A 144,179-nucleotide genomic window follows, 5' to 3' on the forward strand; every position below is an offset into this window, starting at 1 on the left:
ATAATAAATAAATAATAAAACCGGCCACCCCATGTGGTGGAGGTTTTGGTCCAATCAAAAGCTTTGTTGACCACTTTATCATCCTCCATTCACAAGACATGCATTGGTGTATCTTCCATTTTGAATTTCAAGTGTTGAAACAAGCAAAAAAAAACTCTCTCTTCCTCTCCAAAACTCACGGCCACTTTGGCCAAAGAAAAGGGGTGTTTTGTGAGCTTGATTCAAGTGTTCTAATCCTAGCAACAAGTTGGTGTTGTTGTTTAAAAGCTTGGGGTATCAAAAGCTTGAGGGTTTCTCCTTTGCAACCTTGCCATTTGAAGACATCATCTTCTTCATCCACCTACATCTTCTCATAAGGTATAAGAAGGTACAATTTACATTTTGTGAGCATCTTGTTCTTGTAATTTTGATCCTTGGCTTCGGGTTTTAGTTTTAACATAATGGTATGTTCATTAACAAGTTTTAAAATCTAAGCTTCCGTTGCGTTTTCATGTTAAAATGGTTAACTTGAAACTTTGATAACCTTGTATAAAACCCAACAGATAGAAACCAAACAGCGGCTGGACTGGGCAACTTCGCCGCGAACTGGGCAACTTCGCCTTCAAAGCGATAACTTCGCCTTCAAAGCGATAACTTCGCCTGAGGCCAAGTTCGCCTATTTGATAACTTCGCTTACGGCCAAGTTCGCCTAACTGGTAACTTCGCCTGAGGCCAAGTTCGCCTAATTGATAACTTCGCTTACGGCCAAGTTCGCCTAACTGATAACTTCGCCTAAAGCTAAGTTCGCCTAAAAGCTAAGTTCGCCTGATGACAACTTCGCCTAAAGCTAAGTTCGCCTGATGACAACTTCGCCTAAAGCTAAGTTCGCCTGATGACAACTTCGCCTAAAGCCAAGTTCGCCTAAGGTTTAACTTCGCCTAAAGTCAAGTTCGATTAGAAAATAGATTAAAAACAATAAGTAAAAGTAAGCTAATACTAGGCCACCAGATTAAATCAGGCGAGTATTGATACGTGTAACTTATACAGTCAGCCGAGCTCAGTTAAAGAAGGGATTTACAACTATCGGAGGAAGAAGCAGAGTTCAGGTGAGTTTCTAGCCCCATTTCCTTGTTATGTTTTCGGGGCTGTGTGCATACTCGATGTGAAATGTGAATACACTTACCTTAAGTGGTAAGTGTATGCTATAGATGTTATACGAGGTATATATTTTATAATGCTTGTCGGTACGTGAACGATCTTCGGATATTGCACGTATCGCCAAGGATAGTAAATTCCAAGTGGTTGATAGCGTGTATGAATGTTATGATGTGACTTGTTCATTACCTAAATACTGAACTGATATGAAGAGTGTGTTAGAAGTGGCAAGAGTCTAAGGGTGTTAGTGGTATAACGTGAGCGCGTGATAGGGAAAGCCTGTACATGCCATCGTTATTACGTGGGTATGAATGCTATGATGTGACTTGCTTATTATGTAAATGATATGAAGTGTGATATAGGCAAGCAGAGGTAGAGTGTGTTAAAAGTGGCAAGAGTCTAAGGGTGTTAGTGGCATAACGTGAGCGCGTGATAGGGAAAGCCTGTACGTGCCATCGTTATTACGTGGGTATGAATGCTATGATGTGACTTGCTTATTATGTAAATGATATGAAGCATGTTGTAGACAAGTAGAGGTAGAGCGTGTTAGAAGTGGCAAGAGTGTAGTAAGAGTGTTAGTGGCATGACGATAGTACGTGGTAGGGTAAGCCTATACGTGACTACGTCATTAAAGTGGCAAAGTGGCAAAGTGGCATAACGTTATACGTTATTAAAGTGGTAAAGTGGCATAACGTTATACGTTATTAAAGTGGCAAAGTGGCATAACGTTTTACGTTATTAAAGTGGCAAAGTGGCATAACGTTATACGTTATTAAAGTGGCAAAGTTGCAAAGTGGCATAATGTTATACGTTATTAAATTGGCAAAGTGGCAAGGTGGTAGGTGTAAATAAGAGGCTAAGTGGTAAAGTAAGCAGGTTAGATGTGAAAGTGTGAATACACTTACCTTAAGTGGTAAGTGTATAGATGTTATACAAGTAGCTATTATGTAATGCTTGTCGGTATGTGAACAATCTTCGGATATTGCACGTATCGCCAAGGATAGTGATTGTCAAGTGGTTGTTAGTGTGTATGTATTCTATGATGTGACTTGCTTATTATGTAAATATTGTATTGATATAAAGTGTGCTGTAGACAAGTAGGGGTAGATTGTGATAGAAGTGGCAGAGTCTAGTAAGAGTGTTAGTGGCATGACGATAGTACGTGGTAGGGTAAGCCTATACGTGACTTCGTTATTAAAGTGGCAAGGTGGCATAACGATATTCGTTATTAAAGTGGCATAAAGTGGCATAAGTGGCTAAGCTGTAGGGGTAATTAAGAGGCTAAGCTATAGGGGTAATTAAGTGGTTAAGCAGTGGCATGTTAGACTGTGGACTATGTGTCTTCGGATACGTATATATTGTATGTAGTGGTTGTATGATAAGTTGCTTGATTAACTAGAACTCACTCAGCGTAGCTGACTTTTAGTATGCACGCAGGTGAGTAGGAGGAGGCATCTCGCTTGAGGAGACACGTGGCACTGAATAAGAGGCTGGCATCGGAAGACTCAAGATGTTTAAGTTTAATGTTTCGTTTATTTTGAAAGGCAAAATGATGTTTTAAGACAAGACGTGTTTTGATATGAAATGTTTTAAGAAAGTTTTTATATTCCGCGAAAGTTTTAATGAACTCTGATTTGTAAGAACTGTGTTTATGAGTAAATCCGATGCGAAAGTAGGGCTACCGGGTTCAGGGCCTTACATCAAAGGTTTCGGTTTACAAAACGGGTCGGTTTACATCAATAAAGTTTACAAAACAAATACGAATCGAGGCCCGAAATTGACGAATTTCACATTTTTTCTTCGTTTCCGATTCTATTGTTCCTTTTAAACTTGTTTGGAGACAGCCCGAGGCCGTTTTGAATGAGCCGGAGCCCTCTGATTCGGAGTTGGACGATCTGTTTTGAAGTCTATTAGGAAGTGTCCGTCACGGCTTCGTCCCTTTCCCGAACATCTTCGTGTTTTGTTAGGACTTAGAAAGTTGTGGGATAAGCCTAATCGTGATCACGTGCTTATAAGAAATGCTAAGGGTATGCATTTACTTGTCTTGCATTGTTTTGTTTCCATCATATGCTTATTGACAAATTTCCTTTATTTTTGTAGCCATGTCTGCCTTGGATTTTGTGATGAGTGATGACACTTCTGATGTTGTGTTTGGAGATGTTGTGGCTACCGTTGGTGAGAATGTTGTTGTTCGAGGGGCAGAGCATAGGTTTGAAGGTTCCGGTTATGTAGGTGTTCCGAATATAAAAGGTTTCACCAAGTCCGCTGCTCCCAAGGTGTCACACCCCCATTCTAGGCCTAGGAGTGTGAACCATAGTTGATACCATGTTTGTAAATAAATCAGAGTTGCGGGTTTAAGCGGAAGACTTTATAAAAACAAAGGATCGTTATTAAAATAATTACAATACAAAAGACGAGACGAAAGTCTCGTTTTAAATTTAATTGTTTATATGTTTTTACAAAACCACCATATTTTATATTTACACAAAATTATCCGAGCCATCGGATTCTTGAGCTTCTTCGTCTTTCAAGCTCTATTCCTGATTACCTGCAAAATGTTAATAAAATACGTCAGCAACGAATGCTGGTGAATATGCTGACGCTAAAAATATTTTCTTTACTTAATCATCCCTCGAGACCACATAAGTCTCGGCCCATCTTGGCTTAGGAATAATCAAATTAAAACAATCATTATAAACTCGAGTCTCTGCTTGAGATCACCTCAGCGAAACACCGCAGCGTTTATGACATAACTTAGGTACCATAAATATACACATGGCCATTCCCCACTCGGACGTAACTTAGGTCCGGCCCATCGTGGCTGGAGGTCGTGACCAAGCGTGGTGCGATGTGCCCACCGCGTTCCACATATGTAAGGATCCAGACAAACGTATACCATAGCCTGAGGTCTGGCTTATACTCTTATTTATAATGTTTTTAGAGACACGTAGCCTCATGTAAAGTTTTACACATAACACGTTTGTTTGTTTGAAAACAAGTTTGTAAAAGTGGGGCGTATTCACCTTTTCAATGGGATTGGCTTCCAACACCGTTCGTTAGTCTTTCTTCGCTATCTCGCACCTAAGTACGAGTATAACATTCATTAGTCGGATACACGATCCGGCTTAAGACCTTTAGTCTTATCATCTCGATGAACCTGTAGTTCATTATTTCTTTTTTACTTTAAAACCTTTAGTTAAAAAGTAATCTTTATAAACCTTTATTTTATATTTCAAAACCCGCCATTTCTTATTCTTTAAGAAACGTACTTCTTTTATTTAAGTATATTCATAATACTTAAATAATATATTCTATAACAAAGAATAATTATATATTTATATATATACTCATATATATATATATATATTTTCTTTTCTTTCTTTTCTTTGTTATTTTTGTTTCTCTTTTATATTCATCGAGTATAATTCCGACTTAGGCATTAAGTCTTTATAATATTTTAATATTATTTTGGTCGGGCATTATGCCTACCTTGTTTAGGCTTAGAAGTGCCCTAGATACTTGGGCAGCACTTCGACGCCGCTCGCTTATCAACTTTTACTTGATCAATACTTCCTTCCACACTTGGCACGCCTTTCGAGACATCCACACTTTTTGGCACGGACTTCGAGAAATTCACCGGGTCGTCGGGCAGTACTTCCTTCTTTTTCGGGATGTCGGGGAGTGGCACGTAAATCGAGGTAACGGGCACGGAAAACGAGGTTTCGGGCACGTTTATCGAGACGGATCGTTGGCACGTATTACGAGGTAGAGAGAGAAAGTTAGAGAGAGAGTAAATGTGTGTTTTGAGGTGTGAGAGGGCTGAGTTCGTGATTGCCCTATTTAAAGCAATTTTTAGACCCATCGCGGTACGCGATGGGTCACTTAAAAGCCTATCGCGTACCGCGATATAGGCTTGATGACGCAGTGTATAGACTTGCCACGTGTCAACACGTGGCAGGCGTTGTGACGCGTGGCGGCACGTGGCACACGTTGTGCCACCGCTTTCCACGTGTCACAACGTGTCAGGCCACGTCATCGCGTATAGCGATGACGTTGGCTCAACGGCGATCGCGTACCGCTATTGACTTTGTCTAGAAGCTTTGACCAAGTCCCATCGCGGTACGCGATGGGATGTCTTTTGTCCTGTCGCGTACCGCGAGAGGACAAGAAAACTGAATTTTCATTTTTTCCCTTTGAGTTTAGAAATTGGCAGAATTAGTCCCTTGACTTTGGAAACTTAACATTTTTGGCCCGAATTTTACGTGATGTTACACAAGGTTTCCACCCGCCGTTCCAATCGGCGTTTGTTGAAGTCCTCTGGTCCATCATCTTCACATGAGCCTGTGGATATTAGTGATGATGTTCAGATTGCTGTGGATCAGGGTCCGAGTGTTGAGGCGGAGAAAGAGCAAGGTTTGGTTGTGGCTAAGAAGAAGAAATCAGTTGGTAAAAAGGTTGCAGCATCCACTGTTCAAGGGGGTGGGTGGAGGCGAGGTTTATGTTCCTGACTGGAATGTTAAGGTTGGTGATAGCTTTAAGGATCCGGAGGTTTGTTCTGAAGTTTTGGCTAACTTTGCTCCCCCTGGAGTTCGTAATACCATATCTGAGATGGAAGGTGATGCCATGCTTTCAAGGTTGATTCTTAGCTCTTGCAACCTTTCTGCCCCTTTAGCTGAGGGCGTCACTCGCTTTCGGAAAGGGATGCAAGAGTGTGAGGAATTCTCCAAGAAAAAGGAAATGATGAAGGCTTCCATGGCAGCGATGAAGAAGGATGTTGATGGTTTTTCTAAGAAGGAGGAGGATTGGGTGAAGAATATTGATGAACTTTCCCGTAATCATGAGGTTGAGATTGCAGAGTTGAAGAAGAAGATGGAAGCTGATAGAGTTCAGCTGGAAGCCGACAGGGAAGTTTTGGAGGTTCAGAAGAAAGCCTTTGCTATGGAGAAGGATGGTTTGAAGGCTTCAGTCACCCAAGCTACCAATGATAACCGATGGCTGATCGAGCATGGGTTTCATCAAGTTGTGACTTACCTACTTCACTCATCCAAATTTAACTCCATGTTGGGTAGTGTTTACACAAAGTTGCTGAACTATGGAAAACACTTGGGTTTAGTTGCTGGTTTCAAACTTCATGAGTCTGGTCAAACCTTGGAGCAATCACCTATGTTCAACTCTGAAGCTTCAAGCTTTTTTCGGATTCTGTTCATGCAATGGAGAGGCTTACTTACCCCTACGTGGGTGAAGTTTCATCTTGTTTTGGTAAACCCATTTCCGTTTTGCAGGGTTTAAAACCAGCTGGGCTTGATGAGAAGATTTATTCTGAAGTGCTTGAGTCTTTATCCAAGAAACGTTCTCGCTCTGTTGATAGTGAAGAGACCTTGTCCGGAGATACTGATGGGTCTCATTCGGCCAGTCTCGAAGGTTCAGCTGTTGGTGGTGACTTGAAGGCGATGAAATCCAAGAAAGGCAAGAGTGGTGGTGCTAGTACTTCAAAGACTGTTTCTAATGTTTGAACAATTAATTCGTAGCTATCTTAGCACTTTTAAACAATGTGATGTACTTTGAACAATTTAGGTTTAGCATGAAATCCTTAAGGTTTCTGCTTCATGGTTGTTGTTGGCCTTTTTGGCCGTTTGAACACTTTTATGTGAATCTTTGTGATTTCCTTGTTTAGCCTGGATGGCTATTATGGATGATGCTTGTTATGGCCTTTAAAGGCCCTTTTATGAATCGTAATATTTAATGTTTTGTATTTTTGTTGCTTGTCTTGTTTGTTTGATGTGTTTTTTAGCTAATTTTCCTTAAGAGGTTTTAGTGCTGCAGTCACTTTAGTTTCAAGGCTTCATTAGGTAAAAAGCACATGTTGTCTATCCTTTATATCATTACTTAGTGTATATTTGTTTCGTAAACTTTTTTCAAAGCTTAAGGAACGAATTGATGTAGGTTGTTCAGACCCATCTATGAGACAAGTTTTGTTTGAAAAAATTTCCTAAGTCTCATGGAATTGGATTGATATAGGAACTCACCCCTTATATAGGTTCATTTAACCCTTGAACCTATTGAGCGATGTGGCCTGGGAGCTCATCCCCTTGCATGGCCCTTGCCATGGAGTTTCTTGCTAGGTTCTCAACCTGATTATAGGATAGTAAAGACAAGTTATGATAAAGACTTCATCATTCATTCAAGAGGTTTTTGTTTACAAAAAATGGAGTTGTACATCTCTTGAAATACATTTTAAGTTCTTGACTTGGCATGGAACCTTTTAAGGGTTTTGCCGTTCCAGTGTCTTGGAAGCTTTTTGCCTTCTGTGTCAGCCAGTTTATAGGATACACCCTTGTGAGCTTCAAGGATTGTATATGGTCCTTCCCATTTTGGGCCTACTTTTCCTTGGTTTTCTTTCTTGCTGGCCTCGTTGTTTCGGAGTACAAGATCTCCTGGCCTGAAACGTTCATGTTTCACTCTTGCATTGTAATAAGCTTCCATTTTTTGCTTGTACTTAGCCTCTTGTACTGCGGCTTGGTCTCAAATTTCTTCAAGGAGTTGCAAATTCAACATGGTCTCATTGTTGTTTGATTCGATATCCATGTTGAGTGTTCTTTGAGTCACAAATCCGACTTATGCTGGGATTACAGCTTCCGATCCGAACACTAAGTTGTAAGGTGTTCGTTTGTGACTTGTTTTTTCGGTCGTTCTTATTGCCATAGAACATTTGGGAGTTCTTCAAGCCAATTGTTGTTATGTCTTCCCAGCCTTGCTTTGATTCCTTCCACAATGGTTCTGTTTGTTCTTCCAACTTGGCCATTGGATTGTGGGTATGCAACTGAGCTGAACACTTGGGTGATTTTGAATTCCTTGCACCATGTGCTAAAAGGCTTCTCAGCAAATTGTTTCCCATTATCCGTGACCAACACTCCTGGCAGCCCATAGCGACAAATGATGCTTTCCCATACAAAGTCGATGACTTGTTTGCCCGTTATTTTTGCAAGTGGTTTGACTTCAGGCCACTTGGTGAAGTAGTCAACGGCTACTAACAAAAATTTTACCCCACCCTTAGCTGGTGGGAATGGACAAACGATATCCATTCCCCACTTGTGGAATGGCCAAGCCGAGGAGATGGGAACTAGATCGTGTTTAGGGCTTTTAGGAACCGGTGCATGAATTTGACAAGCTTCACATTTATTAAGTTATTCTGTTGCATCTCGGTGCATTGTGGGCCAGAAGTATCCGAGGTTCATCATTTTGCAACCACCGTTCTTGGCCCAAAATGAGCTCCACATATCCCCTCGTGAACCTCTTTGATCAGATATTGACTTTGTTCAGGGCCCACACATCTTAGTAGTGGTGCAAGGTAAGCTTTTTTATAAAGGGTTTCTCCTTGCAACACATACTGTCGGGACTTGATTCGAACCCTTTTAGCCTCTGTCTGGTCCAGAGGTAACTCACCATTTTTGAGGAACTTTTCTATGGGAGTCATCCAATTGGGACTTTCTTCAGTGATTACGTCTTGAACCTCCAATTCTTGAATTGAAGGAGTTTTCAACACTTCTATCAATACTTTTTTGGTGAGGTGTGCAAATGTGAGGGATGTCAGTTTGCTCAGGGCATCGGCTCTTTTGCTTTGTGATCTTGGGACTTGTTTAATGGTGCATTCTTGAAACGTGTTCATCAATTCCTTTGCCTTATCATGATACTTCTTCATGTTGGGCTCTTTTGCTACATAGCTATCATTGACTTGACTTGAACAAGTAACGAGTCTGTGAAGACTTGTAGCTTTTGGATCTTCATCTCTTTGGCAATTTTCAGACCAGCGATCAATGCTTCATATTCAGCTTCGTTGTTGGTGGTCTGAAATTCAAGTCGGAGAGCATATGTAAATTCTAACCCTTCGGGGTTGATTAAAATGAGCCCAGCTCCTAACCCTTCAATGCTGGAAGCTCCATCGGTAAAAAGCTTCCAGCCTTCAAGGTCAGAAGGTTCAGTGGCAGTTGTATGTATTTCAGGAATGACTTGCTTCGGGATTTCTACAATGAAGTCCGCCAAGACTTGGGCTTTGACAACTTTTCTTGGGACATAAGTGATGTTATGTTCACCTAGCTCCACAGCCCATTTGGCCAATCGGCCTGAATTTTCTGGTTTTTCAAGCACACTCTTGATGGGTTGGTTAGTGACCACTTGTATAAGGTGTGCTTGAAAGTACTTTCGAAGCCTTCTGACAGTTTGAATTAAAAAAGTGCATTTTTTTTAAACGTGCAGCTTTAACGCCAAGATACCTACTTATTAGCATTTTGAACGGTAACATTTATTTTAAACGTGTCAATACACTATATTTTTTTTATTAACTAAAATATAGTAAATAAAAATCAATATATTATTAACTAAAAATTAGGAACTTGTAATAGAAAATTATAAATAATTTTTAATATATTTATTATTAACTACATTATACATTTTTGATAAACAAAGTTTTAATAACATTGAATGTATGTTTACACATTTCTTTTTTCTATTTTCTTTTTTAGAAATGATACGAAACATAATTTTCAGTTATCCAATACTATTTTATTTTCTTAAAAACCAATTAAAATATGTGTTTTAATTAAGATGTTTATACGAATCAATTTATGTTAATTAGAGGCACAAAGATATTTCTCTATTATTTTTTTTACTTATATTTGGTTTACTCAAATTATATTGTTTCCATACTTAGCAACAAAATTCACAAATTTAGTTGTGGTCTATATAAAAAAATAGTTTTTGGTTTTTATGTAAGATCATACAAATTATTTTTTTATATTTTAATTTGAACTAAAATTTTCATAAACACATTACGCTAAATAAAATCAAAAAGACCGAAATTATTTTGACTCATAGATTGGTTCTAAAAGTCGGTGTGCCAATAATGTTACTAAGCAATATGGATCAGAATAATGGTTTGTGTAATGAAACTAAATTGCGAGTAAATTTGGGTATGCGTTTTGTTGAAGTAAGTTATTTCAGGTATTAATACTGGTTATCGCACTTATATAATTCATTGTGGTCTAACACCTTCAAATAAGAAACTTTCGTTTAAATTGAAGAGAATGTATTTTTTCCAGTTGTAGTCTATTTTGCAATGAACAATAACAAAAGTCAAGTTCAATCTCTAGCAAGAGTTGACATATATCTCAGAGACCCGGTGTTTACACATAGACAACTCTATGTAGATTTATCAAGAGCGAAGAGTGGTGCAAAAATTCTTATATTAAACAAGGAAGACAAAGTTACAAATAAATAATAAATATGGTTTATAAGTAAGTCTTTTTTGTAGCTTATAAATTTTACATTTTTAACCTTTGATTATGTTTTCAAAGATTGTAATTTGAATATTATTTGGGTTTATCTTTGTGTTTCACAACCATTTGTTTTCATACCAATATCATTTACAACTTTAAGTATGTTGTTGTCCCAAATAACATATAACAACTTATGTTGTCCTTTCAAATGACATGTGTTTGTTCTAAAATATCAATATTTCCACCCGTGTCGTACACGGGTTAATAACCTAGTTGCATATACAACACAAATGAGATTATTGATGAAGAGAGAGAGATTAAAATAAGAGGTATTTTTTTTTTGGGTTAAAAGAAATAGTATAATAGTTATTTTTAAAAAATAACAGAGAAATTAGTTGCCCGTTAGTTTCAAAGATATTAAATATAAATGGTGATAAAAGAGAAGTTCCAAAGATATATAAGGAATTGATACTGGAACTTGTTTGCATGAAGAAGCCTGAAGAGGGGATGAAGAACTGAAGACAATGTAGAGGTGAAAGTATCAGATATAAAAGGAAATGGTCGGGAGAGTGTATGTGTTCAAGAAAACATGATGTGTAGAATCTGTGCAGAGAAGAAGTTGTACCAAAAATATTTAGATAGGCATAACAAACAGTAGAAGATGTGACACAATTGATTTTTATTTTATAGGAAAATTCTCAAAATGTCACATTTTTAGATAGAGATTCTAAATATGCCCTTAGAAAATTCAAATTTCCCTTTTGTCCCTTTACTAACTCGTCTTTGGCTCTACGTTAGAAAATCGAGAGGACATGTTTCTTAACTCGTCGTCTCCCCTCCATATTAGCTCATAACTCGTCGTCTCCCCGCCATGTAAGCTCAAACCCCATTGTCTCCTTTCCATGTTAGCTCAAAACTCGTCGTCTCCACCATGTGTTAGCTAAAAAACAAATTCTTTAATTAAAAAATATTTAAATATTTTAAATTTTATTAGTTTTTAAGTTCTTGTATATTGGATTTTGGATAATAATATGATTAGAAAAGTCATGCATACCATCAAATTATTTTATGTGTACCTTTCTTAGATATATATTTTTAAATAACAAGATATATTAGATTTAATTTTTTAGCTAACACAGTGGGGAGACGACGGGTTTTGAGCTAACATGGAGAGGAGATAATGAGTTTTGAGCTAATATGGTGATGAAGCAACTGGTTATGAGCTAGTATGGAGGGGAGACGACGGGTTATGAGCTAATATGGAGGTGAGACGACGGGTTTTGAGCTAACATGGAGGGGAGACGATGAGTTGTGAGCTAACATGGTGGGGAGACGAGGTGTTATGAGCTAATATGGAGGGGATGCGGCGAGTTAAGAAACATATCGTTTAGATTTTCTAACGTAGAACCGAAAACGAGTTAATAAAATGACAAATGGGGAATTTGAATTTTGAATGGGTATATTTGGAATCTCTATTTAAAAATGGGACATTTTGGGAATTTTCCCTTCTTTTATATATAATTATTCAAGCAATTAACAAATCAAATAAATAAAATAAAATGAAAACCTTTTATGTATCTAAGTCCAAACTACCTTATGTTACGCAAGAGAGTTATGCTTTTGTGTGGCACGACTACTAAGTGACAACCAACAATGTGGTTTCTAGGGGAGACCCAAACCAACGTGACCCCGATTAAGACAAAATGGTCTGGTCAGAGTGAGACAACGAGACTCTCCAAATTTGAAAAGTACGACGACCTATCACATAAGAAATTTCAATAAATAAATAAATAAAAGTTGTAATAAATAATAATGTAATAATAATAATAAGAGTAAAGTGTCATTTTAGTCCTTGTGGTTTGGCAAATCATGCGAATTTAGTCCAAAAAGTTTATTTTTTGCATATGGACTCTCCGCGTTTCCCAGTTCTTGTCAATTACATCCAAATCACTAACCCCGTTAAATTTTATCGTTAAGTCAAAGGTAGACATGTATTTTCACCATTTCTTTATTATAATACGTATTTTGGTGAACTGCGGTTTTCGTCCCTCTGGTTTGTCAAAAGCTGCAGTTTTAGTCCAGTAGTTTCAAATTTGCAATTTTCTTCCTTATGATTTCATTTCACTTGCAATTAAACTCGAATTTATTAACCTTGTTAAGTCTTGTCGTTAACCCATTTGTGTGCCCCTCATGTGACGATCAATTTTGTCTTTTTTTCTCTCCAAATAAACCTCAGCCCTAATTTGCAACCCCCTCACATGAGGGGCTGGGGTGTATTTGGGGAAAAGGGGATAAAAGAAGGAACAAAATTGCCCCTCACGTGAATGGCACACCGATGGGTTTAACAACCAAACTTAACGAGATTAGGGAATTCGAGTTTAATTGCAAGTGAAATGAAACCATAGGGAAGAAAATTGCAAACTTAAAACTATTGGACTAAAACCGCAGATTTGTACAAACCACAAGGACGAAACCCGCAGTTCACTGAAATAAGTATTATAATAAAGAAATACTGAAAAGACATGTCTACCCCTGAGTTAACGATAAAATTTAACGGGGTTAGTGATTTGAATGTAATTGGCAAGAACTGGGAAACGTGAAGGGTCCATATACAAAAAATAAACTTTGTGGACTAAATTCGCATTATTTGCCGAACCAGGACTAAAATGTCACTTTACTCTAATAATAATAAGAAGTTATCCTATACCAGGCTGAACCATTGGACCGTCATACGCCATCGTCAGTCAGTGATTGAGTTCTTCTTCTCCGGTATCGCCGCCGAAGATAAATAGATAGATAAGCAAGCGTACGTTTCTTCTCTTTATTATTATTATTTTTTTGTATCATCACTGCTATCCAACACTTGAGTTGAGTTCAGTAGTACCTACCAATTATAATACGCGTCTTCAATTGCTGTTAAGGTTTCGTCGTAATGCCAATTTCAATGAATATTATATTTGGAACCTAACAGAGATATCATTCTGGTTATTATTGGCCTTTTGGAGCATCATACTTACCTAGCTTTTTGTTGTTACAAAATCTCTACACATACTTACCATTTATCAGCAGGTGCCCTGCTTGCGGTGCGCGCATATAATGTATATATGTGTGAACCCTCGGGTGGGCAAAACTAATTTTGACGTTATTTTACTAATCTCGTGAAAATAACGTTAAAAGTGATGGAAGGTTAATCAGGCATCATGTGGTGGCGTTGATAGCCGAAAGACAAGGGTACATGCACCAATCAGCCAGCGTCCCGATGATTGAGTGTTATGTGCCTTATGTCCAAGGCTTGATGCAAAACTACTATAGAGCCGGGGGTCTCACCGGAAGCAGCCTCTTTATCCCCATGGGGTAGAGGTAAGGCTGTCTACATCTTACCCTCCTCAGACCCTGCCATAGCTTTGCTATTGGTGGGATATACTGAGTACGATGATGATGATGATGATGACCATTTATCAGCAGCAGGATTATCATGCTTTTTTCTTACACTAATTCATCAACACCGCCTTGTTCAACATGCTATATATCAATCGACTCCTGCTGTGAATTTTATACAGTTTAGCACTTGATGTTCTTATACAGGATGACTGTCGGTTTGTGTCCAAGCATTATTCACTCTGACTTGTTACACAAAGGGATCGTTAAATATTTTATCCACCCCCCAAAAGGAACCAGCTACTTGTATCTGCTGCCCGGTGGGATATCTACTCCGTGTTTGGGCTTTAGATGTTATGCTACTACTGCCAAATCATTGCATGTTGCTGCTCCGCTTGTTGCTGCTTCAGATCAATCTCAAAGGTAGCCTCTATGTAGATGACCCCGTCATGTGTTGTGACCATGGCTTGACCTTCTTGTAACTGCATTGTGACAGGATATATGTTGATGCTCTTTGACTTTTCATCCCATATATAGTTTCAACCCATTTTTGTTTAGCTTAAAAGGGAACAAGCCAAACAAGTTAAAAGTCAAAACGTGTATTTTTTTAGCATACAACGTGCTAAGTTGCTTGATTCAATAATCAAGATATTAGACTTCTTTCTTTTAATGTTCTTTATTATCATATTGAAATCCTTATAATTTGATAAATAACTTAATAACAGGCAAAATACGTGTATACGTTTGCACAAAATTATTTTAGATTTATATGCTGCTATTCATACATGCTAGCAACTCTAACAAGTTCTTTGATGGCTATAGAAAAAAACTGGGAGATAATCTTGAAATGAAGTTAGAAGAACTGTTTTCGGAAATCAAAAGCCTAATAAAAATGGGGAATAAAGATGATGCTCTTGATCTACTTGAAGCAAATTATGAAGCTGTGAAAGAACAAATGAACGCGGGAGATAAAACCATACAAGTAACTGCTGTTTTGGATGTTATAGCATTGGGCTACACTGCTGTCGGAGACTTTAAGATGGTTAAATCTATTTTAAACACGGTAATGCGCTTTCACATTAACTTTTTTTATTAAATATTATTAATGTAATCCTAATTGTGTGACTCTGTTTTGACCCAGTTGAATGAGATTGTGCATGATTTGGGAGATGATGAGCCTCTTCTTGATTCGATACTGACACACATGGGGAGCATGCATTCAACTTTAGGGAGGTTTGAGAAATCCATGCTTTTGTACAAGAGAGCCCTTGAAATTTTGGAGAGGAATCATGGTAAGACTAAATTTATTCTTTTTATATTGTTTATGAAATATTTTGATGTACTGATTGGTCAGTTCTGCTTATGTAAAGACTTTTGTAGTTTGGTGCATTGGCACATTAAGTTTGTATATGGTTTTGTTTATACCGTATCCACTCGAAAACACACCTAATGACGAAAATGCCTTCAACATGTGTAACTAACAATCTATCAAAAGCTTATTTGGTGTGTAAAGTACTAGCCTGTTTTTGTAATTATCCAATATGTTATAATGTTTTGGCCAAATTTTGTATAAATGAAACCAAACACATACTTGCGTGTCCTGCAAAGTAGTATATACATCATTGGTTGCTTTTGTTTTACTAGGTCAAAATGATGATTGGGTTTTTTTTTTTTAAATTTCTTTAGGGGATAATAGTACTTCACTTGTTATGCCATTATTGGGAGTGGGCAAGGCTCTTGGTTCTGCTGGTAGAGCAACAAAGGCAGTTGATGTTTATAATCGAATTATCTCCATATTGAAGTCGAATTTGGGAGCAGAAAGCAAGGAACTAGTGGTACCTTTGAATGCTCTCGGCAATCTTTTAATAAAACAAGGAAAAACTGAAGATGCTGAAAATGCTCTTATGAGGTTTGCTTCATTGCTTAGCTTTTATTTATAAATACTAGTTTATATATTATTCATTTTGTCTCTTGGTTAAGCTTAGAATTGTAGGCATATATACCAAGTTATATGGAAAAAATGATCAAAGAGTTGGATTGGCGATGTGCTCTCTAGCTAATGCAAAGTGTGCAAAAGGTATGCTTATGGAGATGCAGATTCAGCCATCAAACTAATGTTTTAAAAATTTTATTTGTGATTTCAATAACAGGAGACGCAGATTCAGCCATTAAATTGTACAAAAATGCCCTTCAGGTGCTTGAGAATTCAAAAGGTATGAATTTAGATGACAGCATATTGGAGCAGACACGGATAGACCTTGCAGAGTTGCTTCATGCTGTAGGAAGGTATGATCTGTTTGTCTAGTTTCTCATGCTTACGGGTTAATTCTTGGTGTTGTAGTTTATTGTTAAAGGGTCTATAGACACAATAGATAATAATTAAACGGATCAAATGGTTCAGATAAGAGTTAAAACGGGTTGAGTATGATTACTATCTTCTAAGTTGCTTTATTTAAAAATGAATTACCTTATTATTATAATCATATTTGATGCATTAATTTTTACAAAACACAAAGTCACCAAATCCTGTATTCATATATTTACAATGTCCTGTATCTTGTTTTAAAGAATTATAGTTTCTGTAATCATATATAATTATTAATTATATACAAATACAAAAACTAAAAGTTTATGAGTGAACCTGTCCCGACACACTTTGACCAGCGCATAAAAATGGCCAGTTCTGACTCGAATAGATTTTGATCCGTTATCTGACCTGATTAGCATAACTTGTTTATTTTCAGAGAAGAAGAAGGGCGGGAACTTTTGGGAAAATGTTTGTCAATAACCAAGAAATACAAAGGAGAAGATGATCCAAGTTTTATAACCCACATTACAAATCTCGCAACCTCATATTCACGTTCCAAGAATTATGTAGAAGCTGAGCGGCTTTTAAGATCAAGTTTAGAAATTATGAAAAAGACCGTGGGCCCAGATGATCCTTCAATTACATTTGTGATGTTACAACTTGCTGTAACTCTTTACAACATGAATCATGATGAAGAAGCTGAGCAACTGGCTCTTGAGGTCTTGCACGTTCGTGAGAAAGCGTTTGGAGATGCCTCTTTACCCGTTGGTAAGCCAACAACCGACCAGCCTTCTACTTTGTTTCACTCTGTAATTTGCAAAACTGAAAATAAAAAAATTTATATATATATAAATAAATAAAGTCAAAGTACTCAAAGTCAACTATTGGTTAAATCGTCACATGTCAATATAGTTGCAAGTTTGTATTCATTTGCAACTACCCCTAAACCAAGTTTGATTTTGACTATCTTAACATATATGAACAGTAAATGATCAAAATGTGTTTGGCTCAAACCCCGTGTGTTCTGTTTTATACGAATGAACTGTTTGATAAAGCGTGCTGATTACGATCCTTAAAAACATGAATCCTTAAACGTTATCTGTTTCGATGCGTTTTGATGGTTATGTAATTACAGGGGAGGCATTGGACTGTTTAATATGCATTCAGAAAAGAATGGGAAGAGATGATGGTGAGATATTAGATCTGCTGAAGAGGAATCTAAGCATACAAGATAAAGCATTCGGTGATGAAAGTGAACAAGTCGTCGAAACTTTAAAGAAGATTGTTTTTTTCATGGACAGGCTTGGGATTAAAGATCAAAAGGTCCCTTTTCAAAGGAGATTGTCTTTACTTAGAAGTAAATTTAAACAACAGATTCAATATTAGTGTGTTTAGATTAGTAGTTGTACCTATAAAGCTATTATTAGTTATATTATCATATAACATATTGTGTAGAAAAGATGTTTGATGTTATATTTCTTTTACTCTTCTAAATTAACTAAGATAATAATATTTAGTTTTTTTCTGTAATATTTAAATATCTTTCAAAATAAGCATGATGGTGAAGCGATATGATCCGGGTCAGGTCTCGAAAAACTGGGAAAACGTCAAAAAGGGAATCACACGCACCCGTTGGAGCACATAGCCCAAGAATGCCATGCAGTTGGAGGTACACCTAGGACCACCATCCGTTTGAGAGTCGTGCAAGAATTAATACAAACAAGGTAGTGGGACAGTGCAAAACGGCATCTACAATCTCCACTATGACAGCTGCGGAATGAACAAACCGAATATTCTAATGACAAGGCCCATTAAGCAATCCATACCTCCGGCAATAAATAGAATCTCCACTATGACAGCTGCGGAATGAACAAACCGAATATTCTAATGACAAGGCCCATTAAGCAATCCATACCTCCGGCAATAAATAGAAGACTCCAGCAAATTGTTACAGAAGCCCCTCTTGTTGTAATGAGGCTAATGATGGTATTAGTTTTCAGATGACAACACACTCATACCTGAATTTAAGATTCTCAGCTCATGAAAATACCCCGATTAAACCCGTTTTTTTTAAAATGTTAAATTTGGTTTTTTAAAGGGGATGAATGAATAGTATGTTATAATAAACAAGCATGTTTATATGATTTTGAGCATGAAATAGGAAGGATATATGAGATAGAAAGAAAGAAAGAAAGATGAGCGTGACCAAACATACTGGTTTGGCCGACCAAATTCCTATATATTATTTTCCATAAAATAATAATAATTCTTCACAGCGCCGAAGCTTAAGACCTCAACACATAATCTCTCTCTCTCATACATACACACCAAAAAGAAAATATCAATAATAATTCCTTCCTCAGGATGCCGTTGTGCAAGGTCGGAGAATACCAGAGCGGAGGCGAACAAGGGTATTAACATATTTTACAAAACCTACGGCAAAGTCCTAATGATCATAGGTAGGTTATTGTTATTAACAAAATACACATTCATTCCCCTATTATGTAAATGGTTCATTCAGGTTTGGCAGCCGCCCATGGAACCCACAAATTGAGGGTCTTGTGAAACCAAACAATGAGAAAGGTGTGTGCCATTGATAACCGAGGAGTTGGTCGTAGCTCTATTCCAATCAAAACATCAGATTATACCTAAGGATCACACTTCTTCTTTTACTGTTTGTTTTAATACATCACTTTCTACCTGCTACAATTGTTAGTGTTTATTTTGACCAATTACTTTGTGGGTTTTCGATTTCTATACAAGAAAACCTAAATCTCGTAATGGACCACTTGGGTTGGAAGAAAGCTCATGTGTTTGGCCACTCAATGGGTAAGATATATATATCCTTATGGTTTGTGTTACACAAACATATATATATATATATGATTTTCTTGCACAGGTGGTATGATAGCTTCCAAACTCGCTGCCCTTTTCCCAGAAAGGATTGTGTCTTTGGCTTTACTTAATGTAACAGGTGGAGGCTACGAATGCCTTCCTAAAGTACACACATATCCTTATTAGTTAGTGGCATATTGTCTGATGAATGTCTTATTTCAAAGTAATTATCTGCTTAATCTTCTAATTTCATTTTCATTTCTTCAGCTTGACCGTCAAACCTTGTCCATTGCGGTTCGTTTTCTAAGGGCTAAAACTCCTGAGCAAAGGGCAGCCGTTGACCTAGACACTCATTACACCCAGGTTTACGATGATCCTCTTTTGTTCTGTTCAAACTTGTACTATATTAACTATTTAAAGGCTATTTAAAAGTGATTGCTAACAACTGTTTTGTGCAGTGCATCAGTAGAGTTTTTAGGTTCGAATTCAACACACACTCGTTTTTGTTGTTAACCCCTTAAAGGCCACCTGTTGATGTTTAAGATTTCAATGGGTCACACACTAGTCAATAATCAAGTAGTGGTGGGTTTCCACGAAAACCACTTTTAACTTGAAAACCATTTATAAATACTTATTTTTTAATTTATGTATATGTTATTAAAATTGTCAAAACCAAAAAGAAATATCAAACAATATGTACATTGCGGAACTACATATATGTATCTTGCAAAGAGCGTATATGTATCTCATATGAGGTAATATTTATGTAGATTACAAGCTACATATATGTACTTTTGTGAAATTCATATATTTTGTTTTTATTTTATTTTGGTTTTGGTAATTGTTAATATAAAAGAATGAAGAAAATTATCAGTTGTTAGAGGTGGTTTTCGCGAGTTTTCAAGTATCTTAGTGGTTTTAAATGGGATCTTATAATTCTAACTAGCTAGTTTATAGTTTAGTTAACATTAGTTATTAGTGTATTCATGTGACAAGATGTACATGTATAAATATGTAAAATACATATCAAGTACAGAATCAAGTAGTTTGTTTGTTATGATGTTAACAAGTTGTATTTTGTACTCTGTAGGAGTATCTTGAAGGCTATGTTGGAGTTGAAACAAGACGAGCAGTACTATATAAAGTAAGAACCATATGCCAATCTAAGTACAAATTTTGGTATCTAAAACATGGATTTTATTTTACCATGTTTTATATTGAAGAAATTAGAATCTTAAGGTTTCCAACACATTCATTTCAAACCATTATATCTTGATTATCATTTATCATCAAATGTTCCTGATTTTACATTTTTCAGGAATATGTTAAAGCGATTTCATCAAGTGGGATGCAATCCAATCATGGGTTAAATGGTCAGTTTAGTGCATGCTGGACACACAAAATTTCTAGAACGGATATAGAAATGATCCGGAATGAAGGCTTTCTAATATCAGTCATTCATGGCAGGTATAAGAATTTTACGGGTTTTTTCCCCTTTATTTTTGCATTTACTATGTATCAGTTTAGAAACTAATGGTGTGTTAATGTCTAGATATGACGTTATTGCTCAAGTATCCCATGCAAGGAGGCTTGCAAAGAAACTATATCCACTTGCAAAGATGGTGGAACTTCATGGAGGTCACCTTGTGAGTCATGAGAGGACCAAAGAGGTATATAAAGTGTATTGTTAAGGTTGTCTTTTCGTAAATAATTCAGAACTTGATAAATTTTGTGTCTCAAAAGTATATTTTTTGTATGTGGTAAACTTGTAATTTAGCATGCTTATCACCAATAGAAAATAGCTTTAAGAGGGGGTCGAAAGCCCGCCCAAAGTTTTGGGTACCTTATAGAGTACATGGAATAATGTAATATATGTAGGTATTGTTGACAGTAATGGCTCATAAAAATTCTTAAAGTTTTGGACAACAAGTGTTTTGAACCGGACTTTGCTCGGGCTCATTTCAACAGTATCTATGTTACCCGTTATTGACCAACCCGTCCAAGCTGCTAAACTGAACACTAAAGTCACACGCACTTTTTATACAACCACAAAAACCACTCAAGTTTAAATATTGTTCCATTGTTGTGAAACTTTTTATAAATGTTAATTTTTTTGACCTAAGTGGAACATATATGAATCTTGGTTACTATTTTGTGATTATTTGATTCAAGCGTAACCAGAAGTAGAAGGTAATTTTTGTAGGAAAATAGTCAAGAAATAATAACCAAGTTTTATAATTGTTCCAATTAGGTCATTCAAAACAATTATGAAAAACTTACTTGAGCGGTTTTTATCGTTATAAAAAAGTTTGAGCAAAATCACTTAGCCAACTATGAAGTCAAATCTGGTGTTGTTTCACTTGTACCTATAAAAAGAATTACAAATTCAGGTCAATGAAGCTTTGCTTGAACTGATAAAGGCAGCAGAAGGCAAGACAAGCCCACATGACTGGACCAATTTGACAGACAAGAGCACTAGTAAGTTAAAACCTAGCTATCAATTAGGCTAACAAAATAAGTCATAACAAACCAGTATGCATTCTTTTTGTTATCAGGTTTCTGGTCTAAGAGCTGGAATTTGTCTAGCGACTACAAGTCGGAAGGAGGTGACAGCAATGTATCTACCAAGACTGGAACAATTAGGCGCTTCATGCTATACATGTTTAGCATTTTGGTATTAGCATTTGAGTACATACGAAGGGTTCCAAGACGTATAAGACCAGTCAGAGTGGGCGCAGGATTCACATCATGATGGTATGGTGCTGTATTGATAAAGGTCAACATATCTTGATGTAACATTTTAACACGAAACGAGAGAGTACGTTTCTACTATAGCTTTTCTCATACAACTGAAGGAAACGATGAACAGTAAAGTAATGAGAGTGACTCCAGCAGCAGCAGGATGCTATAACTTTTATTATTCTTGATTATACTTGATGTTGTAAAACCATAAGAAGTCAACAACAGGTTCATATAGAAACAAAACAAAAGAGAGTGATGTGTGTGTGTGTATGTATTCATATACTTCAAGTTCAAAATGATTTTTTTATGATTTTTAACTATAATTGCAATGCTTTCAACTGTTGATATGGTTTTAACTAAACGAAATGAATAAATCGACGTATATGACGCTTGCAGTTGTTTGTTCGCGTAGAGAACTGAATTCAATCTGACGCCTGCGAGCGGAACTGTTTGATTTGTGTTCAATAATCAAGTGAGTATCATATGCATGTGTGTGTGATTTCTGATGGTGATGATTGAGGAAGAAGGTGGTTGGCAAATTATTAAATACAAAGTGTGAATTGTTTGGGTTAGACGTGCACAAAAAAACCGGTTCCGGAACCTAACCGGTGGAACCGAACCGGAACCGGTTCCAGTTCCAACCCGGTTGGAACAATACCCGGTTTGGGTATTTTTGTAGCCGAAAATCGTACCCGGTTCTAATATTTATATGTCAGTACCGGTTCCAAACCGGTTCCTACCCGGTTCTTAATTGGAACCGGTTTGGTTCGTACCCGGAATAACCGGTTCCGACGGGTTTTTTTGAAGGGTCAAACAAAAGTCAAACTAGCCGTTGGAACCGGTTCCAACGGTAATATAGCCGTTGGAACCGGTTTTTTTAGACACCAATTAGCCGTTGGAACCGGTTCCAACGGTAATATAGCCGTTGGAACCGGTTTTTAAGACAATAGATCCGTTGGAACCGGTTCCAACGGTAATATAGCCGTTGGAACCGGTTTTTAGGCCAAACCTATATATAAGTTGTTTCCATTACTTGTTTCACCACCAAACTCAAAAACAAACTACAATACTACTCCTTTAGCAAACCCGTTCCTTTACCCGACCATCCAACTAAATATTATTATGGCACCCATCAAAAAAACTAACAACAAGGCTAAGAAGAGTGTTTTTGTTGCCCCCGTTCCTGTTACGGAGGACCCAAGGGTTGTTACGGTAGTCAACCATAACCGCAACCAAGACGTATGGAAGAATTGGGATTTGATTGTGGATGACGAAGGTTATCAAAAGGCTCGTTGCAAACTATGTGGTTCAATATTAAAGCACGATTCCAACTCTACTTTGAGAAAGCACATCGAGAAGCCATATTGCAAGGCGTTGAAAGGGATTGGCGCGACCGATCAAATTGACTTGGGTAAAGATGGTACACTATTTCGTTACAACACGACCAAAGTTCAAGATAGAATGGCAAAGTTCGTTATTTAACGAGGTTTGCCGTTTAACCACTTTGATGACCCGGAGTTGACGTCGTTGATTCGCGAAACTCTACAACCGAGATACACACATGTAAGTCGTACTACCTTAAGACGTCATTGTATCAGGTTGTGGGAGTGTGCTAAAAAAGAGTTAATCGAGTCTTTTCATTCTTTAGAAGCCATGGTTAGTTTAACTACCGATGTTTGGTCGGCACCACACGGGTTGCCATTTGTTGTCGGTTTAAGGTTAATTGTGGTTTGGAGTGTGTTTTATAGTTTTGGGAGTGGTTTAACAAGTACACAAACAAACCTTGCTATTTATAGAAAGAAGATAACCTATTTATAGTTAAAAAACCGGTTCCAACGGTCTAAAACGGCTATATAGCCGTTGGAACCGGTTCCTAACGGCTATAATGTTTAAATTTCAAAAAAAACCGGTGGAACCGGTTTTTACGTAAAAACCGGTTCCGGTTCCAACCTACCTGGTTCCTAAAAGTTTGCATTTCTGGGCATCGGTTCGGGTCGGGAACCGAACCGGTTTCATTTTCTACCCGGTGTGAAAAAAACCGGTTCCGAACCGGTTCGGGTTTTCAAGGTGAACCCGATTTGTGCACCTCTAGTTTGGGTAATATACCCTACAGAAATGGAATATTCTACATATATATATATATATGCCTACGCATTATTATGAAATTAAAACTAAAGGGGAATTTCTATAATTTTAAGCTGACTATACGTTTGCTGGTTGGATCGTATAAAATTATAGTCGTGTGCTTGATTATTTTGTTTTCTTTACTTGTATATTGATAGTTTTGTATTGTGTTAAAAGCATTCACAATAGAGTCTCCGTCTCCCTTGTTCGATCTAATACCAACAACGAGATTTGGTGCATCAAACAATTTTGTTGAAATAAGTTACAGGGTATTGTTTCAGATTGTTGGCTCACAAGCATAAAGTATATGCAATTTCCTAAATATACATTTAGCTTGAAAACCAACAAAAAAAAGTGAGTTATATGGCATGTGGTATTGCTGTCGAAGCATTCACACAAAGCAAAGGCGGACAAAAACCACTACACACGTCCAGCTCACATTCCTTCATCTCCGAGTTACAGCTGACATTAACTCCGACCGGAAAATAAGTAATCAATGAAAGCACTCGTGTACAAAACCGCAAAGGCAATTGTGATGAATACTAGCATCTCCATTAAATTGAGATTGTTATATAAGAGAGAGATAGCATGACATGTGCACACATATATGTCAGCATTCTATATGTTTTTTACTTTAATATATAATAATACTCCCACTTTTCTGCCTGTTTTAACCATACTAATAATGGCCTCTTACCCTAACTTCCCTTCTTACCACCTCTAAATATTAGACTCTATAAGTTGTTAACAAAAGTCTAATTTTACCAGAATATTTGGGTAAAGATAAGTATGGGACACGTGTGCTTCTTTATCATTCATGTTATATGGTTTTTCGTCTGCAGTGATTTCCAAGTAGATTACAAATGTGATGAAATTGCTTCCATCGTATATTCTACACTAGCGGTTGACAAGGAGCTACTACTTTATGATTATTATTACTTTTTTTTTTGTTATTTCTAGTTCCAGGTTAAAGTCCTCCAAAGTGTAATTTTTTCAAATGCATGTAAACTCCTAACTTATTTAATTTATGTTTTATCTCAAAAACGGAAAACAGTTCAAATCAAAATTATTAGTTGAAAAGAAAATAGGTTAAAAGTTTCCCCAAAGTGTATTTTTAATGCACGAAACCTCCTAAATTATTTACTTAAAAAATTAGATTATTACGGAATGAGTATGGTTTTTCTAATCACGCTAGCTATTGATTAAAAACAAGTTGGTAAAAAACCTACCCGGTAACACCTAGACCCAAAGCATATGAAAGTGCCAGATTTTGACCGGTTACATGTTATGTTCGTTGTACCATATTTACCCTTCTCGTGTTTTTACTATTTTGGTCTTTCGAATTGCAGCTGCAGCCAGATAAAGTCAAGCGGTTGATTTCTGTCTCGAACGGGAAACTTTCAGTGTGAGTTTATTTTTGGTTGTGATAGAGAACTTGAGGTGGCAAATTCTACTTGTTTACTTATTAATGGGTCGAAACGGGTTATGTTTTATCATTAACAGGTCATGTTGTAAAAGTTAGTCACATAGATGAATATTGAATACTAAGTCTCCCAAAGTGTATTTTTATACGTATGATCTATATCATTTTAATCAAATAGTTTGATAATTATTGAATAACATAAGATTTGTAATCATATATGACACTAATTATTCTTGAAAATTGTAAATTACGGACTAAAAGTTTACCTATTTTGACCATTATTGCCATCTCTGGATAGAGTTATGAGAATTTTTTTTCTGAATTTCAAGAAAATACATTTGCAACTTGGGTGTTTTAAAGTTAACTTTTTCAACAATTATATTGCAGGCGGTTCGAGGCAACTGAAGCTAGATTTCTCCGTGCATCGTACAGCGCGTTTGTGGATGTTCTAACACTAGCTACTAAAACAATTGAACAATTTGGTACAAGCATGTGACAACATGGGCAAGTGTCATGATCTTCAACTCAAAACCATTTGATGTATGCGGAGTTTATGTTAAATTTACGGGCTTAAGATATTGGTTTGTGGACACATGTGTTCTGTTGATGTATATTTGTTTTTTTACTAGCAGTTATGTTCTCTTAAAGCATTAATGTATGTGGATCTTTGTATCAGTTGGTTACATTTTTATGAAATTTTATTTTATATATTGCTCAATTTTTCTTATTTGTTTTTTATTATTTATATTAGTTGGTTACATCTCTGTACTAGTTGGTTAGACTGGTCGCTATGGTGAGAGGCTTCGAAGCCCCTCCCCAGTGCTACGTCAGCGCCACGTGTGCACTGGGGGCTTCAAAGCCTCACCCCAAAGATGCCCCTCAATGGTGACGGGGTTTCGAAGCCCCTTAATTTTTTTTCATTTTTATAAATTTAATAAAACTAACAAACTTAATATAACTTAATAATAAAATACAAACTAAATTAAACTAAATAATAAAAACCAAACTTAATTAAACTAAAAAACATAAAAAAAACATACAAATAGAAAAAAAAATACAACTAATTTTCGGCGTCCGAGTCCTCGTTTGCGTATTTTGCCATTATCCTTTCTTTCTTTTTCTCCAAAAACGCCCGCGTGGCCGAATCTAGATGCGAGAGATCGCAATACGAGGAGCTTGAAGTCCTTCTCACGTTGCCGTTCTGATTTAGCCTTCTTTCTTTCTTCATGCATGGCTTTGTATTCCGCATGCATCGCTTTTCTTTCTTCGTGTATTATCTTGAGTTCCTCTTTCGAGTTTTTTTCCTCGCGAAACTCTTTAAGTGCAAGCTCCAAGTTGTCAAATCACGCGCTCACGTCGGAACTCATCGAGGATGTCGTTCTAGACGAAGACCCCCCCACCTCTAGCCGCCGCCTTGGCCCTTTCTCTTCCTATCGGACGTGGCAACTCATCTGGTTCATCAAATTGAAAATTGGGATCAATCTCGTTTAATTTAAATTGAGAACGAGCATCCGATGCGGCTTGAGACAGCGATTGATCGGCCGAAGTAGACGTTGTTTTTGACCGTTTGGACGGTAGCGGTGAAGATGTCGGGATCGGATGCCACTTTGGCGAGCTCGTGCATTTCTTCCAAATTTCAAACATCCCCATGCCGAAGTGTTGACCATGAAGGCTCTTGTATTGTTTCAACATATCCTTAAGAAGGTCGGCGTCGTTCGTGCCGCTTCCTTTGTTGTTCTTAAGGAGAGTGTGAATTTTGGAGAAGTGGTTCATTTTTAAAACCATTGCCTTCCATTTGTTGGAGACGGAATCATCCCCGCGGTAGCGACCTCGACCCATTATCTCAAAAATCTTATCACGTATTTCTGCCCAAAATATCGCGGTGCGTTTACCGTCACCTAACATCGAGTCTTCGGATGAGTCGATCCACGCTTGCGCCAACGCCGCTTCCTCATCGTCTTCCCACTTCTTCCTGTCGTACAATTCAGTTGGTGTTTGATCAGCAACGACCTTCTTTTTATGGCTTCGCTTGGACGAACTTGGGGTTCGTCGACTTGGGTTTCGGGAATTTGGGTTTCGACAACTTGGGTTTTGGATGTTTGGGTTTCAGGTGTTTAGGTTTGGGGTGGCGGAGGCATAAACGACATTGGCATTCGATAAAACATATCGTTTGGAGGCATTGCGGGTATATGCTGGTTGGCAAAGTAAGGGTTGGTAGGGTTATTGTTTGCGAGTAAACTAGCCCACCACCTTTGAGACGGATCCCACGGGTTTGGGTTGGTGTTCGGGTTTTGGTTAGGGTTTGAGCTCGAGCTCGTGTTCTGGTTTGGGTTCGGGTTTGAGCTCGAGCCGGTGAAATTTGAGAAAGAATTCATGGTAGAGAGTTGAGAGTTTTTTGTTATGAAATTTGATAGTAATTTGGTATTTGTTTGAGTATAAAATGATAAAATGAGTTAGTATTTATAAATAAAATAATCAGTTTTGTTTTTAAAAACTAGCCGTTCAAAATGAACGTTGGGGGGGGGACCCATCAAACCTCTCCAAGCGCGCCGGCCGTTTGAACAATCGAAGTAACGGCGCCCAAGGAACCACCGCGCCCCACTGCGGTGTTCCGCGCCCTTCGCCGCCCGCCACCTCAGCCATGGGCGCCCCATAGCGTATAATCTTACATTGTTTAAGTTGGATAACTTAGGCAGTGACGGAACCAGAACGTCTTAACTGGGGGGTCGTAATAGAATCTTTGTACATTCACTAGAGTGCAATTATTTCAACTTATTCTTCATCAAACTAATTTATTGTTACTGTTAAACTGAGACAATGACCCAAAAAGATATCCCTATATTACATAATTATCTTGTTATATAGAACTATAAAATTAAGTTATGAAGTGGAAATCTTAACACAAATAATTCGTCTACTTTTTTGTTAAAAGTAATAAACAATTAAATATGAAAAATGAAATATCAATTAAATGAAAACACAATCAATCAATCAATCATGCCCAGTAAAATTCCACCGACAGCAAAGCTATAAGTAGGGTCTGGGGAGAGTGGGATGTAGGCACACCGTACCTCTATCCAAAGGAATAGAGATGTGGCTTCCAGAGAGACCCTCGGCTCTAAGTACATGTGAATGAAGCAAAATAAAGGAAATCAAAGTTTAACAGTTATATAAAAACTACTACTAATTATAATAATATTAATAATAAGATCACAGTTTAACAGCTATATAAAAGCTAATAATAATTATAATAATAATAATAATATATGTAAGGGAAATACCATTATGGTATGTGACCTAAATAAGTTAAGTCTAAGCCCTAAGGTATTCAATTCTCTCTAAAAATCCTTAACTTTAATTCTACTTCTCCACGAATTCCTATCCTCAACCATGTCCTCGGAGAGGTTTAGGTCTATCAAATCATGCCTAATCCTCTCATCCCAAGTCAATTTCGGTCGTCCTCTACCCCTCCTCCCCTCTATAGTAATGTTTTCTACGGATCTAACAGGATTCGTCGTCTGTCTTCTCTTTACATGTCCAAACCATCTCAATCTCCACTCTCTTATCTTGTCTGCTATGTTCGCCACCCCTAATCTCTCGCGAAACACACTGTTTCTTATTCGGTCTAGCCTTGTGTGCCCACACATCCAACGTAGCATTCTCATTTCTGCTACCTCCATCTTCCGCACTTGTGCCTTCTTGATGGACCAACAATCTGTTTCATATAGCATTGCAGGTCTAACTGCCACCCTATAGAATTTTCCCTTTAGTTTAGTCGGGAAACTCTTGTCGCACAATATACCTGTGGCTGTTTTCCATCTACACCATCCTACCTGAACTCGGTGGATCACATCACTGTCTAATTCCCCATCGCTCTGTACAAATGATCCTAAATACTTGAACTTCGTTACCTGCGGGACCACCTGCCCTTCAATTGTGATCTGTGTGTCTTCATTGTCGTTTATCCCACCAAAATCACAGTGGAGGTATGTGACATCTGCCCCGATCCGACCCGACCCAGGTACCCGTTTCTCTGACCCGATCTCTCTTTTATTATTTAATATTTATACTTATATTTTACTTTTAATAATAATATATATTTTCCTTCCCGCCTCTTTCTCTCTCTTTCTTTCCGCCGTCCCGTCCCTCTTCCTTCTCTCTTTTCCACCTTTTCCCTCTTGTCGCCGTCCCACCCTTACGCCTTGTTTCCCTCCTCTTTGCTTGTCCTTTGGTTCTTCCCGCCTAAGGATGTCTGCAGCTCCACGCGCCAGACTCCTTACATGGAAGCCTGCGTGAAGACATCTTGTTCCTGCGATGCGTGAAGAGAACTCTTCTCGCAGCGCGCTAAGAATGCATGTTCTTCCCGCAATGCGCTAAGAATGTATGTTCTTCCCGCGATGCGCTTAGAATTCTTGTTCTTCACGCAGCACGCTAAGGATGTGATTCTTCCCGCAGTGCGCTAAGGATTGTTGTGCCAGCCTTCGCGCTCGCGCACTCAGCCTTCCCGCGCTTAACCCTTGTATCTTCTGTTTAAATCTAGCCGTTTGCTTTGTGTTGTCTTATCTTCTGTGCTGTTGACCTAACCTATTTAATGTCTGAATAGTTACTTTCGGCGCAGCATGCGTACCAACCCCCATTGGTTGGAAGAAAAAGTGACTGACATTATCTTTTGAGATCTGCTTTTGCCATGCTTGACCAGTACCTTTATCTGAACCGCCCATGCCTGTTACTGTTCCCTGTCAGCTTTATCTTGCCCCCTGCAGCTGCCATATCTTTTGATATCTTTTGCTTTTGGATTCTTATGCTTTTTGATATCTTTTGCTTTTTGAGATCTTTTCCCCTTTTCTAGGATTGTGTTCCCTAGGGTTTCTCTATAAATAATAGTATTATTTTTCCTAACACATCACACACAAAACACTAAATCTCTCCTGTTCTCTTGCTCCTTGCTCTCTCTGCCGTCTTCCTCTCTGCCTCCGTCTTCCTCCTTGTTCTTCCTGCTTTTCCGGTAATAAATATTATAATTTACTTATTAATTATGCTAACTTATAATCAAGACTTAAAACCAATCGTTAAAACAATAATCTTAATTATAGGTTAACTTTGCTTGTTTAAGAGTTGATTCTTGCATATCTTTCACCGCATCGTTTATCAAGTGAGTTATCTCGTATCTAATCCCTTTTTATTTTAAATGCTTTGGGATGCTCATGTGTTCATACAAAACTTGAGTCTTAAACTTGTTTTTGAACTTTAGTCGCGCAGTATCCCATGTGTTGAGGATGTTTACTTGGCTGTTTATTTGTATGTGTGTATCATTAACCGCTTTGTTCGGCCTATTCCGCAGTTCCGTTGGTACCATTAGTTGAACACGGGAGACCTATCGTTTACGGTTTTCTTTGTTTACACTTGCACAGATGTTTTCTCGTTTTTATGCTCAATTGGGAGCATGGATTGAACTATGATCTATGAACTATCTTAGGCTTGATCACAATCTGATTACACCCTTGTTAAACTCTAGACATACACGTGTTGCGCGCAGATTTACTGTGATTATCTATGATTATCTATTAAACTTGATTTCTCACCAACACGCAAGTGTTTGACGTTTATTTTAACACATGTTCAGGTTTGCAGTAGCTGTTTTGGAGCTTGTGGACACGTAGGACGTTTTTACTTTTGGACCTAGAATTAAAATGTATCAAGACAAGTTAATGTTGTTTGAATGTTATAATTTATAATATATTGATTTATGTTTGATTTATGTTCTTTATTTTCCCCGCTGCGCGTGCGCGATAAAATGTGTATTAATAAATATTGACACCAATAGTGTCGCGAGTAATGAAGCAATATGTGGCGCCCCGATGTATAATCCGCCTTTGGTCGGGGTGTTACAGATTGGTATCAGAGCTCGTTGACTTTAGGATAGGTGGTTAGACGTAACGGCCTAGAATACCTAAGAGTCCCTTCTCGCGCATGAGAGAAATCTCATGTTTGCGCGCTTATTGTTAATTACTCGTTATTTATGAATATGCTCGCACTTGCGCAGTATATGATTTTATGTTCTATTTCGCGATATTTCGATTTTTGTTGAATTTCGATTTTTATTGATTTTACTTACATATTCGTTTGTTGGGATTTGAAGATCCGAAAAGTCATGGTGATACATGAATAGTTGATTTTCAATTTCCATTTACGATTATGTTCTGAGGTTGGAGACTTGAAAAGTCATGGTGATACATGAATTGTCAACCTCCAATACTCATTTTCTTGTATATTTTATATTGAAGATTGGAAAGTCATGGTGATACATGAATCGTCAATCTCCAATACTCGTTTACTAGCTATTTTAAATTGAGAACTCGGAAAGTCACGGTGATGCGTGAATTGTCGGTTCTTGATTCGAATTTGTTACCTTTATTAAGTCTGCATTTAGGATCATTTATTTTACTTTAACTTTTGATAGTATCTAACTCCGTGAAACCAAGCTTTATATTAAAACTTTGCGCTAAAACCAAGATATTAATTAAAATTTAAAACTTTTATAGAATGCCTCCGCTATCTCGCCGATTTCAGAGAAGAGAAGCCTCGCGCATGCGTAGACAGCAACGTTCCCAGGAAATGGCCGCCGCAATAGCCCAAGCTTTGAGCCAAAACAATGCTAATACCTCCAGTTATAACATTAAGTCCTTTAATGCGGGTAACCCTCCGAAGTTCACAGGTCTTGAAGGAGCCACCGTGATGCTCCAATGGCTCGAAAAGATTGAAAACACTTTCCTCCATACCCAATGCCCCTCAGAAAGACGAACCCTATATGCTTCCAGTGTCCTGGAATCCAGAGCGCTTACATGGTGGAATGGGGTAGCTCATGCGCGTGGCGCAGAGGCTGCTTCTAGCATGACATGGGAGGAATTCAAGGAAATTCTTACGCGAGAATTCTGCCCTCCCAACGAAGTTAAGCGCCTGGAGGAAGAATTCTGGAACTTGAAGCAATACAGCGGTGAAGCGCGCGAGTACGCGACGCGCTTCCACGAGCTAAGCTTACTGGTCCCTCACCTTGTTACCCCTTCCCGCCGAGCCATCGAGAAATTCCTTGGGGGTCTCCCCATGGAAATTCAAGATTCTGTATGGGCCAGAAACCCAGTAACCCTCTCTGACGCCATCGAGTTGGCCGCTGTGCTCAGCGACAACCATGTCAGAGCAGGAACCCTGTTCCTGCGGGGAACAGAAAAGACCAAACTCACCAAGACTGCCCCTGAACCAACAGAAACCAAACCTGAACCCTCAAACCATAACCAGAAACGTAGGCGCAGACAAGCCTATGCGCTTACCAACCCGCACATTGTCCAGCAACCAATTTATCAACCAGTTTACGCGCCTAACCCACTGTCAACCTACCCAGCACCTCCTGTAGTCCACAACTATGCCTTAACCAATCCAGCACTTCCTGCCCCGCCAACTAAGAAACCTTACACAGGAAACCCACCCTTCTGCCCAACCTGTAGACTTCATCACCCACCTCAAGTCCCGTGTCGACAATGTAACCGATGTGGCCGCGTTGGTCACTCTGCTGAGTTCTGTAGAGTCCCTCCCGCCAATCCAATTGCGCCAACACCACCAGCCTACCCGCAGAACCCACAGCCAACTTACCAAAACCCACGACCCAGATCGTGCTTTAACTGCGGTGATCCAAGTCATTTCCGGAACGCGTGCCCAAGGCTACAAGTTCAGATTACTCAAGCGAATCCGGTGAACCAAATTTCGAACCAAGTGACGCGTGGCCGAGCTTTTAACATAACCGCGCACCAAGCGCAAGCGAATAACGACGTAGTTAATGGTACATTTTTGCTTAATGGATTTTATGCATCTATGCTTTTTGATACTGGCGCCGATCGAAGTTTTATTTCTCGCGCGTTTGAGCAGAAGCTTGCGCGACCGCGCAGCGATTTAAAAGAAGATTTTTCAGTTGAATTGGCTAACGGTGAAACTGTTTTAATAAACTCGGTAATTAAAGATTGCACGCTTAACCTTAACGAAAACGATTTTCTGATCGACCTCATCCCTATGCCTCTTGGAAGCTTTGATGTTATCATTGGTATGGACTGGCTCTCGAAGAATCGCGCCGAAGTTATTTGCGCCAAGAAATTGATTCGCATACCTCGAGAAAATGGTGATCTTCATATCTACGGCGAAAAACCCTCCAGTGGTCTTAAACTTATGTCTTGCGCCGAAGCCCAAAGACTCATGCGGAAGAAGTGTATTGCATTTCTAGCCCATGTGGTTAAACCCGATGAAGGAAAGAAGCTTCGCGATATCCCTGTTGTGCGTGATTTTCCTGAAGTTTTTCCTGATGATCTTCCTGGTATCCCTCCCGCTCGTGAAGTCGAGTTTCGTGTTGATCTTGTCCCTGGTGCTTCCCCCGTTGCTAAATCTCCTTATCGTCTTGCACCCGCTGAGATGCAAGAATTGGCCAGCCAACTTCAAGAGTTGACTGCTAAAGGATTCATTCGCCCTAGCTCTTCGCCCTGGGGTGCTCCGGTGTTGTTCGTTAAAAAGAAAGATGGATCGTTTCGCATGTGTATTGATTACCGCGAGTTGAACAAACTCACCATTAAAAACCGGTATCCCTTACCACGTATTGACGACCTCTTTGATCAACTCCAAGGTGCCTCTTGTTTTTCCAAGATTGATCTCCGCTCTGGCTATCACCAGTTGCGCATCCGCGATGAAGATATTCCGAAGACTGCTTTTCGTACTCGTTATGGCCATTTTGAATTCTTGGTCATGTCCTTCGGTTTAACCAACGCACCCGCCGTTTTCATGGATCTTATGAATCGGGTGTGTAGGCCTTTCTTGGATAAATTCGTGATCGTGTTTATCGATGATGTTCTGGTGTATTCTAAGACCAAGGCCGAGCATGAGCAACATCTCCGATTGGTATTGCAAAAGCTTAGAGCCGAGCAACTCTATGCTAAGCTTTCCAAGTGTGAATTTTGGTCTGATGAAGTACAGTTTCTTGGTCATGTTGTAAACAAGATGGGTATTCATGTCGACCCATCCAAGATTGAAGCAATCAAGAACTGGATTACGCCATCCTCTCCTTCTGAGATCCGTTCCTTTCTGGGCTTAGCTGGTTATTACCGGCGTTTCATTTCGAACTTCTCAAAGATCGCTTTGCCTTTAACAGCTCTTACGCACAAAGGTAAACCATATATTTGGGGCTCGAAGCAAGAAGAAGCCTTTCTGACGCTCAAGCGTTTGTTGTGTGAAGCTCCTGTTCTTGCGCTACCTGAGGGTAATGATGATTTTGTCGTGTATTGCGATGCATCCAACCAAGGTCTCGGTTGTGTTCTTATGCAACGAGGCAAGGTTATCGCTTACGCATCAAGGCAACTCAAGGTTCATGAAAAGAATTATACAACTCACGACCTCGAGCTTGGTGCAGTTGTTTTTGCCTTGAAGATCTGGAGACACTACCTTTATGGTACTAAGTGTATCCTCTACACTGACCATAAAAGCCTTCAGCATATCTTTGATCAAAAGGAACTTAACATGAGGCAACGCCGATGGAACGAACTCATCAGCGATTACGATTGTGAGATCCGGTATCATCCTGGTAAGGCTAATGTGGTAGCCGATGCGCTCAGCCGAAAACCCTGCCAACTTAACTGTATCTTGCCGCGCACCCAGCTTCACTTCGCGCCGATTCAAAGCAACCTTGAATCGCGTATTCGTGACGCGCAGCGCGCATCCATCAGTAATGGCAACCTTCGCGCCGAGTTAGCGTGTGGCGCGGAAGCACTCTTTGTCCCTAATCTGAGTGGAATTCTCTGCTATCTCAATCGCATCTGGATTCCCTTTGATGAGAATCTTCGCGCTGATATCCTGAGTGAAGCGCACAAATCTCGATATTCTATTCATCCTGGCGCTGATAAGATGTACAAGGATTTGCGCATAACTTATTGGTGGCCTGGCATGAAAAAGGATATTGCTGTGTTCGTAGCTAAGTGCCTGACTTGTTCTAAAGTTAAAGCTGAACACCAACGCCCATCTGGTTTGCTCGAACAACCAGAAATTCCTACGTGGAAATGGGAAGGTATAGCGATGGACTTTATTACCAAGTTACCTTTGACAGCAAGCAAACATGATAGCATTTGGGTAATAGTGGATCGATTGACTAAGTCTGCTCACTTTCTGCCCATTCGTGAAAACTACCGTGTTGAGCATCTCGCGCAGCTTTATGTCAAGGAAATCGTCTGCCGCCATGGTACTCCTTTGAGCATCATATCCGATCGCGATGGCCGTTTTATATCTCGCTTTTGGAAATCTCTCCAATCTGTGCTAGGAACTCGCTTGGACATGAGTACGGCATATCATCCTCAGACTGACGGTCAGTCTGAGCGAACTATTCAAACTCTTGAGGATATGCTCCGATCTTGTGTTCTTGATTTTGGAGGTAATTGGGATTCACACCTGCCTTTGATCGAGTTTTCTTATAATAACAGCTATCATTCCAGTATTGGTATGGCCCCATTTGAAGCACTTTACGGTCGTAAATGCCGCTCCCCAATTTGTTGGAGCGAAGTGGGTGAAACTCAAATCACAGGACCCGAACTTGTTCAAGAGACAACCGATAAAATCGCCAAGATCCGTGATCATTTGCTGACTGCCAGAAGCCGACAGAAGAGTTACGCAGATCGTAGACGGAAGCCTCTCGAATTTCAAGTTGGTGATCTTGTTCTCCTCAAAGTGTCGCCTTGGAAAGGTGTTGTCCGCTTTGGGAAGAAGGGTAAGCTTGCTCCTCGTTATGTTGGTCCATTCAAGATTCTCGCGCGTGTGGGAAAAGTTGCCTACAGACTTGACCTGCCGCTCGCGCTCAGTAATGTGCATCCAACGTTCCATGTTTCCAATCTCAAGAAGTGTTTAGCTGACGAGAACCTTCACATTCCACTTGATGAAGTTCAAGTTGATGAAACTATGCATTTCGTTGAGAAGCCTGTTGAGATTATGGATCGCGAGGTTAAGCAAACCAAGCGCAGTCGTATCCCTATCGTGAAAGTTCGTTGGGAGTCCAAGCGCGGAGCCGAGTTTACATGGGAAAGGGAAGATCAGATGAAGATCAAGTACCCGCACCTGTTCTCTGCGCAACCTACTTCGAGATAAATTTCGGGACGAAATTTCTTAAAGTAGGGGAGACTGTGACATCTGCCCCGATCCGACCCGACCCAGGTACCCGTTTCTCTGACCCGATCTCTCTTTTATTATTTAATATTTATACTTATATTTTACTTTTAATAATAATATATATTTTCCTTCCCGCCTCTTTCTCTCTCTTTCTTTCCGCCGTCCCGTCCCTCTTCCTTCTCTCTTTTCCACCTTTTCCCTCTTGTCGCCGTCCCACCCTTACGCCTTGTTTCCCTCCTCTTTGCTTGTCCTTTGGTTCTTCCCGCCTAAGGATGTCTGCAGCTCCACGCGCCAGACTCCTTACATGGAAGCCTGCGTGAAGACATCTTGTTCCTGCGATGCGTGAAGAGAACTCTTCTCGCAGCGCGCTAAGAATGCATGTTCTTCCCGCAATGCGCTAAGAATGTATGTTCTTCCCGCGATGCGCTTAGAATTCTTGTTCTTCACGCAGCACGCTAAGGATGTGATTCTTCCCGCAGTGCGCTAAGGATTGTTGTGCCAGCCTTCGCGCTCGCGCACTCAGCCTTCCCGCGCTTAACCCTTGTATCTTCTGTTTAAATCTAGCCGTTTGCTTTGTGTTGTCTTATCTTCTGTGCTGTTGACCTAACCTATTTAATGTCTGAATAGTTACTTTCGGCGCAGCATGCGTACCAACCCCCATTGGTTGGAAGAAAAAGTGACTGACATTATCTTTTGAGATCTGCTTTTGCCATGCTTGACCAGTACCTTTATCTGAACCGCCCATGCCTGTTACTGTTCCCTGTCAGCTTTATCTTGCCCCCTGCAGCTGCCATATCTTTTGATATCTTTTGCTTTTGGATTCTTATGCTTTTTGATATCTTTTGCTTTTTGAGATCTTTTCCCCTTTTCTAGGATTGTGTTCCCTAGGGTTTCTCTATAAATAATAGTATTATTTTTCCTAACACATCACACACAAAACACTTAATCTCTCCTGTTCTCTTGCTCCTTGCTCTCTCTGCCGTCTTCCTCTCTGCCTCCGTCTTCCTCCTTGTTCTTCCTGCTTTTCCGGTAATAAATATTATAATTTACTTATTAATTATGCTAACTTATAATCAAGACTTAAAACCAATCGTTAAAACAATAATCTTAATTATAGGTTAACTTTGCTTGTTTAAGAGTTGATTCTTGCATATCTTTCACCGCATCGTTTATCAAGTGAGTTATCTCGTATCTAATCCCTTTTTATTTTAAATGCTTTGGGATGCTCATGTGTTCATACAAAACTTGAGTCTTAAACTTGTTTTTGAACTTTAGTCGCGCAGTATCCCATGTGTTGAGGATGTTTACTTGGCTGTTTATTTGTATGTGTGTATCATTAACCGCTTTGTTCGGCCTATTCCGCAGTTCCGTTGGTACCATTATTGAACACGGGAGACCTATCGTTTACGGTTTTCTTTGTTTACACTTGCACAGATGTTTTCTCGTTTTTATGCTCAATTGGGAGCATGGATTGAACTATGATCTATGAACTATCTTAGGCTTGATCACAATCTGATTACACCCTTGTTAAACTCTAGACATACACGTGTTGCGCGCAGATTTACTGTGATTATCTATGATTATCTATTAAACTTGATTTCTCACCAACACGCAAGTGTTTGACGTTTATTTTAACACATGTTCAGGTTTGCAGTAGCTGTTTTGGAGCTTGTGGACACGTAGGACGTTTTTACTTTTGGACCTAGAATTAAAATGTATCAAGACAAGTTAATGTTGTTTGAATGTTATAATTTATAATATATTGATTTATGTTTGATTTATGTTCTTTATTTTCCCCGCTGCGCGTGCGCGATAAAATGTGTATTAATAAATATTGACACCAATAGTGTCGCGAGTAATGAAGCAATATGTGGCGCCCCGATGTATAATCCGCCTTTGGTCGGGGTGTTACAAGGTACTCCGTCTTGGATTAGCTAATCTTTAAACCTTTTGTCTCTAAGGTTGTTCGCCACTCCTCAAGCCTCATGTTTAGATCTTGTTTTTTCTCAGCAAGTAACACAATATCGTCTGCGAACATCATGCACCACGGGAGAGTCCCCTGAATCGACTTTGACAACTCATCCAAGACTACTGCAAAAAGAAACGGGCTCAACGCTGACCCCTGGTGAAGACCTACCTCTACAGGAAAGAAATCAGTATCCCCCACTGGCGCACGGACACTTGTTTCACTCCTGGTATACATATCCATAATTATCTCTATGTATTTCCTGGGCACTCTTCTACCCTCCAAGCACTCCCAGAGCACCTGTCGTGGCACACTGTCGTAGGCCTTTTATAGGTCAATTAAATGAAAACACAAAAGTAAGAAAAAGAAGTTGAGTTGGCAGGCTACTAGGTTAGCAGGCTATATTAACTGCTACAAATTCTAGCACTCTACCCTAAATTCTGAAGTAATATAATTAAATATTACCCTTTCTATTTATTTATTAACCAAAAACCATTCCTTCTTCCTTCTTCCTTCTTCCTTCTTGTGTCTCTGCTTCAGCTCGCCGCCAACCACCGGAGCTTTTTAAAAATGCCTCTTTTATTATTTTTTCTTCACATTAACTGCTCAACATGATGCATTTTTAAAGGGTCAAACCATACAAATGTTTTCCCGTTGGATATACAGGCTAACATAAAGCTTGGCCACCGGACCCTCCTGTGGTTCCGTCCCTGAACTTAGGTGAAAAGGTTATGAGTTTTCTTTACTACAGTTACTTCCTATATCAACGCTAACTTGAAAATCGGGTGTCTTAGTAAATATAAAACGGCTCTTGTTTCTATGGGTGAAGGGTATGAAGAAAATAGACAAGTTAGATTGGGAAAAATGATGTTCATTTCACTTTGAGTATTCCTTTGTAATTTCGGTGTTTCCACGGTGTAAAACTTTGCGGGTAGCAGCTTGCTAGTCTCTTGAGTTATAGTAATAAAATTTGGTCGTTCAAAAAAGACAATTAAACATGAAAAGAATAATTATCACATAGTAACCAATTAACCACGTTTAATATTTCTTCAATTACATTAGTTAATTTTACCAGGTACAAATATTTTAGAATAATATACAACAATACTATTATTATGATGACTATAAGTTATACTTTTGTAACTAATAATCAAGCACTGTATATGCGATTTGAAAACACGCTATTAAACTCAAGCTTGTATAAGATCAGCTCGTTTAATTTCAAGCGTTTGGCGAGCCAATCTTTGTTAAAGCTCAACTCCTCGGCTTGTTGCACTTGGAACAAAAATCATCAAACTATCAAGTTAAAACAAACATTATGACATTGTCTTCAAGAAGCAAAAGCATTTCATGATAAATGATTGAAATTTTCATAATATAATTAATGGAATACACTGACCAACTACATTGATCCATCACTAAATCTACAATTATTCCTTCCTTCTAAAATAATCACATCTGCACATTCTAATCTAATGCAGGTGTTAATAATCATACAACATTTGTAGATCTTAATTAATATTCATCCAAATAAGTGTAAAGCATTTCATCCTTCCTCGTCTTCCGTCTACTGAGCAACGCTTTCAGAAGCCGTTTGGTTTTGCCCGGAATCTGATCCCCTTCTCTATACATGTCGGGTTTATCATTTCTATTCATCGATACGGATTTCCGAGGCTCTATATGCTGCTGCATATACATCATCATATATTAAAATATGCACTTCGTAGTTTGAATATTATACCAATTGCAATTTACCCGTTTTTGTGAAATTGGGGTTGGAGTTGTTGATCGCTGCGAGTTGGGGTTGAAGATCTTGAATTTGGTCTCGAGTTTGTAGTTGACCTCGAAAACGATCCACCGTTCAATCGACGTGGTGAAACGGGTGGTCTCTTCTCTAAATTGTCAAAATAAAAGAAAAATATAAATACGCCAAAAAAGAAATAATATATTTAAGAAAATAACTAACATAGTAATATCATCATCATCATCATCATCATCATCATCATCGTACTCAGTATATCCCACCAATAGCAAAGCTATGGTAGGGTCTGAGGAGGGTAAGATGTAGACAGCCTTACCTCTACCCCTTGGGGATAGAGAGGCTGCTTCCGGTGAGACCCCCGGCTCGATGGTAGTTTTGCATCAAGCCTTGGACATAAGGCACATAGCACTGAAATCATCGGGACACCGGCTGATTGGTGCATGTACCCTTGTCTTTCGGCTATCAACACCACCACATGATGCCTGATTAAGCTTCCGTCACTTTTAACGATATTTTCACTAGATTAGTAAAATAACGTCAAAATTAGTGCAATTTCACTTTTGCCCACCCGAGGGTTCACACATATATACATCATATGTGCTCACCGCAAGCAGGGCGTAACTAACATAGTAATATACTAACCAATATCTTTTCTTGTATTTGTGGCAGCAAAGGAAAACGATTCGGGTTGTCGGGAAGCCCGTGAAGGAGATGGAGATCGTGATCTTCTGCAGTTTTAATAATTTATTATATCGCAATATCTCGTAAAGCATGTTTGAAGTTTGATCATATGATTAAAATTTTACCTGACTATATTTGTGGGCTTTTCACCTATGACAGCTTGATCAATTCCTGAATATGTACAAAAAATTAAAGAAAAATGTGAACACTGTTTCTGTAGATGTGGTAGATTCGGGCAGGTCAAATATAAAAAGTCAACCAAGAGGGTGTGGGTCAAACCGGTTGAAAGTCTTCCAAAGTCCAAATTTAATGCATACAAGTTACAACCTCCTAAATACTTCGATAGTTTTATCCAGAGGTTTATAGTTTATAGTTTATACTTTATACGATTTATTGTAGACAGAATTACAAATTTTGGTCAAATATAAAAAGTCAACCAAGAGGGTGTGGGTCAAACCGGTTGAAAGTCTTCCAAAGTCCAAATTTAATGCATACAAGTTACAACCTCCTAAATACTTCGATAGTTTTATCCAGAGGTTTATAGTTTATAGTTTATACTTTATACGATTTATTGTAGACAGAATTACAAATTTTGTCCTTTAAAAAAAGCCAAATTACGGTTCGTGTCCTTTTTTAAGTTTCTTTGCAGGCGGTGTCCTTTAAACAATTTTTTCCTACACGTTACGTCCTTTACGCTAACTGGGTTAGAAAAACTCAGTTAAATACCCTCACGTGAGACGCATGTGAGGGCATATTGGTCTTTTCAACTATACCTGCACATTTATAACACCAACCCCCTCCTTTCTCTCTTCTTTCCATTCAACCCACCAATCATCATCACTTCCAATTCCCCACCAATCATCATCACTTCCAATTCCCCACCGCCGCCGTCAACCACCCATCTCCAACCACCACCACCCCCCTCTTCCACCACCTCCTTTCCATCTCACAAACCGCCGCCACATTTTCCGTTCACAAACGCAAACAATCCCCATCACCCGAACCCGACCCATCCTCTTCCAAAACCCGTATCCGAAAACCCAATTCACCTGACCCACCCATACCCAAAACCCCCAATCGGATCCGGCCACCACCACCACCGGAATCTTTCGCCTCTACCTCCACCACCACCGGATCCGGCCACCTCCAACCCATCCACCACCGCTTTTTTGAATAGCCATGGCAAATAATCACCCACACACGTATTATAAGAAGAACAAGCAGTAGGAGTTAGGGTTTCAATTTGTCCCAGATCTAGTGGAGAGAAAAAACGTCCCAGATCTAGCGAACAAGAAGGATGGTTGTTGTTAATTAGGGTTAAGAATCCTGTCGTCTTCCTCGCCGGAGAAGAAGACCGGAGATGGTGTTGTCGTCTTCCTCGCCGGAGCGGAATGGCCTCATCGGCTTGTTTCCAGGAGATGGTGCCGGATTTAAGAAGAAGTGGTGGTGTTGGTGTTGGTGTGGAGAGAGAGAGAGAGAGAAGATGGGAAGAGAGAGAGAGAGAGAATCATTTTAATATATATTATTTATTTTTACAATAATATATTTGAACCAGTTCGTTGAAAAGACCAATATGCCCTCACATGCACCTCACGTGAGGGTATTTAACTGAACTTTTCTAATCCAGTTAGCGTAAAGGACATAATGTGTATGAAAATAATGTTTAAAGGATACCGCCTGCAAAGAAACTAAAAAAAGGACACAAACCGTAAATTGGCTTTGTTTAAAGGACAAAATTTGTAATTATGTCTTTATTGTAATAATATTTCTTTGGTATCAAAAATTCATAGTTAACAAATTCTTAACTAGCTGAAGAAATAAATGAGCAAAAATTGTTAAGTGTGCCAAAAATAAATAAAAAATACAATAATAATAATGATAAGAGTAAATTACACGGATAGTCTACGTGGTTTGGCCTAAATAATGGATTCCTCCCTATGTAGTTTAAAAATTATAGTCCCCAACTACAAAATTTGCTTTAATGAGTAGTCCCTAGGTTAGATAAATTACTATTTTACTCTTTTTAAAATTTACACTTTTACTATTTTACTCTTTTAGAAATTGCAATCTAACCCATTTTATTACTTTTATTGTTATTATTATTATTATTCTAAATAGTAATAAAACAATAATAATAATAATAATAATAATAATAATAATAATAATAATGTGCATTCTTACCTAACTTATGCCCATGCGAATCACGCTCATCATCCGCGATGCATTTTCGATGCATTAATTTACTATCGGCCCAGCCTTGCACCATCTCCTCAACTGAATATTAATCAGAAAATATCGATCTCTATGAAATATTAAATAAAAAAAGTAAACATTTCCATTTCATGGAAGTTCTTAACTTAAATTACTTATTTGGATCCCAACATTCTTTGACACTCTGTTTATTGAAGGGTATTTTAGATATTCAACAAATAGTTAAGTTAAAGCATACGAACATTTACCTGGCAAGACGTATCGCTTATGGTACTTGGGCGTATTTATCAACAAAGATTGCTGAGAGACTCCTTCATGATCAAAATACCCATGACATGTTCTTAGTCTCTGAAAAGTCAAAGAAAAAGTCAAAATTGACACAAAAATATTGTTTATTTTGACCAAGAAAATAATCTTTTAAGTTTGTAATTTCATAATTTGTCAAGCTGGGTTATGTTTATGTCAACGGATCAAATAAAAGCAGCTAAAAAGGAAACAATAATGGGTCAAACAAGACTACCTGTTGAATGCATGATACCCGGAGCTCTGTGCCAACCTTTTCATATATTAAACTGTTGACTTTGTAAGAAACGGCGCCCAAATGGTCAACCGTGTTGACTAGAGCTTTGATGGCATAATCTTTTAACGTGTCAACCACACTATCATTCAAGAGAAAACTGTATAAATAAGAAACTTCAATGTGGAACGGACGTTTACGTTTTCATAGATTAACCACAATCCAGATTCAAGAAAAAGATATGTGTTGACTTTCAAGGCCAACCCTGGATTTTTTCCACCTCCACATATCGTATTCAAAATAACATGGAACATGTAATTAAGCTTAAGAAATGACTCACAGTTGCTTTTGGTGGTCGTTGGAGTATGATAATTCAAAGTATTCAGCAGCAGAGTACAACTGCTTTCTTAGATTCTTTAAATCCTGGAAATAAAAGCAGCACAGAATATAATATAGTTAAATCGGGTGGGTTTAATAATTTTCAATCAAGAATAAAAAAAAAAAATGCCTTAAGAGTGTCGGAAAATAAAGCATAGCTGTCTCATCATAATTGGCTGGAAAAGGCATTGAAGCAGAGTTGTTCAACAAGAAACCTAAAATGATAATGGATATTAGCATATCGATCCGTTATTTATAAGTTGGAGAGAGAAAGATTAGAATCAAGAAGAATCCCAATATCTGTAGTGAATTAACTGAAACAGAAAACTAAAGAGCAGCTTAGAAGAATATTTCTTTCTTTTTTGATTACTTGAGATAAACAATTCACTATAATCAAATAAACCCACTTGCAAAAAGCAGTAATTAGGGCATTGAGCTGACCTGATAATTAGGATTTAGAACAAATTGAAGCCAATAAGACAAGGGTTTGTTTGTTTGTTTATTATTATCGAGATAAAAAGAGTTAGATTTTTGGGACAACAATCCATGAATGTTATAGTATTGGGTAGAGGGAGAGAGAGAAAGAAAAGAAAGAGCAGAAAAACACGAGTGAGACCACCCGTAGTGATGGCTTTGCCATCAACGTTGTGAACCAAAACGTGGGGGGTACACCGCCCCCCCTACGTTATGTTGATTTCATTTTTGCAAGCGTTGTATATAAAACGCTGAGAATGGCACCAAAAAACAAGTGTATAACTCTGGAAACACCGCCCCCCCTCCAAGTTATGGAGGGCTTTATGACTACACTTGTTTTTTGTACAAAACCATAACTCTGACTGGGCGCCACGTGGCGCATAACCCCTGTATGTGAAGCTTTACGACTACACATGGTCTGAGTGAGTGAGGGATGATGATGAGGATAACATCATAGCAATTACCACATCTACTTACATATTTTTTTTACTAGTTTGTGTTCTTTCGATTATAGATAACTTATATCGGTTGATAATTATTATGCTAAATCATGAGCTAAATCGTTAGTAACAGTTTTTTATATTAAAATCCAAAATCAAACCATTGAAAATAAAACCGAACCTCCACTAACGGTTTGGTTTTACGATTTGGGCTTATTTGGCCTTCGTAAAATGCATAAAATTAAAATGAATACGTTATACAAATCATAAATAAAATATTAAAAATAACATGTTATTACAAATGGAAATTATAAAATTTCAACACCCACTATAACAACAATTAAACTTGCAAAGGCCTTCATAAAACATAAATCAACAACTTAATGCAAAAAAATTATGATAAGTTTTGCATAACTCTGGTCGTTAAACAAATCAGTGTGTCCCTCACACAATTTTGTCATTTTCTCCTGAAATAAACTTCAGCACTACTTCCCAAACCTCATTTTCATCTTTGGCGTTCTTTCCTTTGTCTTCTACAAACCCTTCGACTAAGCGCCATGATCAAAGCAACTAGAGATGAATCGTTATCCTTGTTTGTTCGTGTAGGGTTTGTGGAAGACGAAGGAAATAATTGTCACACCCCGACCAAAGGCGGCGGAACATGCCAAGGTGTAACGATTGCCCATAAGCACATGACACTATTAAAGAGACAATATTTAATAAACTCATTTCATTTCACAACACCGAAAATGTCACATAACAATATTCATAACAAGTCATAACAAAATATAATAAAATATAGCAAATCAAATATTGTTCATTTTTGCTAATATCCTAATGGTATTTGTGACGTTTTCTTCAAGCATCCAAAATCAACCAAGATGTAAACATGTAACATTTCATAAAATAAAGTTTGTCAACACAAAGGTTGGTGAGAAATTTATAAGTTTGAACATGTAGATATATAGTAAGAAAGATCCACAAAACTAGTATACGAAACAATAAATAAAAGCCATAATTTGGATAGAATCGCTAATAGAATTACGTTAGCCATAATTTGGATAAAAACGGTAAACACATAGGCATATAAGCATAGAACACCAAATCGAGCAAGTATTTAAGTAAATTATACAACAACGTTTGTGGTTTAAGACCCAAGTATAAAACATTTAGTTGAACTAAGATGAAATGTCACCCAAAAAAAAAGATAGAAAACGGGGTATGAAAGTACTCACATTCAAGTAATAAACTTGAAAGATTGATTATTTGGAGATTTACCGGAACGACGAGTTTACCGTATGAAGCCTAAATAAAAGAAAGTCTTGGATTTAGATAGGTAGTCTTGAAGATAAAATAATTATTGCAAAAAGTAAACAAATAGAGTTCAAGGTTTATAATGTAACTATTTAAGAATTTATAATAATAACCCTTTAAAAATATAAGTTTGCTCGAAACCGGGTTAAAGTATCTAACCTTAATATTTACTTACACTATGTTAAGTAATAAGGTGAGAAAATGCTAAATGCAAGTTCCTTTGGGACAAAGATACTAAAACGGGTCTTTAACGAGTGTTCTGGTTTGTTGGTTTGGGTCTTGATAATTGGTCAAACTCAAAGTCAACTTTCCAAAATAACTAATGTTATGAGATAACTCAATAAAACTTTATAAGACTTAACCAAGTATGTAGATCTATTGTTTTAGATCTAACAACGTACGTTAAGCGAGTATTCGGTTTTGTCGGTCCAAACTATGTTATGAGATCAAGCTGGATCCGACATTTCCAAGTACTTAAGAAAATAATTAAAATCATTTTGTAAACAACTTTTAGAGAAATATACAAGTCTTGATAGCTAAAAACACACTTGTGTGTCTTAAGCGAGTAAAATCGGAGAGGTTTGGTTTCCATCTCACAATATGTTCCTTGATGGTCTCCACATGCCCAAATATCACAGATCTTGTATAATAATTTATAAATGAGAAATATTTAAGTTTTACAACTAAAAAGTTAACAACAAGTCTTTTAAGCAAAAGTTTCAGTTTAGTTCGTTTTCCATCTCCCAACGAGTTCATAGATGGATTCCACATGCTTAATATTAAAGACTTGTAAAAATGATTTTTGAAACTCAAATATAACATTAAACATGTTTAAACAACTACTTTAACAAAACTAGTAAGCAAAAGCGGTTCACGTTTGGACTATTTACGGTTAAACCGGGGTTAGTCTCTACAAACCCCCACCATGGAACTTCATAAATATGACAAACAAACTAAAAAGAGCATAAGTTAAACAAGATTAATATGTGCAACAAGTTATATAAGTGTGTGTATATATCAAGAACACGAAGTCCTCCATGAAGCCTTACCTTACGAGGTCCGAAACTTAACCAACCGGAGTCGAAGAAGCAACTACCAAAGGTAACAAGGGGTGTGCATTATATATATGTTGTACCACCATATTCAAGTAAAAGAATTAGTTAGAACAAGGTTAGCTTTTAGTTTGACCTTAAGTAGTCAAAATAGCAAAATGTTGAAGATGAATACTTGGATTTGAGAGAGATTTTGAAGAAGATGAACAACCAAAATGGTGTATGGAGCCTTACTTTTATAATGGTAAGAGTATGGTTCATACAAATAGGGTAAAGATGCATGTGATGGTTGAAATGGTCAAACAAGTTTTTGGTAAATGACAATAATAGTCCCCAAAGTTTGGTTTAAGTCATTTTTAAGGAGTGTTAAAGACCAAAAAGGATGTTCTCAAGACCCAACAAGTGTAAAACAATATTGTAACATAGAATCCATCATTTTGATTATATCATAAGCTTTAGTTTACAAAATGGGTCGGTTTACATGATAAACAAATACAAACGAGACCCGAAATTGACGAATGTCACAATAATAATGAAGATGAAAATGAAAATAGATTTGGTAATTAGGGACAAACCTGCCTCTCATGTGAGGGGCACGTTGATGGGTTAACGCCATAGTTAACGGGGTTATGGGGTCGGGTTAAATTACAACTGAAAACAAAACTATTAGACAAAAACCGCAAATATGAAACTATTGGACTAAAACGGTAGATTTGATCCAACCACAAGGACGAAAACTACAATTCTCTCTAAAAATTTGATGTAAAAATGTAGTAATTATGTCATCGGGTAGGGATTGGCAAATGATATCGGGTACATGTAGTGAACCGGTACGATACCATGCCAGGTGTATGGCCCCGTTACCGGTGCCTTACTTTGGACGTTGGAGTTACTTATAAACATAGTTCTAAATATCAGAGTTAATTAAAACTTTACGCGGAATATAAAACTTTCATAATATTACAATAATAATTCATAACTTGTATTAAAACATTCTTGTCTTTCAACATTAAAACATTAACATAAAACAACTTGCGTCTTCAGATGCCAGACTCTTATTCTTCCGCCATGTGTCCCAGCTCAAGCCAGCTGTCTCAACCTACTCACCTGCGTGCAAACTAAAAGTCAACTACGCTGAGTGAGTTCTAGTTAATCATACATCATACACAACATTTACTTACCTTTAATTATGCATCCGAAGACGCATAATAATTACTTTACTAATTTACTTTCATTACATAACTCCATACATACATTCATACTTTATTACTTTCATACTATTTAATTACTGTCATTTCTCTCTCAGATATTATTAGGGTCTGATCCCTTCCTTATCTATCTCAAATATTGTTAGGGTCTGATCCCTCTTTCTTTTTGTCTATCTCAGATATTATTAGGGTCTGATCACTCTTTACTTCTCTATCTCTAATATTATTAGGGTCTGATCCCTTTCTTCTCTATCTCAGATATTATTAGGGTCTGATCCCTTATTTCTTCATTTTCGTACATTCTATGTTTACATACCCGTAACATACATATACACCCTTTACTCATTCATACATATTCATATGTTGTACATATATCTATCATACACATTCATCTATTACATACATACCTCCCTTGTCAATACGTGCAATATTCGAAGAACATTCACGTACCGAAAAGCTTTTGTTCACATTCAAGATATACATAATTAACATATAAATCATACATGGCATACATTTACCATTTAAGGTAAGTTTATTAACTATCACATCGAGTATGTACACAGCCCCGAAACACAACAAGGAAATGGGGCTAGAAACTCACATGAACTCGGTTATGTTCATCGTTAATTATTATTCCCTTCCTTAGCTGTGCATGACTAACTGTATAACAATTACACGTATCAATTTAACTATCACTACCCATATCGTGTTTCTAGTTTAGTTATTACCCTCAACGAACGGGGGTCCGGGGGCAGCGCACCTGGCAGCGGGGTTCTAGGGGCGGCAACCCCTAGCAGGGTCCAAGGGGCAGAGCCCCTGACTGGGGTCGAGCTGTGATGGTGGGTTAATTTTTATATGTTCTAGCTCATTTATTTTTTAGTTTTAACTGTTTATTCTAGAACTATCGATACTTCATACGTGTATTATTGGATATCAGGTCACAGGTGTTAAAGTGCTCAATTTGGACCTGTTGTGACACGGAATGAAAACCCAGGATGTCCAGCACGCGAAACGAGACATATTATGATTTTTTGCTGGTAGCAAGTCCCATTGCGATACGCGATGGGCTTGGCTGAAGGCCCATCGCGTACCAAGATGGGTTAAAATTTACATGTTGACTTTATGGTCCATCGCGATACGAGATGGACCAATGAAGACCTCATCGCGTATCGCGATGGGGGGTGCAGACGGGAAATTTAGGGTTAAATAATATTTTTCATTCTAAACAACCCTAACTCCATTTTGACGAAGAGAAGGCGATTCAGTAGCTCCAAGAGGCGATTTCCACCACCATAGCTTGTGCCAAGACCTTCCGCATGATCCATATCATCCGTATCGAAGATTTGATTATGTCAAGGCTCGGCTAATCTCCTAGAATCGCACCCGGGATGTATAGTTTGTAATCTTTACAGTTTTTCTCATGTGATTAAGAACACTTGTGTATAATTATTGATGATTGATATATGATTATTGATGTTTAGTATTTCTGTGTGTTCGATCGGTTTAGGTTTACGTTGGTCTGAACGATTTGTTACCAGTTCCTAGATAATTAATCATATAAATGTTTGGTTAGATTGAATACGATAAAACATACAATTGCCCTTAACTGAGTCACACTGGCAATGACTGTTTGATAACCAGTGTCGTGTGTAAAGTAATTGTTGATGTCTAAGGTTTTGTCTGATTGATCAGTTTTTAGTCAATCGTTAATAATTAATCTGTTAGGTTGCATGAGATAACTGTTGGTTGCTTACTTGAATTCCTAGGTGTGATTTGCTTTGTTAACTGCTTAAAACTCGTTTACTTGTTCGTTTCTTAGTTCTCTATATTTACTTAAATTGCTTGTGATACGATACCCTACCTGCTTTAACTATTTAGTTTAATTAGGTTTTTGATTGACTCAAACGACGGTCATCAAAATGGCGTCGTTGCCGGGGAGCTAGTACGCTTAGTGTCTTTTGTGATAATTGATTTTTGTGTTTATTTTAGTTTTAATTTTAGTTTTTACTTTTAATTTTATTTTTCTTTATTTTACGCGGGTTGTGTTATTTGTGCAGATTACAGGTTTATGCGCACCCGCCATTCGGGCCGACAATCTCCGTTAATTTACGAGCCCGAAATTGAGAGGTTAGCTAGGCAGAACCGAGTACAAAAAAAAAACTCAGAAATGGAATACCAGAACCAGAACTAGAACCAAAACGAAAACCAGAACCAGAGCAATAACCAAAACCAAGACCCACTCCATAAAATAACGCGTTTCACCCAGACAACATACCTGACCCACCAAACTTCAATAACCAAAATAACCAAAATCACTCAGCTCGTGCTTCCAGAACCCGAAATCAAAACCGAAACCTAAACCGAAACCTAAACCTCAACTTTGATCAAGCCGGACCATCAGCTCCAAATAATAACCCCAACCGCCGAGTTCGGATAAATATCGATGATGTTCAACCAAGTATTCCGACAGAAGATGAAGACGATTGGGGAAATAATAATGGAAACGAAGGTTTGGAGATTGATAACGAGGTAGATCGATGAGTTAGAGGTAATCGGGCCGTTGAGCCCGAGAACGAGGGTGTTGATTAGGAAGATGTGGGTGATGATAATTGGGATGAAGAGGTAGAAGAGCCAGTTAATAGAAGACGGGCTGCAGCGGTTAACAGAAATGGAAGGGATCGAGAAAGGGATAATCGGGCGGAACGGCCCGAAAGGGTTCGTGGTATTCAGGTTAACCGGGGCGGTTTGGGAAACCCCGGGGGCTTAGGAGGAATTATATAGCCCCGGTTCATGGTGTTAACAGTCGGTTCAGACCGGCTATTTCAGACAGAGCATCCCCGTTGGTCCCAGAGGAACGAGTGCCAGGACAACGAACTTTCAAGTCCCGACCATCTGTCACACCCCGTTAAGCGAATTGCGGAAGCGTAAAACAGAAATGCAACAGATACAACTGGTATCAAATACATTGTTCATAAAGAAACATTACTAATTAATTTACAATATATTACATTGTTCTAACATCTTTTACAAACTAGGTGATACAATTAAACATGTTCTTCAATCACTTTACTTCTAACTCAAATGCCCACGACATCAATCACCAATCAGACACGTAACGCACAGGAAATTACTTCTCATATCTGATTACCTGAAAAGCATGTTAAAACAGGTCAACTACGAATAGTTGGTGAGTTTCATAAGTTTTAACGAAATCAGTTCTGCGCACCATACAATCATAGTTTGTATGTCCGCGCATATGTAAAAATATGTATTTACGGTTGTATAAATATGTACAGCCATATCCTTGTGTGTGCATATGCACACATGCAAGTTTATAATATAAATTCGAAATTTCGGTAAAATCGTGATTGTTTGTTCGTACTACATGTTTCCAATTTCCGTGTTTAACCAACCACTGTGGACCCCCTTTCTCCCACAACGGTTCCACATAAACTCAACCACTGTGGCCCCCCTTCCGCCCACAACGGTTCCGCGTTATCATCAACCACTGTGGTCCCCCTTCCACCCACAATGATTCCATGTAAACTCAAATATTATATAGTGTACACGCAAATAATTAGTATATTCTACACATAGTATTTCCTACGGCTAATCACATAGCATGTATATAGACACATATACACATATAGTATTTATCACATATCACCAAATACTGTGACTCCCCATCCGCCCACAATACGCATAATCACATTATTTTCTTAACATTCATGTCATAATCAAGTTAGTTCGTTTAATAAGTTGCAGCAGAACTTGGCTCATAGGCCATACTCAACTTTAGTTTATAAGTTGCAGCAGAACTTGGCTCATAAGCCATACTCAACTTTAGTTTAGTAAGTTGCAGCAGAACTTGGCTCATAGGCCATACTCAACTTTAGTTTATAAGTTGCAGCAGAACTTGGCTCATAAGCCATACTCAACTTTAGTTTGTTACTATTGTGGCCCCCTTCTGCCCACAACAACCCCATAATCATCACAGACCACGTTATCCCCATGGCCATTACAGACCACGTTTTCTCCCAAATTAGTTATGTTTAACATTACATAACGTGTTTGTATAAACATGCTGTCACGTGTAATTTCATTATGTTTTGCAATTCGTATTATTTCCACTCAATATATCAATCAACGATAATAATCATCTTTCATCAGCACGTAGTCAATCATTATGTTTGTAGGGACTTTTCATATATAAATGTTCAGATATTTTATATCCTGATCCGTGTTTAGATAAATAACGTGTATACACATGCTTTCCACCCCAAAAGTTCGTAAAATAGTTTAAAGAGTGGGGTCATGAAACTCACGGTTTTGTAGGCACTCAGTGCGAGATCAGCACGGGGTTCGTTTCCCTTGCTATCACTAGTCCCTATAGTCCATATTATAATAATATTAATATTTTAATATTATTATAATCTCGGTATTAAACTGAGCTGTATAACTAATCTGGGTATAGCTGGTACGCCCAGAAAGTGGTAATAGGCTTAGGCTGTGATGTTGTTTAATGTCTAATACTTAAAACTGAACTTGGCTCAGATTCCCGTTTTCCAAGCTGGGCCAAGTTGTTCGTTTACGCGTTCAAAAAACAGTTATGGGAATATAAGCTTGTGTAAATGTATTGGTTAATAAAATGATTAAGTTATAAAGAAGGATCACATACTGGGGTACCGGATTAGCCTCGGGGTCCGTTTCCGTTTATTCAGTTTGATTTAAAAAGAAACGCGCAAAATCTATCCGGATTGTCCAGGATTTTCATAGAAAAGTTCGTTTTTACTTAATTAGTCCAAAAATATGATTTTTGATCACTCTTGGTGTTTTGATATTCCCGAAGGTTCGTTAGTCGCGAACTTGCTGGTTTTTATAAAAACTGAATTTGTTTAATCTTTAAATTAGCATAATGAATTAACCGTTAATCATTAAATTATGAAAATTTAGCCACTTATCAATTAAAATATATAGATTTTTATAAAAATATTTTTGGAATTATTTACTGATTTAATAATTTATAAAAATTCATTTTATCAGCTATATTTCGCCTGAAAATCGTCTGTTTATCCCAAACAATTTCCAAAAATTCCACAGAATTTCCTGAATACTCAAATCATGTCCCAAAACAACCTTTATCAATTACAGAATGTAAAAAGCCTGTTCAATATTCTTTTCGGCCCAAATTCGGCTCTAAAAATTCGCATGAACGCATATGTACAAAACACCCTTAAACTTCTCCAAATGATCTCAAAATTCATATGTGATCAAAATACATTAAATCTGAGTTCCTAGAAAAATTTCATAATTTTTGAAGTATTTTAGATATTTTTACCAAATAAACGTCCCAATTCGGTAATAAATTCGCCAAATATTCTCGGATGGTCAAAAAATTACCACATTTGAACAGGGACTCAATAACATGGTCCCTGATGTCCCTGAAAAATTTCAAGGTCTAATAATATGCACATCACAACCTTAACCTAAACAGCCCGTAAGCAAGTGTTTCGGTGTTACCTTAGCGGGTTTGGCTCGTTTCCGACTTTTTAATCAAGTTTTCAGGTTCTTGTGCTTCTAAGAAAGCTAGGTACAAGTCCTATATCACAAACCAAGAAATTTTTCATCAACATAACAGCTCTTAACTTAGGGTTTCGGCTAGTGCACCAAAACGAACTTTTGAACCGTAAAAACGCCGTTTCAACCCTTTCCTCCGTGTTTATGGCCAAAAAAACTATCAAAACAGGTTTCTTACCGTGTTTATGATCAAAACATTTTTATGGACCATTTTTAGGATTTTTTCACGGTTAGGAATGATTTTTAGTAACCAAGACATGTTTTTATGGTATTAAACGACTTTAAACAAGTATAAAAGCTACTTATATAAGCCCCTTACCTTAGGGTTTGAAGGTTTTCTGGCTGGAGCAGAACTTGTGTCCAGAATTCTCATGAAAAAGATATCACAAAATATCTTAGAACTTGTTTAAATATGAAAAGGGTTTAAGGGGGGAAAGTCTTCTTTGGCGGGCTGGGCTCGTTGGGTCCCCTTTTGGGGCCATTTGGCCCACTTTTCTCTATTTACGTGCCCGAACGTGAAATGCCGAGTCCAAATTTATTTCGGGTTCGGTTTCTGGCGACAAAAATATATCGGGTGCGACAAACGGAGCGAAAACGAGTGTTTTTCGGCTAGTTTTGTGTAAAATTATAAAAACATACTATACGTTTGTAAAAATCGAAAATATTTTCACGGATCGCTTAAAACATTTCAAATAAGTGTTTGGTAAGTCTTTTTCGGCTTAACGGATGATACAATGCTTGGTTTTTAACTATCTTTCGCGTTAAAATCTAAAGCGGGTAGTTAAACGAGCATGTTTTCGTTTAACTTGTTTGCTATCGAACTAAGGCCATATTACTAATATTTTAGCTTACATAGATCGTATATCGCTTATAGATAGCACCCTGGGATATCTGGACCATAACCAGACCCGTTTGGTTATTCGTTTGTTCGTTACGCAATAAGCGGTTAAACGCTTATTCGAGTTTGTAAGTACTAAGGTGTACTCGGTTTTGCCACGAATGTCACATTCTCCCCTAGTTAAGAAATTTTATAATCATTTGTTTCGGAATTCGTTTTTCTATTTCCGAACACGTTTGATTCCCCGTTGTGGATTCCACTGCATTTTATTCAATGAGATTTTATTGTGTCGCAACTGTTTGATTTTCCCCGCTCAGAATTTTCACGAGTCTCTTTATAGAGTTTAGTTGTATAAAAGTTTTCAAATAATACTAATTCTGCCCTGTCAGTAAGGCACTCGTTTTGAGTCGATATATGAAATATCGGGAGTGAAATAATTTTGTTTAATACGTTATGGGGTTAACTTTCAAGGCAATTTTGTACAGTGCTATATATTTTAGAATCAACTCACCGTTCCTCAACTCAACTAACAACTTTCAAAATTTGATAACTTCTCGTATTTCTCAGTATAGCCCTCTTGTTAGCCTTAGGCGGCTTTCGGTTTGTTAATAATATTACGAGCTTTATTTATGATTCTCGAAATCGAATCAGATTTTGTATTTTGGATGTCACCAATTTTTTTCAATTTTAATAAGATGGCGAGTTACATTCTTGCTCGTATAATATAGTATATTACCACTTGTTTAATATTATGATGACTGTTAATGTACGAGGATTGAAATTACCGGTCTCACTTTCCTCTATTGTTTGAATAGTTTATTTGATTTGATTGTTTTATAGAGGATTATAGACCGTGCTTAGGCCAATTAGGGATCTAAAATTTCATACACAATTCACCAAGAGTAAGATTTTGTTAAGACGAGTTTTTCAGTTGGATAATTGTTACAAATCAGAAGAAGGTATTTGGAGTGGATTAGTCAGGGAACTATCATTCAGCTTGAATTGCTTTCTCGGGATGTTTAAGGAACACATATTAATGGTTCCATTTTAGTTTGTTTCCCACTTCCAATGGGGTATCTCGAATTGTTGTAGCATCTCCGAGGATCTTTAGTATTCCCCCAGAACTTATAATAGCGCACACTTTACAACACATGAGCCTACGATTCCTTCATAGATTTCGCTTGCATCTTTATACTAGTACTCAGTTTATCCAAACATCTGGCCTGACTTTTCCTTGTTCATCACTCAGTTATTAAGGCTATAAAAGTTTAAAGTTCAAGTTTCGGTTACGGATAGTATAGTTTTCCTCATCCGTGTTTCATCATTGGGGTACTAGGTTTTGTTCCGTGTACGGGATCACTTCTTTATCTAGAAGAGGCAGTATAACAGTTCTATTTCTATATATAACCTTCATTTGAACTCAATTAACTAGTCCATACTGACTATTACACAATGACTCCTCACTTCCACCGGGAGCGCATCGATAGGGAATAGCTAGTTATTTAGGTTAAGAGGGTAGTTTTTTGAGTAATATGGTTAGTATTTATAGTCTTACCTTTGGTGGTTTCTATAGTATACAGAATTGTTATTTTACTAGACGGTATATTTTCCAAGGTAATAACTTGTAGGAACGAAACGTCTATCAGTGTCCGTAATAAATAAACTAAAGTATATTAGGAATTACTAGGAACGTACCTGTTACTACATTTGTTCTATCCGGTTTATTCACGATACTTGACCCATAGTCGAGTTAGACGTCGATGTCGGTCCTTGCCTTTGTCTTCCCGTCGCAATTGGGTTCAATCTAGGGAAGTCTTTCTTGATGTGCTTCACACTACCACACTCATAACAGGCATTACGGTTTATTATGGTTTGGTTTTGGTAGACTGGTTGTTGTCGTGTTGGTTGCGGTTGGGGTAGTTGTGAGTCCTGGAGTTGGGTTGGTGGATTTATAGTATTCATAACGGTTCTACAATTTCGGGCATAGTGTCCCACTTTCCCACATTTGTTACACACATTGGTCCGACATTCACCAACATGATGATAACCACATTTTCCACATCTAGGCAAAGGCCCGTTATACTTATCTTGCTTCACATCGGAACTGATCATAGTGTAATTTTGTATTGCAAGGCGCGCACATTTATTCTGTTGTCTTTCTTGTATTCCCGCTCCATAATTGGTTCGTTTTGTACCAGATGATTCCCCGGGCATTCTTAACGCACCACTTCTAATCAAATCAGAAGTTACAATGCCAGCTTGTAACACGGCATTTTCGAAAGTTACAGGGCCAGTTGAATTAACCAAACTCCTGACTTCGGGGGCTAAACCCCAAATGTAGCGTTCAGTACGTTTAGATTCTGGGGTAGCTAACCATAGGACTAGACGAGCCAGTTCGTTAAAGCGATGGGTATACTCCAAGTGATCTGCACCCTTCATTTCTAGATTCCAAAGTTCTTGCTCTAATTTCTGAATTTCGTTTATCGGACAAAAGTGTTTTATCATAAGATTTTTAAGTTCTGTCCAAGACATACGATTGGTTGCCTCTTGTCCTCGAATTTGCACAACAGTATTCCACCACATTAGCGCGTGGTCTACAAATGTAGAAGTAGCAAATTTGACAATACAATCTGGTGGACAGTTAGTGATATTAATGATGGATTCAGTCTTTTCGATCCACTTTACCAGTCCATTTGGTTTTTCAGTACCGCTAAATTCCATAGGTTTACATAGCATGAAGTTCTTAAGTTGATATCCGTGTTGCGGGGGATTTTGATTGTTACAACTATTGTTCAAGTTCGGTGGGAGATTATCATTATTGAAAGTAATATTGGTATTCAACGGGGGAGTATTAGTTGTGATAGTATCAGTATTTATCGGGGGAGCATTTGTGGTTGTATTAGTATTTGTTGGGGGATTAGTATTTACGGCCGCGTTAGCGTTCGGCACTTGATTTGTATTCATAGTTGTATGGATACCAGCAGCGAATTGTGCTGCTATTGTCGGAAGTACTGTTTGTAGTTGTCGAACGATCATCTCGGCTATATCTGCCTCAGACAACATGTTTACTTTCTTCGGGGCCATTCTATAACAATAACCAGTTATCCAACAATTAACATAATTCACATACACTAACGATCACAAAAGGAATTACAATAACAAGTAATCAGGTATTTCAATTAACACGTATATATCACACTGGTTTGTTCTCGAGTCTGAATACTAAGGATAGTATGTAAAATTAGCCTAGCAAACGCCAAAGTTTGCATATATATTAAAAGTTGTCATCTCATGACAAGAAATTTTAACCCAATAGGGGTCAATGTTTGTATTAAAAATGCCCAAATCGTCCTCCATATTAGCATAGCGCACCACCATATGCTTGTATGGTGTATCAGAAGCTATACACGACAATACCATACTATCCTTATCTATCAAAGCACGCGTTATAACAATTATAAATTGTTCACAACTTATACGACAATGTTCCTATACGATCCCATTATTGGTTCGGTCTCTCCTGTAGGTAGATATTTGCTCATTACGAGTTTAATCAGTACGTTATAATGGGAATGCACGTGTACATTCCACCTGACTTCTGAATGTTTGTTAACTATAATCGTAAATATATTCTTTCGCCAGGTCATTCAGTTTTCGTAGGCATGTCGGACTTAATAAAAGTAGTAGTTTACTAGTTGGAGGTAAGTAGGTTCCATTCCAGTCGAGGCACGTCATCATTTCATGAGCATGAGATTTCTCTCCTATAATAACCAATTGGAATAGCAAAATATAGGAGAGGTTGGAGGTTGTCTTTCATAGATGGTTCGAAGAGTTTGCTAGTTAGGGAGGTTCATCAGAGTTAGTTGTACTGGTGATACGTAAAGAAAATTACTATTATTAATATTTCTTTTTGAAATATTCTTTGTACATTATATGTACCGGTAGTAACGATTGCTCATATTATAATTAAAAACTCAGTTTTGGTAATTATCATATTTATAATTTGATAAATCGGGCTCATCACTAGGTATTTCCCCTAGGGATGGTGTTTGTTTCTGAACAACAGAATTGGAAGGATGACCGGAAAATAGTTTAGATTAATGTCAAAGGAACCAGTTTATAAGATAGGATTGGATTCAAACTGTGGAGTATTATATATATATATATATATATATATATATATATATGTCTTCTTGAAATTATTATCTGTAAGTCACACCTCCAACGGTTCGTTCCCGGGCCTTATATATTAAGCCCCTTTTGTGGTTTCGTCACATCACAAGATTTAGTTTAAACTTATTGAAGCATTCTTGTATTCTCACTCACGGGCAACACCGGTTCTTCATCAATTGTAAAACTACTCACATCTTTCGGTGCAATCGATAATCAGAAGAGAATGTTTTTCGATAGTTTAGATCCGCACAAAAGATATTATTAATTAGGGCAGAAATAAAATATTTTATTTGTTATTAACAGATATAATATTAATTACAATAAAATATAATATTAATTTTGGTAAGATATAATTTTGATTAGAATAGGAATTAATAGTGATTATAACCGAATATAATATTGGTTATGATAAGATTCAATGTCATCCGTAGTACCGTGCGTACACGTATCCCTATACCTCGTCTCAGATAAGCACGTATGCACATGTCATATATACTTCACATCACCTTTATGCACGTATGTTGCCATTTTTACCTATCAATATGTTCCGCGACTTCTCCCCGAATTCCCTCGTACAAGCAAGTCTGTTATTACGTTCCGGACCATAATAACTCACTTGCCCTTCGAGTTCATCCCAGCATCCATCAGTGCTATCGTTACTCATTATTAACTTTCCCAGTGATAATCGAGCCTACGGTTATATTATAGGTATCCTATGGGATAACCTAATTCTTTATAACCAATGGCTCGGATACCAACTTCTGTCACACCCCGTTAAGCGAATTGCGGAAGCGTAAAACGAAAATGCAACAGATACAACTGGTATCAAATACATTGTTCATAAAGAAACATTACTAACTAATTTACAATATATTACATCGTTCTAACATCTTTTACAAACTAGGTGATACAATTAAACCTGTTCTTCAATCACTTTACTTCTAACTCAAATGCCCACGACATCAATCACCAATCAGACACGTAACGCACAGGAAATTACTTCTCATATCTGATTACCTGAAAAGCATGTTAAAACAGGTCAACTACGAATAGTTGGTGAGTTTCATAAGTTTTAACGAAATCAGTTCTACGCACCATACAATCATAGTTTGTATGTACGCGCGTATGTAAAAATATGTATTTACGGTTGTATAAATATGTACAGCCATATCCTTGTGTGTGCATATGCACACATGTAAGTTTATAATATAAATTCGAAATTTCGGTAAAATTGTGATTGTTTGTTCGTACTACCTGTTTCCAATTTCCGTGTTTAACCAACCACTGTGGACCCCCTTTCTCCCACAACGGTTCCACATAAACTCAACCACTGTGGCCCCCCTTACGCCCACAACGGTTCCGCGTTAACATCAACCACTGTGGTCCCCCTTCCAGCCACAATGATTCCATGTAAACTCAAACATTATATAGTGTACACGCAAATAATTAGTATATTCTACACATAGTATTTCCTACGGCTAATCACATAGCATGTATATAGACACATATACATATATAGTATTTATCACGTATCACCAAATACTGTGGCTCCCCATCCGCCCACAATACGCATAATCACATTATTTTCTTAACATTCATGTCATAATCAAGTTAGTTCGTTTAATAAGTTGCAGCAGAACTTGGCTCATAGGCCATACTCAACTTTAGTTTATAAGTTGCAGCAGAACTTGGCTCATAGGCCATACTCAACTTTAGTTTGTTACTATTGTGGCCCCCCTTCTGCCCACAACAGCCCCATAATCATCACAGACCACGTTATCCCCATGGCCATTACAGACCACTTTGTCTCCCAAATTAGTTATGTTTAACATTACATAACGTGTTTGTATAAACATGCTGTCACGTGTAATTTCATTATGTTTTGCAATTCGTATTATTTCCACTCAATATATCAATCAACGATAATAATCATCTTTCATCAGCACGTAGTCAATCATTATGTTTGTAGGGACTTTTCATATATAAATGTTCAGATATTTTATATCCTGATCCGTGTTTAGATAAATAACGTGTATAAACATGCTTTCCACCCCAAAAGTTCGTAAAATAGTTTAAATAGTGGGGTCATGAAACTCACGGTTTTGTAGGCACTCAGTGCGAGATCAGCACTGGGTTCGTTTCCCTTGCTATCACTTAGTCCCTATTGTCCATATTATAATAATATTAATATTTTAATATTATTATAATCTCGGTATTAAACTGGGCTGTATAACTAATCTGGGTATAGCTGGTACTCCCAGAAAGTGGTAATAGGCTTAGGCTGTGATGTTGTTTAATGTCTAATACTTAAAACTGAACTTGGCTCAGATTCCCGTTTTCCCAGCTGGGCCAAGTTGTTCGTTTACACGTTCAGAAAACAGTTATGGGAAAATAAGCTTGGGTAAATGTATTGTTAATAAAATTATTAAGTTATAAAGAAGGATCACATACTAGGGTACCAGATTAGCCTCGGGGTCCGTTTCCGTTTATTCAGTTTGATTTAAGAAGAAACGTTCACAATCTATCCGGATTGTCCAGGATTTTTATAGAAAAGTTCGTTTTTACTTAGTTAGTCCAAAAATATGATTTTTGATCACTCTTGGTGTTTTGATATTCCCGCAGGTTCGTTAGTCGCGAACTTGCCGGTTTTTATAAAAACTGAATTTGTTTAATCTTTAAATTAGCATAATGAATTAACCGTTAATCATTAAATTATGAAAATTTAGCCACTTATCAATTAAAATATGTAGATTTTTATAAAAATATTTTTGGAATTATTTACTGATTTAATAATTTATAAAAATTCGTTTTATCAGCTATATTTCGCCTGAAAATCGTCTGTTTATCCCAAACAATTTCCAAAAATTCCACAGAATTTCCTGAATACTCAAATCATATCCCAAAACAACCTGTATCAATTCCAGAATGTAAAAAGCCTGTTCAATATTCTTTTCGGCCCAAATTCGGCTATAAAAATTCGCATGAACGCATATGTACAAAACACCATTAGACTTCTCCAAATGATCTAAAAATTCATATGTGATCAAAATACATTAAATTTGAGTTCCCAGAAAAATTTCATAATTTTTGAAGTACTTTAGCTATTTTTCTTAAATAAACATCCCAATTCGGTAATAAATTCGCCAAATATTCTCGGATAGTCAAAATATTACCAAATTTGAACAGGGACTCAATGACATGGTCGCTGATGTCCCTGAAAACTTTCAAGGTCTAATAATATGCACATCACAACCTTAACCTAAACAGCCCTTGAGCGATTGTTTCGGTATTACCTTAGCGGGTTTGGCTCGTTTCCGACTTTTTAATCAAGTTTTCAGGTTCTTATGCTTCTAACAAAGATAGGTAAAAGTCCTATATCACAAACCAAGCAATTTTTCATCAACATAACAGCCCTTAACTTAGGGTTTCGACCAGTGCACAAAAACGAACTTTTGAACCGTAAAAACGCTGTTTCAACCCTTTCATCCGTGTTTATGGCCAAAAAAAACTATCAAAACAGGCTCCTTACCGTGTTTATGATCAAAACATGTTTATTGACCATTTTTAGGATTTTTACACAGTTAGGAATGATTTTTAGTAACCAAGACATGTTTTTATGGTATTAAACGACTTTAGACAAGTACAAAAGCTACTTATTTAAGCCCCTTACCTTAGGGTTTGAAGGTTTTCTGGCTGGAGCAGAACTTGTGTCCAGAATTCTCATGAAAATATATCACAAAATATCTTAGAACTTGTTTAAATATGAAAAGGGTTTAAGGGGGGAAAGTCTTCTTTGGCGGGCTGGGCTCGTTGGGTCCCCTTTTGGGCCCATTTGGCCCACTTTTCTCGATTTACATGCCCGAACGTGAAATGCCGAGTCCAAATTTATTTCGGGTTCGGTTTCTGGCGACAAAAATATATCGGGTGCGACAAACGGAGTGAAAACGAGTGTTTTTCGGCTAGTTTTGTGTAAAATTATAAAAACATACTATACGTTTGTAAAAATCAAAAATATTTTCACGGATTGCTTAAAACATTTCAAATAAGTGTTTGGTAAGTCTTTTTCGTCTTAACGGATGATACAATGCTTGGTTTGTAACTATCTTTCGCGTTAAAATCTATAGCGGGTAGTTAAACGAGCATGTTTACGTTAACTTGTTTGCTATCGAACTAAGGCCATATTACTAATATTTTAGCTTGCATAGATCGTATATCGCTTATAGATAGCACCCTGGGATATCCGGACCATAACCAGACCTGTTTGGTTATTCGTTTGTTCGTTACGCAATAAGCGGTTAAACGCTTATTCGAGTTTGTAAGTACTAAGGTGTACTCGGTTTTGCCACGGATGTCACACCATCTTACATCAACATCGTTCCTCATTTCCACAGGATGGCTTCGGAAGACCCATATTCGCACTTGACCTATTTTTCGGTTATTTACGGGTCTATTGGTGATGACACATTTGATCAGGATGAAGTCCGGTTGCGATTATTCCAGTTCTCTAAAAGACAAAGAAAAACTCTGGTTTAATTCGCTACCGATGCACAGTATCAGAAATTGGGCCGAGATGCAGCAGGTGTTTCTAAACGAGTTTTACTCACAGTCGAAGACTACCGTGGCCCGTTTAGACATTCACAACTTTTCATAGTTATCTGGTGAGTTATTTCATGAAGCTTTTACCAGGTATAAAGACATGATCAGCCCACATCACCAAATCGAACTGTGGGAACTGGTAAAGTGCTTTGTTGATGGGTTGACATACGAGGACCGAAAGCATCTCAAGGCCTCGTGTAATGGTCAGTTTCTGAATCAGCCTAAGGAAGATGATTGGGATTTTCTAGAGTTTATGTGTGAAGACTCGAAATCTGAAGCAGCAGCTGAAAGACGAAGACGTGGTAATTCATCAAGGTCAGTTAAGTCAGTTGCGAGTTAGTCTGAAAGAATTACTGAGTTGGAACGTGAACTGGCAGAGTTGAAAAAGGGTAAGAAAAAGGAGGTCGGGAAAGTTGGTGTTAAATTCCCGGTTTGTGAAGATTGTGGTGAACTCGGGCATAAGGCAGAAAATTGCCCCGAGTATTATGATGATGAGGAGGATGACACCGAGGATGTTAATTATGCTTATGGGGATTCCAAAGGCCAAGGGTTCAATTCGAACACATATCACCCGGGCCTGAGGAATCACCCAAACTTTCGTTACGGGAATGCGTCTTCTTAGTTGAACCCAAACTTTCAGGGATCGAGCCAGAACATATCGCAGGGTAATTACCACCAGAGCGGTTATCAGCAGGGTTCGAGTAATCAGAATCGGGGGTATAACAGAGACGATAACCGGGGTGGACATTCTTCGGGTAATCAGGATCAATAGAAAGGGTACTCGGGAAATTAGGATGAGTCGGTGAACTCAAAGTTGGATGCATTATTGAAAGTTATAACTGATCACAAGGCCGAGATGAAGCAACAGTTCAAGTTACGAGATAAATCGTCGGAGGCAATGATGAAGCAAGTCGGTCAGCTCTCTTCAAACATGGTGAAATTACAGAAGAATGCGGGCCAACTAGGTAAGTATTATACGTAATGGTACGAAATATGATAATAAGGTTGGGGGTCCACCACCATTGGTTGATAGGGTGGTGGAAGAAATTGATGAGACTCTCGTCAGTGATGACGAGTCGGAACCGATTGAATCAAATAAACCTAACAAAAGTGAATTTAAAAATAACAAATTGGTTCCGAATGATGACACCGACAATTCTAAGGATAAGGAAAAGATGAAAACTGTTCCATATTCCGATGCTTTGTTGGCGCCATCGAAGGCGAAGATGGCATCAAAATGAGGCCCGCAACAAGAAGAAATGTAGGAAACGTTTAAACAAGTCAAAATTAACATTCCTCTTTTAGATGCCATTAAACAAATTACCGCCTATGCTAAGTATTTGAAAGAATTGTGCACACAGAAAATGAGTCACAAGATTCCTAAACAGATTGATTTTACTGATAATGTGAGTGCAATTATTTCGGGTGCTCTTCAACCCAAGCTACAAGTTCCGACAATGCCCATTATACCTATTCAAGTGGGTGATTTTAAAATGACTTGGGCGCTTCTAGATCTTGGAGCTAGCATCAGTATTCTCCCGGGCAGTTCATACGACCAGTACGATTTTGGCCCACTTCGTGTGGCTGCCACCACGGTTGTCTTGGCTGACCAAACACCAAAACTACCCCGAGGAATATTGACTGATGTTATCGTCAAGGTGGAAGACTTTTACTTTCTAGTTGACTTTTTGGTCCTCGATTATGTTTCGGGTGAAAGGACCAAACAGCCTACGGTTATCCTCGGTAGACCATTTTTGGCTACCGCAAATGCCAACATTAATTGTAGAAATGGTACTGTCGACATGGCATTCGGTAACCGTAAGTTGAGAATTATTGTTTTCACACGTGGAGATAACTCTCCGGTCGATGACGAGTGCTTCATGGCTGATGTCATTGTCAAGTGCATCCCGCTATACGACTCTGTTGTTAACTCGGATGGCAAAGTGGAGACGTGTTTTTTGTTTGACATGTTACAGGTGGAGACAGACAAGTTGCTAGAAGAGGAGGAAAAACAGATAGAGATCGCAGCTGTGCGAGGAGACCGTCCACCATGGTCAGTTCAGGTGGAACCTCTTCTCGAGAAGATTGATACCGGGTTGAAACCGTCAATGATGGAAGCACCAAAAGTCGAGCTGAAAGAGCTCCCAAAGCATTTAAAATATGCTTTTCTTGGTAAGAATAATACATTGCCTGTTATTATAGCTTTTAACTTATCTTTGGAACAGGAAAATGCTTTGATGGCGGTGCTAGTTGCGAATAAAGAAGCAATCGGGTGGACGATAGCAGATTTGAAGGGAATTAGTCCCTCAATTGTGATGCACAAAATTTTAACATATCCGTCTGTCAAACCCGCGCACGATTCTCAGCGGAGGTTGAACCCGAATATGAGGGAAGTGGTGAAGAAGGAAGTGCAGAAATGGTTAGATGCTGGCATTATCTTTGCCATATCGGACAGCACGTGGGTGAGCCCGACACAGACAGTACAGAAAAAGGCAAGCATCCAAGTCGTCAAGGACGAATCAGGTAACGAGGTCGCCACCCGGCCAGTAACCGGGTGGCGCATTTGTATTGATTATCATAAACTGAACGTGACAGCATCAAAAGATCACTTTCCGCTTCCGTTTATCGATCAAATTGTTGAAAAGCTATCTGGTCAAAAATTTTATTGCTTTTTAGATGGGTATTCCGGGTATAACCAGATAGCTATTCATCCTGAAGATCAGGAAAAGACCACGTTTACGTGCCCATATGGGACATTCGTGTTTAGGCGAATGCCATTCGGGTTATGTAATGCCCCGGCCACCTTTCAGAGGTGCATGATGAGTATCTTTTCAGATATGGTGGGGGAGTCTTTGGAAATTTTCATGGATGATTTTTCTATTTTCGACACATCTTTCGAGTCATGCTTAAACCAACTCGAAAGGGTTTTGAAAAGATGTGTCGAAACGAACTTGGTTCTTAGTTGGGAAAAGAGCCATTTTATGGTCCAAGAGGGAATTGTATTGGGCCATGTTGTGTCGAGTCGTGGGATCGAGTTGGACTGGGCTAAGCTCCAAGTCATTTCTACTTTACCTCATCCCACCAATGTCAAAGACATTAGATCGTTTTTGGAGCATGCCGGGTTTTATAGACGGTTTATTAAGAGTTTTAGTGATATTACCAAACCCTTATGTATTTATTGCTTAAGGATGCCCCGTTTGATTTTAACGATGAATGTGCTAAGGCCTTTGACATTCTGAAATTGAAATTAGTTGAAGCCCCAATCTTGTAATCACCCGATTGGAGTTTACCTTTTGAAATAATGTGTGATGCAAGTGATTATGCAGTCGGGGCTGTTTTGGGTCAACAGGTTGACAAGAAACCCGTTGCTATATACTATGCAAGTAAAACCCTCTCGGATGCTCAATTGAATTATACCACAACCGAGAAGGAGTTACTAGCAGTAGTATATGCTCTAGATAAATTCCAGTCTTATATTTGGGGTAGTGAAGTTATTATATATTCTGACCATTCTGCTGTCAGGTACCTCATGGACAAAAAAGATGCAAAACCTAGGCTTATCAGATGGGTTTTGCTGTTGCAGGAATTTGATCTAGAGATTCGGGACAAGAAAGGGAGTGAAAATGTTGTTGCAAATCACTTGTCCTGAATTATGGTGGAAAATGGGAACACAGATGGGCCCATTAATGAGTCCTTCCCGGATGAGCATATTCTGGCAGTTTTGCAAAATCTCTGGTTTGCTCATATTGTTAATTTTAAAGTTGCAGGTGATTTACCAGATCATTGGCCAAGGAGAAAGAAGAAACATTTGATGTCCCAAGCTAAACAGTACATCTGGGACGATCCAGATTTGTTTAAAATTGGTTTAGATCAGATGATCAGACGATGCATACCTGAGGAGGATGTCAGATCAGTGTTGGAACATGCACATTCTTCTGCGTGTGGTGGTCATTTTAGTGGCCATAAAACCGCTCGAAAAGTTTTAACGAGTGGTTTTTTTTGGCCTTCAGTGTTTAAGGATGCTCACGAGTTCGCGACACACTGTTTAAAGTGTCAACAACTAGAGAGTATTTCTAAGCGGGACGAGATGCCCTTGAACCCGATCCTAGTTGTTGACATTTTTGATGTGTGGGAGATCAACTTCATGGGCACGTTTTCGAACTCACATGGTAATTTGTATATCTTAGTGGTTGTCGATTACGTTTCTAAATGGGTTGAAGCGATAGCCACTAGGACAAATGATCACATAGTCGTTTGCAATTTTGTTCATAGTAATATTTTCTCGAGATTTGGAGTCCCCTGAACCATCATAAGTGATGGGGGATCTCATTTTAAGAATTTTAAATTTGGGAAATTGCTTAAACGAAATGGTGTTGATCATAGGATTGCAACTCCTTACCATCCACAAATGAGTGGACAAGTTGAGGTTTCCAATAGGCAAATTAAACAAATTTTACAGAAAACCATTCGGGCGGACCGAAAGGATTGGTCAACTAAGTTGATCGATACCCTATGGGCCTACTGAACCGCTTATAAAACGCCAATTAGAACCACTCCTTATAGACTTGTGTATGGAAAGGATTTCCATTTACCGGTCGAAGTTGCACAAAGGGCGTTTTGGGCTACTAAACAGGTTAATATGAATTATGATGATGCAGGTAAGGCGAGAAAATTGGCTGTGTGCGAGACGAGGCATACGATTGCGCGTCCGATTACAAGGCAAAAATGAAGAAAGTTCATGATGCTAATATCTGGTTGAAGAATTTTGAAGTTGGTCAACGAGTGTGGTTGTGCAACACAAGGATGAAGCTCTTCCCGGGTAAGTTGGAAAGTAAGTGGACGGGCCCGTATTTGATTGTAGGAGTCGGGAATCATGGTTAGTACGAGATTGAAGACTTTGATGATCATTTGAGGCAAGTGGTCAATGGCTATAGACGGAAGCCGTATTTAGAGATGAAGGACATACACGAGCTGGATGAGGAATGGGTAAACTTCATCGTGACTTCACCGGTTTATGAAAATAACTGAGTTCGAGGCATTGTCGAGCTGTAGACTTTAAATTAAGTGCTTACGGAAGGCAACCCGGGGTTTGTAAGCGACTGTCCAGTTTATTTTTATTTTGTTGAGTGTTGTACTTAGTGTTGTCTCGACTTTTGTGCAGTAAACGCCAATTGTGGGGAAACTCGTTGAAGAGTCGGAAGACAGAGAAGTTCGATAAGCATTGGTTAAGCACACGTCATTCTAGTATGCAATGGTATTTTGAGTTTTGTACGTGTCCAAGGTGATGTCGGGATGCCAAAAAGCTGCATTTTTAAAGAAATTTTTTTCTATAACAGAGCCCATCGTGATACGCGATGGGCCTGTTATTACCTCCATCGCGTATCGCGATGGAGGTTGGCATCTCTGGCAAGTGACGCCATCGCGATACGCGATGTCGTCACAACCTACCCCCATCGTGATACAAACCCTAATTAACTATTAATTGGGTGGCGATACGCGCTGCCACCCAATTGACCCATCGCGTATCGCGATGGGTCATGGTTGACCCGAACCCGGTTTCTTATATAACTATCTTCTTCTTCTTTCTTCTTTCTTCTTCTCCTCAGTTCTTTTCTCCTTTCTTCCCTTTCTTCTCCAGCGAAACCGCACCCACTGCCTCCATCACCAATTCACCACTCCACCATCCCCCTCACCTCACCAATCACAACCACCACCTACCCCCGTCTTCCTTTACACCTACCCACCACCGTCATCCTCCACCATCAACACCACTGCCCTCACCGCTCACACTCACCACCATTACCCCCCGTCACCGTTCACCACCATCATCCACCCTCACTGTCACCAACCATCACCATCATCCACCCTCACTTTCACCCACCACCTTCGCAACCACCCACCCCCTTCACTATCCACTTACCACCTCCATCACCTATCACCACCTCCACTCTGGCGTCCACCGTTCACCGACCATCATCGCGTGTCGTAGCTGTTATTATTACTATTATTAGTTCAGTTTCCGAGCCGTCATCGAGGTAATTTTTTTTATTATTATATTGTTTGTGCCAGAATTTTAAAGAACATTGCTCATTAAAATATGTGAATTGTTGCGGGCGGGTATTATTGGGATTGTTGTCATTTGGGTTGTCGGGTGGATTCGGGTTTCATTTTGATTGGTTGTTTGCTAGTATAGTTGCCGGGATTGTTGGGTGTGTCGGGAAAAGTGTTCAGTTTATTAGTTGTTACTTTAACGAGACGGTGTGACGAAACGGGTTTTTAATAGTTCAAAATTTTCAAATCGTTATTTTATAGTTAAATAAATGATACTGACGGTTTGTTATAAAATGTTTATTTTGAACTTAATCATTTTTAATTATTTTATTAATATTTTATTCAAAAAACCCGATTTGTCATATCTTCTTTGTCAATGAAGTGTTGAGTATTACGTTTGCACGTTTTTCGAGGCAGCTTCTTAGTTCGTTCTTGTTTGTTCGAGTCTGTTTGTGAATAGCGTCTGTCTGTCTAAGTATCGATTCGTGTCGAGTCTTGGGAACACCTTGATAGTTTGAATTTGATGCTTTTGAATTGCAAATTGATTATCCGCCCGTACTCAATCCCCATTAGGGCGAGATAATCTGGTTTTGGAAAATACGCATAGGGTGTCCTCGAATTTTTCGTCTTTATTAATTTTTATTTTTATTTTAATATTTTACTAATATTTTAATATTATTTTATTATGTGGGACGACCGCGACCGAAATGCTATACGGTCGTCGCCACATCGACCGTTGACATATCTAACTTACTTGCTTGATTTTGTAGATATGTCTGACGCGCAAGAGACAGAGGACTGGGCCCCGCACCATTCAGTACGATGCTGACGAGGTGCTGATTGTTGTGGGAGTCGGACCGGCGGATATAATGGGCGATGGACGCCGTCCGCATCAGGTGCTTCGGTTTTACCTCACATAAGAGGAGTACACCAGGTATATGCACATTCAAGGTATGCAGCTCTTGGGTTTGAGGACATTTGATTGGCCTTTATTGCGTACCCTGGACGCGGAGACCACGCTCCAGGGATTGATGTTAGTTCGGTGGCGGGCAGTACTCGAGTGTGACTCGATATCATATGTCGAGCTCACACGCGAGTTCTATTCGACGTTCACATAGACTGCCCCTGACTTTGACGAGCTACATGCCGTGTCGTTCTCGCTTGGAAGACACGTGTATGAGATGTTGGTTCCCGATTTTGATGTGGCGACTGGCTTCTATACGCGGGAGTATGTTCAGACTCCTGCGTTCTTGAAGAGCATTCGCGGGTACACCACGGGTCAGCAACGGGGCCGGCCGTTTTGGCTTACGGAGCAGGATTTGGATCAGTTTTGGGAACAGATCGCGGACGGGGCCCATTCTAACGCTGTAGTGGCATCATCTATTCGGGACCCCGTCCACCAATACTTACACCGCATCGTTTCTTACACTATCGCTGGCCGTCATTCGGGCCGCGACAAGTGTAGCAACTTTGATTTGTTGTGCCTCCTGTTTATCATCACTGGTAGGGAGGCCAACATTGCGATGCTGCTCCTCACATCATTTGGCAGAGACCGGAGTCTGCAGGGCGCGTCGGCCCAATTATCTTTGGGCCATATATTACGCAGATTGCGAGGAGTCTAGGGGTTTTTGACAGATGTCCAGTGGATTACTTTACCCTTGAACCGCCCACGGTGACGTTTGATCTGTTGGATGCTCGGAGAGCCACGATCTGTGAGATGGACGATCCACCTCGGCTCATCCCGGTCCGACAGGGCCTATAGGTACCACCACCAGAGGGTTCCACTGTAGTTGTGGCCTTGCAGCAGGGGATCCCGACTCATCGTCAGCGCATTCGGATCCCGCACATCGAGCGCCCTCAGCAGTAGCACCCACTCCGACAGCCATCATCATCTACATCACGCCAGTCACAGCAGCCACCAGTCACACTACACATGATATATCAACGGCAGTTGGAGATACAGCAGGAGCAGATGGCACAGCGGGCCCGCTATGATGATTACTTTTAATTATTATTTTACTGCTTTGCAGGTACCGCTCCCAGACTCATTGACTATCACAGAGGAACAACCTGTGGACCCGCAGGATGATGTAGAGGATGACCCACCAGCACAATAGTTTTTTGGTTACCTTTTTACTTTATTTTGTTTTTATTATTCTCATGGTCTATATATATTATATTATATTATATTATATTATATTATATTATATTATATTATATTATATTATATTATATTATATTATATTATATTATGGGGAATACTGTAGAGGTAACCGGTTGGGTGCTTATGTTTATATATCTTTTTGTTGCTGCTGTGTTTGATTTATTTGTATATTTTGTTGTAATCGAACTTTGTGGGTGTAGTTCGCTACAAACCCTCACGAGACCCCACTCATCCTCCCGGGCTACCGGGAGGTTTACAGGGCTTGTTGCATATGCTAAATGCAATCGTGATTCCTACGAAAGTGAGTTAGGTCTTTTAGTGTTTTTAACTAATTTAACAAAATTTATTATGAAAAGACTTAATTTGGCTCGGTAATTGTTTTAATAAAATTAACAAATATTCATTTTCATAACTCTTAAAAGATCTGTCTTACACTTGTGAGAAGCTTGCTTCTACATATCTCGAGATTTTGTTGGTTCGTTTGTCAGTTGGCAATTGGATGATACGAGAGTATACGAGTGTTTATGAGAGTTCACGAGCCGACTGGTCCTTCTCCAGTCCCGTTGATATAAGGTGATTTCAGTTTCATAATTTATTTTGTTTTTATTACTTTAAACGTTAAAAGTGTAATTGTATAACTGTTAGTTGAACCGCCACATTTGAGCCCCGAATTTTAAAATTTCTTAATTGTCAAAAAGTCAATTTCAACCCCGTCCCTCAAATGTTCATTAATCGTTTTATCTATTTTAACTTTAAGGACAATGTTAAGTATTCTTACATTGAGGACAATGTAAACCTCAAGTGTGGGGATGGGGAAAATTTGAAAAATTTTAGCCCGATAGTACCTCGAAGACTGTTCAGAAACCAAAGTTGTTAACTGTTAATTATTGTCATTAATGTCAAGTTATTGGTTTCTGGTCATGGTTGGTTTTCAGCTTCTCATTAGTCTTACTTACAAATGTTTTTATAACGAGAAGTTGAAAATGGGGTTGTTTAGGCGGGGATAACGAGTCATGGGGACAAGTACACATGTTTATAACGTCAACCCTATTCCTCCGGTACGTGTGTGAGTTGACCCAATATATATAATACACATATAATATATAGTACACACATGTCATTTGAGTGCTTTCACTGATATTCATGGATTACGGGATCGTCTGGATGAGCGTGAGTGTGCGTACTGGGGGGTTGGGGCCTTATACATTATATATATGAGGATGGTTAATGTGAGGGACGGGGGGGGGGGGGTTGGGTCCCTTAGAAAACCTTTCGTGGACTTATTTTTCATTTGTTTAACCCCGACATTATGTTACGAGATGGTCCGACTTACTAGGTTTGTTTGTAATTGTAATTGTATTGTTTTTGTATTTGTATTTGTTCCATTATTATGCATCACGTTTTTATGCTTAAAAATGAGGAAAAAGCAAAAAAGAAGATGTCAGTTATGTATTCAGTAGTTCGTCTAAGTTCGTTTAAAAAAATGAAATCAGTTTGTATGTTAGTTTGCTTATTTAGAAGTGTTATAATAAGTCAGTCAGTTTGTATTGTACTTTTCGTTTATTTAGATGCTTTGTAATAAGCCGGGTCAGATCGTTTGAGCTACTTAATATTTCTCTACCAAACCGTTACACCTGGCCCCGTTACAACCCTTTTTAAAACCTCTTGATTTGCTTTTGGGTCAAAGTAGCTTGATGGATGAATATTTACTTATGAGTGATACTGGGAGCAGAGTGATACTGGCACATTTTTTGTTAGTCCATATATTAAACCGAGAGGAGAGATGTTATATTACGAGGGGTGTGAGCATGTGTGCCTTAACCGGAAACAAAGTACACTTGTCTGGGCGGCTCTATTGTTTTTATTATAGCACTTAACCGTATTTGTGAGATGTCAATCTAAAAACAGTGTCAGTCTGGGAAACTGGGTATGACCTTAAACCTTACTACTATTAATGGCGATAATCTACATACCTATGATGGAGGTTGATGTTTGCTTTAGAGTTTTGCTTGAGGGCAAGCAAAAGATAAGTGTGGGGATGTGATGGTCGATTAATTTGTATATGTTTTAGTTCGTTTATTATTTAGTTGTAATTGTTTATTCAAGAACTATCGATACTTCATACGTGTATTATTAGATATTATGTCACAGGTGTTAAAGTGCTCAATTTGGACCTGTTGTGACACGGAATGAAGACCCGGGATGTCCAGCACACGAAACGAGACATATTATGATTTTTTGCTGGTAGCAAGTCCTATCGCGTACGCGATGGGCTTGGCTGAAGGCCCATCGCGTACCGCGATGGGTTAAAATTTACATGTTGACTTTCTGGTCCATCGCGATACGCGATGGACCAGTGAAGACCCCATCGCGTATCGCGATGGGGGGTACAGACGGGAAATTTAGGGTTAAATAATATTTTTCATTCTAAACAAGCCTAACTCCGTTTTGACGAAGAGAAGGCGATTCCAGCAGCTCCAAGAGGCGATTTTCACCACCATAGCTTGTGCCAAGACCTTCCGCATGATCCATATCATCCGTATAGAAGATTTGATGATGTCAAGGTTGTGCTAATCTCCTAGAATCGCACCCGGGATGTATAGTTTGTAATCTTTACAGTTTTTCTCATGTGATTAAGAACAATTGTGTGTAATTATTGATGATTGATATATGATTATTGATGTTTGGTATTTCTGTGTGTTCGGTCGGTTTAGGTTTACGTTGGTCTGAACGATCTGTTACCGGTTGCTAGATAATTAATCATATAACTGTTTGGTTAGATTGAATACGATAAAACATACAATTGCCCTTAACTGAGTCACACTGGCAAGGACTGTTTGATAACCAGTGTCGTGTGTAAAGTAATTGTTGATGTCTAAGGTTTTGTGTGATTGATCAGTTTTTAGTCAATAGTTAATAATTAATCTGTTAGGTTGCATGAGATAACTGTTGGTTGCTTACTTGAATCGGGTGTGATTTGCTTTGTTAACTTCTTAAAATTCGTTTAATTGTTCATTGCTTAGTTCTCTATATTTACTTAAATTGCTTGTGTGATCAGCACTAAACACTAAGTACTTCATAATATTAAATATGTACACGAATTGCATTGACCACATACTCCTTGTGATACAATACCCTACTTACTCTAACTATTTAGTTTAAATAGGTTTTTGATTGACTAAAGCGACGGTCATCAAGCTGCCATTTCAGCTTGGAAAAATTTTATTTTCATTAACTGTCTTAACACATTTTCCATTAGGATTTTAAATTGTTATTTTATTCTCTAACTCATTCGTTATAGCGAATTAAGCCTAATTCGTTATCCGAACGTAGCCTGATTCGTGGTCTAATTCGTTATCAGAACTTAGCGAATTGATGAGTAACGAATCACCTGATTCTTTATCTGATTCGTTATATTAGTTCGTTATCTAATTCGTTATCTTGACGTGACCTGATTCGTTATCTTAACATAACGAATTGGGTGAATAACGAATCACTTGATTCGTTATCTGATCATAACGAACTGGGGAGCTGATTCGTTATCTTGCCATGACGAATTGGTTAACTAATTCGTTACCTTATCATAACGAATTGCATCAATCTTATCCAGACTTTACAAAACTTGATAAATAGGAAAGAGACACTCAATGGTCTTAGCAATGGTATAAATAGGAAAGAGAAATTCCTCTCACATTGATAAATTACAAAACTTGTAAGCTCTTTATAAGGATATGAGTTTATATGATAATATTATTATGTGGCAAGACACACTCAATGATCTTAGCAATGGTGCGAGGCACTCGACAAGCATGGACATGGGCTTGGGCAATGGGTGCAATGTCGCCTTTTAATGACGCACTTTGCACTTCGCACGCTTCGGAGTCTCCTTAGTATTTTTGGAAAGTCCAAGAACCAAAAGTGGAAAATCACAATTTTTGATCCTTCGCGCTACGCGACGGATCAGGTATAAAGTCTTCGCAATACGCGAAGGACAAAATACAAAACCCAAAAATGGGCTGTGTCGCGCTACGCGACGTATGGGTTCACTTTATATTTTATTTATGGGTTCATTCTATTTTTTATACAATCGTTTGATTAAAAATCCAAAACTCAGTGGGTACCCAACTTATCGTGAACCTGATGCTTACCATGTATATTCGCCCATGCTAGCAATCTTTTAGTTACAATATAAAAACTAGGGGTGTTCACGGTCCGGTTTTCGCGGTTTTTATATCAAACCATGAACCAAACTGTTATTAACGATTTTTTATTTTTGTAAACCGAAACCAAATCATTGAACTCTTAAACAGAACCAAACCGAACCGTTGGTAATTTTTTATTCCGGTTTGGTTTCACGGTTTGAACTAGTTGGAGTTGTATACAAAATATCCAAAATAATTTATAATATTTTATGGTAAACCTAAACACCAATTGATTTTTGGGTTTTCATTTAGAAATTTGAAAGACTTATTAAAGTTTGTTTGTTCAAATTTGGGCTTAGACTGTCACACCCCCAACCTACAACGAAAATGCCGGGGCGTGAACTGATTATCACAGCTCTCAAGGTTACTATAATGCATTATTAAAAGTGTCGATATCTATTAAATAAATTTCCAAATAATAATTATCCATACAAAATTTAAATACACAAGTACATATATTGTAACATCCTACTTTTAGTTATTATAATAAAAATAAATTTCGTTATTTCATAGTGGGTCGTTATCGGTTTAGATAAATAGAATACGAGTTGGGCCAGTGCTGGGTAAATGAATATGGGTTATGGACTTGGGTTAGGAAAGAAAGAAGGAAAGACCATGGGCTTAAGCCCATGATCCATAAATATATAAACCCTTAATAACCATTTAATCCTCATTCACACATATTCCATACATCACCCAAAACACACACTTAAGATTTCTCTCTAGTTCTTCCTTATCTCTATCCGAAATCAAGAAGGAAACCGAGCACCGACCCAAGGTATGATAGTATTTTGTTGTATGAGCTTAAATACGTTAGTTATGGTCACTAAAAGACGAGCCGACACCGTTAAACCGTTTAAGTCACGAGATTAGGGTGGAATCGGGTATAAACCGAACCTATGATGAGCTTAGGGGTCACCCTAGCTCAGATCTGGATCGAACGAGACAAAAAAACGGTGAAAAACGAGTTAAAACTCGTTTTTCCGACGTGTTCGCGGTTTTCCGGCGGCTTTCCGGCAAAGGCGGCGCCGAAATAGTGGTACGAGGATAAGGAATGTCAGGGAATGTTCTGACATTCCCTGACCTAACCCTAGTTCGCTATGGGGGCTTAACGAATTGAAGGTGATTCGTTAAGTAGATTCGCTGAGGAAAGATAACGAACTAGCCTTAGTTCGTGTCCTGATTCGTTAAGTAGATTAACTGAGGAAAGATAACGAACTAGCCTTAGTTCGTGTCCTGATTCGTTAAGGAAAAGATAACGAATTAACCCCCCCCCCATTTCGTTATAGCCATTCGTTAAAGGAGATAACGAATTAGAAGGTCCAATTCGTTACTTGAACTGATTCGCTATGTGGACTGGTTCGTACAAGGACGGATTCGTCAGAGGTCCAGTTCGTTAGAGGGTTCAGTTCGATACAAATGACCAGTTCGCTAAGATAAGTCAATTCGTTAAAGACTGAATAACGAACTAGAAAGTTTAATAAAATGACAGAACAGTCCCTGGACTTAGAAAAAGAATGAATTAATTACAATTCATCCCTTGAACTTTTAAGTAACATATTATTCAATGATTCAAAATGCTAATGGAAAATGATTCGACCCCAGCCAGGGGCTCTGCCCCTTGGACCCTGCTAGGGGCTGCCGCCCCTAGACCCCGCTGCCAGGGGCGCTGCCCCCGGACCCCCGTTCGCTGTGGGTTATATAAAGATAGATATACAACATGAGTAGTAGTAGTTAATTGATACATGTAAATATTATACAGTTAGCCGTGCACAGCTCAAGAAGGGAATAACGATTAACGGAGAGCGTAACAGGATTCAGGTGAGTTTCTAGCCCCATTTATGTGTTATGTTTTCGGGGCTGTGTGCATACTCAATATGTTTGTTAATACGCTTATCCTAAGAGATAAACGTATGTCTTATGTGAATAATGTGAAATGTATGAATGATTGCTTGATGGTACGTGAACGATCTTCGGATATTGCACGTACTGTCGGGTTGTAACGCTATGTATGAGGTAAGTATGATATGTATGCTTATATGTATGAACGTGATAAAGTTAATAAAAGAAGGAAATGATGGCTGTATGGTTGTATGGTTACGAAAAGGGTACCGAGCCCTAAAAATGCTCGAGGTATGATGTATGGTTGTATGGTAACGAAGAGGGAATCGAACCCTACTAATATTCGAGAACTAGGGAACCGAACCCTACTAATATTCGAGGAAAGAGGGTACCGAGCCCTAATAATACTCGAGGAAAGAGGGTACCGAGCCCTAATAATACTCGAGGAAGGAGGGTACCGAGCCCTAATAATACTCGAGGAATGTAGGGCCTAATGCTCTTTATAACGTAAGATATGAAAGTAAGTTAATACAAAAGAAAGTATGAAAGTATGAATGAAAGAATATAAGTTTATGTGTATTGTATAATGTATGATTAACTAGAACTCACTCAGCGTAGCTGACTTTTAGTATGCACGCAGGTGAGTAGGATGAGGCAGCTCGCTTGAGGAGACACGTAGCATTGAATAAGAGGCTGGCATCGGAAGACTCAAGACGTTTAAGTCTAATGTTTTGTTTATTTTGAAAAACAAGATGACGTTTTAAGACAAGATGTGTTTTGTTATGAAATGTTTTATGAAAGCTTTTATATTCCGCGAATGTTTTAATTAACTCTGATATTTAGAACTGCGTTTATGAGTAAATCCAACAGGAAAGTAGGGCTACCGGTAACGGGGCCTTACATATATCAATCAATAACAATATATCTTATTAAGTTTTTCTTCTAGCATAAATCCTTAAGTGATCTTGTACTTCACATCAAACGAATACTTTCATATGCGTTGAAAATAATATAGTTTGTCAACACGAGGTTGAGTGAGCAACACACCAGTTCAAAGTATAAATAAAAATATGTATTTGCAACAAGTCATATGCGATTCAAAATAACCAAATGAGCAAGTATAACTGAGATGTCGAGAAGCACAAAGCTATAACGACTGGCGTATGATCATATTAGACTGAGATTATATTGGACCTCTCCGAATGCGAAAGCATACAAAGCAAATAAACACGTAAACAAGGTATAAGTTGTTAACACATAAGACAAAGTTGCAGTTTTGTGTATAAGTATATATGAGTAATTATTTACGCATATGTCCCCAAAACGTGGAAAGCAAGTAAAATAGGGGACTGTGGTACTCACCTCGATAAACGAACAAAAGATGGTTAAGATAATGAGAAGACGGGAAATGTCACACGCGAACGTTAAAGCCTATTAAGAAACGAAGTAACGTATACGCTAAGCAAAGATTTAACTACGACAACGAGTTAAACAAAAACAAATTAATATTATAATAATAGTATATATATATAAGAATGTATTATATAAAATTATTATTCTGATTTAAGAAACTTAACTTAATAAATATTATTTGTAGTTTGTATAAAATTACTTTACTTGATTAAAACATTAGTTTCAAGTTATATTATACTTATATATGTATATGTATATATGCCTTTAAGTATAGACACAAACAAAAATGAGAGTTAAACGACTGTTACAAGGTCGGTTTCAATTAAATAATATTATTTAGTTATTATTATTATTAATATAATTATTAATTGAAGTAATAAACATTTTAGCAAAAATCAACTAAAAACTCGGGGTGCAGGGGTCGAACCCGCGACCTCCACCCCTTGACAGATGTGTTTTACCAATTGGGCTATCCAGAACATGCAACTAAGATTGGAAACCAACACTTAAAAACATGAACTGGTTCTGGCCCCCTTTGGCCAAGAACCCTAGAAATACAAATTGATCCAATCACGTATGATTAATCAAACTAAGCATAGGGCTTTCGATCTATGTGTATATGCGATCGAAACCATAGAATAAATTACCTCTGAAAGTGATCGGAACTGGGTTAAATCGAAACTACAGTGGCCGGCGAAGGAGTATGACGAACAGAGTATCCAGAGGCTGCTAAAGTCCAATTAAAGTTGGGGGAAACGTAGGCTACTGCTAAGGGGGTGTAGTTGTGAGTTTAATTGTGTTATGAACAACTATTTATATAGGTTTGAAAATTAGGGTTATCGGTTTGGTTAAATATGGAAGAATGAATCAATTTTGATATTGTTAACACTTATAGGATGTCGGTTTAGGCCGAAATTGATAACAACAAAAGATATGCAAGATCAATTTCTACAAATAAACGAAAATTATTGTCCCAGTATTAGTTAATTGGATTCGGGTTCAAGAAAACCCAATATATAAGAATATGGTAAATGGATAATCCAGTTTGAAAAGTGGGTTATAATGCTAATTACATATTAGACCTTGAAGTTTGAAGTTGGATACATAAAGTGATTATAGTTTAGTAATGGGTAGGTTTTGCCAAAATAAGAAAGTTTTAATTATATAATATTTAATAATAATAATAATAATAATTAAAAATCAATCTTCTCGATAAACGCGATATTTTGATAAAATAATCCTGTCACACCCGGCCCTGAACGGCGGAAACAGCCGGGCGCGCGCGAGTGGGGATCGATAATTAAGCACGGGCCATTGCAAACATTCAAAGTAAGATTTTCATTGCGCATGAAATGTTTGATACAAATACATTACATTGTTTAAAGATTACATAAAAACATCCAAGTATAATAACTGTTGAAGATTTCCACGCCATATCCCCTTTGCGTGGCAGGAACAACCGCGCGCATCGAAGGGATAGAACTAAAATCTTCCAAAAAGCTAGTTTTAGATGTTCAGCGTGAGGTGCTCTAAGTGTGACTCCATGCGCTACCTAGTTATCTCCTGAAAGACACGTAAAACATTTGAATCAGTATAAACTGAGTGAGTTCACAAGTTTTAGTAACTTGATAAATCGTATTGCATCATAGTCTTGATAAAAATCATTCTAAAACATAATTCTGATAGCATCATTGAAACACATGCTTAGTAAAACATAGTTCTGATAACGTTTCCTTTGATAAATCCGTCCCGCGGGTTACGCGCGAACATTTCTGAGAACCGTGCTCGTCTGTGTAAGTGGCGCTGCCACTACGAGCGAATAATACCGTCCCGCGGGTTACGCGCGGACATTTCTGGGAACCGTGCTCGTCTGTGTAAGTGGCGCTGCCACTACGAGCGAATAATACCGTCCCGCGGGTTACGCGCGGACGTTGTGCCGGAAAACAAGGCGCTCGTCTGCGTAAGAGGAGCGACCTCTACGAGCGGGCTCAATCCAATAGTACTGCCCCGTGACATGCTAGGCACTCGTCTGTGTAAGAGGTGCGACCCTACGAGTGGGCGGATCAAACCAGCAGTCCCTACCCTTAGAGTTCCAATGGTAAAGTGATCACTTACTCGAATCTGGTGCACTAACATCGAAAACCATAGATAACCGCTTGCATTACTCATCATGAAACATAATTTAAACACATAATCGCTTGCATAGCTTGTAAGTATACCATGATAAAACATTATTTAAGTACGTGTCCCTCGCCCCGAAAACAGTTTAAAAATAGTGAAAACAGTGAAAATAGGGGCTGTGAGACTCACCTGTGGTTCTTGTTAAGGGATTAATCGAGATTCAGGTTTTCTTGGTGTTGGCCTCGGAATTGAAGGTCTAGAATACGATTAAATAACAAGTATATATATTAAGATCAAGAAATAGGAGAATATAAGGGTTGGAAAGTAGATCTCAGGGTTATAATCTCGGCTTACCTAGTAACAGGAACGGAATTGAAAATCAAACGGATGCTTGGACGATGATTAGTGCAATTTGCAGTTTTAAGAGAGAAGTTTGAAGTGTGTTTGGGTGATAATTTGGGTTACATATTTATAGGCAAGATTTAGGGAACACAATCCCTTGCTTTAGGGGGTTGTAATCTTTTCATATCTAGGTGTAATGATGATAAAGTATGGAAATTATTATTATTTATTTAAAAGTGGAGGAGTGGATAAAAGATTCTGATTTGATTTGGACAGGACATGCAGGTCTGTGGTTGGTGAGAGTAGGGTGGCTGACAGTTGACTTTTCATGTTACAGTATGCTTTTTCAGGTGCTTTTGTCAGTGTACAGTTAAAAGTAGAAATCTCTGAAACACGCAACTGTTTCCTTTTTGGGCGGGAATAATCCCCTTATATCTGGAGATTAGGCTAAGTGTTCTGCGCGTATAGCTTTGTGCGCATAGCTTTCTGGGTGAAGGACATTTCTTTGCTGCGGGTAGGTACGTAACCTTCTCGCAGTCAGGGACATTGAGTTTCATTTGTAGATTCTCCAGGTGGTCTTGGTATTTCAACATAGTGATCAGTTATGTTGAAGTCAATTCCATCTTGGAGCTTCAGACAAACTAACTCTCAATGTTCCCGCCATGCGGGGAGGTTAGTTCTCCTTCCGCACGCGCATAAACGATTTAGGATGCACCCGCCTTAGCATCATGCGGGACGGTCAACCCATCAGACAACATAAAGTTAAGTTACATGAAAACATAAAGCCAAAACATTCGCGCATGGCGCACATAACATATGCCCACGCTGGTTCTTACATCGCGCGCTCGCGCAGGGCGTACATAACAATTGCCCGCGCTGATTCTAACATAGCGCGCTCGCACAGGGCGTACATAACAATTGCACGCGCTGATTCTAACATAGCGCGCTCGCGCAGGGCGTACATAACAATTGCCCGCGCTGATTCTAACATAGCGCGCTCGCGCAGGGCGTACATAACGTGCCCGCGCTGATTCTAATTTAGCGCGCATAATATTCACAATCACCTAATTATTAGGTTGATTACTTAGTTTATAGGGTTGGGAGATTACCGGGTGTCACAAATCCGAACATCGAAACGAGTCGGGTATTTAATAGAAAATATAAATTAGGAAACCCGAGTTGTTACATAGACCGTTGTTTTATATTTACGGTCAATGTTTGGTAATTTATATTATATGCCCAAATACTTTTTATTTGATTATTTAAATATAATTAAATCATACGATCCCGTCTGGTTTATACGGTTGGTTTTTGGTACAAACCGTTCATTACGGTTTGAATGTTTTCAAACCAACTGATCGAAAGTTAAAAAAATCAACCGTAAAACCAACCGATGACCGGTATGGATGGTTTCACGGTTTCAAACCGAATCGTGAACACCCCTAATAAAAACCACTAAAGTTAACCTGAGCCATTTCTTGTGATTAATTTAGTTGACTAAATCATCCATAGTTATTTTCTTAAACATTAGTTATGATTGCTTCCCTCTTCCCCTTCTCTCAAGTTATCAGATTGTTTGGTTTGTGATTTATAATTTAAGGCTTTTCATGCATTTGACTTGAATTCAAGGGTATGAGTCTCATCAAACTTGGGTAGTCCCTAAATGAGTTATGACATTTACTTTATTTGTGGAACTCTTTCATAATCAAACAATATTTTTTGCGGGTCATGAGTTTCACCGAATCCGGATAGCCCTTAAACGTATTATAACATCTCATTTATTTGTGAAATAACTCCTTAATCATCAAATAATAATTTAGCGGGTCATGAGTCTCACCAGACCCAGATTTCCCTTAAATGGGTTATAACATCTCATTTTTTTAGAAAACATTTTCATCACCAAACCCTAATTTAATTTTTCTCTTCTGCATATTCTTTGTTGTCGGTATATCCTCTCCATCACCGGTTAACTTCCGATTACTACCCATCATCTTCAACCTCCTCTCTCATGCATTAACCACCATCGTCACATGCATCAACTGTTCCTTTTTTATAAGACAAATATTCGTGTCCATGTTTATTCGTTTAAAAAAATCAACATGTTTGTATTCGTTCATTAAAAACCTAAAAACCTACACATCTCAATTGAAAGAACCCAATCATTAAAATTATAATGAACATAACAAACTAATATATACGTATTATATCAAAATAAAATTACGTCAAAAATAAAACAAATCATTACAAAATATAAAATAGCAAAATGATTAAAAATAAAAACCTAAATAAACCTTCCGTAACACATGGGCTCAAACTAGTAATTTATAAAATACTAACGCCAGTTATATTTCAATGCATCCAAATTTGTGATGCATTTTTGTTATTCCAAGTGAATAACATTATATTGCTTACATGAATTTTAATTTGTGAATTTAAATTATTTCATTTTTATTACATAAAAAAGTTATTTATTTGGATTCAAGCTCACATCAAAGATTCCATGTAACTTGTAGCTGCGGTTTTAACAGACCTAAATCCGACCCGTGACTTTCGTTTGAAATGAAATATACATTCCAAAATAAATAATTTACTTCTCGTGGGCAAAAAATACTTTTGATTTATACTTTTATAATTATATTTTAGGGTTATTTTATTAAGGGTGTGTCTGGGATGCTTATTTAAGTAAAAAATGACTTTTTGTTAAAATGATTTATTAACTTATGAATTTTTTAATGTTTGGATTAGCTTATGTGTTAAGAAAAACCAAAATAACTAAAAAGACACTATTTTTTAAAAGGAGTTTGATGTGTTATGAGGGTTAGAGGGGTGTAATAGGTAAATCAAACTCATTAAGATAATAAGTTACATATTACTAACTTTTCAAAACCTCTTTATTTTGCCTTCTCAATAAGTTAAAATCCATAAAGCCTTATGGTTTGTCAAACACCTTATACACCTTATTAACATTATAAAAAGTTTATAAGTTATAAGTTGATAAAAATAAGAAATCCCAAACACCCCCTAAATAACATTTTATTGAAGTCATATTTTATTATTTATAATATTTATATAATAACCAATTATGATTTTATTTTACACTTTCTTTATTAAAGATGGCGAACTGTACATCACTATATTATTCTTATACCATAATCGACAAATTTTAATGCTAAATCCATGAGGGAGCGAGTGATTGTCATTGTAACTTGTAAGGTGGAAGTTTCTTCGTTGGCTAGGAAGAAATCACAATTCGACATGATGGGGTAAAGTGAAATGAGGAATAGAAAAACTGATTTCGGTCAAAGATGAATATTTGATATATAGTGAGCAAATACATAATCGACAATCTCAATGACAAAAATACAGTCTATAAGGCTATGTGTAGTGAAGGGTCTAAAAAATGGGCGTTTTGCGTCGTGTGGCGCCCGGTCAGCAAAGGGTGTTTTTTTGTTTTTGGGGTGTAATGGTGTTGTAGCCTAATACACACACACACACACATATATATATATATATCACACACATACAAAATAAAATAATAATAATGAAACAAGGAAGCTGACGGCTGACGACAACAGAACATCCCCCCCCCCCCCTCCCCATTTCGCCCCCTTTGTAGCTCGGGGGCGGTGTTCTCACCCCAAAACCTCCATTATCGCCCCATTTATTCGCCCACTACGGGTGGCCTAATAAACACATGCAAATGATTCATCAAAAAGTGTGTAAGGAACAACCTAAGAGACATTTTGGCAAAGATTGTTTGGTAGCCTCTTAATGGTCACTGAGAGACTAAGGGCATGTTTGAGATTGAGTTTGAAAAATACTTATTGGCTTATGTGCTTTTTCAAAAAGCAATTTTGAAAAGCCAGGATTTAGGGCTTTTGTAAAACTGCTTTTTAACCCTTTCAAAAAGCTAAAATAAGAATGTTTTTTGTAATTGCCAAACAAATTTAAACTTTTTGGCCTTTTGAAAACACTAATAAGCGAATAAGCATTTTTTAAACTCAATCCCAAACATGCTCTAACTCTTAATGATTCATAGTCTCTTAATGGTTAAGAGGTATCCTTAAATCTTAACCATTCAGACTTAAAGTTACTTCTTAACCATTATGAGATTCTAAACCATTAATAGGGCCTTTTATTGACCATTAAAATGCTATCAAGCAATCCCTTTTTATATATTTTTTTTAAATTGACAAAATTGTGAAAAAATAATAAATTGCAAGAATATGCAAAATAAATAAATAAATTAGATTTTTTTTTGCAAGTTTTCGTATTTTTTGTCACCCATCATAATACTACTTTTGTCCAAACACACTTAACTATGAGTTTATGTGGATATGAGGCACATGTAGCTACAATGCTATGAATGTAATCCACCAAGATTTTATTACAATCGCCACATGACAATTTAGCATTTTTCTCAAATTTTAAAAAAATATTTTGCAATCTCAAACTATTTAGAAATAAAAAAAACCTACATAACCTACTATCTAACTAAAATATCTTGGATTAGAACACATATGAAAGTTTAGTGACATGATTGAAACAGTTTCAAAACTTAGTTATTATTCTATAGAGTAATTTCTAAATGATATGATGAATGTAACACATCACCTTTGGGCATAAGTGATAAATCAAAATTCACTCAAGTTAAGCTTTTTATGTTTTGTAAAATTTTATAAGATTAATCGTTTATAGTATATTTAATTAGGAATAGTTTATGGGAAAATTAGAGTTCTCGGGAAATTAGTTATCGAGAGTTTTGAGTTCTTGGGAATCATGAGTTCTTGGGAATTTTAGTGAGCCCAACTTTTAGTGGGTTTTCGAGAATATGAAAGTTTTCGGGTTTTATAAGGTTTTCAGGATTTTGGCAAACCAAAACCATTTTAGAAAAAACCAAAATCTATTTTTAAATCCTTAACCCATAAACTATTTTTAACACATAAATTATTTTATCTCATAAGTTATTTTTAAATCCCATATACTAAGTTATGATAAAGATAAAATTCGAATTTTAATGGATTATCTTGTTTCCTAATTTAAATAATTTAATTATAGTTATCCAATATTTTGAAATTTTTTTATTGATAAACTATATCATGTTTCAAAATTTTTTAATAAAAATTAATCAAAATTGGAAACAATATATTTTATTACTACGATTGATCCAAAATAAGGACGATTCTTCGATTTTATGATGAACGTGAAGAACATCTTCGAAAAATCTTTAGTCGGTTTTCTCTATAATCGAAATCTTAAACATATTATTAACAGATTCGAGTATATTAGAGTTTTAATATGAATTTTAGCAATTATAACCAGTTTTCTTAACAAAACATTAAAACATAAAACAGAAAAAATTAGGGCTTTAATCAAAATTCACGTCTTTCGATTTTAACTCTAGATTTAGGGAAAACATGAAAAACTGATTATCATCATCGCTCTGATACCTCATGTTAATCAGTTCTTCATGTAAGCAACATAATACATTATAAATATTAAACCTATGAACCTGTTACAGCAGAGAGAGTAGTATCCGCAACAGAGTCGATGTAGTCGGCATGTTTGTTATCTTGATCGAGTTCCCCTTTAGGATGTATAGTTAATGATGGTATTAGGGTTCCTGAGAGGAACTCGGTTTAGGTGAGAGGAGCAGGGCCGGCCCTACAGTATTAGCATATAAAGCTAGGGCTTGAGGCCTCCAAAAAACTAGGGCCTCCGTTAAAAAAATTTACGTATTTATATATATACAAAATTGGATATTTATTATCAATAGTTGATAAATTAAACAAACTAGTATTCTGGCCTAGTGGTTAGTGGCTTCTCCTTCCATTCCACCTTCCCATCAAACAAAAGTCCACACAGATAGGTTCGATTCACTCTCCAAGTAATTGTTTTTTAATTAACTACATGATCAGTTTTTATCTATTTCTCTAATTCTTTTTTCAGAGAATCCTTTGCAAATTGAGAACTTTGAGAACCATTTTGGACCACTAAAATCATTTTGAAAATAAATATTTGAAAAATATCATAAAACAAAAAATAATAAAAATTTTAAAAAAGTAAAAAAAACTAAAATTCTTATATTTCATTCCGGTTTCATTAAAAAAAATAATAAATAATAAAAAAACGCCGTATTATATACTTATGTATAATTTTATTTAATATTTAGTTACGTAATATACACATATGTACAATATCATTTATCTTAAATTATACATATGTGTACAAAAAAACATGTAAATGTACATATATGTATATATTATACATATGTGTATATAATTTAGCTAAACCGAGTTATTTTTTTATTTTTTTATGAAACCGAGATGATAAAATAAGAATTTTGGTTTTTTTACTTTTTTGATTTTTGTGTTTTTTTTATTTTATAATTTTTTTATTTTGTATATATACATACATATATATATAGAAAAAGGTTAAAATAAAAAGACATAGTTTTGTAGGAAGGGTATGAATAACATAAAATTTAGAGTTAGGAAACTATTTAGCCTAAATCCTAGATCCTAGGAAACTATTTGGTAGTTTAATAACTTACAATCTCAACCACTAGATCATAGATCCAAGGGCTTAGATTTATTCTTACTCTTCCTAGAAAATTATTTCTTTTTATTATAACCCACCCCTATATATATATACATGCTGCTCAATTTTTAAAATAAATAATTTAAACTTTATAATTTATATACAAACTATGTTGGTCAGTAAATTAAAAATAGGATGAAGAGTATGTGTATATATATTCCTTTGATTTGTATTATACATTAATCAAATGTGTTTTCGGAAACAAAACTGAAAATATTGTATTTTTATATACAAAACACAACAATTGCTCGGTAAATTTTAAAATCAAATTTATAAATTCTATAATTTCATCTCTCAAACTTTTCGTAAGGGCCCTAAACTTTCCTTTCGCTTTAGGCCTCTAAAATGGTTGGGCCGGCCCTGGAGAGGAGACACATAAAATTGTATGTGTAATTAGGTTATGTTGTAAATTTATTCTCTCTATATATATACATAATGGGAAACCCTTTATTAGCTAATAAGGATAATATGACTCATCAACAATTATCAAGCTAATATATAATAAGCTATATTAATAATTTTGATCTATTATAATATAAATGATAAGGATGACGATAAATATATATATATCTATATCTATTCTTACATCCTTAAGTTAAATGAGAGGGTTCTTACTTTGTTTGTGTAAACTAGCATAAACACTTGGGGGGTGTTTGGTACAGAGAATGGAATTGTAGAGAAATGGAATAGAGAAATGGAATTGCAGAGAAAGGGAATTGGTCTGGAGAATGAGAATTGACTGTTCTGTTTGGTAGTATAGAGATTTCAGTAGAGAAATATAGCTGAGAATCATTTCTCTTGTTTGGTACATAGAAAATAAACAGAGAATTATATCAACTTTATCATTAGCACAAGTATTTTTTTCATAACAAATATTTATTAAAAAAAACATATAAAAAGATGCATAAATTCCAACCAAAATATGCATTGATCAAACCAATTCACATACAAAACATAGTTTTTAAGCAAAAAACATCAACCATAGTTAAAACCAATTCACATACAAAACATACTTCAACCATACACAACTATCCCATTGAACCATCGGTATACAACTCGACCATCTCAATTTTCTCTTCTATTGTCAACGCAAGAAAAGAACGTCCTAGATCCACATCTTTACCAATCAAATGAGCTGCTTTGAACCGTTTTTTCGTAGTGATACCTGGTAAAGCTTTCAACTCATCACTAACCTTTTCATAGATTTCACGAGCCTCCATACCTTCTTTGCTAAGTTGTTCACCCACCATCTCCCCAAATCGAAGCAAAACTTCCTTGATATCTTTGCAAGACTCTCGATATATCTCATCTGCATCCGTGCTTCTACCTCTTTTGTGCTTGCTTGTTACACTTCCTGTTTGTCCTTCAGATCTATCAACATTTGGAACGGCTTCATCAACAAAATCAAAGTCTTCAATATCAACATGTGAGCTTTTTTTGCGTCTCTTGAACAACTATTATTTGCATTATGAGCAAGGGTATGTAAAAACATAGCAACTTGCTCATCGACTAGCATGTTTTTACTATTCTTTAGTCCCCCTCTAGTTTCTAGCATATCACAAAGTGTTGTAAATGCATGTATATTCATTCTTATGTTAACAACACTCGTAACATCACTTTCATAAACCATCCTCACCATGTTTTCACGCCTATTATGGTAACTCATTAAATATTTTTTACGTAAAGTCATTGACTCAATCGACCGACGCAAATGATAAGTACACAACATCCACCAACGAATCGTAACATAAATGACATAAAATGCACCTATGGCAACTATTCTTTGTCTGGAAGGTGATCTTGCCATCTACACATAAAAATATAAGAAAATTCAAGAAAAACAAACTAGACCTCATATATATAACAAATCAAAAGAGTTCATAGTTCCTATTATACACTAAACTAGACCTCACGAGAGATTGCAGGTAAATTAATGCAAAAACGCAGCCAAAGTGAAAGAAAAGAAACTACACAGAACTCAAAATTGAGCTAAAGCTAAAGTGCAAAATTTTGACATCATATGCTATTTTTTTCCTTTTAAGTCAGAAGGGGTTCCAAAACAAATGAATTCGGATCAAAACAGGTTCGGGTTACAAGTCAGAAGGGTTGACTCACAGGTTGGAAGTACTTGTGAAGATTCTTTTTCCATTGGATCTTATGCAGACAACGAACAGGCCCGTTGGAACTAAGGGATGCTTTTAAAACTTTAAAAATTCATCATATAGTTATTAATATGATGGTGCCTTCTAAACTAATGTACCAATATTAGTTGTCAATTTCAGTGGCTTGTAATACAAGTTGTGCAGCTAGTCAAACAAGAACAATAATTCCCATGTGCAGTTTTGAGAACTAAAATAGCTGGAATGATATAAAAAAACATGGAAAGCTGACACATGAATCATGATACACATTACACATACAGTATAATGAATATTAAAGATAGAAGACAGTAGTCACATATATTTCAGTGAAACTGACCTGATACTATCATATTCTGACAGGTTAAAATACCTGATATTAAGGGCTGATTAGTTGAAATCGCAACGGAAGCCCATCGGTTAGCGATAAATTGGTGCCTTCTAGAATCGATTTTTACAACCATGCACCTAATATTTGTCTATATAATGATCATATGCACTTGTAATGTTCTAACACCTCATAATAAGAATATCCTAGCTACAACCTGTGACCAGACGGAACTACAATGCTAGTGTTCATTTATTAGCCTTCATGTGTAGGCCTGTAAACGAACCGAACGAACGCATAAAAGGGCATGTTCATTTGTTTGTGTCTGTTCATTTAACTTTAAGCAAACACCAACACGAACAGTTAACCGGACAAATATACGTGTTCATGCTCGTTCGTTTAAAAAAATGAACATGTTCGCGTTCGTTTATATTTGTTCGTTTAAAATCTTAACGAACTGTTGACATAAATGAAAATATTTGAACAAACACAAAGGAACATATATAAATAAACGTAAACAGACACAAACAAACAAACAATATTTAATTACACATTAGGCATAGGGTGATATAATTTGTAAAATACAAATAACATTTAATTATTTTTATAAATATGTAAACAAGCATAAATAAGTGATTCAGTGAACGACCGAAACACACGTTTTTGTTTGTTCGTTTAAAATCTTAACGAACTGTTGACAAACATAAATGGAAATATTTGAACAAACACAAAAGAACGTATGTGAACAAACGTAAACAAACACAAATAAACGTAAACGGACACAAACAAACAATATTTAATTAGATATTAGGATGATATAATTTATAAAATACAAATAACATTTAATTATTTTTATCACTATGTAAACGAGCATAAATAAGTGAACGATGAACGACCGAAACACGCGTTTTTGTTTGTTTGTTTAATTAATGAACACAAATTTAAGTTTATGTCAAATAAACGAACTTCCCGTCAAACAATTCACGAACAATTCTATCGGTTCGGTGCGCGTGCAACCCCTAACACAAAACCCTAGAAATTAAGCACTGTAATCTCAATAACAATTACAAAATTCATCAAAATTAGGGCAAAACTCAACCCAATTGAAATTAACAATACATAATCCAGTCTGCAACATGTGAATCAAACAATCAATTGATTACTGTGACGAATCAGAAGGTTTCTTAATAGAACACGAAGACTAGAAGTCGGGAAACAGAAAATCTACGAGGATAGGGAATAGGAATAGGGAAACAAAAATCATACCTGGTTCGGGCAGAAATCAAGCGAGGATGGTGGTGGTGTGCGTGGGTGGGTAATTAGATAGAGATTAGAGGATGGTGATAGAAGTGAAAAGGAAGAGAATGGAAGTGAGAAATGAAACCATTTCTCCGCTTTTTTTAGAGAAAAGAAATCAGGGAAATGGAAATGGTTTATTTCCATTTCTCACCTCTTTCTTTCGTAAACAAACAAGAGAATTGTTTCCATTTCCATTTCTCACCCCCCAATTCTCTGTACCAAACACCCCCTTGGTGTAATATAACTTCTTCCAACTCTCTACATGACATGTATAGTTAGGGAACACGATATGGTCACATGAAGAAGCGGGGCAAAAGCTAGTATGGTGCATGATTGACTGGAAAAACTAGCATGCCTGCCTTGGCACCGTAGAAAAGATGTGAAATGATCAACATATGCAACTTAGGCCGATGTTGTTAAGGTATAAAGAAGAAAATTATATTGGAGCTTTCTTCATATCCTACACACAAAAACCAATTGGTTGCAAAATCTCGAAAGCATGTAATATTTTAACCATTTAATTTGAAACAAGGTTGTTTGTAAGGCCATGAGTATACACTCATGCTCCTTAACTTCGCCTAGGCACTCCATCACATACTTTACCTCATTTCACTCTATCTCACCCTCCCTTTTTCTCTATTTAATGTAAATTGATTCTTAATGTAAATTGATTCTTAAAATTATTGTGTGTGTGCGTGTGTGTAGATGATTATAAAGTCCATTAACATTTTAATTCACCTTACATCTAACGCCCTTTAAACCATGAAGGGAGTGGTATGCCACTCGTTAACCATTGCCAACTCAGCTTTAACACTCAGGGCGTTAAGGTATACCCATAGGCCTAAGTGCTATAAATATTTTCAACCATGACAAATTTTCATTTAATACACGACGTTTGCAACGCTTACACGTATGATAATATGTCATGTGATTGTTGGCATCGATGTCATGTAGTAATTTGGGTATGATCTATGCCAAACGCACACATACGTATGTTGCATGTCTGACAAAGCCTTGCGGAGTCGTGGTGGGAGAGGCGATGGAGATGGCAATGACGATGAGGGTAGAGGGTGCAGTTGTGGAAGTGGTGACACAATGACAGGTGGTGCTTGCCGAAGCCCGTTTGCATCCAATTTAAGTTAACAAGTTTTATAATGCCGACCAAAATTGACCCATTATATAATTTTAATACGCCAAAATTGATCATGTGTATAATTTGTGTAGACACAAATTAACACGTTTTATAAGTTAAGTAGTCTCAAAATGATTTTTATTTTTTTTACAGACCTAAATGAACACACTCAAGATGTTAGTCATAAAAAATTAAGAATAATTAGATCTTCAATATGTAAGAAATCTCTGTATATTCCTCAAAAAAGAATATTAAACTTAAATTTATATAACACACTCTAAGATAAGATGTCTGTCTGTAATGCACCTACTAACTTGAGTAGTTTGCATCCAATAGCCTGTGGGTCCCATCCAACCAACCAGCTCCAAATGCCAGTACAGTACAGATCCTTATAGTTTGACCAACTGCCACTGTTTCTTGTAAACCCATGTGTTGCTGGATTGATTTTGAAGTGAATCAGGTGACATAAGGAGGATCAATGAAAGCCCATTTGAAAACTTGTTCATACTGAACTGCAGCATTGTCCCATGAGTAATCCCTTTCCATTCCTCTCTTCATCAAACCTAACCAAGAACTCTTGTGCTTCCTATATGTCTTTATAGCAACCCGTAGCGCCTGCTACATCCACCATTTTATGTTCGAATATATGTTCATGTTCATGTTCGTGTTCGGTTAAAGTTAATTAACTGACTCGGGAAAACTTAAAAAAGACATCTAACATATTATTTGGAGTTGAATATAGCTTACATCCAACATGCTTTCTCTTGTCAAAGGTTTGAACGCCCACCTGTTAAAACAAAAATACAAATTTAATGTAACATATTTCCAATTTCATAAAACATGTTTTATCCTACTATTTAGCTGTTTTGGCTGAATACATACCCGGTACCTTCACCTTTTCCTTCATCTGCAAATGGATTAAAAGTTTTCACAGTGTCCTATATACAATCAAATAATACTTAGTCATGATCTTTAAAAAACAACATTAGACAACTCTAAGTAATATAAATTTTAACACACTCCAAGTCCTCCGGTTCCGTGTACCACTGGTACGGTTCCATATCTCATTGCATACAACTGATTTAAACCACACGGCTCGAATCTTGAGGGCATTAACAAAATATCACATCTGCACAAATCGAGTAAAAGTTATCGTATGAGCTTAATTTTATCCTCTATGTTAATTACAGTTATTAGTGTTATTACTAGGGTTTTAATAGTATGTGGCCCGCAGGCCCAAGGCAGGTTTATCTAGGGTCTCTAGATTTGTAAACGAACCGAAAAAACACAAATGGGACATGTTCGTGCTTGTTTGTTTAACTTTAACAGGACAAATGATCAAACAAGAACATCTAAACGGACAGGGTCTTCTCCGTGTTCGTTCGTTAAAAAAAATGGGTGTGCTTGTAACGGTTTATGTTTGTTTGTTAAAAGTATAAACGAATGGTTGAAAAACGTAAATGAACACAAACAAACGAATGTAGCTAAAAACAGATGAACACCGAGCAAACACCAATTAAAAGTAAACGTGAAAATCAATTTGTTGAGCCTAAAAAGTCATAAAATTGGATGATAATTGAATCTTATAATACTTGTGTTCATGTTAGCTCGTTTAACTAAATGAACACAATTTCTGTGCGGGTTCGTTAGTTTATTGAATAAACGAACTTCCTGCTGAACGGTTCACTGAACTTTCGATTCATTTACAGGCCTAAGGGTTTCTGGTTTCTTTCCTGTATATATTAGTTCCAGTCTCTTTTACACCAACGAATGCTTTTCTTATATTATATATTAAAATAAACGAGTGTAACGCACCCTGCAGTTATTCGGTGTGATATGGGAACATTGAATCCGACCCATCCACGAAATTTATCTTTAAACGTTGCTTCGGTGGCTCTCATCCAGTCTTCGTATTGTTTTTCTCCCGACCCAAGCATTATCTGTAACAATTAAACTTTAATAACTGGAAAGTTTCATACATGGTCTAATTGTTAACCAGATGTTGCTTGTTAAGCAAGGTACTTACAAACTGAACATCATCTTGTAACAAATCTGGCGTTCCCGATAGAATAATGTCGATACCTTTCTGGTAGTCCAATCTCCCAATAAACCCTATCTGTTAAGAATGTTAATTTCAGTTGTTTATGTTTTATTATATATGAATTCACGCAGGGTATATATATAATGTATCTTACCAATGGAACATCAGGCCGAACGGGTAGACCTAATTCCCTTTGAAGAGCAATCTTGCATTCAATCTGCATATCATATACTTTTGAATGGCTAGATTCGTGTTATATTTCCTTACTGGTTCAAATGTGCAAAATTTTTAACAATTGGCTTGGAAAGAAACGGGTCAAATGGGTTGTCGAAAGCCAACCAACGAGTTCCTAACGCTTCTAAATCATTTTATTAAAGATATTATATTTTACTTAGATGATATTAATGTATATTTGCCATTTGACATGCTAATGATTCACCAAAAAGAAACTTTCAGACAATAAGTGTTTGGGCCAGCCTGACTCGGCCACCTCAACATTTTAGCTCGTTAAGATAAAATGAGCCGAGCCAATCTGATCCAGGTTATCTTAACGAGCTGGCTTGGTTTCAGTGTTTTGGGCCAACCTGACTGGTTGGGCTTGGGCTCAGCTCGTTTATTTTAACGAGCTGAAATGTTGAGTTTGAGCTCGACACATGGCACGTCGAAACTCGTTCAATGAAGAAAATAATAATCTTATACTATTACAATTAATGATATATATTAAATGAATAAACTACAAATACTTATAATTTACATATAATAAAATTTGGGTTATAATTTATATATCTTAACATTTGGGCTTTAATTTAAACAAAGCGAGCCAATAAGCCAGCTAAACAAGCCTAACAAGCGAGCCACCGATTGAAGCTTACCTTGGCTCTGCCGCTCGGGCTTGGCTCATTCATTTAAAAATGAGCCGATTTCGAGCAGCTGCGAGATATTTGAGCAGCCCTAGACTGGACCTGTTTCAACGGCACCTAAAACTAACCCTTTTGACCCGAACCCGTTTTAACCCATTATCGAAACCACCCGGAGCATTTTACCACACACTCTATTTCCATGTGGTTATTTCTACAACAGAATTAAAAAAAAAAAAAAAAAAAGAACAACAACAACCTTCCCTGAAAGGTCATCCAAAGAGTAATGAGAAGGGATATGCTCATCTAAAGATGGATTCCATTCATTTACATCAATGCCATTTGTAATCCCTGCATGACATATAGTAAAATGATTGCAAACAAGCAGTTTAAACAAAAAAAGGAAATCCATATTATTGAGCCTCGAATTTAAACCCTTTATATACATTGTTTACACCATACATAAAATATCATGTTAACTATTATAAAGAAATTATTATATACGGACTGCAAATTGCATACCGTTTAAAACAGCTTCCCGACTACCAAGAAGCTCGTCTAGACCGTTTCCGCCTTCTGGAGTTGTGATTTCCCAAGAATAGCCCTGATCATAATAATCAAACAATAAAAATACTATTATTACTTTTATAAGTAGAAAGTTTCAAAACTGTGAGAATCACAAAGTTTCATGGAAGAGAGTTGTTTAATCTTTTTGATTACCTGGCTAACAGTCAATATCCGGTCAGCAGTAACAATTGCACCCTTTAGAACATTAACAGCTTCACCGGTGTCAAGAGCATGTGTTCTTGCCCATGTAGGAAATATCCACCCCAAAGCTCCATACCACTCCGGGGGCAATCCAAAATTGCTGTAAGTTGATGCAGGCTCAACACCCTGCAATTTTTATAAAGATAAAACAAGATGCAAATAAAACACTTTTAAATATAGAGGCATCTCTTTAAAACATCATATTACTTACATGTGATTCAAATTCAAAATATATCACTTTTTATTAATTTTTTAAAGTTGATAGTAAATATGTAATCGACAAATGTCATCATCATCATCGTACTCAGTATATCCCACCAATAGCAAAGCTATGGTAGGGTCTGAGGAGGGTAAGATGTAGACAGCCTTACCTCTACCCCATAGGGATAGAGAGGTTGCTTCCGATGAGACCCCCGGCTCGATTGTAGTTTTGCATCAAGCCTTGGACATAAGGCACATAGCACTCAATCATCGGAACACCGGCTGATTGGTGCATGTACCATTGTCTTTCGGCTATCAACGCCACCACATGATGCCTGATTAACCTTCCACCACTTTTAACGTTATTTTCATGAGATTAGTAAAATAACGTTAAAATTAGTGCAATTTTACTTTTGCCCACCCGAGGGTTCACACATATATACATTATGTGTGCGCACCGCAAGCCTTGGACATATATACATTATGTAATCGACAAATGTCTCATTGGTATATTTATTGAAATGCATTAAGTTGTTAATTAATAAATTATATTTAAGATGTCATGGTGTTATAATAGTAATTAAACAAAGCTTGTTTTATTGAAAACTTATGTCTTTCTAATTGTGTGTTTCTGTTTTTTATGTCTGCCCAACTATATAATTGTGTGTTACTGTTATTTTGTGTCTTTCTAAATTTTATGCATCGACTACTAAAAGATTCAAATTATCAGCAAGAGTTACAATGAATTCAAAATCCGTTGATAATGAGTTACGTATTTAACTAAATAAGATTCTAACAACCTTAACAGAGGTGTATATAATTTATAAACCACTGAAACTGACCGAACCGCTCAAACCTAAGCAAGTCGGCTGGATTACCTTTATTATTTATTATTTATGTATAATATTCATGAATCAACTTTATACAGTTACTACAAACCACATTAGTTTTGGAGAAACAGGCAAAAGAGTAATAGACATCCATTATTGACATTTTTCTTGTTCCAACATTCTTTCAAACATAAATAACCCACATCATTATTTATTTATTTTAAATTATACCATAAAATTATACCTGGTGTGCAAGATTGTGTATGACAACAATACTCCTAGCATCCTTATAAACTCCATACGGACGATACTTTGCTGCCAATAGACTAAAACCATAAAACACAGGTCAGACTGCACATATTACAAAATGACCAACAAAACCGTCAAATTATATTATATCATTATACAAAGTTTAGTGAGTTAGTGGCATACACTGGAACGAGACCTGCGTGCCAGTCATTTGCAAGGAACAAACAATTTTGACCATATGTAAACCCTCCCAAAGGAAGCACTAAAGGAGCCTCGCATGCTGCATGAGAAAGTAAGGTGAACCGAAACTGCTCCAAAACGAAACGCGCGTTATTATTTATTAGATAATATATTTAAGTAAATGAACTATTATTTCCTTAACTAGTACCTGGTTATCACCAAATGCACCATAAGTGTCACCGTATGGATTTCCGGGTCGGTGGAAAGCCGGGTGGTCCACAAACACCTGAAAATACCATTATAAAATGATACAAAATCTAGGGTCAAAAGTCAAAACAGGACATTTTGAAAATTTCGTCTTTATCTGAGTTTCATAATCAGTTTTATTGAAAATAATTATTTGCAACATCAAGAATATTAAACTAATTACAATGAAGATGCATGAGTCCAAAAAGTATTAAATATTTAAAAATGCTTACAACCTCTCATGAATTGTTTAATCCCAAATTAATATATTATTGTTTTGATTGTACATATATGTAACAATATTATATACTTCAATTATTAATAAAAATCAAAGAAAATGGACAAAAAATTGTTGAAATGTCAACCAACCCGACCCATGTTGACCAATAAATTCTTAACCATGTTAAAAAAAAACCCAAATTGACCGTGTTTTGACCAATTTGGCCACCAAATATTGTCTATTCTAGCACAAAATAGGGATTAGCAATTAACAACTTAAGTAACCTTCTTACCCAATCAACACCGGCTCTATACTCGTGAAAAAACGCCACCTCATGTACACCTCCAGAGCAAGACACCTTAACTCTACAATCAAGGTCAACCGCACCTGCAAACTTGTTATCCGAGGGTCCGCCAGTCAAATATCTAGGTGTAACAACCATTACCCGATGGCCACGCGCTGCAAGCGCAATTGGCAAAGAGCCACAAACGTCTCCTAAGCCTCCGGTTTTGGAGTATGGAGATGCTTCAGAAGTAGCAAAAACAATGTTGTAGGTCAGTTTTGTAGGTCTTTTGTCTGCCAACTCATCATCCACAATCAGTTGTTCATCATTAGATATGGTATCAGGAGAGTTGCTAACTTTGGTGCCACCTGGATTTCAAGCATCAACTCTAAATAATAAATTACACCTAGATAATTTTGTAAAGGAAGTTCTTGTTTAATACATAATAATTTGCAATCATGTTTGTAAATGAGCCAAGCCGATCCTGATCCAAGGTCGGCTCGGTTCACGGTTAGCTGATATGTTGGCTCGTTAGAATTTAAAGCCATCTAGCAAGCATACTCTAATTGAAAAAAATTCTCTTGATGTTGGAAATTATCGTTTGCTTGCTTCGTTTAAAAATATATAGTCCAAATTTTAATATATATATATATATATATAAATGGGGTTTAACGTGAGAAACAAGTAGAGTAATTATGTATAAATGGGGTTGAGCACAATAGTTTCATTGTACGTTAACTTTTCCCCTATATAAATGATCAATTGTATAGTTTATAAATCCTCGTGTCATAAATACTAATTTTAGTTAGAGACACCAAAACTCAATAATTTCCAAAATAAACGAACTAGCACCGTTTCATACCTTCAATCGAACTTAAATTACAAAAGTTTATTAAATAAAACTGAGATCAGATCCAAACACATTTCCATTTATGATCTTAGATTAAAGCATTTAAAAGAAATACCCGATTGAGGAATGAAATGAAAGCCAACAGACTCATCTCTCTCAGCACCCAATAAGACGCTATCTTCAACAGAAGAAGACCCATCTTGCGAGCTCTTGCTTACGGCCCTCAATTTCACATTACAGGTCCTCTGTTTACAAAACGAAAACGACCCAGAAGCGAATTGCTTATTGGGAGGCGAACTGAAGGGTGATTTGGGGGTGAAAGTGGGGTGTGATTGGAGTAGAGACTCCATTTCTTTTTGTTTGTAGAGGATCGTGAAATTGAAGTGAAGGTTCTAGGAGGAGTGATGATGATGATGATGATGTGGACGTGTGTGTGAGAGAGAGAGAGAGAGAGAGAGGGAAGTGAGGGTTTTTGTTGGTTGAGGATGGATGGATGGATGGATGGATGGCCTACAGAAATCCTATTACAGATTTATTATGGACCTTATTGAACATGTCAATCTCACCTTGATATTCTTATGATGTGTATGGAAATCATTAATGTTTTAAATAATACACATATATATATATATATATCTCATAAAATTCATTGTATTTTTTCTTTTTATTTAATTAAATAATACATTTTATACATTTATTATTATATATATTTTTTTATACTCACAATCACTTTAAAAAAATATTAAATTAATTTTACGGTATGTATAATGAATCCCATATTTAATTTTCCCATATAGCATTTTCTCTCTCCTATACTCACAACCACTCATAAACATACCATATAATTTACAAATTTCCCTCACATTATTTTAGGAAACGAATTGAGAATGCTCTAAGAGAGAATCAGATAAATGAAATGAACAAGATTATAAAAATTATTATCATTTTCTTTTTGGTTGGTTAACTTATAGGATTGAATGAATGATTACTTTATATTGCAGATACAAAAGGACACATGAATGAAATATAAATGACAAAAAAGCTACATCAAACAAAGAAAAGTTACCAATATAGCAAAATGGCCACAGCAGGAGCAGTGGTGGTGGTTGGTGACGATAGTGGTGATGGTGGTCTAGACCCCCGAAGCCAGCTGTGATAGTCGTGCACATGACAATTTTCCAAGAAATCGTCCTTTCTTGCAATGCTTTGGCTTTTGACTCCCGGCAAGCTTTAAGCATGGTCTGTACGACCATGCATAGGGCAGCATGGTCTGTACTTTTTGTTTCTTTTTTGATTTGTCTTTTACTCGTTTGTCTTCTTGGCACAGGCATGCTAGCCTTGCACAATTCGTGCTTCTTGTCCTTGATGTGGCGAAACAACCTAATGTCCCTCTCAGACTTGTAGTGAAACTACCTAGTTTTATCTCAGACTTGAAGTGAAACTACCTACTTTCCCTGTCAGGCTTACAAGAAAACTACCTATTTTACCTGTCAGACTTGTAAAGAAACCACCTAGTTTCCCTGTCAGAATAGTTGAGAAACTACATAGTTTCCCTGTTATAACTGTAAATATAAATTGCCTAGTGTCCCTGTTAGAAAGGTACAACATTAAGACCTAACGAAATATAGACGACAATTCTCTTGACACTGGTCGGATGACAACATTTTGATGCTAGACTGTCGTGATCTAGTCAAAAGCAATAATAAAATACATTACAGTGATTAAGTCTCTGTTGACTTACGGGACGGTTACTACTGGTATTGTGGGGTTTTGTATACAAGGCTTGCCTACTGGGCTATTACACGTTACTTATTGGACAAGTGTTAGCCAATAAGTAATATGACCACAGTCATAGATACGGTCGAGTGACAAGTACCTTTCGGTAATTTGTAAGCAAGCAGATGTAAAAACATCTTAATGCAGTAACTGTAAAATGTGTCATTTACAAATGAATGTACTCACCAGTATTTCTTGCTGATCAAATATTTTAAACATGTTTCAGGTGACTTGTTAGAGAAAAAGGAATGATGCATGCGGGCTTCCTGCTTAAATAAGTGGCTTGTCACCAGAATAAAGAAACGTGTTTTGTAAATTAGGGTTTAACCCTATAAAACTTATGTTTGTATCAAAAGGGATTAAATTCCTGGTTTATCATAATAATAATCATGGTGTTTTTATAACTCTGTTCATTTTCCCTAACTACGGTTCTGATTAAATTTTCCGCTGCAAAATAATTTAATAAACACCAATACCACCAATCGATGTTCACGACTTCCCTCCCGAGTATAGGGGTCGGGGGCTGTGACATATTTTATTGTTAGGCTCAAACCAACTAGCATTTTATTAGATTGTTTATGTATTATTCAAATTTGTAGAACCTTATTTGTGTTTTTTATGCCAAATTCATTAAGAACAATTAACAAAAATAATGCATAACCATTTTTAAGAAAAAAATATCCATGCTCTTATTAAGACTATGTCCTAGATGGCGGTTGAGCCCTGTATGAGATCTAAGGCAGCCATATCTATGAATCCTTTTGTGATGGTTTCTCGATCCATTTAATAACGATTTTTTTGGCAGATTTACTCCACGTGTTTTGTACTCCTTTTGACCCATTAGAACACAATATGGCCCCGTTAAGACCTTTAAGACTTGCTATAACAAACTACAAGAAAATCTAAGTAAAGATATACCACTTCACCCAAAAATTAATCGTTAAGACTGATCCATTCTGATCAAATATGACCCATTGAGTTACAAGTCAAGTTATGTTTCATGAGTAATGTATGAATATATTATGTAGTAGTAAGTCACATTAGGCTTTACTGATTTTTTTTATGGGAAATACATCAAGGGACTGATGTTACAAAACTGGTTAAGACGGACTTCCTACCAATGAAGAGTTGCTAGTAATCACAGTTGATGCCGAAAGGGTTATTTTGTTACCAGGTGAAGACGAACATATAAAGCTAAAGTTAAAGATTTTGTTTATCTTTATTGGATCAAGATCATGTGAGAACTATTTTGAAATTAAGAATTTTGAGAACCATTTTAGACCAAAAAAAACCCAAAAATTAAAAAAAGAATCATAAAACATAAAAAAACTTAAAAATTAAAAAAATCAAAATTCTTATTTATCATCACGGTTTCAAAATTCTTATTTGTAACATCAAGGGACTGATGTTACAAAACTGGTTAAGACGGACTTCCTACCAATGAAGAGTTGCTAGTAATCACAGTTGATGCCGAAAGGGTTATTTTGTTACCAGGTGAAGACGAACATATAAAGCTAAAGTTAAAGATTTTGTTTATCTTTATTGGATCAAGATCATGTGAGAACTATTTTGAAATTAAGAATTTTGAGAACCATTTTAGACAAAAAAAAACCCAAAAATTAAAAAAAGAATCATAAAACATAAAAAAACTTAAAAATTAAAAAAATCAAAATTCTTATTTATCATCCCGGTTTCATAAAAAAAACGTCACGGTTTAGCTAAATTATACACATATGTATAATATGTACATATATGTACATACATGTCTTTTTTATACACATATATACAGTTTAAGGTAAATGATAATGTATATATGTGTACATTACATAACTAGAGATTAAATGAAATTATACACATGTATAATACAAAGTTTTTTTTATGAAACCGAAATGAAATATAAGAATTTTGGTTTTTTTAATTTTTTAATTTTTTGTTTTATAATTTTTTAAAATATTTTTTAAAGGTTTTTTTTGTAGCTCAAAATGGTTTTCAAAGTTCTCAACTTCTCAAGAGTTCTTTTAGGATTCTTACCCTATCTTTATTTGGCAATCTTTTGTAATCTTTCAATTATTGTTAGGTGTATTTTCGATATTAAAGGGATTTGTTAGTTGTAGTACACTTAGGAACTATAACCTTAATTAGTATCATCATAGGAAGTTCAAACTTTAATGACTTTGTAAATTAAGAGTAAAATTATTAATTATGGATGATGTTGAATCCTAGAATTTGTTAATTGATATAAGTTTTGCATGTGTTAACATGAATTATATTTAAGCTTTTAAAGAAAATCATTCCAATGGATGTCAAAAGACTAGATATCAACAAATCCTTGTTGGTAAAACAATTACCACCATTATATTGTCGCGTGGTGGTTGATACGTTGTCCGATTAGTGTTTTAATCACTAGAAAACATAAATATGAAAACATACAGCAAATCATCCTGCATAATTTGTGATTGATGAATCACACCCGACCCGATGCTAGAGCTTGGGTGTGACATTTGTGTAGAAACATCCCTTCTCTCTTAAAACTTATGCATTTGGATAATGCAAATGTCAGTTTCCTATTATCACTTTTTTGTCGGTACGACATCAAGTCTTTATAACCAGCTAATTTATCAATCGATAAAGTGTGAACGGAATGAGTTTAACAGAGAAGTATGACACTGTTAACCAATTGGACTGAAACTTTTACAATATAAAACTTTAATTACTCAAATTGTTAAAGGTTGTCAATTAAACCAAAACATTTAAAATCAACAAACCACAATAACCAAAACATGACTTCTCTCAAAAGTTTGGTGGAGAGGTTAAACTATGGCTTCAAAATATTGCCCCGCCCTTGATTTTTAATATATTTTATCTTAAAAAAATAAAATTTTCGGTATTTGTTGAATCTTCGAAATATTTTTATGTGATAAATAAAGTGACTAGGGCCCAAAACTAAAAGGCCCATAGTAAATTAGATGTAATTTAAAAAAAAAAAGATATTTATGTTTATTTAAGGTTATTCTTAATTATATTATATATATATTTTTTAATTTAATAATAATGTAGTTAATTTAATTAAAAGAAAAGAAATAAAATGGTTGAGAGATGGATTATGATGGTTTAAGGATGAAATAACGTGACGTTAACGTGGATAGAAAAGAGTGTAAAAAAGTAGTTAGGGATGTGGGATGGTCTAGCCGTCTAGGGACCATTGCCACCACCCTCAATGTTTGCATTGTCTTAACAAGACCCTGTTATTTGGTTCAGGGTAAACGTTGAACAATTTTTGTGGCTTAGGCATGTTACAAGTTGGTGTGAGACATATATGCGTTGCACTCTTGCTAAAATTAATAATAATCGAGCCAACATAAACAAGCACGAACAGTGTTTTCCAAATCTACCTTAGTGAAATGAAACTATAGTCAACCGAAACAAAATGAACAATTCAAACAACTCTTCTCTTTTATATTTAGTTGTCACTTGAATGCTCTGAATGTATATTCAAGTGGTTTAAGTTGGACTGTGGTGACCATGGTTAAAGCAATTAGAATTCATGAATTTGGTGGCGTTGAGGTAATCTTCTTTAATCTATGAAGATCTCGTGTTTTGAATTCTCGGTCACTTTTGCAGGTGATGAAGTTGGAAGATGTGGAAATAGGAGAACCCAAAACCGGAGAGATCAAAGTGAAAAACAAGGCGATCGGGCTTAATTATTTGGATGTCTACATGCGTAAAGGCGTACACCCGATCCTTCCACCATTTCCATACACACCAGGTGAAGCATTCTCATTTTTCATCATCTTATGTATTCACACATTATCCAAATTTTCAAATCATGATTAATGAAGGCATGGAGGCAGCTGGAGTTGTAATAGCAGTTGCTCCTCAAGTCACTACCTGCAAAGTCGGGGATATTGTGGCTTATGCTGGCTACCCGGTGTCGGCATATGCTGAGGTACAGATACTTCCTGCAGATAGAGTTGTGTCTGTTCCGCCTTCGGTGGATCCTATCGTAGCAATCTTAAAGGGACTGACAGCTGAAGTTTTGGTCCGTCGCTGCTTTAAGGTGCTTAAATATTTGCTTTTAAATCCCGATTAATTAGTCATTGTTTTTATACTTTTATAATTCAAACGATTACAATAAAGCTACTAAAAACGATGTGTTGAACAAAAACAAAAATAAATATTTACAGTATGTGAAGCAACAATTTCTTATAATACTTTTGGAAAAACAATTTCTTGTACAAAAAATTTAACTTAAACAATGAAGATATGAAGCTTTTACCCAAAAAAAAATCTTTCAAATTACAAACTAAAGATATGAAGCTTTTACTCTTGCCGCATACCAAAGATCTACTCTGTAAATGCGGTTGTTTTTTCTCTTATACTGTAACTTGGATTTTTCGAATTTATATTTTTATTGAATACCCAACTCGGTTCGATGTTCAGGTTATTTTATTAAATAAAATTCCTGCATTTATCGAGTTAAATTGATTTTTCTATTATTATTGAAGTATTTATAATTATATCTTTACTCTTTTGGCATTTTTAACCCAAAATGTAAAGTTTAACCATTTATGTATCCAACCTCAAACATTAGGGACTAAAAGGAAATAATGTTATAACCCATTTCACAAAACTGGATACCCATGATCCAAACCCGATTCCATATTCGTTATGGAATATTATCCTTATGTTAATTTCGGCCTAATAAACGATATAAACTTGTTAAATAATATCAAAAGTGATATGTGATCCTTTATTAACGAACCGTCCAAACCCGTTCATCCATATACAGTTTACCAGTCACCATAATTCAATTAAATATGCAGAAACAACCCTTAACCATTCGAGAATCAAACCACTTAACAAATTAGAATATAACGATCTTGTGATCTCCATTCCGACCTTCGTCCAAGCCGGCCTTAGTACGAGCTTTCTAACCATCGTATTGCTGTTTTTTTAGGTAATATTTATATGGATTAAACTCGCCGTTCATCCCTCTCCATTAACCCTATGATTAATTAAACTATAATACAACGAATTAAACGATTTAAAATCTAGGGTTCTTGAGCAATTTGGGGTTAATCAGGTGTTTGGAGTTAAATTATCTTTTCTAAACGTAACCAATTAGCACCCCCATAGCAGCTGGTGGGTGTCTGTCTGTTAATCTGTTAACCGGCCAGGGGCGCGGGTTCGAGCCCCCTGGACGCGGTTTTAATGTTTTTTTTTATTATTATTGATCTTAATGGTTTTAATGTTTTATTAAGTATTTATGGTTAAATATAAATATCAAGTACATATTTATCTTTGTTAACAAACACTTTTAATTTACATCCTTATCGATTAATTTCGTTAAGTTTTTCTATATATATATATATATATATTTATATATGCAAGTATTGTAAATATATAGTAATAATAAACTTTAACTTACTTAAACCCGACATCATCATTGGTGATTCTTGTCGTTGGACGTCTTTATTAACTTATATTTATTATATGTATATACTAAACGTATTAAATAGAATTTTATTTAAAAGAAAACAAAATTTACACATATTATATTTTATTAATTACACATTATTAATATGGTTACCTATTTGTTTATACACTAGTATTTTATTTACAGGAATAATTATAAGTATATTTTATATAAAAATTATTTATTTAGATTATGTATTTATAAAGTTTAACTATATGATTTTTATCAAATGGTGATTCTATGAAATAATAAAGGTAATAATTCTTTAAAATGATAACAATAATAATGGTTTACAATAATATTAATAACAGAAAATCAATCAACTGTTCAATAAACATTCTAATCCCAAACATAACTTAATCACATTGAAATCTTGATTCATTAAATTATGTTATAACATTTATAATTAATTTATATTATTATAATTAAATAGGAATCCTTATTAGAGTACCCCAAAGGATTCATCATTCTCTCATCATCATTTTAATTTCGTTCCTTTTATCAGGGAGTAATCACTCCCCTATTTTACTTGTTTTCAAATGTTTTGGGGACACTTACGTACTGTTTATCAAATTTATTTATCTTATTATTTTTCAAACGCGTGTTGTGTATCAATTGAATGACTGCTTTTACTTGTTTGCTTACTTGCTTACTTGAATCGCATTCGGAAAGGTCCAACATAATCGCATTATAGTATGATCATACGACCGCCGTAGTGGCCGGAGCCCGATCGCATTGGCAATGGTTTCACCGACATCTCATTACTTGCTTACTGATTTCATTGTTTATACTCACAGATAACAATTTTGCTTATTTTTATTTATTCATCTATATCATTATATATTACCATTTTTGTTTGTGTCAAAACTGATGATCTACTCACTCAACATGTGTTGTTGACAAATATATATTTTGTACGCATTTGCAGGTTATAGATTTGGACTGCTTAACGAACTGAAGCTCATGTAGAGATGACTTTAGGATAATAAACATATACAAGAATAGTTGGTTTTGTGTTTGTAATCTTCTTTATATTTGTTGTATTTAAATGTTGTTTTGACAATAAATAAATTAATTAGATATTGTCGCTTTATAATTTCATGATAGTACCTTGAGAGCTGTGACAATCAGCTCACGCCTCGACATTCCCGCCTTAGGTTGGGGTGTGACATATACCAACTTAACTACCAAGAGCTCGAGCCTCAAATAAAGTTGGAATATGGTTATCGAACCCAAGTCTCGTACAGTAAGATCGTTTAGGATTAGACTCGCCGAGCCTTAACGAGCCTATTGTGTTTTTTAAGTTTTAACATGTATTAATTTCACATTGTGTAGCTGAGCTTGAGCCGAACCTTGGCTTGTTTAAGGCACTTCTAGGACTGTAAACGAACCGAGCGTTCAGTACGACGAACCGTTCGGTGGGAAGTTTGTGTTTGTTCTTTTAACAAATGAACGAACATTAACAAATAATCTCGTTTGATTAATTAAATGAACGAACATACACAAAGGTCCGAATCGTTCTATTGGGTGTGTGACGTTTGGTAATGTCTTCACTAACGTTCGTTCTTTTACGCTCGTTTGGATAATTATTTCTAAATACTTAACTGGATTTATGTTTTGGCTGGTTATGTATTATGTTTGGGATTATGATTTTCGTTTTTTATTTCAAAATTTATATAATGTTTATGTGTGTTCATTGTGTAATTATGTCATTTTGTGTTCGTTTAATTTGTTTGTGTTAATTTTCGTTCGGTTGCTTTCGTTTATGAAATTAACGAATGTGCGCGAACACATTCAATTCCTTGGTGAACGATGAATTTATGTCCGGTAAGTGTTTATGACTCGTTCGTTTGTTCGATAAATTCTTAACGAACGAACACGAACAGGGTCTCGTCCGGTTCGGATCAATTTACACCCCTAAGTCTTTATTTTTGTAAACAGGTTGGACCCGGGCATACGATCCTTTTCCATGCAGCAGCAGGCGGTGTTGGATCGTTGGCATGCCAATGGGCAAACGCGGTTGCCGGTTGGAGCCACTGTCATTGGGACTGTATCCACAAAAGCGAAGGCAGTGCAAGCGAAGGAAAATGGATGTCACCATGTCATTATCTACAAAGAAGAAAACTTTGTTGATCGTGTTATGGAGATCACATTCGGAAAAGGAATTGATGTAGTCTATGACTCTATCGGGAAAACCACATTTCAGGTAATAATAGGTTGCGTGCTGTGGCGGACCCAAGAATTTATCTTTGGGGGTATGAGGATTTTTAGGTTCGAATATTTATAGCTATCTATAACAAAAATACATCAATCGTCGTTAGAAACACATAATAGATACTGCGTGTAGTATGAACAAACCTTGTGTTTTGAATCAGGAAAGGTTGGTAGACACATGGTCGCGTTCGGGATGGCATCTGGTGAACCTGAACCACCAAATTTCCTACAACTTGCAGAAAAAGGAATCTACTACACGGTCCCATCGGTAAGGCTTTACACAAAAGAACGGAACGAGCTTCTAAAGAGTTATTCTTCAATATCGCTAAGGGAGTCTTGCGAGTTCGTGTAAATCACAAGTAACCTTTGTCACAGGCGGCCCAAACTCATTCCGCCATCGAGAGTCCAAAAACAACAGGATCCGTTGTGCTCATACCTTAGACTAATATCTTCCGGAGGCCTAATTAATGTATTTGCATATGGCTTTTTATCATATTGAAAAAAATTCTTTTTTCTTATATTGAGTTTTTTTTTTTTTAAATTTTTTTTTTAAATTAAACTTTCATTCACCACACCAAACCGGTCCTAAAAAATAGGACACATTATGTTGAGATTTTAAAACGATGTACGAATCGTACATATACGAATGATTTGGTGTTGTGCTTATGATAATATATTATTGGTGCCGGCCTGCCCCAAGCTCTCAATTGGACCACGTGGCGTAACAAGGAGGTTGTGTCACGTCACCTTTTTAATATTTTTTGTTTTAATATATTACATAGTTATTTTTTTGGCTTACTAATTTATTTTTATGACTTAGTGTCGATCCCGTTAAAACCGACTGAATTTATGTCGACTCGTTGCCGCAACATGTTTAATTTTTTTCTTAATTGGTTCGTTGCGTTTTTCATAATATGTTAACTTGTTGTGTTTAGGGGTTGATTTTTTTTTGTTTAGTTTCGATGTCGTAACCCGATGCAGACCGAATTCGTATCGGTTTACCCCCACAACACACGGTTTTTTTAAATATGTTAATTTGTTGTATTTTTAGCATTGAGGAATTTACTTTTCAGTTTAGTTGCGGCGCCATAACTAGATGCCTACCGAATTTGTGTCGACTCATAGCCACACTACGTGGGTTTTGTGGGCTTTACCAATCGCTGAAACGTTGTTTTAAATATGTTTTTGTTATTTTAATCTATACAAGTGCCAATACTAATGTGTTTACTTTTTCATTTATTGTCGTTACCATTATGAACCTAACCGATACCAATCGCATTCACGTCGCTGCAGCGCCGCAACGCGACGGGTTTGTTACTTAGTTTTCTTTAACAATAAATTTAAAGCTTTTATGTGAGGTGGTGACTTATTTACTTGCATACTAAAGACGGTAGCTTAATAATATTGAGGGGTTAAAGTGAATGTTACATAAGGTTGAGGGTTCAAGTCTTAAGTCTTATGGTGGGCAATTGTGTAAATTTAAAAGTAGATTTAGATGTTGCGGAATCCTAGAATCAGAATTCGTTAATTCATCTAAGTTTTGGTTACGTTAATTTATATTTTAGGTAAATGAGTAACAAAATATCAAACCAATGACTGCCAAAAGACTAGATGGATATCAATGAGTCCAGATTAATGAAACAATTACCACCATTATACCATCGCATGGTTAATACGTTGTCCAATGCATGTTTTAATCACTAGAAATCAAAAATATGAAAACACAACATACCATCCTGCAGAACTTGTGATTTGATGAATCAAACCCGACCCAATGCTAGAGCTTGGGCGTGACATTTGTGTAAATATATCCGCTCTCTCTTAAACTTATGCATTGGGATAATGCAAATGTCAGTTTCCTAATATCATTTTTTGTGTGTGCTGCACTAAGCGTGATCCGCAGCCTGCAATTTACAAAAGGAACTTTAAAATTAAAAAATCATAGTTTTATTTATTTATTTATTATTATTATTATTATTATTATTATTATTATTATTATTATTATTATTATTATTATTTTTGCTTTCAAATACTGAGATTTAGCCACCTGCATAAGTTAGGTGGGACCGTTGGGGGCCTGATTGCTGTTATATGAAAACCACATTTCAGCATGTGCCTGTATAAATATAACAAAACACCAAAATTACTAATACTTCTCACACCACAAGGTACAGCATTAACAGTATATAACACAAGAAAAGGAAACACACAGACCTGCTTGCTTTCAGGGCTTGCTCTTCACTGCCTACAATAAGGGAAATGATGTGACTTGTGATCGGGATTCCAGTCAGCGTGCGAAATTCTTGAACCCGATTCCAAATAGCCTTTCTACGCCATGTTTCCTTCTTTGCCACCACCACAGCAGCTAAACACATTAAACATCATTCTCAAACGGATGGGTGGCAATTTCAAACTATTAAATATTGTAAGCCGTCAACCACTCAACTGAATTTTGAAAATTACCATGTGCAGCAGCAATGATGGGTACAGGTGAAGAAGTTGAAAATATAAAAGCACGGCCACGTGATTGTATCAGTTGTTTCCACCTTTTGCTGTCCAATTAGCATTTAAAAATGATTGTCAATAACACTCATTTTCTTATAAAAATTTAACTTTGGAAAAGGTCATCATCATTGTGCTCAGTAAATCCCACCAATAGCAAGGCTATGGTAGGGTCTGAGGAGGGTAAGATGTAGACAGCCTAACCTCTACCCCATAGGAATAGAGAGGCAGGCTGCTTCCGGTGAGACCCTCGGCTCAACAGTAGGTTTGCATCAAGCGTTGGACATAAGGCACATAACACTCAACCATCAGCGGATTAGTACATGCACCTTTGTCTTCCGGCTATCAACACCACCACATGAGGCCTAATTAACCTTCCACCACTTTTAACGTTATTTTCACGAAATTAGTAAAATAACGTCAAAGTTGGTACAATTTCAAACCACCCCCCCCCGAGGGCCCACACATATATACATTATATGCGCACACCGCAAACAGGGCGTTAAATAACATGTATCAATGACTCAACTCAAACCCGTTTTGATCCATTACCCGACCCGCTCATCTTCTCACGTTTAGCAATTAGCATTAATCTTTGCACCAAGAAAAGAAGATTAAGGTACCTGCAAGCAATGAAACCACCATGACAACCAACAGCTTTACTAAGAGTGCCAATGCATATATCAACATCATTTGCACAACCGAACTCCTCGGGAACACCACCACCATTTTTACCACAAACAAGTGTCCCATGAGCCTACAGATCAAAATAAAGCAACTCATTAATGAAAGAAAGAAAAAACGTGACCCGTTTGAGATTAAAACATAATCCAAATCAACTATCTTACACACACACACAGTTGGCCAACTTTCTTTGTGAGTGTGATGAATAGTAAAGTTGTAGTCACTTATAAAATGCCATGTGGCGTTCATTTTGTTCTTTTTAAGTTTTAATTTCACCCCTTATACTACAGATAATATACGCTTTTAACCCATTTATTTTCTAAAAGCTTTATTTTCTCTAATAACTTGCATTCATGAACTATTTAAAACAAACTAAATATATTGTGATTAATTTTTTTTTCCTCACCGTTCCGACATAAATTTGATTATAAACAGAGTTGAATTTGAAATAAAGCATTTTTTAGTATCATAGACTATACCAACTGCCGGTATCTTGACGAATCGAACCGATATTAACCAAACAACAATGGTACCAAGGTGGTATAATCAGAACCAATAACGGTATCCGTTTAACATGTATATTGGTACCGATATTCACTTTTATAGTTTTTTTTGTTTTAATACGAACTCGCAACTTTATGTTTGTAAATTACATTTTATTAGATCTGATAGTATTGTAAAAATTGTTTTATGTAATAGCGGTTTAGCGCTCCGCAATGCGCCAGGTTTAATACTAGTTGATAAAATGAGTAGGTTGAATTGCCACCTAAAAAAACTATGAAAGCATATAATAGTCTCACTGATAAACAAAAAGTCTAAAACTTTAACTTACATCATCAACCACCAATAAAAACCCGTGCTTCTTGCGAAGCTTAGAAAGCTGGACCATAGGTGCAAAGTCTCCATCCATGCTAAACAAGCTGATAAAATTCACAAAATAACATCCCCTTAATAAACCTATCATATACACACATACAACCCAATAGTTGCAATTCTAAACTAATTATCATAACATGCAACAAATATGTGGACCACCTTACCTGTCTGTCACAACTATTTTTTTCTTCATCGTGCAATTTGACCTGTGAAAATAATATATTGTAACCATTATACATTTTGTGAAAGAATATATAGTAACTTGTAGATAAGAAATAGGGCTCATACAGTAATCCATTAAGGTGTGACATGTCACAATGCTTGTATATAAAGACATGCACGCGTCCTTGTCGCTCTGCGAGCCGAATACCGTCTATTATTGATGCGTGATTTAGGGCATCTGAAAATATTGCAACACCATCGTGACAATCAGTTTTGTTATCTGCTGAAAGCGAGCCAATGTATCCTGCTACTGTCATGAAAGCCATATTTGCTGAAAATCCTGTGGGGCATAGAAGGCAATCCTGGAGTAATAATGTATATAACAAACGGTCAGTAATTATGAATTGGGGACTTTCACCTTGTTTGACTATTTTGATCCATTCCCCTTTCGGTTAAACTTTCTACATTTGACCCATTTTGAGATAAAACACAACCAGTATCAAAATCGGCCCGTTTCGCGCGAGTGAACGGGTCGAAATTGTCATCTCTAATGAAAAATTAGTGGACTGCCATTAGAAGAAGGGTGTAAACTCAAATATCTAGCATCAGTTGGTTGTGAAAACTTCATACTTTTCATATAATGGTATCTTTAAACTTATAGTTTATAGAATAATAATAATGTGAACATAATTATTTTATAAAACTGACCATCAAACAAACAAGATGGAGCTGAAGGTAATACCTCTTTATTCTTTGACTCAGCCAAACAGGATTCCAGTAGTCTGTGATAAGTTGTGTAACCGCATATTAGAGCGGAACCTCTGGGGCCCATCCCATGTTCATGAACTGCCTATGAATAGAAAGAGAGTAGATAATGTTATTAGAAACAATTTACAAAAAAAAAGATAAAAGATAGGTGAATGATAAATTGAGTTAACAACATAAAGCAGATAGATAGATACCTTTGCAGCAGCGTTGGCAACTGCTGGGTGTGAAGTTAGGCCCAAATAGTCGTTCCCTGAAAAGAGTAGTAGCTTTCTTGACAGTTTAGGGCATTGACATTCAGAATCTTGGTCGTCATCACCTGTAAGAAATAAAGTGTAGTAGATTTAGTTTAAGTAGTAAATCAAATAGACTGATTATATACAGAAACTACCTTGGAGCCATGTATGGAATGTGGAGTCTGCAATTTGGACTTCAACGGAGGCTCTGTCCCATTGGCGAATATCGTCGAACACTTGGTGGGCATTGTCAGGAGGAGTTTTGGGCGAAGAGTAGTGAATGGGTCTTAGAGTCCGCAAGACTTTCATAGAGTCGAGTGTTGAAAGCGCCTGCTCGACCCATTCGTCCCAACACCACGACATCTTCTCTTCACTCAGTCAGTCGCCGACAACGTTGGAAGGAAGATATACTGCCTGTCCAGTTCAAGATGCTTTCCCCCCTTTATGTACCTTGCCTTGGTATCATAAAAAAATCATAAAATAAAAAAAATTAATAAAGTAAGAGGTCAGCTCATTCACCCTTCTTATCATAGACTTTATACGAACCGTATGTTGACAAACGCAGTGTATGAAACAATCACTTAAGTTAGTCAAATCAACCAAGACATACGACCCATTTTCTTTTCTATACAACTCATATCCTTTGTTGTATATGCAAGACGAGGCGTATATACATTTCATACAAAGCATATAAATCTAACTTGACCATACAAACCGTATAAGAAATAATACGAAATGTATGCCGAAGAATCTTGAAGAATTAATCAATTACTGTTCTAGGAAGCGTGTGTGAACAATTAATCAATCAATCTCTCAGGCCATATGAACTGTGTAAGAAGAATACTATCTTTTAAAACGAATATTTGAAAATTTAATCATAGCATGTCCGTGTAAGAAGAATACTACGTTTTAAAAAGAATATTTGAAAATTTAATCACACAGTGTTCTTTTTTCTATCTACAATACGAAGCATATGACAAGTCATACTACGCATATGGCCATAAACAAATTTTTCTTCATGTTTATGCATCCCCATACCAACTATATAAAAAATAATATGTTCCGTATACTAGTTAAATTTTCATACAAGTATAAACAAACAATTATGAAGTATATATAAGTGAGGTATGTAGTTATGTTTTACCCACTTCTTCTCTCTCTCTCTTCACCCATTCAAAATTATTCAAAAATTACCAACCTAAAGACTTTTTTAATTTAATTTCAAACCACATTGACAAATTTCGTTGATAACATGTATAATTTTGAAGAAAATGTTGTAGAAAACCGATGAATCTTTCGAGACTGTTTTTGTGGAATTTGGTCATTTTTTCGCAATCGAACAGGTATACGTTTTCTCCTTATGTTTGTATTATGTTATCCTGTCATTAACAAAAACGAGTCTTATTTCAAGTGTTTATGTGTTTCGAGAGTTGAAGCAATGGGCGTACAACACCAGACTTGACAATGGCTGTGTGATAGTGACCCAAAGGTCTTAAGACAAATGTTGCTGGCGATAAGAACAAGGTGTTCCTTATATGTGATCGTGGTGGTGTATACATAGGAAGGAAAATGTCAGACTCACTAGTACCAAGAAATCAACTGTCCGTTTCAGTTGATTGCAAAGTACCACAAAAAAGATGATGGTTGAAAACTAAAAGTTGTGTGTGATACACATAATCATCCGGCTGCTATGTATATGGATGGTCATGAATTTGCGAAGAGGCTAAACCCTGAGCAAAAAGTTTTGATGAATGATTTGACAAACCACAACGTGGATCCCCAAAACATTATATCAGTAATGAGAAAACAAGACCCTCGTTGTGTGTGTACGGTAAAAAAATGTATACAACGAACAACAAACCCAACGAGGTTCCCTCCACGGTAATAAGTCTTCGATGAAGGTTCTTTTCACACCCCTAGCTAATGCGGGTTACCTTCAAGAGCACGAGGAAAATGAATCCACTCAGAAGTTGGATAGGCTATTCATCGTTCATGAATTATCGTTCCCGATTTGGCGTGTATTCCCATATGTGTTGCTCATAGATGCAACATACAAGACAAATAGGTACGGTTTGCCATTTGTTGAGATTTTAGGTGTAACTTTTGGCCCTAAACATTTTGGATATGCACCGTGTCACACCCCGACCAAAGGCGGCGGAACATGCCGGGATGCGACGGATTGCCCATAAGCGCATGACACTATTTAAAGCGACAATATTTAACAAACTCATTTCATTTCACAACATCAAATGTCACGTCACATACTTGTTCATAAAATAAACATAACAAAATATAGCAAATCAAATATTGTTCGTTTTTGCTAATATCCTAAAGTCTTGATGTCGTTTTTCTCCAAACTCCATAATCAACCTAAATGCAAACCTGTAACATTTCATAAAATAAAGTTTATCAACACAAAGGTTGGTGAGCAATTCATAGTTTTGAACACATATGTATATAATAAGAAAAGCTACAATCTTGTATACGAAACAATAAATAATAGCAATAATTTGGATAAAAAGTAAGGTCACTAATAAGAATACATTAGTGACACCTTGCTATAAAGGGATGCCAAATAGTCTAGGATTTATAGTTATCGTTAATAAGAATACATTAACGACACCTTACTATAAGGGGATGCCAAATAGTCTAGGATTTATAGATCAACCAACCAAAAGCGGTAAACACGTAAACACAATGAGCATGTAAGAATAGAACACCAAATTGAGCATTTATTTAAGTAAAGTATATAATAACGTTTGTGGTTTAACACTCAAGTATAAAGCATTTAGTTGAATAAGTATGAAATGTCACCCCCAAAATGAAAGATGGAAAACGGGGTATGAAAGTACTCACGTTCAAGTAACAAACTTGAAAGATTTGATGATTTGGAGTTTAACCGGAACGACGAGTTTAACGAGCTAAGCCTAGGTAAAAGAAAGTCTTAAATTAAAAGGTTGTCTTGAAGGTCTTTAAATAAAATAAATATTGAGAAATGTAAACAATTAAAGTTCAATGTTTAAAATATAACTATTTAAGAATTTATAATAATAACCCTTTAAAATGTAAGTTTGCTCGAAACCGGGTTAAAGTATCTAACCTTAATATTTACTCAACCTATGTTAAGTAATAAGGTGGTTAAAATGCAAGAATGCAAGTCCCTTTAGAATAAAGATACTAAAACGGGTTTTAACGAGTGTTCGGGTTGTTGGTTCGGGTCTTGTGATGTGCGAAAAAATATATATATATATATAAATAAAACACAAGTCGCAACTAAGCTTTAAAAACCAAACAATCTATCCTAGTTCACACAAACGGCAAGTGTACCGGTCGCGTATAGCACAGATGAGGAAAGTCCGGATATCGAACTCGAAGACACGTGAAAACGTTTATAATCACTAAACTCTAACCAAGACTCACCAAAATATTTAATTGATTTTTTTAGATTTAATTTAACTACTTAACTTAACTAAGTGAAAACTTTTGTCAAAACTTCGGAAACTTTGACTACAGTGATAAAAACGTCTACCTAGGTAAGAATCATATTGAAGGAGATGACAAGACAATGGATTGAAAACTCTCACGACACTGGTAAATATCATCATCTCCCACTTTAATGCAAAAGAAACTAACAACAAGGGACAATTTTTTTTTTACATAAACAACGTACGAAACGAAAAACAAGTGAAAACTTTTAATTTTTTTAATTTTTTTTCTACAACTAAGTAAAATAAATTCCCATCCCCACACTTAGAACGAAATCGTCCTCGATGAGAACAAGAAAAAGAAATAAAATAAAAATAAAACGTAAAGCATAAAATTAAAACTTGAAAGAACAGAAATTAAAATAGAGAACGGGTTACTCCCCTGGTTTAGATGCAGATTCTTCATCAGCTGTGTATGACTCGAACGAACGACCGTATAGCATTTCATTCGCGGCCGCAACCTCGGGTGAACCAGTTCCAAAACGCCATCAGAGCTACCATGCGCATAATAATACCTGTAAAAACTCAAACTCGCTCGCATGTAGCGGCGTACAAAACAGAAAACAAAAACATAAAAAATAAACATATTTTTGTGTTTTTGAATTTTTTTTTATGTTTTTATAAATATAAATAAGAATAAAACAAATAAAAACAGATAATAAAGAGAATCATAATACAAACTCTACAACTCGGGCTGTCTCCCGAGTGATGCATCCATCACACCTATTCCTCGGTGAATGAGTCAAGGTAGAACACCTCGACTGTCTGATCAGTTATCGGCTCTCCTATGTAGTGCTTCAATCTATGGCCGTTCACCTTAAACCTCCCGCTTCGATCTTGTATCTCAATCGTGCCATACAGGAAAACCTCAGTGACCGTGAACGGTCCCGACTATCGGGATTTCAACTTTCCCGGGTTGTAACCTCAACCGTGAGTTATACAGTAAAACCTTATCCCCACACTTAAACTGCTTCTTACCCTTCAATTTCCTGTCATGCAGTTCCTTCGTATGCTCCTTATACCGAAATGATTGTGCGTAAGCGTGATCCCGGAGCTCCTCTAATTCGTGTAATTGATGGAAACGATTACCCTCTGCGGTGGGTAAATCAAGATTAACCCTTTGAAGGGCCCATGAAGCGCGGTGTTCCAATTCAACAGGAAGATGACAGGCCTTCCCATAAATCATCCGAAATGGTGTGGAACCAGTCGTAGTCTTGTAGGCTATACGGAAGGCCCACAGAGCGTCATCTAATTTGTCGGACCAATCCCGATGATTTGAACCAACCGTTTTCTCGAGAATACGTTTGATTCCCCGATTACTCACTTCTACTTGCCCACTAGTCTGTGGGTGGTAGGCGGTCGCAAGCCGATGGGTGACCCCATAACGCTTCAACGCCTTATCCATCTGCGAGTTGCAAAAGTGAGTACCTCGATCACTGATCAAGGCTTCCGGGACTCCAAAACGAGCAAATAAACTTTTTAGAAAACGGACTACCACTCGGGCATCATTGGTGGGTAGAGCTTTGGCCTCAACCCACTTAGACACGTAATCGACGGCCACGAGTATGTATTTGTTTCCACACGAAGATGGAAACGGTCCCATGAAATCAATACCCCAAATATCAAAAACCTCACAAACTTGAATGGCATTCTGGGGCATTTCGTTTCGTGAAGAAATGTTACCGACACGCTGGCAACGATCACAACTCTTAACGAACAGATGAGCATCCTTAAAGATAGACGGCCAGTAAAAACCAGAATCAAAGACTTTCTTTGCCGTAGAACTCACACCGTGGTGACCTCCAGTCGGTCCCACATGACAATGGCTCAAAATTTGCCATCCTTCCTTGACATCTACACACCTTCTAATAAGCTGATCAGCACCAATGCGGAAAAGATATGGATCGTCCCAAAGGTAAAATTTGATGTCAGCAAAGAATTTCTTCTTTTGCTGGTAAGGCATCTTTGGGAGGTATTCGTCAGCGAGATAGTTCGCGAAATCAGCAAACCATGGAAAACCTTCCTCTTGTGCAGTAACAAACATCAAACTCTCCGTCGGAAAACGATCGTCGATCCTAACTCCCGAATCTCCTAAATCAACTCCCTCTAGACGTGAAAGATGATCAGCCGCCACATTCTCGGCCCCCCTTTTATCACGGATCTCTATATCGAACTCTTGAAGCAACATGATCCATCGGATAAGATGAGGCTTAGCATCCTGCTTGCTGAAAAGATATCTAATAGCGGCATGATCTGTATAAACAATCGTTTTGGACAAAACCAGATATGACCTAAATTTGTCGAAAGCGAACACCATAGCTAAAAGCTCTTTTTCGGTGGTCGTATAGCTTTCCTATGCGCCATTTAAGGTCCGGCTCGCATAGTAGATCAGATGGAAATGTTTATCCTTCCGCTGTCCAAGAACCGCTCCGACTGCGAAGTCGCTCGCGTCACACATCAATTCGAATGGTAACGACCAGTCGGGAGAAACCATGATCGGGGCGTTAACGAGTTTGTCTTTTAGAAGATCGAACGCCTCGATACATTGCTCAGAAAAAACAAATGGAGCATCCTTCTCCAAAAGTTTGGTCATGGGTCTCGCGATTTTAGAAAAATCTTTGATGAACCGGCGGTAGAACCCGGCATGACCTAGAAAGCTACGAATTGATCTCGCAGAAGTAGGCGGGGGAAGATTAGAAATGGTCTTGACCTTTGCCCGGTCAACCTCTATCCCCGCACTTGAGATCCGATGACCTAGAACAATGCCCTCGCGAACCATGAAATGACACTTCTCCCAGTTAAGGACTAGGTTGGTGTGAACGCAGCGGGACATCATCCTCTCGAGATTTGATAAACAATGATCGAAGGAACTCCCAAATACAGAAAAATCGTCCATGAACACCTCCATGGAGTCCTCGATCATATCATGGAAAATGGCCACCATACACCTCTGGAATGTGGCCGGAGCGTTACAAAGTCCAAACGGCATACGTTTGTAAGCAAACGTTCCGTAAGGACAGGTGAAAGTGGTTTTCTCCTGGTCGTCGGGAGCTATCGGAACCTGGAAGTACCCGGAGAAACCATCTAGGAAGCAGTAGTAGTGCTGACCTGCTAAAAGCTCTAACATCTGATCAATGAATGGGAGAGGAAAGTGGTCTTTCCTGGTGGCATCATTCACTCGGCGATAGTCGATGCAGACTCGCCATCCCGTCACAGTCCTCGTGGGAATTAGCTCGTTCCTCTCGTTGGTGACGACAGTCATGCCACCCTTTTTAGAAACCACTTGGACTGGACTCACCCAAGCACTATCAGAAATGGGGAAATGATCCCCGCATCAAGGAGTTTAATGATCTTCTTCTTTACGACCTCTTGCATTTTCGGATTAAGCCGCCGTTGCGGCTGGACAACAATTTTGAAATTTTACTCCATGAGGATTTTATGAGTGCAAAACGAAGGGTTGATACCCTTGATGTTGATAATCTTCCATGCAATAGCTTCCTTGTGCTCTCGTAGCACCCTCAACAACTTCTCCTTCTCGACCTCGGTTAAAGCAGATGCAATGATAACCGGAAGCTTCCTCTCTTCATCTAAAAATGCATACTCAAGGTGGGAAGGTAAATCCTTAAGCTCTAAGGAAGAAGGAGGACTCTCGACAGAAGGTTGGTCCATTGGATCATCTCGTACGATCTCAGCAGACACGCCAGATTCATGGGTATGCGACTCAGTGTCGTCATTTAAGGACTGATTGGTTACGGCAACCATTTCAATCTCCGGAATCTCCCTATCGAGAATCTGGGTGTCGGAGGCAGATCCTCCACAAATTTCGATGAGAAACTCCCCGACATGCTCCATGATGGTATCAATGAAGTATAAGGAGTCATCAGCAGACTTGGGATGTTTCAGTCACTGTCGAACGTCAAAGGTGACGTTCTCATCCCTAACTCTTAAGATTAATTTACCCTCGCAGACATCGATCAATGCCTGTGCAGTGGCAAGGAATGGTCGGCCCAAGATGAGTGGGACACTATCGTCATCGTTCATGTCCAGGATGACAAAGTCCACCGGGAAGATGAACTTGTCGACACGAACAAGCATGTTCTCGACCACCCCCCGGGGGTATTTCACAGAACGATCAGCAAGCTGGATACTCATAGGGGTAGGCCTCGGTTCACCTAGACCCAACTTGCGATACACGGAATAGGGCATGAGATTAATACTGGCACCAAGATCTGCCAGCGCATGGACGACCGTATTATCACTCAAGATGCAGGGAATTGTGAGACTTCCAGGATCGGACATCTTTTCTGGTAACTTTCTCTGCAAGACTGCAGAGCAACCAGCACTCAGAGGAATGGAAGAGACTTCGGCTAACTTCTCTTTGTTCGAAAGAATATCCTTAAGAAACTTTGTGTATTTGGGCATTTGCGTAAGGGCCTCAAGAAAGGAATATTAAGATGAAGTTGCTTCAGAAGATCAAGAAATTTGGAGTTCTGCTCCTCGTCTCTATCCCTACGGACTCTCCCGGGATATGGGAGTCTAGGTTTGTAGACTCTCGGTGGTGTGCTGAGTAATGGTTGGTTCTCGGCCTGTGCTGAACTTCCGGGGCTGTGCCTCTGATGCACCTTGGCCGGTGGAGACTCCAACTGAATCTCCTCGTCTACCTGCTCCTCTACATCTACCGCAGGCTCGTTAACGACTCCTCTCGTCGCCTCTTGAATCACGGGCTCGCTACGTGCCCCTGCACCGCTCCTTGTCGTCATAGCCTTCGCAAACGCCTTCGGATTTTGTTCAGTGTTACTTGGAAGTGTACCTGGCGACCTCTCATTTAGACGACTTGCTATCTCTCCTATCTCACGCTCAAGATTTTGAATTGACGCTCCTTGATTTCTCATGAATGACTCGTGCTCCCGGAATTTCTATTGAGTTTCTTTGTGACGGGAGTCCTCTCGAGTCATGAGTTGTGACAGCATCTGTGTCTGCTGTGCCATCATCTCCTCTAACGTGGGCTTCTTCTCCCTACTACTCGTTCCCTCACCGGAATCCTGGAATAGGCTCTGACGTTGATGGAAGCCGGACCGATTTCCGTTCCTCCAGTTGGAATTTTGGTTACCTCTCCACCCCAAATTATAAGAATTGAAAGAATGTTGATTTCGGTTTGGATTACTAACGAAGTCGACTGCCTCCTCCTGGAAACCTACGGGGTACTGAACAGTATCATGTCCCCCTCTACAGATCTCGCATAACTTACTTTTCACCTGCAAGTCCTTCACGATCTTTGTTAACGCTTCAACTTGTGCCGCAAGTGCGGTGCTCGTGTCGACTGAATGCATGCCGCGTGATAGGGAATCGACGGTTTTGGTACTCTTAACGGGTGGTCGCTGGTATCCACTCATGGCTAAACCGTTAAACAAGGCAATGCACTCATCTGTATCCTTCGTTGTCAGTAGGTTACCTCCTGCAGCTATGTCGAGCATACTCTGAGTTGCGTACGTCACTCCGTTGTAGAACTTCTCAACAACGCCCAGTCTTGTAGGCCATGGTTTGGACATAACGCAAGTAGATTTTTGAACCTTTCCCACACCTCGTAGAAGCTCTCGGTGTCCTCCATCTGGAAAGAATGAATTTGGTTACGCAAACGAGCGACCTTAGCTGGAGGATCGTATTTTTCAAGAAATTGGGTCTGCATGGCAGCCCAAGTAGCAATGGATCCCTGTGGGAGGAACTCAAGCCACAAACTCGCATGATCAACGAGTGAGAACGAAAAGATTCGGAGTTTGATGGCGTCTTCGGATACGCCGGCAAGATGAAACGTGTCGCAAATTCGTGTGATGCGAGTGATATGAGCATGTGGGTTCTCATGGAGTAACCCGTGAAATTGAGCAGAATGAGCAATCGTGTTCAGAACATTAGATGGAATCTGCCAAGTCGTTTGAACTCCTATAGCTGGTGGAGCAATGCTGGATCTCGCGCCAGAATCGACCGGACGGGCCCGGTCTGCAACTGTCCTCCTCGGTGGTGGATCCGCGTCGCCCATAATCCTATCCCTAATGACGGGTTCAGAAAAAGTAGGAGAAGAGAACGTATTACCGACGGATGTAGATGAACTGGAAGACGGTTTTGTACGACGTCTCTCAAAAAGCTCTATCTGGTTCGGGAAATCCTTCAATTTCTGGTGGTCCTAGAGATCGAGTACGTCGCATACAACTATTAAAATAAATAAAAGAAACTATAATTAGCTAAACTATTTTAAACTAACAAACAAAACAAATAAGAAAGACAAGTAGTAAACAAGGCAAGTCCTAACTCGAGTCGTTCTTAATACGCCTCAAACCGTGTCCCCGGCAACGGCGCCAAAAACTTGATGTGCGAAAATATATATATATAAATAAAACACAAGTTGCAACTAAGCTTTAAAAACCAAACAATCTATCCTAGTTCACACAAACGACAAGTGTACCGGTCGCGTATAGCACAGATGAGGAAAGTCCGGATATCGAACTCGAAGACACGTGAAAACGTTTATAATCACTAAACTCTAACCAAGACTCACCAAAATATTTAATTGATTTTTTTAGATTTAATTTAACTACTTAACTTAACTAAGTGAAAACTTTTGACAAAACTTCGGAAACTTTGACTACAGTGATAAAAACGTCTACCTAGGTAAGAATCATATTGAAGGAGATGACAAGACAATGGATTGAAAACTCTCACGACACCGGTCTTAAAGGATGGCACAACTAAGGTTCGCTCAAGAAGGTCAGATCACCTCTCGGTCTCACTAACAAACTCTAACTTATATTAGTTGATTTTAAGAACAAACCGGGAAAACAAATTATTAACGTGTTCTAATGCCGACTCACCTCTCGGTCTCACCGACACACTAGCCTAGTGGAAACGAATACTACGCACCCAAGGATAGAGGAACAATTCAACTTAACTTAAACTAGACCAACTAATCGCTCAAACACCCAAACCCGACAAGAACAAAACCCGCTCTCGCGCGATCTTAATTCTAACAAGTAAAAGTAATGAGACGAGTTTACTTATTATCACCTCTCGGTCTCTAAGAAGGTGTTTCACAACTGATTTTATCTAATTAATTTACCCACTTATCCCTACGGTTGTACTTCCCGCAAATAAACCCTAAACACAAAGTAAAGAGCCTTAAACATGCAACAACTAATCAAAACCGATTCAATTAATTAAAGCACGAGGTTAGTAGGTATAATCAAACAAAACACAGCCACTAAACACAATCTAATTTACTATTAAATCAAACTTTACATAAACAATTTAAGCCATGATCATTAACAATCCATATTACTAGTCAAAACCTAACAATATTCATCAAACCTAGGTAGAACAAACAAGATTAGCTACTCATTGATTTTGGACAGCAGCAATATATCAAATTAAACATCATATAACTCAACATAAACATAATAAAAGTCATTCAATGATCAAGAAAAATCAAACACAAGTCAATCTCTAAGTTACTTGCAAAACAATCCAACAAAAAGATCAAGTTCAACTAGTTAGGGTTCTTGACAAGAGATAAAGTTTATGAATGAATACTTATGATTTATGGCTGAGATTATGAGTTTAGATGATGCCTAGCAGCTTCACAAGACTCTCCTTGGTGTTCTTCTTCCTCTCCAGCCGTCACAACCACCAAACCTTAGCCGCCAAACTCTTTTTCTTTCTCCCTTTGCTGCTGCCGATCGCAAGTTGTGGGCAGAATTGGGGCTGCTGAATTTCGTGATTTAGGGCTGGTATATGGCAGAAAATTAAGTTAATTAACTTAATATAATATCATGTAAGGCTTCTAACTTATGGGCTTGGGTCGGGCCTTGAGTTGTAGTTTTGAAACTTGACCAAAAAGGCCCCTAGAATCTACCAACTTAACTCTTATTTCATCATCTTTCAAAAACCTACAATTAACATTTAAACTTTGTAAATTATTGCACTTAACCCCCAATACTTTCATAAAATAAACGATTAAGCTTAAAAATCATGATAATATCATAAGAAAAGTAAGTGTGTTTTACAACACATCAAACATCCCCACACTTAAGACTTTTTCGTCCCTGAAAAAGATTTGACTGCAGTTGGATCAGAATCGGAAAATCAAAGTCAAATCAAACATATAGGTTAGATTTTAAAGCCCTGGAAAAATGCAAAAACCGCGATCATCGATATTGTTTTCCACCTAAACCCATGCCTTAATCTTTACCGGGACAAATAAGATCCGACAATAATATTACTTAGTGGTTTACACAATTAAGACCCGCTTATTTTCAGCTTTTACCAGACCAGACCACCCCAACTTGACTTAAACCTCAAAGTTAGCAGATTTAAAACTTTGTTGCTCAATATTTATGAATAGTTAAGACGATCAAGGGTATTGTTTATCCACCTAAGCTTAAGCATCAAAGTCTACCAAGCAGCCATTAGATACGATTAAGGTTCAATTTATTAATAGCTTGTGTTCCCCACAACATGACATACCCCCGTTATCAAGCAATACCCCAAATCCATCACCATAGGTGAGTATGCAAAATTTCATTTGTAGGGTTTACATGTAGCGTGTCCCTTGTGGTCCGTTTCTTAATGGTAATGAGACGCGAGCAAGGGGACCCCACATGGCTAACAGCGTGGATGATCAAGTCAGTAGTGTATTTGTACTTTTGCACTTTTTGTGATCATGTTTATAGACTTATAAGGGTTTGCTCTTTGGCTTTATTTTAAATATCCACAACCCCACTTAGGAATTGTGAATACCCAAATGAATAGATTGCATACAGACCCATGGTCTCCGGACCCGAAGCATCCCATCAATACAGGATTTAAGGTTATAAAACCATACGCCAATGAGGTGTGAAACACTAAACTCGCAGTTTAAGATTTATATCATAGGCTACACGGCATACTCTAACGTTAAACCTACCCAAGCATCATATGATAATGTATTCAAATTTTTTTAAAAACTCACGATACTTCCACTTTTTCATACCAAAATTTGAGGCATGAGTATGGCTCGACCTTTCATTGCTTATTTTCCACGGACAAAACGCTTTACCCACAAAAGATTTCTGTTTAACCGTTTATCAAATTTGCCCTTTCATTTTCAAGGCTGAGCCTACCGACACATCCCAAGTTAAGTGAGTTTTCTTTTATTTATCTCATATTATTAGTAGTTTGAAAAACCGATTTCCGATAAATATCATCATCTCCCACTTTAATGCAAAAGAAACTAAAAACAAGGGACATTTTTTTACATAAACAACGTACGAAATGAAAAACAAGTGAAAACTTTTTATTTTTTTAATTTTTTTTTCTACAACTAAGTAAAATAAATTCCCATCCCCACACTTAGAACGAAATCGTCCTCGATGAGAACAAGGAAAAGAAATAAAATAAAAATAAAACGTAAAGCATAAAATTAAAACTTGAAAGAACAGAAATTAAAATAGAGAACGGGTTACTCCCCTGGTCTAGATGCAGATTCTTCATCAGCTGTGTATGACTCGAACGAACGACCGTATAGCATTTCATTCGCGCCCGCAACCTCGGGTGAACCAGTTCCAAAACGCCATCAGAGCTACCATGCGCATAATAATACCTGTAAAGTCTTTAAACAAAAGTTTGGTTTTTGGTTCGGATCTTGGTTCGGGTTAAGACCGAGGTAAGATTCTACAAACCCATAACCATAGAACTTATAAAAATGATTTTAGAAACTTAAATCTAACATTAAACATGTTTAAACAAGTATTTAACAAAAACTAGTAAACAAAGTTTGGTTTACGGTCTAGAGCTATTTACGGTTAAACCGAGGCTAGACTCTTAGAACCCTTAACCATGGAACTTGTAAATATGACAAACAAACTAAAATGAGCAGAAGTTAAGCATGTATAAACAAGTTATATAAGTGTATATATATATATATATATCAAGGACACGAATTCCTTCATGTAGCCTTGCCTTACAAGGTCCGACACTCCACCGATCGGGACGGGGGAAGTGATTACCAAAGGTAACAAGGGGTGTATATTATATATATGTTTTACCACCATATTATTATTAATAAGACTATATAATCTAATTAGAATGAAAGATTTAACTCAGTTTGACTTTTGTAAGTCAAACCTTCAAGAACACTAAAATAACAACCTTGAATCTTTGAAGTTTGAGAGAGAATTTGGAGATGTAGCAGAGGAAAATGAAGGGAAATGGTGGTGTATATATAGGGTAATGTTGGTGGTCAAATATGGGTGTGGGTTACAAGAGTTTTTATGCAAAATGGATCAGAACAAAACACAAACAACAAAAATCCGTAGCTACTGATCTGATGGCCATCGTACCACGTGATGGGGCTTGGCCACCCCCATCACGCCACGCTATGGTTGTGGTGGCAGATTTTTCCATAGTTTCAAAAATGACAAGTTTGGCCCCCGAAATTCGTTTTAAGTGATTTTAACGCGTTTGAAGGACCAAAAAGGATGTTTTCAAGACCCAACAAGCGTAAAACAATATTGTAATATAAAATCCATCATTTTTATTATAACATAAGCTTCGTTTAACAAAACGGGTCGGTTTACATAATAAAAGATTACAAAACGAATACAAATCGAGACCCGAATTTGAGTTCCTTTTTACCTTTTCGTTCAATCTGTCTGATGATTTGCATTATAATAGAGCAGTTTGATTTAGAATGAACAAGGTACAAAAAGAGTTGTCATTAGTAGAATTTGGAATACTTATGGGGTTATACACGGTGGAGGAGGTTGAGACAACAATGTTTACCAATGGGTTGAGGGAGATTACTCGACAACAGATGATAGTGTTTTGGCATAATATAGGTTATCATGAGTTTGGATGAGATGGAGGTATGAAGCAGCGGGTAACGATGACCAGAAAACCATTTAAAAGATACCTACAAAGGGTGATCGCATCTACGGCTTGTGCTCGTTATAGGAGTTAAGAATGGTGCACTAAACGTGATTTACACCATCTTTATTGTTTGTTAACTCCAACTAGCTGCAATCTGGCGTATAACGTGGCCATGTATATCAATTCTTATAAAATCAGGAAAAGCACCGGCAGCATCTATGGCGGGCCGTACATTACAGAGATTGCATATCTTTGGGCTATACAAATATATGGTGTGGTTGTCCTCCATTGTGTTCCTTTAAAAGCGAATCGACAAGAACACAGTTACACTTATTCGTATTGTCGATGTTTTTCCCGATGCTGGCCTGAAGGGGTCCTTGCGGCCAAGAATTTTTTGGTTTTCGGGACAACTGCTAGAGGTGGAGGAGCGGGATATAATAATTGTTGAGTTCTTGGCAGCTCAGGATCAGGGGTTGGGGAGCGGTTAGGTATATCGCGGGATATAATAACTGCTGAGTTGTACAGGCTATGCCAGTCAGGAGCAGCCGCTTGTGTAGGGGCATACGTAGAGACATGGATAGGTATATACTCAAACATATATAGTTATAATTTATATTATATTCAAACCAAACTATGTTATTAATTAAGGTTTATTTTAAGTGTTACTAAATTTAATATATAATATTGTTCAAATTGTTGTTCAAAACTTTCTTACATTACCATCCATAACGTTTATGTACATGTTCAGGGGCCATGTGTCTATTAGGGGCCGCCGCATGGCAATACTGGGGCGGTGAATCAGGATATGCGACTAATTAATATGGAGCAACGTATGATACGGATCGAGAAGAGTGGCGGGTCCGGGACAGGAATGGTCCCACAGATGATGATGTGCCGTTACGTGAAACGTCGGCTCTGCTAAAGGAGTCATGACCGCAGGAGGAGTCGGGCCTTCATGATGTTGGTGATGACACTAGTGATGATGCTGGTGAAGATGATGCTAGTGATGTTGTTGTTGTTGGTGATGATGATGATAGAGGTGATGGTGATGATGATGATGATGATGATTTTGGTTATGATGATAGTTTTGGTGATGATGATGAGTTTGATGAGGATCAAGGTTTATGATGATGCCTAGTATAACAAATGCACAATTTAGTTATTATGATTTATCTTTTGAAGTTGTCGCACGCAAATGTTATCTTTTTTTTGCTGTGTGTGTGGATTCTAGTAATTTGGATGGATGTAGTAGTACTTTTCTTTTTCAACTATGTTTGAGTTTGATGTATGCTAGTACTTATATTTCTATGTATTTGTTATACAATTGTGTGAGCTTAGTACTTAGGGGTGTTAAAAAATTCGTGTTTTTTTTTGTCAAACTTGTGCTAAACAGTTAGTGGCGGTTTTTGGTAGCCAAAACCGAACTGAAGTAAACCAAGTATGACATGGCTACAATTTATTGTGAATTCTATTGGTGACGGGTTACAACACAGAAAATAAATTCAACGAAAAGTTCGTTAACGCCTAATGCAACAACTTAATCTAACAAAAACCGCGTGTTGCAATTGCAAACCAATGCAAATTCAATCGGTATCTGGTTACGGCACCAAAAGTAGAAGAAAATATAAATTAATCCACACCTAAATACAACAAATTGACATATTTAAAACAAAAAAAGAAAAAAATGGTTAGAAAAAAACACGCACGTTGTAGTTGCGAACTTATTTGGGTGTAGTGCTTATGACATTAATCCAGAAGGTGACAAGTTAGATGCTAAAGCAAAGAAGTACACGCTCATTGGTTTCAGGTCAGAAAGATGGGGATTTTGATAGAAGAAAGGTAGTCAGAAGCAAGCACGCCGGATTCAATGAAGCAGAGCTGTATAAAGACAGAAAGTCAGTCAATTCAGAAGTTCAGACAGAAGAGGTTGAGTTCGAAACCACAAGTCAGAGAAAAGAACCAGTTACTGAATCAGTAACATGTCTTGAGGATGATTCAGATCCTTAGTTTAATAATAATGACGGCTGTTAGAGCATTTTTGTCTAATGCTAGGTCTAGTGGGCTAAATGTGTCATTTGTATTTTGTAAATGGCTGAATTGTCAATATTTGTAAGTTGTAAAGTGAAACATATAAGTCAGGAAGCATATACGCTTATACGCACGTATAAGCTTATACGGTGACCACAACTTATACGCTATCACTGTAGTTTATATATAGGGCTTTCATGTTTAGATTTTAGAACAGTCTTTGACAGATTGATCTGAGTTTGTACTTCATTGTTATATCAATATAGTGAATGTTATGAGTGATTGTGTTGTGATTGCTTTATGATGTATTTCCGCTATATTGTATCATATAGTAAATATAAACGAATTGATCCTAATCATTATGAGTTAACGTACATGATGTTTAGCATGATGAGGATCATGTTCCTACAAGTGGTATCAGAGAGTATGGCTCATATTTACTACTGATTACAGCACATTCAAGGAGAATTGATTAAGTTTTGAAGTTTTAAAGGTCAACAAGTTTACCGATTACATATTCGTTGATTACTCACTGAAATTATGGAAGATTTTTCAATTCGTTTGGTCATCCTGATCGTAGATGCATATTCGTTGTTTCTGCAAGAGTGAATCAGATTACCTCGAGCTCAAAATCAAGTTTCATATTCAAAATGAAGAACAATTTCGTTGGGCGTATAAGTTGTATGTTTAGCGTATAAGTGATACACACCCGTATGTGTTGTTGTATGTCTGTATAAGGTGTTTGAGCGCATAAGATGGTTTACAGCGCATAAGTTGTTTCACGCTGACTTGATATACGTTGGTTGTTATTCCGCATATGTTGTGTCCGTGTAAGTTGATAGACGAATCAGGGTGATATACGGGTAAAGAAAGATATACGGGTTTGAAGGTTATACGTTGGTTCAAGGGTTATGTTCAGGGTTATACGTTGGTTCAAGAGTTATACATTGCTTAGATTTATACGGGGATAAAAGTTATACGCTTGTTAATGATTTTTAAAAAATGGAAGATTTAAACGCATTTTTTACACATTCTTCACCGATTATTCATAACATAAATTTGGAAAATGAAATGGGGACGTCAACCAAGCCCTCGAAGTTACTTAGGATGGAAGATTATCCTAATTGGGCCGACAAGTTTGAAACGTATGTGAAAGCCGTGAACTATGATACGTGGGAGGCTGTTGAAACTAAATACATCATTCTGAGGAATGAAAATGACACAAGTCATAGATTATCTCAAATACCTAAAGCTGATAAGGCTAGATTCATTCGTGAGAAAAAGATGATGAACTTGTTTCAGCAATCAATCAAATCTGAGATCTTTCAACTCCTACAACACAATGGATCTTGTCATTCCATATGGGAGGCTTTACTGAACAAAGATAGAGGTAATGCCAACATGAGAAAGTAAAAAACGGGATTGCTTAAGAAAGAGTTTGACATTTTCACCATGGCCAAGGGTGAAACAATGCCTCAACTGATTGAAAGATATTGTCACTTGGTAAATGAAATGAAAAATGTCGGGCATTGACAAAGAGGAGTATGAATATATTGATAAGCTGGCTGATGCTTTGCCTGATGATTGGAATACATTTATAATGATTCAACAATCAAATGCAATCAATTTTGCAAGACTGACTTTGGCTCGATTTATTTAGAATCTGGAGGCACATGAACTCGAGCTAAGAAAGAAACAGAAAATGAAGAATTCATCTGCTATTCAAGAAATTGGTTTGTACTTTAAATCTTCACAATTTGTGATTGCCCCAAGACAGAAGATCCAAACTGCTTATGTAACAAATAGTAGTTTTGGTGGAAGTTCTTCTCAAACTAGTCAACAAACCAACATGCCTCATTTTGCAAGTTCTTATGGCGGTATCAATGCATCAACTGCTGCTGTTCCTGATCAATCATCAACAACGTGTCCACAATATGATGTTATTAAATGTAATATTGCTGTGAATCTCAAAAAACAATAGTGGACTGAGTGTGGAGAATGTTCAAGAACACATGGCGTTCTTAGGATTTGTTTGGAATCTTACGAATGTTTGATCGCTGGTCGGATTGGAAATTATAATACGACAAAAGAAGATTATGACCAAATTCACCCCGAAGAGATGGAAATGCTTGACATCCGTTGGTGTATGGCAAGTGTGGTGAGAAGAGCTCAAAGATTTAGGGAAATCACTGGGAAGAATTGTTTAGATGGAACTACTGCTAAGCTTGGTTTTGACAAGTAGAGTGTCAGATGCTTTCGATGTAAAGAAAAGGGACATTAAGGAGAGAGTGTACCAATCCTGAAGTTGGAGACTCCCCACATAATCTGTTTGGCCAAGACTACAACCGACAAGCAATATATCATCAAAGTTCACCAACTCAAACTGAGTCACCAAAGAAAAATGAAGCTTCGTCATCAAAGGCATGCCGTGCTCAACTAGATGAGGGGTTTAACTAGAATTCAGTGGCCCATAATCCTAATGTGGTAGAAGTGTTTGGTGAATTTTCATTAGCTAAAGAGCATGAGAACAAGGATGATGCAGAAATTGATGATGTGGTTGAAGGGATGAGTGATGCTAATGAAGAAATTTCTACTGCTACTGAGGATTCTCCTAAAAATTTTGAATCGATTCCTAATGAACTCCTTAAGTCATTTTTACCGCCTGATGTGTTTGAAAGTTTTGCAGGTTGGTTCAATGGCGATGAAGTTCCACATGAAAAGATTGACTTTGGAATTGATGATGAAGAGGAGACTAGTGAGATTAAGACTAGTGGGACTGATGCAGCAAAGAGTGAAGCAAGTGAAAAATCTGAGATTGTTGATCAAGAAGTAATTCATGATGAGGGAAGTACACCTATTCTTCAAGCAAACATGGCTGTTCAGGTAAAACTTTCTCCTGAGGAAATTAAATACATTTGTGAATCACATGAAGAAAATGAATTTGCTATTAATTCATTGATAACCGATGTTAATTTGCTAAAAAATGATTATAACAAAATATTTTTTGATTATCAAAATGTGAAAGAGGCTTATGACAAGCTTCAATCGTGTGAGAAGAATTTGTGTAATAAAATTTTGCAAGATGAAAAAACGATTTCTATGCTCACTCACACGGTTGAAGATAAGAAAATTGCCATCAATAGACGTGTGGATGAGAAAGCGAAATTGAAAAGAGAATTGGAATTGATTAAAACTGAAGTTGAAAGAGTTGAAACAAAACTGAAAAGTTATTCCGCTTCTCAATATGTTTTGGATCACATTGTTCCAAAAGAAATTCCAAAATATCATGTTGTTCCGCCACCAATTTGGAGTTCTTATGTTCCAAAAGAACCTGAAGGATTTTTTAAGGCGTTGAACGTGGTGTCTGATTCACCACAACATGATAATTCATGTGATGTGCTAGTTGTTCAATCTGTTCATAGTTCTGAGTGTGATAGTGAGATTGCTAAACAAGCTGCTGAATTTGTGCTTTCTGAATCAGAAATTTCATCTAAAGAAAGTGGTGTTAAAATTGGTAATCAATTTGAGAAAACTAAACCCAAATCAAATGGTAAAACTGGTAGAAATGATAATCAAAACTCAAGATTTGCTAAAACTAGTTTTTTTATATAAAAGAAAAGGGTATTGGTTTCAAAGACCATAATCAAAAGTCGGTAAAACCACAAGATGGTTTTCAAAAGGTTGTTTTTGTTAAAGGTGATACCTCTGAGGAAGAGAAAGAGGCTATCTTTACAAGGCATCAAATGATGAGTTTTATAAACTCAAAGCTGAAAAAGAGAAACAAGAGAATCATGATGTTCATTATGTTAACAAATTTGTTGATAGAAGGAAGTGTTTATGTTGTAATGAAGATGTACATTTGTTCTATTCGTGTCCTAAAAGATTTTGTCAAGAAGGAAAACATGTGGTGAACAAAAAACCATATGTTAAAATTCCTGTGGTTAAACCTACATCTCCACCAGTCAAGATTTTAAAGAGAGGTGTAGACAATGAATATGTTACAAATATTTTCGATGTAGGTCAATTTTCGAATGCTAAGAAAAATGAAGGTTTTATCAAAAGAAAGGTTCTGTTGGTCAGAACTGGGTGGCAAAGGTTAAAAGTAATGAAAATGTTAAACTATCGAATGAACAAGTTGTTAATCCAACTGATAACCAAGCTGTTGAGTATTTAAATGAGGTTGTTAATCAAGTTGATGAAAAAGTTGTTTCATCGAGTTCATGTTCGTTTAATGATTCATTGTCTGCTAATGAATATGATGATTTAGAGGAAGTCTTAAATGAAAAAAATGAAACAATCCAAGACCAAAAAGGCCTGGGTTTCCTTGTTTCACTAGCTGCTTATTTTTGTAGGGGCTTTCAAGATTCAATGACTCATGATGGATAATGGATAGTGGAGCCTCTCGACACATGACCGGAACTCTTCATCTACTAAAGAATGTTCAATCAATTCGAGGAGGGTGTGTGGGATTTGCAAGAAATCAAGGTGAACAAATTGTTGGAGAAGGGATGTTATAAAATGGGAAAGTAATGTTTGAAAACGTGAATTATATCACCGAGCTTGAGAATTATTTACTGAGCATATCTCAAATTTGTGACAAAGGCCTTTCAACACATTTTACAAATCAAGAGTGTTTGATTCTTAGGCTGGGGTATAAAATTCCAGAAGAGTGGATCTTGATGAAAGCACCAAGAGAAAATGATCTTTATGTGCTTAACATGAATGTTGCTTCTGTTGGGTTTTAATAAGATTACCAAAGTCATATAAACCCATTTATATGAAAAACGCAGCGGATAAATAAGTTTTAAATCTTATTAATTAGATGAACATAAAACCAATTTTATATGCAAAAACCAAAGCCCCGGATTCATATACGAATTTGCATGCTTACCAATATAAACAACCATAGTGTGATCTTAGCATACTACCTTCATGAGCTCAAGATAAATGAAGGAGATGATAATATGAAGGGCGAGTCTTCAAGATAGAAGGACCTCAAGATTGTATACCCTTCAAGCTTCCAACAATCACCTTGAGTTTGCTAGGATTTACACTTGAAAACTCTTCCTTGATTTTCCTTTCCTTGGCCGAAAATTAGAGAGGAAGAAGAAAGAGTTTACTTGCAACTTGTGTGTGAGAGAGAGAGAGAGAGTTGTGAGTTACCAATGCACCACAAAAATCTACCAACAAAAACTTGTGCATGTCTTGGAATAAATAAAACAATTAAGTGAGGAGAGAGGGGGGAAAGGTGCAGCCAAAAGATTTCCACCCAAATTCAAACTCAAGTAATCTATTTTATTTACATATGTTATGACATGACATAACATGCAAAATCCAGTATGCATATCATATTTGTTATTTAACCAACTTAAATAACATGGTATATGCAAAATGCAAAATGCAGTAAGTCTTGCATATTGTTATTTAACCAATTTAAATAACATCATATATGCAAAATGCAATAAGTCTTGCATATTGTTATTTAACCAATTTAAATAACATCGTATATGCAAAATGCAAAATCTCTCATAACATAAATTATCCTATAATTTATTTATCACACAAGTGCAAATATTTAGAAACCCAATTTCCAAATATTCTAAGTGTTGATATTTATTTGTTAAATCATATCTTAATAAAATATCGTGGTGTTTGTCTAGCTTGTTATTGGGTATGACCCGACTTGGATCATAACGTACTAGCCACATCAACTCTAGTATGTGTCTTGGGCAGACCAATTCCAACAATCTCCCACTTGCACAAGATACATAGAAGATTGATGCAAATAGCAAATATCGCCTAACAACGGTTTACTACCTCTAATACGTATGACGAAGTGCCATTCAATAACATCATCCCATCATCCCCACAGATGTCATGTCAAATCCAGAGACACAGAGTGATCATTCTCTATTGATTTAACTTAGCATGCCTTAGACATCTTACTCTCAACAAATAAGAGGGACAAATCCCCTTTTGACTACATACGTCTCTTAGAATCACCTCGTATCATACCTGATCTTAGCCTTATGTAACGTCATGTTTCAGAATAGTGAAGAACTAAAACAAAGCATAATATTTTGTGAATATCAAGACCCAATATATATCTCAGGTCGAAGGATACTATGATATTCGCCTTTACTAAAATTTACTTATGACCGCCAATCACAAGGATTCTATGCAGTAACATTTGAGGGCGGGTCAGTCCAATATTTATATCTCATAAATATCTATGAACCTTGGTAGCAAATCCTTGCCCTATATTCATGCCTTATGAATATCCACCAATCCAAGTTCATAATAGTCTTACCTTCTTATTTGTTCCCACAAATATGAACGACTACGAACATTTAGAATAATTGATTTATTCATGGATTTAAGCATGCTAAAATGGAACATAACTAAAAATGTCATAATCGTAAACCATAATCATATGAATGAGAAAAATAACAATTGTTCCGATATCCAAATACAAAAAAGATCAAATCCAATCACTAGAATATCAAAGTCCTAAGGCGCAAGTATGACCCTCATGCTTCGGCCTTTCAAGGAGCTACGTGAGTGGATCCGCAATGTTTTGATCAGTGTGAACTTTGCAAGTACATATATTTCCTTTTTCAACTTCATACCTTATGTAGTTGAATCTCCGCTCAATGTGCCTTGTCTTTTGATATGCACGGGGTTCCTTGATTTTAGCAATCACACCCTCGTTTTCACAAAAGATCTCTAGAGGGTCTAGAATGGTATGGACTATCCCTAGATCGGCAATGAATTCCTTATCCATGCAGCTTCTTGAGCTACCAATGAGGTGGCGATGTATTCAGATTCAGTGGTAGACAATGCTACCAAATCTTGTTTTGCGCTCTTCCAAGAGATTGCCCCACCATTCATAATGAAGACATATCCCGATTGTGATCGAGAATCATCTCGATCAGTTTGGAAACTCTCATCCGTGTAACCCTTTACAACGAGTTCCTCCTCACTAGAGCCATATATTAGAAACATATCCTTAGTCCTTCTAAGGTATTTCAATATGCTATTAACAGCCATCCATTGGCTACTTCCCGGATTTTGTTGGAACCTACTTGTCAAGCTCAAAGCGCATGAGACGTTCGGTCTAGTGCATCTCATATTACGGATCCTATGGCAGATGCATATGAGATTCCTTTCGTATTCTCTTGCTCATCCTTTGAGCTTGGACATTGAGACCTACTTAATATCGTTCCTCTTTGAATATGTACCAAACCTTTCTTAGAGTTATCCATCTTGAACCTTTTCAAGATTTTATCGATGTATGCACTTTGGTTTAAACCTATCAACCGCCTTGATCTACCCCTATAGATCTTTATCCCCGAAATATTGGCGGCTTCACCAAGATCCTTGATGGAAAAACAACTCCCAAGTCAGGCTTTTACAACTTCCATGGTTGGAATGTCATTTCCAAATAGTAGTATGTCATCAACATACAATGCTAAGAAAGTAATGATGCTCCCACTAGCTTTCTTATACACACAAGCCTCATCAGCATTCTTGATGAATCCAAATTTCTTAACCTCTTCATCAAAACGGTGATTCCAACTTCTAGATGTTTGTTTCAATCCATATATTGATTTCTTTAACTTTCATACTTTATTAGGATGTTGTGGATCAATAAAACCTTTGGGCTGAACCATATAGACATCTTCCTCAAGATGTCCATTTAGAAAAACGGTTTTGACATCCATTTGCCAAATCTCATAGTCATAATATGCGGCTATGGCAAATAATATCCTAATATAATTTAGCATTGGCACTGGCGAAAAGGTCTCATCATAATCAACACCTTGAGTTTGAGTAAACCCTTTTTCTACAAGTCTTTCTTTATAAGTATCCAAGTTTCCATGCATATCGGTTTTCTTCTTGAAAACCCACTTACTTTCAACCGGTTTGGAGTTAAGAGGTTGTACAACCAAATACCATACTTGGTTGTCATGCATGGATTGCATCTCAATGTTCATGGCTTCAAGCCATTTGTCACAATCGGATTGTGATATTGCATCATGGTATGTGGTGGGTTCATCCGAATCCACAACATAGCATCCATCCATGAAAAATCCATATATTTCGGGTGGATTACTAATTCTACCAGATTTGTGAACGTTTTGTGTGTCTTGATCAACCATTTGATCATTCTCAACAGCCTCTTGTTGATTGCTAGTATAAACCAAACGTGTATCGGCTTACGGTTCTCGATCCTCCTCGAGTTCCACCGTTCTACTAGTTCCTTCCATAAGAAACTTAGTTTCCATGAACTCGACCTTTCGAGCAATGAACACCTTTTGCTCGGTTTGGTTGTAGAAATAATATCCCATAGAGTCGTTGGGATATCCTACAAAGATACACTTATTGGATCGGCTCTCAAGTTTGTTTTGGGTGTTGTGCTTAACATAAGCCTCACAACCCCACACCTTTAAATATGATAATGATGGAACCCTTCCATGCCATATTTCAAAAGGTGTCTTGTCCACTTTCTTGGTTGGGGCCATATTCAGGATACGGGCCGCGAAGAGCAATGCGAAACCCTAAAATGATAGAGGTAATGTGCTTCTAGCCATCATAGATCGAATCATATCCAATAGAGTTTGAGTCCTCCTTTCAGACACACAATTATGTTGTGGTGTTCCGGGTGGAGTGAGTTATGAGATAATCTCATAACTCCTAAGATGATCTTGAAAAGCATCACTAAGGTATTCACCTCCTCTATCCGATCGAAGTACTTTGATGGTTTTACTGAGTTGTGAGATAATCTCATAACTCCTAAGATGACCTTTATCCCACAAATATGGCAAACCCACCTCAAACTCACAAGTTTCCTACAATGTGGTTAGGTGATCTTTATCCCACATCGAGTTTCCAAGTGATTCGAGTGTTGTATAAAAGGATGGTGTTAAACTTGTTAGTGCACGGTTTTGCGTCTAGAGTCTTTGTATTTATTGTTAATGTTTATTTGATAATTAATGTAATATTTAATGTTTATATTTGACTAGTTCGTTAAGATTAAGTCAAGTTCGCTAGGGATTTTAGCGAACTAAGACTAGTTCGTTAAAGTTAAGTCTAGTTCGCTAGGGATGTTAGCGAACTAAGACATTATAATGTATTCCCTCCTGATTCGTTAGGGGATGTTAACGAATCAGGGAGTGGTTCGTTATGTTAAATTATGTAACGAAGGGGAAGCTGGTTCGCTAGGGGATGTTAGCGAACCAGGTCGCCTTCTATATATAGTGAACTATTGTTCACTTTAAAGTAAGTTTTTGAGAAAGTTTTGAGCTAATTAACGAACTGCTGTTCAATCTCTCTCTCAAGCTTCACCATAGTTATACAAACATCACATAACTTATTAATAATAGATATACATATATACAACACTGAATCGATGTTAATTATGAGCTAGATCTAGTACTAATCGGATATTCCCAGATCTGAGATCTGTTATTGTTGTTGATTGTTTTTAAAAAGGATTTATGTTTTCTAAATTCTAGACTGGAAAACAATTTGCATACCTGCATTTGCATGCATTCAAATGCATGGTACTTTGTTTGGAAACCAATTTTCAAAGTTCCTTTAAAAAAACCCATTTATTGTGAAATAATTAACCATCAACAAAATCCAAAATTTATTACCTAATGATTTCTAAGGAACCAATCTTATGCAAGTTGTTGATTTTAAGTTAACAATCCATATGTAAAACATAAAAAAACTAAACATGCATAAATAAAACAACCATAAGTTCATAACCGTAGCCACCTAAACTTGGCTACACTTGTTGACCGAAACAAGTGTGCCAAAAGGTCTCTCCTAAGGGACGAGAATGACATAAGGCATGTGTCGGTGAATTCCCCCTTGACCCCGTATCCAAATGCTTCAAGAGTCCACCTTGTGTTGTGACTCATCCACTTTATTTGGGCTTCCATTTGGGCTCCAACTACAGCACCTAGCTTTCTTAGCATCCATGTTTGGGTTTTGGCCATTGGGCTAATATCCCATCTTGGACTATGAGGTCCATTAAGGCCCAAAACCAAAACCGTGACTTTGTTGCATCTTCTTTTACAAAAAAATATATCCTAACACATTTTTCTCTAGTAAAAGAAATACAACTAATCTACTTATTATTACAAACCAATATAAACTGAATAAATAAATTACAAACCCAAATAAAAGAATATTACAACCATATTGAATAATTGAATAAATCACAACACAACACACACATCCAAACACAAGGTCATGGCTAGGTTATGAACATGCAAATGCATATCCGAATATGCAAACTGTGTAAATCCAAAATGGTTCCCCTTTTAACCCTTAAAGTTTCTGGCCAAGGTTAATCAAACCGGAAACTTTGGGGTTTTGTCCAAATAAAATGATCAATCATCCAAATGACTTAATTCTTCAAGATTACCACATTCATGTAAAGTATAATCTTGAAAAATCAAGGGGTAACCAAAAGCCCCAAAACTTTCGGCCATATGGTGAACCACACCATAAAACCCGAAAATTTTTAGATCTATTGAAGCATGTATCCGTATAAGCGGCTCTTCATGCCATTGTTGGGTTTTAACAAGATTACCAAAGTCATATAAACCCATTTATATGAAAACGCAGCGGATAAATAAGTTTTAAATCTTGTTAATTAGATGAATATAAAATCAATTTATATGCAAAACCCAAGCCCCGGAGCCATATACGAATTTTCATGCTTACCAATATAAACAACCATAAGGTGTTCTTAGCATACTTCCTTCAAGAGCTCAAGATAAATGAAGGAGATGATGATATGCATGGCGAGTCTTCAAAATAGAAGGACCTCAAGCTTGTATACCCTTCAAGCTTCCAACAAACACCTTGATTTTTCTAGGATTTACACTTGAAAACTCTTCCTTGATTTTCCTTTCCTTGGCTGAAAATTAGAGAGGAAGAAGAAAGAGTTTACTTGAAACTTGTGTGTGTGTGTGAGAAAGAGAGAGAGAGAGAGTTGTGAGTTACCAATGCATCACACAAATCTATCAACCAAAACTTGTGCATGTCTTGGAATAAATTAAACAATTAAGTGAGGAGAGAGGGGGGGAAAAGTGTGCAGCCAAAAGATTCCCACCCAAATTCAAACTCAAGTAATCTATTTTATTTACTTATGTTATGAAATAACAAAACATGCAAAATCCAGTATGCATTTCATATTTGTTAATTAACCAACTTAAATAACATGGTATATGCAAAATGCAAAATACAGTAAGTCTTGCATATTGTTATTTAACCAATTTAAATAACATCGTATATGCGAAATGCAATAATTCTTGCATATTGTTATTTAACCAATTTAAATAGCATCGTATATGCAAAATGCAAAATCTCTCATAAAACAAATAATCCATATAATTTATTTATCATACAAGTGCGAATATTTAGAAACCCAATTTCCAAATATACTAAGTGCTGATATTTATTTGTTAGATCATATCTTAAATAAATATCGTGGTGTTTTTTAGCTTGTTATTGGGTATGCCCCGACTTGGATCATAACGTACTAGCCACATCAACTCTAATATGTGTCTTGGGTAGACCAATTGCAACAGCTTTATCAACACAAGGCACTGTTTAGTGTTTTGTCACCAAAGCATCTAAAAAAGAATTTGTGGTATGGCATCTACGCATGGGTCACATCAATATTCGGAAAATGAACTATCTTGTTCATAATCAATTGGTTGAAGGAGTGAATCTTAAAGGTTTTCATTTGAGCTCGTAGGGTTTGAGTTGCAAGAAGGGTAAGCAAAAGAAAAAGTCGCACTCGACAAAATCTGTCAATACAATCGACTTACTGTTTGAGAGGGTTCATATGGAATTATTTGGACCTGTGAATGTTAAAAGTATCACCGGGGAATTGTATTTCTTGGTGGTCACTGATGATTACTCACGTTTTTCTTGGGCAATGTTTCTTGAATCGAAGGATGAAATGTTTGACAACTTGATGATTTTGTTCAAAAAGCTTGAAATGCTATAAAACTTGCCAATCCAAAGGATTTGAAGCGACAATGGTACCGAGTTCAAAAATAATCGTATGCTTAAATACTGTAATGACCGGGGTATTCTTCATGAGTTTAGCGCTCCTTATACACCACAAAAAAAATGGTGTTGTTGAACGAAAGAACCGTACTCTGATTGAAACAGCTAGCGCGATGTTGGCGGATTCGAAATTACCAGTGAGTTTATGCTCTGAAGCTATTGCCTCAGCTTGTTACACTCTTAATCGGGTCATGACAGTAAAGAAGTATGGCAAAACCTGTTTTGAGCTACTTAATAGCCGTAAGCCTAATTTGAAGTGGCTTGAGCCGTTCGGATCTCAATGCACTGTTTTGGATCTTGATGGTAAATTCGGTTCATAGTATGTGGATGGTTTTTTCGTTGGTTATGCTAGTCCTTTAAGAAGAGTATTTTTACCTAGCATCAACCATATTGTGCAAGTACAACATGTGGATTGTCAAAGGTATGCAACTCCTATTTAAAGAAAAAGTGATTCATGGATGTTTGACTATGAAAGCTTGTGGAACTGTTTCTCTTTTCCTGAAGAATAATTTACTAATGAAATGGCCACATTGTTATTTCAACAATATTCTGGTGAAGTTTCTTATGAACACAATTTTACACAAGAAGTTCCAATCTTTAATGAAGATCCGATTCTTGATGTTGATGACTATGTTGATGATACTCCGGCTACACCATTTTTCGATGATGATGGTGAAGATCATACTGATGTGATTGAGTCATTGATTCAACCAACACCTTATCCTATTATTTCTGATCCTGTGGTTATTGATTATGTGCTTTCTTATATGGTGACGACTTATGTAAATGTCACGAATCTTCCTATTGATGTGATAGTTCCTGATGAAGTTATGCATCGAACTTTATCATATCACCCGGAAGAGAATATAATTGTAGATCTTAATTCTGGTGTTCATACTCGAAGTCAACTTGATCAAAGTCTAAGTTGTTATTATTCTTAAGTTGCTCATCTTCAAAACCGGTTCTCGTTCAAATGTTTCATTTCACAAATTGAACCGAAGACATACAAGCAAGCATTAACTGAAGAGAGTTGGGTAAATGCAATGCA

At 37.1% G+C, this 144,179-nt stretch overlaps 3 protein-coding genes, 1 long non-coding RNA gene and 3 pseudogenes across 8 annotated transcripts; 4 read left to right on the top strand and 3 right to left on the bottom strand.

Moving 5' to 3' along the window:
• Window positions 1-13,128: 13,128 nt before the first annotated feature.
• On the top strand, window positions 13,129-17,594 carry LOC143565420 (uncharacterized). Of its 2 annotated transcripts, XM_077052395.1 has the most exons (9): window positions 13,129-13,212; window positions 13,992-14,207; window positions 14,607-14,847; window positions 14,926-15,076; window positions 15,471-15,693; window positions 15,770-15,861; window positions 15,935-16,070; window positions 16,529-16,860; window positions 17,228-17,593. In XM_077052395.1, the coding sequence occupies exons 2-9, from the start codon at window positions 13,993-13,995 to the stop codon at window positions 17,476-17,478; spliced, it is 1,641 nt and encodes a 546-aa protein (XP_076908510.1). In that variant the 5' UTR covers window positions 13,129-13,212; window position 13,992; the 3' UTR covers window positions 17,479-17,593. The 2 variants fall into 2 exon arrangements, with proteins under 2 accessions (XP_076908510.1, XP_076908509.1); XM_077052394.1 differs by lacking the exon at window positions 13,129-13,212 and having other exon boundaries at window positions 13,893-14,207; window positions 17,228-17,594.
• Window positions 17,595-18,455: 861 nt separating this feature from the next.
• On the top strand, window positions 18,456-21,917 carry LOC143565415 (uncharacterized; annotated as a pseudogene). Its single transcript, XR_013141065.1, has 10 exons — window positions 18,456-18,561; window positions 18,614-18,740; window positions 18,836-18,921; window positions 18,992-19,092; window positions 19,195-19,290; window positions 20,018-20,071; window positions 20,246-20,394; window positions 20,480-20,597; window positions 21,318-21,405; window positions 21,483-21,917. The product of XR_013141065.1 is annotated as an uncharacterized LOC143565415 (transcript).
• Window positions 21,918-25,078: 3,161 nt separating this feature from the next.
• On the top strand, window positions 25,079-39,153 carry LOC143565417 (uncharacterized). The gene is made up of 3 exons (XR_013141066.1): window positions 25,079-25,198; window positions 25,604-25,991; window positions 39,081-39,153. It is a non-coding gene; the product is annotated as an uncharacterized LOC143565417 (long non-coding RNA).
• Window positions 39,154-39,763: 610 nt separating this feature from the next.
• On the bottom strand, window positions 39,764-69,035 carry LOC143565412 (protein ABIL3-like; annotated as a pseudogene). The gene is made up of 9 exons (XR_013141064.1): window positions 68,952-69,035; window positions 43,872-43,954; window positions 43,535-43,673; window positions 43,263-43,362; window positions 42,985-43,077; window positions 40,929-40,974; window positions 40,765-40,850; window positions 40,116-40,254; window positions 39,764-40,043 (listed from the first exon to the last, which is right to left on the bottom strand). The product of XR_013141064.1 is annotated as a protein ABIL3-like (transcript).
• A 24,369-nt stretch (window positions 69,036-93,404) lies between these two features.
• LOC143565421 (soluble starch synthase 1, chloroplastic/amyloplastic-like) lies at window positions 93,405-100,310 on the bottom strand. The gene is made up of 15 exons (XM_077052396.1): window positions 100,054-100,310; window positions 99,098-99,456; window positions 98,548-98,625; window positions 98,343-98,467; window positions 98,155-98,236; window positions 96,832-97,005; window positions 96,634-96,715; window positions 96,371-96,462; window positions 95,409-95,471; window positions 95,240-95,329; window positions 95,029-95,153; window positions 94,234-94,342; window positions 94,096-94,151; window positions 93,961-94,000; window positions 93,405-93,828 (listed from the first exon to the last, which is right to left on the bottom strand). Exons 1-15 carry the CDS (start codon window positions 100,286-100,288, stop codon window positions 93,670-93,672), a joined length of 1,869 nt encoding a protein of 622 aa, XP_076908511.1. The 5' UTR covers window positions 100,289-100,310; the 3' UTR covers window positions 93,405-93,669.
• Window positions 100,311-105,236: 4,926 nt separating this feature from the next.
• On the top strand, window positions 105,237-109,845 carry LOC143565418 (uncharacterized; annotated as a pseudogene).
• A 616-nt stretch (window positions 109,846-110,461) lies between these two features.
• On the bottom strand, window positions 110,462-114,992 carry LOC143565422 (8-amino-7-oxononanoate synthase-like). 2 transcript variants are annotated; one of them, XM_077052398.1, is made up of 11 exons: window positions 114,785-114,992; window positions 114,591-114,646; window positions 114,371-114,478; window positions 113,755-113,990; window positions 113,631-113,672; window positions 113,423-113,510; window positions 112,530-112,663; window positions 111,868-111,956; window positions 111,619-111,769; window positions 111,452-111,520; window positions 110,462-111,308 (listed from the first exon to the last, which is right to left on the bottom strand). In XM_077052398.1, exons 1-11 carry the CDS (start codon window positions 114,990-114,992, stop codon window positions 111,182-111,184), a joined length of 1,308 nt encoding a protein of 435 aa, XP_076908513.1. In that variant the 3' UTR covers window positions 110,462-111,181. The 2 variants fall into 2 exon arrangements, with proteins under 2 accessions (XP_076908513.1, XP_076908512.1); XM_077052397.1 differs by having other exon boundaries at window positions 114,591-114,712.
• Between the last annotated feature and the right edge of the window lie 29,187 nt (window positions 114,993-144,179).

Source organism: Bidens hawaiensis, unplaced genomic scaffold (assembly GCF_021521415.1).
Source record: "Bidens hawaiensis isolate Kalapana, Puna unplaced genomic scaffold, B.hawaiensis_p1.1 tig00022329_1, whole genome shotgun sequence".
NCBI classification, from domain to species: Eukaryota; Viridiplantae; Streptophyta; class Magnoliopsida; order Asterales; family Asteraceae; genus Bidens; species Bidens hawaiensis.

Coding starts and splice junctions, on each gene's coding strand:
- LOC143565421 (XM_077052396.1), bottom strand. CDS start 100,288: ATGGAGTCTCTACTCCAATCACACCCCACTTTCACCCCCAAATCACCC. Junction 99,457..100,053: donor TCATTTCATTCCTCAATCGG/GTATTTCTTTTA, acceptor CTTGAAATCCAG/GTGGCACCAAAGTTAGCAAC. Junction 95,154..95,239: donor TACAAGATGATGTTCAGTTT/GTAAGTACCTTG, acceptor TAATTGTTACAG/ATAATGCTTGGGTCGGGAGA.
- LOC143565420 (XM_077052394.1), top strand. CDS start 13,978: ATGTTCTTATACAGGATGACTGTCGGTTTGTGTCCAAGCATTATTCAC. Junction 14,208..14,606: donor GCTTCAGATCAATCTCAAAG/GTAGCCTCTATG, acceptor TGATGGCTATAG/AAAAAAACTGGGAGATAATC. Junction 15,077..15,470: donor AATTTTGGAGAGGAATCATG/GTAAGACTAAAT, acceptor AAATTTCTTTAG/GGGATAATAGTACTTCACTT.
- LOC143565422 (XM_077052397.1), bottom strand. CDS start 114,992: ATGTCGTGGTGTTGGGACGAATGGGTCGAGCAGGCGCTTTCAACACTC. Junction 114,713..114,784: donor ATTCCATACATGGCTCCAAG/GTAGTTTCTGTA, acceptor TATTTCTTACAG/GTGATGACGACCAAGATTCT. Junction 111,521..111,618: donor CAAGCCCTGAAAGCAAGCAG/GTCTGTGTGTTT, acceptor ATATTTATACAG/GCACATGCTGAAATGTGGTT.